Source organism: Cydia strobilella, chromosome Z (genome assembly GCF_947568885.1).
Source record: "Cydia strobilella chromosome Z, ilCydStro3.1, whole genome shotgun sequence".
NCBI classification, from domain to species: Eukaryota; Metazoa; Arthropoda; class Insecta; order Lepidoptera; family Tortricidae; genus Cydia; species Cydia strobilella.
The window spans coordinates 48,513,582-48,635,477 of NC_086068.1; the positions used below are offsets into that span (position 1 = coordinate 48,513,582).

Here is a 121,896-nt window from a genome sequence, read left to right on the forward strand (position 1 = left end):
CACGATAACAATAAAAAAGTTAGAGTAGACGATGTTAGGGAAGTTACACTAACTTAAATACAACAATATCTTCGAATTTAAACTGTTATGAGACATATTAACATTAAAACAAGTGAGTCTCAACCGTGAAATTATTTAATAACAATATCTTGACGGCCTCCTAGCTTATTCGGGAGTGAGCCTGCCTACGAAGCAGGACGTCACGGGTTCGAATCCTGGGCTATTAACAATATAAGGGCATTTACTTGTTCCTGACTTGCAGCAGTTTTCTATGTATATAAGTGCCAGTGCAGTGTAGCCAAGTGCCAAGTTATAATTTTGGGCAACCAGCGGCAAATCTCTAAGCTTAATTCAGTTTCTATCGCACCGATCCTGTTTGATGAGGCTATCATTCCTGTGAGCACAAAGGCTCAAAATTTTGGGTTAATTTTTGATTCTACCTTTTCCTGGAGCGGCCATATGGCGGATGTGAACAGAAAGGTTTGAGGAACAATAAGAAATATCTATAGGTAAGATTAAGAATTTCCTACCAGTTAGCACGAAAAAGATGTCGGTACAGGCGTTGATTTTGCCCATTATTGATTATATTGATGTGTGTAAAACGAATGCCACTCAAGAGTCCCTTAACAAACTAGAACGTTTCCTCAACAACGGCATACAATTTCTTTGGCCTGCGTAAACACGATCTTATTTCCTTCTACCGCCGCCAACTCAATTGGCTCTCAATCCGTCGCCGTAGATGCCTTAGAATACTTTGTACCCTATTTTTTTCTATTTTGTTTGAGCCTTTTGCTCCCCGCCCAGGCTGTGAGCTGCGAACCTCTCGTATTCTCAAACTTTCAGTTCCTGCTCACCACACTGGTTTCATGACTAATTCCTTCGCTGTCCAGACGAGTCGTCTCTGGATTCGCTCCCTCTCAACATAAGACAAGCTCCGAGCAAATTTGCTATCAAGAGGTTGTTTTTTTTTTATTACAAAAAGGCAAGCAAGATGATGGTAAGTGCCGATGCAGTCTAGGATGGATCATGCTTACCTTTTAAGATGTCTATTCACTCTCGATTTAAAAAGATCCAAGTTATAGTGGACTGGGAATATATTTGCAGGAAGTGAAATAAACATCTGCTAAACAATAGTATGAGTAGTATCCATCGTAATTTATTAATATGTAAGTGTGAAGTATGTAGTAGTATATTAATTATATATATTTTAATATTCTTTTTATTTGTGTATTGTATATGTAGTTTATTATGTTATTCAGATGTTTGCAGTCGTTCCAAATTAAATTTTCTTAGGTACTTTTCTTCTTGCACCATTTTTATTACATCTCTGTTTAGCCCTATGGTTGACTGGCATTAAGTCCGCCATTTGTATTTTTTCATTCGTATTTTGTGCAATTAAGTTTAAATAAATAAATAAGTATTTATCTAGAAAATGGGGTGTCCCAGAAGTAGAGACAAATTTATTTTCCTCTCACTAGCTCGGAAAGTTGTCTTTTATCCTTTAAAACAAGCGGGGAAAAACGCATTTTATCCACTAGTGGGGAAAGTAATTTGACCTTGGATTAGATTGGAGCGTGTTTAAGTAGCTTGACAGATAGCAAAACGTAAAACGCTCATAATAATGGTTAGTTCGATATTAATTATCATTAAACAAATGGTTTGAGAATCTAATAAAAAATACCAAATTCAGCTTTATTTAATGATTTTATGTCATAAACTTTAAAGTTCCATTAGAAACGTTTGTTTTTTAATAATGATGTTAAATATAATTCGGAACGCACAAGTTGAGTCGATGCAATTTCAAAACGCATCATTGACATTTCATACGTCAGAAATGTCAACATTGCCAACAAAATTTTTACTTAAAAACTTCTCACGTAAAAATACAGAATTTCCAGTTTTTTGTTATAATATCGTAAAAAAATGAGTGATTCCAGTGATGAAGATGATCTAACGCCTGTGGATGTCGCACTTTCCTCGCTATAGTGAGGTGAAAAGTTTTGTGTTACACACGGGTGCAAATGTATTTTACTTCTCGTGTGTTGAAACACTCGCTAAGCTCAGGATTCTATTTTAGAACCACTCGCTTCGCTCGTGGTTCAACTATAGATTCCTTTCGCTTGCTCGTGTTTCAATTCCACACTCGCGGGTAAAATACAACTTTGCACCCTTGTATAACAAATAACTATTTCAAAATATGTAGGTAAACATTAAAAGTAATGATTTTGGTTGAAAGTAGTCACAAAGTTAATTAAATTAATAAATTGATACCGAATTTGCTCCCACGACAACTTAAAAAAGAATTCTTAGATTGTTCGCGGCCAGTCACATTACGGCTGTTCAGGATTTTGCAGTCACTCCTTTGGCCATACAAAGTATTTCGTAAAAAAATTGGCTTTTGGTATAGTTTTTGGTCCTAAGTCACATTTATACGACTGAATGGAAATTAATGAATGGTTGTACGGAAATGTTTCCGTCATGAACATCATTGGGATTCGCCGGAACAGGTTCAATCGTCAATAAATCGTTGAGTAATTTTTTTCTGCTAACTTTTATAAACTTATTGGTTACCTCTTTTGGCATGTTCCTCTTGGTCCTTTACATATCTAGAAGCAGTTTGTTGCACATATGGTTTTAAACCTAGATCGTTCTTTTTTCATTCTGGCGACAGACGCCTTTGATACTTTTAATTTATCCGCTGCCACTCTGACGGACAGATAAGACAGAAGATAGATTTAACTCGGTTAATATTTCAAGTTACCGTGATTGTTCTTTTTCTAACCGGAATCTTCTTAAAACTAATCTATATATCCTTTTTAATATGAGACTCGTAAAATAAGGCAATTCTGAATATATAATCCTATTAGCAAGTGCTTCATATTCTGATCATTCATTTTGAAAAACTAGTTTTAATAATACTTTCAGCCAGTAAGACTTTGAAAGTTGTCTCCTTACTTCTGGGACAGCCTTTATAACTATTGATTATATACATATATAGCCGGTCAAACAAGTTTGTCAGTAGAAAAAGGCGCGAAATTCAAATTTTCTATGGGACGATAACCCTTCGCGACTACATTTTTTTAATTTGCCGCTCTTTTGTACTGACGGAAATTGCTTGACAGACTATATATCGTCGTACAAAACACGTAACAAGCCTTATTGAGCTTAGCTTACTGTGAGCCTAAGGTTGATCTGTGTAAAATTGTCCTATAATATTTATTTTTATTTATTTAGGATATAAGCATTTATTAACGACCATATTTAGCAAAAGATTATCAAGAGATTATGATGATGTCGGTTGCGTTATTTTATTACAGATTTAAAGGCACTTTCTGTCTTCATCTTCAGATCACCTCAATAGTGGTAACCCTAATTGTCTAACATAAAGTAGAGTTTAACATGTACAAAATTTCATTTTAATAGATCTCACAAAATAGGGTTTACAAACAGACATATAACGGACAGTTAAGTATATAGGTAAAAAATATGATTCGCATGGCGCCCCGTTTGTTAGCTTTCCATCGCTATCTAAAGCTCCATTTAGATGGTATGAGTTTCGCTTACGATTTGGGACGAAAAAACGTATGTTATATTACCTGGTGACTAGCAGGAAATGCGGCACCAACTTGACGAGGTTGAGGGCGTAGTACGCGTATCGGATGGTCTCTGTGATGGACCAGGCGAGCACGCAGAGCGGCAGGCCGGGGCTGAGCGCGGCGCCGGTGGTGGCGAGCAGCGCGCCGCACACGAGGAATACGCGCGAGTACACCTGCGCCAGCGTCGTCGCCACGCCCGACGGCACCAGCCCGGTGGCCGCGTGCACTACCTGCAACACCATAACATGCTGCTGCTTCAGCTGTTCACAGACCGAACACCGCATCGACACCCCGCCAATCACACTATCATGTTTTATTTACGATGTGGTTAAGCCAAAAGAGCCAAGGGATGAAAGGCACTTATATATCTGACGAGTTCAGTCGAGTTCGAGCGCCAATAGTTCGAGTCAGAAATTGGTGTTTTCACTTCGAAACACACTCTAGGTACTTTTCATTTTGAATAAAAGGAAAATAAAATACATTTGTAATTTACAAAACATGGCTAAGTATATATGCACTTGTAGTATTTTCTGAGGTAGCTTTCACTGAACAATTGAGATAAAATGATGTTGTTTATGGAATCGGATGTTAAATATCTGAATGGAGATTATACGACAGTCATTTTTAACCAAAAGTTAAATTCCCTGGGATCAAAACGTAACACTTCGTCTGCTTCATAAATAAACAATGAGCTACATTCAGAGCATGAGAAATGACAAAAAAAACATGGTTGGAAATAATCATGTCTATGTAAATATTTTAGACTACGAATAGGTACTTAAGTATGTACAACTACATTATTTAAGATGGTTAGGTGTAGTACAAATTTGGAAAGCACGCTGGTCCTTTACTCAATAAGTAAGAACGTTTATATGAGTAAACTTCGGACTTAATACAAGCCGTATTTAGATTTTTAGGGTTCCGTACCCAAAGGGTAAAAACGGGACCCTATTACTAAGACTCCGCTCTCCGTCTGTCACCAGGCTGTGATAGCTAGAGAGTTGAAATTTTCCCAGTTGATGTATTTCTGTTGCCACTATAACAACAAATACTAAAAAGTACGGAACCCTCGGTGCGCGAGTCCGACTCGCACTTGGCCGGTTTTTTTATTTATAACAGCTAGTTTTGTTTAATGCATTTTTAAAGGAACAAGGTAATACTGCCAAGTAATTAAATTAGCAATTATTTATATAAAAACGCTGAGCGTACTAAGATAAAATATACCTTAAGTACCTAAAACTGGTTGTTTATCTTTTAAAAACCTTTGATTGTGTTGTTAGGGTTCCGTACCCAAAGGGTAAAAACGGGACCCTATTACTAAGACTCCGCAGTCCGTCTATCTGTCTGTCACCGGGCTGTATCTCATGAACCGTGATAGCTAGACAGTTGAAATTTTCACAGATGATGTATTTCTGTTACCGCTATAACAACAAATACTAAAAAGTACGGAACCCTCGGTGCGCGAGTCCGACGCGCACTTGACCGTTTTTTTTTAATGCATAGGATGACATTGTATATTGTATAGGTGCAAACGACCATTGTCATTGGCAGGTTCGAAATAATGAAACAATAGAATCACAGAAGAGACATATTGCACTTACATCTAGATCTTACATTCCAGCAGAATCACAGAAGAGACATATTGTACGTACATCTAGATCTTACATTCCAGCAGAATCACAGAAGAGACATATTGTATTTACATCTAGATCTTACATTCCAGCAGAATCACAGAAGAGACATATTGTACTTACATCTAGATCTTACATTCCAGCAGAATCACAGAAGAGACATATTGTATTTACATCTAGATCTTACATTCCAGCAGAATCACAGAAGAGACATATTGTACTTACATCTAGATCTTACATTCCAGCGTTATCGTTTTGGTAATGTATTGAAGAAGAAAAGTTATGTATCGATTAGCCTAGTTAGGTTATTACATGATTGAAGCAAAAAGTAAAGTTTTTTTTTTGTTTAATTTTGTTTTCATAAAAATAATTTTATACACTACCAAAAATGTCGGCAAAAATTCGTATATATTTTTCATACCGTTTTGACATAATCCCAATCCTTTAATTTAAAATCTTAGGTACTTAATTTCTTTACTTCTCCGAGAACAGCCGTTAGGTTAAATAAATTATTTAGAACTGGATCAAAACAAAGTCGAATGTATGTAAACGAAAATTTGGATACCGGACGGTTAAGCTAAATGAGAATGTTCCACGAGATAATGTTCAAGTGTGGACGTAGAGGCAGCTTGCCTTGGTATAAAATCCAGTCATAGTCAATTCAGCGTAAATGACCTCAAACCGCTTAGCCTGACTTGCGTTATGGCGCGCGAGTCGCGCGACTCTATATGTCAAGCGCGACTTCAGTATGAAACGCAAGTCATGCCACAGAATAAATAATAGTACTAGGTATAGAAGGTTCACTCTCCAATAAAACGCGTCTATTACGACAGATATGACCGCAAGGCGCAGACGTCCGTTCCGTAGTGGTGCACGGCAACTACTATGGCTAGACACCAAAATTGGTGTGGGCCGCATGTACTTGTAGCGACGCGACGAAATCGCGGAGTGAGCCACGCCTGGTCTGCTGTGGACTAAAAATGTACACATGGAATTTTTTTGAAGGAAGAAGCCGGATATAGGAAACGTTATTTTTTTGTTTTTGGTGTAATAAAGAAATATATTCTGGTTAGCAATAAATAAAAAACAATGAAGCGTGATCTAATAATTAATAATTAAAACAAAATGTGTGACGGACGCGTCCGGCCGGACACGAGTCTGACTCACAACCCAAAGGGGAGGTCTTATTGGAATTCGGCCTGGTTTCTGCTTTTGATGCTTTCTTCCACCGAAAAGCAACTAGTAAAATATCAAATTATAATTTATACATAAGTTCCGAAAGTTCATTGCACTGTCACGAGCCGGGGTTCGAACCCTCGATCTACGAATTGTAAGTCGCACCTTACCGTTAAGCTACCAATGTAAACATAATCACCACACGACAATCACACACACCATTCCACTAACCCGGGTTAACCGGTTAAACTTAACCGCTTAACCCCGAGTCAGGGGGGTGGTGCAAGTGGCCCTTACTGTTTAAACGTAATAAGTTTTTGGCAAAAATTACGTTTTTGATACAAGCTTTTATCCACCTTTTAACGTTGACTGCATTTTTATTTCCACGAGCAAGTAATACGCATCGAGACAATTCTAACAACCCCAAACACAGTTAGGTTGCGTTGTTTTATCACAGAGTTCCTATGACCACCTCCTGTCTCCATGATGTTGCATTGTCACCCGACTTACATATTTACATGCATAACTTTTTTCAGCTTCATCTGAAATCGGAAACCGGGGAGTACCTAGGTCAAATTTAACTTGCAAGATCTGACCCGTACAAACATATTTAGTTACGTACATAACATACATTGCAAGTAAGTAAGTAAACACTTTATTGTACGAAAAAGAAAGGAATCAAGGTTACATCAGATAAAAGTAGTACAAAGGGGACCTTATCCCTAAGAGGGATTTCTTCCAGTTAACCTAAAGAAGCAATTAAAATCTAGACCTAAAGTAATTAGATATATAATATTAAATACTATAAACTACCTATATATAAATAAATATCTTTCTATAAATACATAAATAAATATCTGTATATATTATGACCGCACACATCTTCCTACCTGTCAGTAGGTTTTTCGTCTGAGAGCCATAGTTTTTAGGGTTCCGTACCCAAAGGGTAAAAACGGGACCCTATTACTAAGACTCCGCTGTCCGTCTGTCTGTCTGTCACCAGGCTGTATCTCATGAACCGTGATAGCTAGACAGTAGAAATTTTCATAGATAATGTATTTCTGTTGCCGCTATAACAACAAATACTAAAAAGTACGGAACCCTCGGTGGGCGAGTCCGACTCGCACTTGGCCGGTTTTTTTAGTTATATATTTTAGCGATGCCACTGTTTGACACTGTCTCAAAGGAGGTGGTAGCGCGTTCCAAAGCTTAGCAGTGTGAATGATTTGTTATACGATCGGTGTTTGTGAATCGGGACGGAGTGGGAAAGATCGGTGCTGGGGCGTAGTCGGTGGTTACTATCATCTGCAAGTTAAATAGTTACGTACATAACATACGTTGCAAGTTAAATAAAAGCTTGTAAAATAGGAAATGACAACTCAATTTCCGTCAATTCATCGTTGAAAGCGAGACTTTTGACCCTTGCCTCACCTTCGGGCCAGGGTTCAAGTCGATGACAAACTCATTAGTCATTATTGTTATATTCTAATTTGACATGTTAATTTATTCCGGATTCAGCATTTTCAATGAAATGGTGTAAAATGAAACAATGATGTTCCGAACATTTGCGTGCCCCGAGTTGAAGGCAACACGCCGAGGCCCTTTCGAAAATTGAATTAAGTGTGAGATGTACACCGAGATGATGCTGACCTGCCCGTGATAAGACGCACGCGGACGCAGCACTAAATGAAATATGAATGGAATCTAAAATGTACTGAGGGTTACTTTAACTATAAATTGGCACCTTGAGATATCTAGTCAACATAGTTACCTATTGTCGGAAAGTTTGCACGGTGAGGCTGACCGTGCTGAGGTTTAAGCGTGAAGAGGAGTTATTTGTTTAAAGTTTATATGTTTTTACTTAGGAATGCTGTCAATGTTCATACCAAAAATGAATTCAGCACCCCCGATTTATACGAAAACGAAACCAAACCCGGCCTAGCCTAGTGAAGCTTCACTGATGTAGATTGTAGATAATCAAGATAAAAATGAGAGCCCTAAATAAACCTTCAAGAGCGGATATCTAAAAACTATACAAGATATCTAAAAACTTGACTGAATAAAACTTGTAACAAATTAAATCTCTTTTCATTTTGTATATGTGGCCAAGTCGCTCAGACGCATAGCTTCAAAAAATGGAACCTTCAAACCCCCCTCTCCCCCCAGCACCAGGGTTACGGCCGGGGACTTTTGATATATTCACCTCCTAAATTGTAGTCTAAACAAAGCTACAAAGTCAAAAACTGTGTTCCAAGCATTTCCCTCTATACCTTTTTTTGGGCATTCATTTCCTGGCCTATATGGCCACACGAATGTGCGAACTACATAAAGTCAACCGGGGCAAATGCGTTACTGTTTTTTTAATATTTTTTTGCTCTCCTTTAACCCCATATTATGAAATATTTAATAAGTGTATTGAAATATTCTTTACAGTACATATGGTGCTACTTTCTCGCACTAGTGCGTAAAGTGCACTTTTCGTGCATATGTCGAAAGTTTAAAGGGCGATATGTACTGTAAAACGTTGTACGATACACGTGCGAATAGGTAATTCGCAACTCGTGTCGATTTAAGACACTCCCTGCGGTCGTGTTTTAATTTATCGCCACTCGTTTCGAATTTCCTCTTTTCCGCACTTGGTATCGTAAATGACTATTTGTTGTGTGTTTTCTACAACTCTTTGCCAAGATAATTCGTGAAGTCACTTTTCCGTTGCACTATAATTCAAATATATAGTGATGCTTTTAAAACAAAACGGAAATTGAGACGACTTTGCCCCGGTTGGGCAAATTGCACCTTTTTTAAATAATTTATACACAATTACGATAAGACTTTTCAAACCTCATGAAACGTGTTCATAATACAGTATTTTAGAAGGTATAATCAATACAAGGGTCCAAAAACAGCAATTAACAACATCAAGTAGAAAATAGTATATTAAACCGAAATAGTAGTAGATGTCGTAAACCCTTTGTCGATAAAAAAACGAATAAAAAACTTTAAAGAGGTTTTATTTAAGTCGCCCACATTTAAATAAAACCTGTGTTTCAAAGTGTTTCTAGTAAAAAAAAACTGGAAAATGTATTACTTATATTGCAAAACTTGGTAAACAAAAAGCAAGTCATTTTGTATGGTCGACAGGCTGAAACTTTAAATTTGGCGAGTTTTTCTACTGGCAAAACTTTCGTGAATAGCTGCTTATTACTTATTCTGTGCTAAAACTACGTATCAAGTATACTGGTAAAACTACGTATCTAGTAAAAAGGTTGTTGACCACTGACATTGGGGCAAATGCGTTACATAGACGAAATTACCTCAACACTATTGACGCATTTTAACAAGTAAAAAAAATCCTCCAAGAATATGACACGGTTTTTGTTTCCAAAACAGAAGTATTATTAATACAAATGGTCGGTGGTTCGCATGTCTCAATAATTAAATTTAATATTGAGCACATTTTATTACTAAATATTACCAAATATCTAAAGACTATTTGACTACGATTAGGTAAAACGCCCTCTATGTTACGTGTTCCAAGTAGTTCTGGCCTTTTTCTCTAGATGGAGGGAGCTGTAGTAACTAATGTCGTTTAAAAAATAACTCTAATAGACGCAGTAATCCCATAGTGGCATAGTTGACCTTACGTGAATGTTCCAGGTTGCGAAAATGTACATCAAAAACCGACACGACATGGAAAACCACAAATGCCACCAGTGCCACCACATATTTAAGGTCATTTCGAAACTAGTCCTCCGCATGCGGTTTCGCGTATTCGTATAGTTGGTTTTCCCCTTAAGGAAGCTCCACATTTAGTCAGCTGCCAGAGGAGCATCGCAGACGCCTTACAACCGGTTTGATAATTATCACATTGCTGTTTACGGAAACGAGGGAAAATTACTGACTACCCGGATACATATCCGTGGATCATATCATATACGTTAGGCACCTACGCTTAGTATTACGCTCCAAGCAACGTATTGTAGTTTATTTCCCGAAGAAAACATATTTTGTATGCATTATGCATGTGCTCAAAAGGCAACAATTTTTGATGGACACAAATTATCAAACATCAAAGGTACTGATAAAACTACATTTTTGCACATGCGCAGAATACTAGGTACGTTATAATCCCCTCGCATCGCTCTTAAGCGATAAGGCCGCCTGTTGTTTACCTCTGTCTTCATGATGTATTATTTGTGTTTCCATCTACATTTATTCTGAGGTTGTGCAATAAAGAGGATTTGTAGTAGTAGTATTAGTAAACTCTTTATTGTACAAATATACATATTACAAATTACATGGTACAAATAATAAGATGTACAAAGGCGAACTTATCCCTTTGAGGGATCTCTTCCAGTTAACCTTTGTATTATTAAAAATGTATTAGTTAAAAATATTTGTAACTGTTTGAAAGATCTATATAATATAATATAATATGATGCATGGTCATTATAAGCAATGTATTAGGGATAGCTTTAAGCCATAGTAATTAAGTTAGATTTAAGTTATATTGCATTCCTCTACAGGGTTTCATAGCTGAACCAATAAAATGTACCAACTTGTATACCTATGACAGCAATAAACACTGATTACTGATTACTGATTGTATTGCACTAGTATTACGCCCCGAACTGAGAACTCGCGGTTTGCCAAAAACTATATATAGGGACTGAATTTGTTGCTGCTACTTAGTCGTAATATTATTGATTCTAATTTTTAGCCATCCAGCTAAATTGACTCTTTGCTGACTGAGTATTCTACTTTCATGTCGTCCAGCTGAATTGACTCTTTGCTGACTGAGTATTCTACTTTCATGTCGTCCAGCTGAGTTGAATCTTTGCTGACTGAGAATTCTACTTTCAAGTCATCTCACTTTTATGTCATCTGTGTGTCATCTACTCGTAGCTGAAATGGTCGTTTAGCGATAAGATAAATTTGATAGTAACCCCTACCTCTACCTTCCATAGCTATTCCGTTCTATTCAGACAACTTATTAAGAACGGTTTTTCAATCTTCAATATTAAAAAATAAACGTGTTATAATGATGAAGAGGTAAGTAATAAAATATGAAATATTTTTCGTTTTCTTACATTAACAGTAGGTTTTTATGTTGGTTACGACGTTTAGAGGAAACTAATATTAACACTCAGCAATAAGTAGTCATGAATTGGAACAAGTATAAATTAAAAAAATTGGAAAAGTAAAAAGCGCGCGAATACCAACTTTCCGCACGCTAAACAGCTACGTAAATTAGCACTTTTTGAGCAACTGTATTAAAAATATCTATTACAGGTTGACACAAACCACCGTTTTTTAACCGACTTCAATATTTCAAAAGGAGGAGGTTCTCAATTCGGTTGTGTTTTTTTTTAAAATGTTTGTTACTCCGTAACTCCGTCATTTCTGGACCGATTTTGAAAATTCTTTTTTAGATTGTAAGTATATACATACAGATTGGTCCCGTTTTTGTCAAAACGCAGTTCTGATGATGGGATCCATGAGGAATCGAGGGAACTCCTCAAATGTTAAAGGCATACATATAGTGATTTTAGTATTTTCAACAACAAATCCAGCATTTCCATTTAAAAAAGTGACATTTGATGAAGTGGAGCTGCTGATGATGATCAGAACGGAACTGTTCAATGACGCATAGTTCACGTTTGGCGATTTGTCCTCTTCGTTATGTTTGTTAAGCAAGTTAGGTTTTCAAGACGCATTTTTGTCAAGCTCGAGTTCTGATGATGGGATCCATGAGGAATCGAGGGAACTCCTCAAATGTGAAGAAGAAGAAGAAGAAGAATAAGTTTATTGTTTAGGCATACATATAGTGATTTTGGTATTTTCATCAACAAATCCAGCATTTCCATTTAAAAAAGTGACATTTGATGAAGTGGAGCTGCTGATGATGATCAGAAATATCAGAATGGAACTCTTTAATGACGCATAGTTCACGTTTGGCGATTTGTCTTCTTTTTTATGTTTGTTTAGCAAGTTCAGTTTTAAAGACACATTTTCGTCAAGCTCGAGTTCTGATGATGGGATCCATAAGGAACCGTGGGAACTCCTCAAATGTGAAAGGCATACATATAGTGATTTTTGTATTTTCATCAACAAATACAGCATTTACATAAAAAAGTGACATTTGATGAAGTGGAACTTTTTTGAACTGCGATCCTCACAGAACCGAACTGCTATCAGAAAACTGGGTTAGGTTAGGTTAGAAGTGACCCTTACAGAAACGAAATGCTATCAGAATATTGGGTTAGGTTAGGTTAGAACTGTGACCCTTATAGAAACGAAATGCTAGAGTTTTGAATGATTCACGGTTAGTTTCACTAGACTTATATTGACGGTCTATATCCCGGTCAATATAAGTCTAACGAAATGCTACTAGAAAAGTGGGTGGTTTTACCTCTTTTTAGTTAGGCCAATGGTGCTGTCTTTTTCATTTCATTGTCTGGAGTGCACCATCAACAATAAGTAACCTCTCAACGGCATCCCCCATTGAAGTCGGTTTTTTTTTCTTAAAAATTATCATGGAAAACAGTACCGTACTGTCAAATAATCTATCTCTTTAATTTTGGGTGTGACGTTAATGATGCAATTGTTTAGTAATCGGAGTATGTAATTATTACTTTCTATATAATTTTGTTATCATTCGCCCGACCGTCTCGCTCGCACCAATAAATGATAAAAAACCGGTCAAGTGCGAGTCGGACTCGCGCACCGAGGGTTCCGTACTTTTTAGTATTTGTTGTTCATGAGAATTGAGATACAGCCTGGTGACAGACAGACAGACGGACAGATGGACAGACGTACAGACGGACAGCGAAGTCTTAGTAATAGGGTCCCGTTTTTACCCTTTGGGTACGGAACACTAAAAATGACATATTTTTCTAACAAAGTTCGAATTAGCCTAAAGGCTACCTTGAGATATATTAGGGTAATGACTTATGGCATTGCGTTAAGGTTTAATAGTTCAATGCATTAAGTGTCTGTCTTTAAAACTACAGTCTTTTTTATGCAACAAAAATTAATTATCTTCAAAATAGCCTCCTTTCGCTTTGATACACAAATACAAATATTAACGTTTGTTAAAATTTTCAACGATATGCCGCAGCTCCTCCAAGGGTATTTTTTCCCATTCTTTGGTAAGTGTTGCTTTTAGAGCGTTTACACATTTGTGTTTAATAGCACAGGCCCTTGTCTCTAACTAACATTGACCACAAACTATAATTCACTGGATTTAGATCAGGCGAGTAGGGTGGCCACTCTTTTGAACTTATGAATCCGGGTAAATTATCTTTGCACCACTGCTGCACACTACTGCAAATAGCAAATACCACCCCAAGCCATAACTGAATCCGGCTTTTGGCGGTGAGGAATGACTGCGGCGTCTCCAAGGCGACTAGAAGAGTCAATTCTGTCATTTTGGTGATTATGGGCCTGTTTAATACAAAAAAGTTTTTAATCGGTAAATTGTTATTTGTGCAACAAGAGAGGAAAGTTGTTTTTTCTTGCGAGTGTTTATTTTGAGTCCCGAGAAAGAGAAAGATTCTATAATTGAATCACGAGCGTTAACTAACTTAGAGCTAACTAAGTTAGAATCTTGAGCGAGGCACTCAAAAACACGAGATGTAAAATAACTTTGCTCTCGTGTTCCATACATAATTTTTCACCTCAGTAGTGAGAACATATTAAAGGTTAAAATGTATTTCGAATTACACAAAATAATACAGAGAAACAAAAAAATAAAATAAAAAATAAAAAAATTGTAATAAAAGTATGAAGTGGCAGTTAATGGCCTTCACTAAATTAAAAAGCTACTTTGTTTCACTCCAGGGAGAGACGAAAGTAGGCTTGTTCGAGCTGCTGAGGTGAAAAGGTACATTTTCCCACTTTTCAGTAGCGGCACGTTGTTTAATCGACCGACATCTCTCCAAGCGAATTTTTTTAACTTTATCCTCAAGGAGTTGTGCTTTACGTAGCTCGTTATGCTTTCAAAAAACTGTAGTTTTAATTTTTAACTAATTTTGTACTAGTTACGTAAGTACTTAATAAAATAACTAGAAAAAACTTTGTCAACGTATTTTTGGGCCATCCTGTAAGTAGTAGTAGTAGTAGTAAACACTTTATTGCACAAAACAAGTACATAACACAGAAAGAATACAGTAAATGTGTACAAAGGCGAACATAAGTAAGGGGTAAGTACTCAGTTATACTTCGAATAGCCGCCCGAACAAATATTAAAGCCAATTTCGAATTTTAAATGTTGACAATTCACGAGAAGAGTAGAGTAACGTAACGTCAAACGATATGTTCGTCCCTTTTCAAAATTTATGATTATTGGAGATTAGATCTTAATAAAAAATAATAAGGTTAAGTATCCTTTGAAAATGTTGGTACCCAAGTGGCCGTAGCGGGCAGCATACGATAATAGGCTAGATGACAAATTTTCATTAATGGTATCAATCGATTAGGTTTATTTTTAGGATCAAATGTCTATATGGGACCCATTGCATTAAAGCAATACAAAAGTCAGAAATGATAGTCAAAGTCCGACAGTTGTACTTCACTCGCGAAACGCTTCTAACAAAATGATGTGAACGTGACGTCAAGTTCACTGAGAGCCCATTTTGAATGTATGGGCAAAATAAGAAAATTGCGTTTTTGTCGGTGAAATATTGCGTTTATGTGTATAGTTGCTATACAACATTTTTTTTGGATATAATGTAAGGAATCGAATGGTGCCCTTACTTTTTTCCTTTTTGGAAGTTGAAACATTACTTAAATTTTGACTTTCAAGTCCTGTATTTTTGTATTATTTCCAAATATTATTTTAATATCTACATTATTGTGATAAATTACACATTTGCTATCTATGTTACTAGATTTTGTTATAAAATTCAACATGTGTCATCATCCCTATTTGTCGCAGTTTATGTCGCAGTACTATACCTATACATTGCGCGTTTTATAGGTGTGTTAAGTAAGTGCGCAATCAAAATTAAACACGCGGTCGCGTACACAATCGCAAGTATCGCAACGCATACCGATGAAACTGGATAAGTTAGTTTTGAGAGAATTAACGGTCGATCGCATCGCGAATTCTCGGCTGTTGAAGCGGATCGATATCGTCTGCCACGAACATTGAAGTGAGACGGAGATATGGAAGTCAATCAAACGTTCTCTACAGTGAATCAGTACCCGCCAGTTAGTGTCTGTGCGGGTAATTTAAATATGTAGCTCGGACGTCGTAATATGGTTTTCAACACACTTGCTCAAAACGACGTTTTTATTCCACCGATTTTTGGCTCATAATCCTAGATATTAAACACGGGTGCTCTTTCAGTGTATTATTCCACTCGTGCTTTTTCATTATATTATCCGACTGAGTTAAGAAGGTAACTGATTGCTAATAATATGCATGGAAAAGAAGCCTTCTTTAATTGGTCGGACTGGCGGGCACCGGCGCGCTCCTCGCGCCTGCGCGGTGCGCGGCCCGGCCGGCCCGCCCGCCGCGCCGCCCGCGGCCGGGGCGAGGGGCGGCCGGCGGTATGACAGATGCAACACACTCTATTAAAATTTGATTATTATGAGTATCTTTTTTTTCTCGCAAGTGTGTTGAAAAACGTCGTATGAAACGCGTGCGCATTGGTCATTACACACATCGGCTTTCTTATTGCGCGCTCGCTTACAGCTCGCGCGCACAATATCGCCTCGTGTGTAATGACCAACTTAGCACACTTGTATCATAATGTACTATTTATTCGATACAATATTACATATATGTACGTGGCAGGTTTTTTGTTGTTACACTAACATAAGCAAGAGATTTATGAAGGTGAAACAAAATCCAACTGTCCATTTTCTCGAAGCAATAAAATAAATTTCAAAACAAAAATGGTTAATAGTAATTAAATGGATTAATTTACGTGGGAGTTTTTTTTGTAGAATAACTCTGAAAATAGTAAATATACAGAGCATAATTAACATGGTCATTGTTAAGTACACATTAGTTTTTAATTTTATGTAAAAAATATTTTTAATAAAGAAAATTATTGGGGGCAGGGTTCGGTGTCAAGCTGGGAGAAAAATATAAATACATAATGAGTATATGTTTGAGAACAGCATATTAAAAAATCTTGAGTGTGGTAATTAATGTTTTGATTTATTTTTATATTTTAATAATAACTCGGATTTATTAATAAAATATGACATATTTTGTGGAGATTTTTTACAAAATATGTAACATAGGTAATCACATCTCAAAATGTGTAACAGGTAATCACATCTCAAAAATGTCCGATGTGCGAATTAATGTAGTTTCACATACATTTTGAACTGTGCTGACCCGTCTATATCCTGGCCGAGGTATGTTAGGACATTATGATACAAGTGTGCTACGTTGGTTGTTAGTGTCATTACACACGAGGCGATATTGTGCGCGCGAGCTATGAAAGCCGATGTGTGTAATGACCAATGCACATGCGTTTCATACGACGTTTTTCAACACACCTGCGAGGAAAAAGAAAACTTATAAATTAGATTTTTCTTTTTCAAAACAGTAATAGTACAAATTTCAAAATGGTGGCTTACAGTTTTAACAACATACCTACAAACTCCGCATGCTTGCAAATTCGCAATGCTTGAAAATGTCATTTTCGTCAATATATAAACTAAAAACATGCAAAACTATACAAATTTTATGACAAGTACGGAAAATGGCTGGCGCGTTATTTTTTTTTACGCACGATTACAATGCGCGCGCAAGGCAAAGGCGCGAACGAAATCGACAAACAGCCAATTAAAAAAATGTAAAAAGCTGATATTTTCGTATTTCTAACCGACGAATGGAGATCAAATCGATTAAATGTTATGTTTATTCATTAATGTAATTTACGAGATAATAATAAATATAAATTATGTTTTGCGAGATAAAACATCTGAGCTAACGTTTGAAACCTAATAGTTGGTTAAAAAAAATGTATTACTCATAGACCTAGCATTACATAGACCAGCTATACGCGTGCGCCCGTAAGGGATAGATATAGATGACGTCATAAACTTGGGGATACCATATTGGTAAAAATTACCCCAATATTTGATATCACGTTGGGGCGATTACCCTGGAGGCAAAGTTAGCTTGTTTGACGGTATTAAAAAATTGTTAAATAAAATGTCAATGGGCCGTTTTTTTAGGGCGTATAAACAATGAAATACCTCCTATAATTCGCGTAGGTGGTACAAAACTAAACATGTTTAGTAAATAAAATGTATTATGGGTTTTAATTTAAGAAAATAACAAATCGCAATCACACCAATTAATGTACACCACATTTAATCTTCACAACATTTGTTTATTTATTTTTTGGAATTAGAAGTACGAAAAAACTTCGAGGTCAAAATTAACCATAAAATTATGATATTTTCATCTGGTATCCCTAACATGATTGTTATGCAGCTAAATTAAGAAGAAGTTTAAAAATGGCTGACCTCAGACTCCTACCTACCTACGTAATTTGGGCGGATAATTTTACAAATAATGTTTTGTTAATTTGCGTAAATATTTGTGATATTTTTATTGAAATCGTTTGATTCTACATTGCTTTGAGTGTAACGTAATTTTACGATGTTATTCTCACATATTGCGTTAAGAGGAAGGTGTAAAATACCGTACTTACGTGTGAAAGGTTATGATCTCATATTTTTGCTCAGAGCGGCTATTACAGCCAATTACAGAACAATTCACCAGTATTTTATCAAAGTTCAAGCATTTAAAACGCTAACCATCACTATATTTCATAAGAGAAAGCACAATTTCATACAAAACAACGATAATTAAACAAGCAACGAACAAACATGACATGTCACGTACTTATTTGTTTGCCACAACCTCGGTTGTGGCAGCGGTGGAAAAGTGAAACTATGACAAGGACAAACAATAACAGCGCTTTCTCTGCTACTCCTACTGAAAGATACATAAGACTATCCCGTTCGGTCATTTCCCCCCACTCCTCATGACCGATCCAGTTATACTAGATTCATGGTATTACTCGACCAGGGGGGTGTCACTGCGCTGTTTAGGTATATTTGGCCGGCGCACCGTCCGGGCAGGTGTATGGCAGTGGGCTGCCGCTCGCGCAAAATTGAAAAAACGCAATGGCTTCGAAACCTAAATCGCGATCTAATCTGTATAAAAGATAATGTTCTGTTTACGGATGTCTGAACAAACAGAAGAACAAGGAAGCAGAAAAAACATTTTTTTTAAATTCCGTACTACACTGACCGACATATTTTCAAAGGAATAAGTACTTCTGTGGCATACCTACTTCCGTGAGAATCAGACATACTATCTCCGGCTAAAAATGTTATGTGTACGTTTGTAATTCCTACATATTTATCTTAAAAATAATAAATCAGTAGGTATAGGTAAAAAAACTTGTCAAGTGACAACCCCGTGCCGACACTCGCAGCTCGGTCATAAAACTGCGGCGCGCAAAGAAGATTCATGGTTCGTGCGCGGTTATAAGTTTCAATTTTGCTTGCAGGCGGCGAGTGTAGGTATAATTTTGTACCTAAATCTGGCTTTTGTGAAGGAGTTAATTTTCTGTACAAATTAAGAAGGCTCCGTTTCCATGCATATTATTAGCACTTAGTTACCTTCTTCACTCAGTCGGTTAATATAATGAAAAAGCACGAGTGTTATTAATGTTATAATATACTGAAAAAGCACGCGTGTTTAATATCTAGGATTATGAGCCAAAAATCGGTGGAATAAAAACGTCGTTTTGAGCAAGTGTGTTGATAAATAATACACATGTCAACAGTCAGGTTTTATCTGTATTATCCTTATAATAGAACTGTCTATATGCGCAGAAAATTATTATGCGCGATATTTAGTTTTCTTATTATAATTATAACCTCATTTTATTATGTGTGTATAGTATAGTATGTACATTTGTAAATAATAGGTTATGTATTATTTAATAACTATTAATGTAACAAAGTTTGAAAATAATACCTTGCCGCCACCATCCATAATCACCTAACAGCGTTTATGATTTATGATATAAGTGGGTAAGTATAATAGTTCGATTGCTTTTAAATTAGATACGTTTACCCAATTAACCTATCCATAATTTATTATTACGCAGCGGCGACGCAACGATATTAGCAACTCGGCCCATTACTTACATTGTGCGCACAATGTAAGTACCTATTTACATTACCTACCTACGCGCATTTTACATACGAGTGTTTACGCGCATTTTAAATGCTGAGAAAATACCATTCGCACATTGGAAATCCAAGTATTTTATCTATGAGTACATTACCAATATTTAAACCTAACGTTTTGTTTAGACCTACTTAGATGAGAGACTCATGGTTTTGTTTGGACTTGAATAAAGAAAGTAGCAGGAAAAAAACAAATTAGCCAGGGCGAGGAAGATGTGAGGACATGAAGAAAAATGGTGGCCTTCGTTTACTGAAAAGTCTTTAACGATCTATAACTGTTGTTACGTTGCATGAACACAATTTTGATGTAAAATTGTGCAATTTTTGGGGTTCCGTAATCAACTAGGAACCCTTATAGTTTCGCCATGTCCGTCTGTTTGAGTCCGTTTTGAGTTTGCCACTGAAAAGGGCAGTTTAATATTGCCCTGAGAAGGAGTTTGAATATCAGGAACCAGGAGCCTGCAGCCTCTTTATCGGACTCGTCGTGTCTTGATTCCAAGCAGCGAGCGCGAAGCGGCGAACAGCGCTACAACGGCCAAATAAATGCGCCGTAAACAGACGCCTAGCATTTAAAATTGGCAAAAATCAAAACGGTCAGACACAGATAATTTCTTTAACATTCCGTTCCCAAAATTTCGTTACGATTGGTTAAGTTCTAGAGAGGGAAAATGTCGAGACCGAAACCTCGATTTCTGAATTTTTTACGCAGGATTTCTCACCTAAGCTGCAGTTGTCCTTATCGCACTAATTTTAGGAGCCGTCCCCGTCAGCCCGACGGAGATATTTACCTAAAATTCTCAAATCGGAGAAGGGGCTCTGCAGCTGGTTTATCCTCTTAATTTTAACCAAATTATAAACAGAATGGGGATTTTTACGACAAAAATATTGTAAATGTTGGGCTAGTCTGTTGTCTGTTAATTGATTATTTGAAGCCATCCTTACCACCTTGGGTCAATGACATAACAAGACCGTTTTTATGCATCTTACATGCAGATGAATAATTTTTATTATTAAACATTGCAAACATAGTTAATATAGTTATATTAACTGCAAGAATTAATTTTCTCACAAATATAACTTAGAATTGGCACCATTTACATTTTGACTTAGAAGAATTCATATACATATGGAGTTTGTTTGCTGCCAAGAATATCTAGTCTGAAGAGTTGAAGACCTACTGAGAAATACCTGAACACACTTGTAATTGTTGCAGATATCTGCGTGCACGTTCATCAGTCTGACTAATTTGATTCTAGTGACCATAATCAATGTTTCTGCCACTGCACTGAATAAAACATTCAAGTATACCTATTTAACATTTTAAATTAATATTTCCATTCCACTGCATGATAATTAATCATTTTTCACTTCATACTAAGAGTGAAAATGAAATGTAAGCGGTACAGTCACAGAAAATTATTATCGACTCATTATTCATTACTTGTGGTTATATGGTTAAAGAAATAAAATCATAGGGAAGCAAATGCACAACTGAATATTACTAGAATATTAATATTTGTTGTTCTAGCATTAAAATATTGTTAACAATAGTTAAACATTTCATATTTCATACTGAATTTTTGTGCCACTGAATGTTGTTATTAAATGGAGAAGAAAGTATTGGTTAAACATGAATGACTGAAATAAGATTTAATGGCACAAAAAGCAAGTGATTACCTCAAGTACTGCAGCATTCTGGAAGGTTACTACAGTCCACTTGATTTCAGTCCAATAGTGGTCCAGAGTGCCTCCATTCAGGAAATACACTAACGATTGTAACAACAGGTATCCCCATCTGGAAACAATGTCACCATGAGAATCACTCAATCTGCTATATTATTATACAATTTAATAATAATATATAGCTGTCACCTAAATATGTTTTTAAATATAACTTAGTCTCTAAGAAGCTTTTGATCCTGGTTATAAAAAATAATTCATTATCTTCAAAAATATTTATTGGCAACATTGATGATTTAGTTGCTGACTGTACCCTTTTCCCTGTAAAATGTCAATATTTGTTAGTAAAATGTTAGTGTTTTAAGAGCATTTTGGCGCAGCAGCACGGGATGTGGTAGCATCTCTGTGCCCTGTTAAAGAACATGTCACCTATGTTTACTGCTTATTTATCACTTGCTATTTGCACTTGTTACAAATATCATAAAGCAGTACACACAAAACACGCCCGCAAATGTTAGATTACTCGTTATTATTCCTAGATATTCATTTAAAAAATAGGTTTCGCAAATATGTACCTACCCAAAAAACCCAAAAGTAAAGGTACAAGTAAATTTTTTCCTTTAGTGTTTTTTTTTATAAACAGGGTTGTTATAATGTTATCATTGATTGTTACTTACCCTAATGTTTGTACAGTATTATATGCTATGAGATATAATTTTCCGATCGACGAAACATCTGTTTTTTTTGTACTCGCACTTTTGGAACTCATTATATACTTTTTATAAAGCACAACGTACAAAATGATGCAGTATAAATATATAAAAAAATCTTCGGACACAAATTTGAAAATCAACTAGTAATACAATGTGAATTATTTTATTTACAGTTATCCACTGTTTGCACCCGCAATTTTTTGATAAAACTTTGGCTTTAATTAAGCTTCCGTCAGTAATTATTTAAATCACACAAAAATAAATGTAATATTGTTTTAATTTGGTAAGTAAATACTGACAAGTTAATAACATTAGTAGCTGTATAGTAATATAGTTTAATATTTCGTGTGTCTAATATATAACACGGTGCGTGCACGGCACACGTAACGCCCAGAGCCCTGTCAAGTCAAGTCTGCTTCTGTCACTGTCAGTCAGGTTTGTCAGTCAATTGTCTATGGATGGTATAGAAAGGATGCCAATCTCTTATGGCAGAATTGTTGCAAAAGTGACCGCTTTCAGCTTTAAATAATAGTTCCTAATCTCTCCGGTGGCGCTAGTTAGGCTCTGAGACATGAGTATAACATGAACCATATAACGCAACAAATAACCCGACCTAATTACGTAGGTTGATTTTGGTAGTATTTCGGTGTATGGTGGCGCCGCCTAATTACTGTTTTTTGATGGACACTTTTCATACATAGAGATTTGACTCCTTTATATAGTTTTCATGCAATTGTCAGTCAAGTGATTTTTTTTTTAATTTATTACGAGCATTGGCAACTTGGCCATCAGCTCAAACATATGAGTTTATATTATATTTATATAATATATTATACTACTATAGTTTGTCAAAGGACTGTCTCATTTCAAACATAGACAGAGAGAATCATACTATCTTTGTCTTACACTAGTACTAGCACCCAAAAGAAAGGGATGAGTATAATTTTCCCGGTTGTTACTGACTGACAAATTGGTTTGACCAACTATATATTATACTACTTTTTGCTCTAAATACAACATTAAGAAGGTTGCATATATGGATGGTATAGAAAGGATGCCAATCTCTTATGGCAGAATTGTTGCAAAAGTGACCGCTTTCAGCTTTAAATAATAGTTCCTAATCTCTCCGGTGGCGCTAGTTAGGCTCTGGGACATGAGTATAACATGAACCATACAAGGCAACAAATAACCCGACCAAATTACGTAGGTTGCTTTTGGTAGTATTTCGGTGTATGGTGGCGCCGCCTAATTACTGTTTTTTGATGGACACTTTTCATGCATAGAGATTTGGCTCCTTTATATAGTCTCCATGGTTGCATATACCTCGTACATCAAGACCTTTCTTTATTCATAATGTTGTTACCTAGAAACCGTTATTTATATATACTGTCAGAAAAAATAAATATCGTAAACAGAGATATTATTTATATGAACTTATTATTTTACTCTAAGTCAATAGCAGAGTAGAGTAAAATCGGAGCAAACAAGCAAGCAGCATAAAACACGAGCAAAATTCAAATAGGGTAATTAGAAACCCAATAGTTCTAATGTTACAAAACCTGGAGATTTACATTTTTAACGGTGCTCAAGGCAATGCCGGGAGGCCTAGATATCCTCGAAGGTAAGAAGAAAATACCATCCGGGGCGCTCATTGCAATCAGCGATGAAAAGGCTAGCTATGATAAAGACCTTTAAAATTACCTATTTTAATTTTGTTTACGACAAACTTGTCCGATGACACTGCAAAGATTTGTGCAATTTCATTCCGCTAAGTAAGACGAGATAGAGTGCATCTATGAATATACGTGCGTAGAGAAAACATACGACCTATGCGTGAAATTCATTAGCTACAAGAAGGACCCGAATCACGACATCAAACATTACATTACGCATGTGTTTATTTTAAATTGATTTTAAATAATATTTGGAGCAAACTGTGTACGGAGCTACAGAACGTGGCGTGGCGATATTATTACCCGAAATTCCCCTAATGTGACAATTATTATTCCAAGAAAATGGATCAATCGGAAGCTGCAAGCGGTGGATTCAACATATACACCTGCTCTTATTAGGTACTATCTTTGTATACCAAATTGAAAGCAATAAAAATACTTACTTTACTACCTATATTATGGTTTTGTTATATTCATTCCACTCTTAAAAATCTTTTTTACATAATATTAGGTCTACTTAGGCGGTTTACAAGTAATTTTTTTTGTTTGATATCTTGCAATCAATAAAAGTTCTTTGTTACAAACAAAAAATGGACTTGTAAACTGGCCAAGTAGACCTAATATTATGTGGGACGAAAGTACACGTAAGTGACTTGTTAACACTTAACAGCGGAGACGACTTGGATGAGGTTATCCGACGGCGTGTTGCAAAAGTCCTCTCCCGATATTAGTTTGGCCAGCACAGATATAGCTCTAGACCTTAATAGTTAATGAAACATTAGGTAGTGATCACTTTTTTATTAAACTTTCAACTAAACAACAATGCAATTTCAGCATCCCTGTTAAGAAAAGAAAATTCAAAGGCTAATTGGCAAAAATATAAAGAAGGTTTACAAGAACACTAAAAATTTTACGATCTGTAGTGACCATCAAGAAAATTATAATCAATTTATTCATCTCATTAATCAAGTAGCAGATATACATATCCCATATCATACATTTAATAATAATGTAAAGTCAGCATTTAAGCCAAAACCCTATTGGAACCAAAAGCTATCGGAAGCTATAGCCAAACGCAGGCTGGCGTTAACCAGGTTTCGTAGGAATCCTACTCCAGGTAATCTAGATATTCTACGGGACAAGACTTCTAAGGCCCATAATGATCTGTGTGGAGCTATTCGAAAGGGTTGGCAAGATCTATGCTCTTCAGTCGATGCAAGTACTACTTCGAGTGAGATGTGGAGGAAAATGGCCTGGATGAAGGGCTACAGAGCTCCTAGACAGTACATTGACCCAGTACTAGCTGAGGAACTACTATGTTCACTGTCTCCAGATTACGCCGTCCCACCTTCACCGTTGCTTTTGGATTATGAGTCTCCCATTGATATTGATATCTCTATACAGGAGTTAAATAAGTGCATTAAACTCAAGGATACCTCCCCTGGGTGTGATGACATTTCATACTCTGATTAGACATCTTCCAGAAAATGGCAAAAAGATATTGTTGTGTCTATATAATAACTTTTTCGTTAACGGATTTGTCCCTAATCAATGGAAAGATATTGGTATTATTCCTATTCCAAAACCGGGCAGAGATCCGAGCCAAATATCATCATTACGACCTATTTCATTAATGTCGTGTGTATGCAAAATCTTTCACGCAATTATCAACCATAGAATCGAGTGGCTTCTAGAGCGTAATAAGGAGTTCTCCGAAAATATTATGGGGTTTAGGAAATGTAAATCATGCTTAGATAATTTAAGCGTCCTAGCATAGAGTAACTTAGAACTAACTTAACTTTTTTTCCTTAGACTGTATCCATCTATTACGGAGTTATATCTATTTTTGGTCCTAGTTACTAGGATTCAAATTAGCTTTCGCAAAAGGATCATCAACTTTGGGTTGCTTTTTAGATATTGACAGTGCCTACAATAATATTGATAATACAGTGCTAATTTCTACTCTGGACTCACTAAAAGTAGGACGTAGACGTTTGGAATTTTTTGAAGCATAGATACCTCAAAATACAATTAGATGATTTAGTTACAGAAAGATCGACAGGTCGCGGTTTAGCCCAAGGGGACCCGCTATCGCCATTACTATTTAACATAGCCACTATGAAGATCTGTAAAATCCTTGAGAAGGAGATATTCATTTCACAATATGCTGACGATTACGTTCTTTATTGCCATTGTAAAACCCTGCTGAGGGAGAAGTTAGAATCCAGCAGGCTTTAGATAAGATACAGACTTTATTTTTAGACATATGTCTAGAGATTTCTCAGAGTAAAAGTAAAGTTTGTTTGTTTAAAAGGGGGTTTAAAAAAGAACATTTCTATTAATATTAACAACCAAGTACTAGAAGTTGTGGATACCGTTAAATACTTGGGCCTTTGGCTTGACCGAGGCTTGCGATGGGGGAAACACATAAATGAAATTAAAGTTAAAGTTATTAAATTTATAAATACATTTAAAGTGTTAGCGGGAGCGGGATGGGGAGTGCACCAAGTTCATTTAAGGCGTCTGTACATTGCAATGATAAGAAGTAGGCTTGATTATGTAAGTTATTTATATGGAAACAGCGCTGCAACTAATTTAGCTAGGTTAGACACACTACAAAACACTTGTTTACGAATAATAGGAGGGTTTATAAAAAGTACGCCTATCCATGTGATGGAATCAGAACTGAGTTTACCTCCGCTAGCAATTCGGAGACGGTATCTTGCAGGTAAAATGTTGTTAAAATCTAAATCTCTATGTACAAATTCCCTACCAGGACTTCTGACGGATTTGAAAAACTCTTTCGATTACCTTTACTGGCGTAACAAAACCAAACCGTTACTTGGACTTGTATTTAACAAGTTTAAGGACACCCCGGTATACTGTAGTAACCAGTTAGAAATGTTTTCACTCGATACCTGGGTTACTAATATAGATTTAAGTAACTGTCTAATATCAAATGTTGATAAAATCGATAAACGTAAGTACGACGGTTCTCAGTTACGAAGTATATGCAATTCAATGCTTACAGACACTTATCATGAGTATTATAAGATATTTACAGACGGATCTAAAACAGATATTGGTAGTGGAGCAGCGTTCTTAGATTGGCAAACCGGAGAAGTAATTAAACTACACATTAAGGACAATATTTCGATAATGGCTATTGAAATGATCGCAATTGCAGAGTCACTATCATATATTGACAGCATCAATAGTCATAATAAATTTGTAATTTTAACGGATTCAAAATGCACTCTTCAACATTTGAACCGCTGTACTTACGTTTTTAGGGGCATTCCAGTAGCTTACACAATAATTCGTCTAGCGCGCCACTCTCGCTCTCGCTCTCGCTCGTTACTCTGCGCTGCCAAAAAGAAAGTTATTTTACAGTGGATTCCCTCTCACTGCGGTGTTGTGGGGAACGAGGTGGTGGATCGGTTGGCTAGGGAAGCATCCGAAATGGGTGACAATTGCCATAATGTTCCTTGGTTTTCTGATGTTCTGTTTAAGGTCAAAAATATGTGCTTTGACATGTGGTCCGAATATTTTGACGAAAGATCTCGCACAAAGGGCATATGGTATAAAACGATCCAACCCACACTCCCTCGTGCTCCATGGTTCTCTTTCTGTAGGATGAACAGGCAGAATTTAATTGTTGCTCTTAGATTGCGATCTGGCCACATTCCTTTAAATAGCTATGCGTTTATGATGCGTAAAGTTGACTCGCCCAAATGTAATTTATGCGGAGTAGTTGAAGACGTGTTTCATGTTACAATGGAATGTCGCCAAGGTGCTGCGCAGCGTCGACTGCTTAATGTCAGGTGCTATGACCTCGGCAGGGTCAATAGTATCCTGGCTTGTCCAGCCTCTGAAGAGGCTGGGCTTCTTTATAATATGGTCAAAGACATCATTCAACTTAGAAATAGTGAAAGTTAGTCTGTTGTAGTTTTTTTAGAGAGCCACTATGAGGGTGGCATTTGTTTAAAACTTAAAACCATGGAGACTGTATAAAAGAGCCAAATATCTATGTATGAAAAGTGTCCATCAAAAAATAGTAATTAGGCGGCGCCACCATACACCGAAATACATAGACCTAGCATTACATAGATGCGGCCTACCGCGTGCGCCCGTAAGGGATAGACATAGATGACGTCATAAACGTGGGGATACCATATTGGTAAAAATTACCCCAATATTTGATATCACGTTGGGGCGATTACCCTGGAGGCAAAGTTGGACGGTATTAAAATTGTTGAATAAAATGTCAATGGGCCGTTCTTTTTAGGCGTTTGAACAATGAAATACCTCCTATAATTCGCGCAGGTGGTACAAAACTAAACATGTTCAAGTTTTAGTTTTATGAAATCACATATCACAATCACATTATTCACACCAATTAATGTACACCACATTTAATCTTCACAACATTTGTTTATTTTATTTTTTGGAATTAGAAATACGAAAAAACTTCGAGGTCAAAATTACCCATAAAATTATGATACTTTCATCTGGTATCCCTAACATGATTGTTATGCAGCTAAATTAAGAAGAAGATTAAAAACGGCTGACCTCAGACTCGTCTGAGTAGCTGACATATTACCACAAACAACCTACGTAATTTGGGCGGATAATTTTACAAATAATGTTTTGTTAATTTGCGTAAATAATTGTGATATTTTTATTGAAATCGTTTGATTCTACATTGCTTTGAGTGTAACGTAATTTTACCATGTTATTCTCACATATTGCGTTAAGAGGAAGGTGTAAAATACCGTACTTACGTGTGAAAGGTTATGTTCTCATATTTTTGCTCAGGGCGCCTATTACAGCCGATTACAGAACAATTCACCATTATTTTATCAATTCAAAACGCTAACCATGACTATGTTTTATAAGAGAAAGCACAATTTCATAGAAAACAACAATAATTAAATAAGCAACGAACAAGCATGACATGTCACGTACTTATTTGTTTGCCACAATTTCGGTTGTGGCAGCGGTGGAAAAGTGAAACTATAACAAAGACAAAAAGTAATATATTGCTCTCTGTCACTACTACAGAAACATACATAAGACTATCCCGTTCGGTCATTTCACCCCACCCATCATGACCGATCCAATGCCGAAATACTACCAAAAACAACCTACGTAATTTGGTCGGGTTATTTGTTGCCTTATATGGTTCATATTATACTCATGTCCCAGAGCCTAACTAGCGCCACCGGAGAGATTAGGAACTATTATTTAAAGCTGAAAGCGGTCACTTTTGTAACAATTCTGCCGTAAGAGATTGGCATCCTTTCTATACCATCCATACTTAAAACCCTCTGTAAATAAAGAAGATAAAAAAAAAGTACACGTAAGGATGGATATGTAGTTGTGCACGCACCCGTATATACTTATCAGAATAAAATCAGAGATGGCGGTTTCAAATCAGTTTCCATAAAAATTAAAATGCTTCAAGAGGGCTCTCTTTACCTATTATACTTACTTTACTCTTTGCTTATCAGGTTGAGACTTGGTTGAGACCAAAGAGTCTAAAAGACGTAACACCCCGTCGCACCGCACCACACCGCACCAAGGTCATTGTGCGACGCATCCATAAGTAAGAGCGAGAAAGCGATATCTCTTTCTCGCTCTTACTTATAAGTGCGTCGCACAATGACCTTGGTGCGGTGCGATGGTGTGTTACGCTTAAGGCCCTCCACACTCGTGCGCGATTCACGGCGCGAAGCCGCGAACGCGAGTGTGGAGTCTAGTTCGCTAATCAACGAAATCGGCTCCACATTCGCGTTCGCGGCTTCGCGCCGCGTAGTCTGGAGCGACCTTTAAGAGCTACACGCCGCGATTTGCGCACGAGTGTGGAGGGGCTTATGGGCGGCGCGGCTGCGGTTCATTCATCTTTACCGTTCTTTTTCAGTGTTGCCAACTTGGCAAAGAATATGCCAGATGTGGCATATTTTCACTCGCTTTAGAAAATTTTGAATTTTCCATTTAGCATCTGGATTTTTTTTTTCATATTTGGTTTAAGCCAAGCTTGCACCAACTTGGCAGCAACAATATGCGCCATCGCCTTTTAGTATTTTCATATGAATGTTGACTTATGGTGAATGGGCGGGTGGACGTCGGCGGCGGACTATAATAATTTTAAAATGGCAACTAAATCCAATTAAATTGACTGCTTATTTTTTCGTGGATTGACATACCTATTTGAGTTCCTTTTTGCATTCATGTGTAGCCAACTGCTGTGTAGTTTGTGCTGGATTATCTACCATTTTTATCCTGCCACTCTGGCAATTCATTTTGTACTGTGTTTGCGTAGTGTGCAATACATATTATACATGTAACATTTAATACTTTTGTATGTTTGAATGTATGTATATATATATATATATATATATATATATATATATATATATATATATATATATTATTTTTTTTGCAGATGTCGCAAATTTATTTTATTTGTTCTTTTTTTTATATTTCGACATAACTTAGGGCCCGTCCGGACGGAATGTTTAAAGCAAGATCCATCAGACAAAAAATTGGCTTCAATCCCATCTAGCGTCCTCAGTTCCACACAAGGGCCTGACACTCTTTGATAGAGAAATCTTATTGCGATTCCTATAAGAGGAAAGAGAAAATAGTGCCATGCTTTGTCCTTATCACCGGCCGGGTGGCATCGTAGGTAGGAGGCGATGGCGAAATACCGGAATGTATAAGAGTGAAAGAGAAAAAAATATTTGCTGCCCAAATTTTATATAAATATTCTTTCTCTTACACCCGGTCGCTCGGTGGCGCGTCTATAACTACTTGTATATACTATGTCTGTGGTGCCACACGTACCTACTTACATAATTTAATCACCAATTTTTTTTTAACTACCAAATATAAATAGAGTATGGGTACAATTTTATTCCTTACATTTTATACACCAAAAGATTGTATGACAACTTATACATAAACGCTATATTTCACCCACAATATAGAAAATTTCTTGCGGTTCTATCAAGACTGGCCCTCAGTGACCGTTACGTCACGTTTACTGAGCAAAGAAGCGTTTCTCGAGTGAAGTACGACTGTCGGACTTTGACTGTAATAATTTCTGACTTTTGCTTGCTGTAATGCAATGGGCCATAGACCCCATAGACATTTGAACCTAAAAAAAAACCGGCCAAGTGCGAGTCGGACTCGCGCACCTAGGGTTCCGTACTTTTTAGTATTTGTTGTTATAGCGGCAACAGAAATATCACCTGTGAAAATCACGGTTCATTAGATACAGTCTGGTGACAGACAGATTGACGGATAGACGGACAGCGGAGTCTTAGTAATAGGGTCCCGTTTTTACCCTTTGGGTACGGAACCCTAACAAACCTGATCGATTAATACGTGTAATAAAAATTTGTCACCTGACCTATAATAAACCTTCAAATAAAATTCCATCAACTATTTTGTGAACAACGGCAGACTCGTAACTAAATAACAAACAACGGTGTATTTTACTATATATATATATTAAGACACCATATTATTTTTAAGTTCCTTTTTTAAGTGAAATTTTAGCATTTTTTTTATAGCATATTTCTAAAAAGTAGCATTTTTTGGCATATTCTAGACATTAGACTAGCAGTTTTTTCAAAATCCGAGTTGGCAACACTGTTCTTTTTCTTTCTTTCATTCTTTCTTTGGCTGACTGAGCGCTCGTATAGGCGTACGTTCTATCATTTTTCTCATTTTGTGAAATATATTCTGTAAGGGTTACAACGAGTGTAATAACTATATTGGTCATTATTTCAGCGTTCGTTGTTATCCATCAACACAATGGTTGCCGCTAAGAAACAGGTAAGTTAAACACGTGTTCCCTTCTTTTATAGGACTTTGCTTGGTTATCTGGATTTCTATCTTGAATAATGTCTTTTAAAGTCCTAGATTAATAGCGTAACATGATAGGCTCGCTTATTTAATAATTCGCGACGCTGAGATGTTGCGTACACTGATTATCCACGTAGTATTTTTTGAGGTTAAGTCACACCATTTGCATGACCAGTAAGTAGCCAGCAAGTTGTAGCGTTCATTTTATAGTGAATCTCATTATAATTTTTGTTTATATCAGGCTCTGGTGAGGTACTGATATGTAATATTTATACATTTAAAACCTAAACTTTGTTTTACAGAAAAAGACCATCGAGTCTATCAACTCGCGCTTGGCGCTTGTTATGAAGTCTGGCAAATACTGCCTTGGCTACAAGCAGACCCTGAAGACTCTGCGACAGGGAAAGGCGAAGCTGGTGATCATTGCGAAGAATGCCCCTCCTCTAAGGTGAGACTACTGAGAAGTAGAGTTTCCCACATGGATAGTTATAGGGAACTGTGTTGTCTCAAGTTTTTACACAGGATTACATTGAAATTAATTATAACCAATTCTTTGTAATCTCAATTTGCACTAACTACAACCTGTGTTTGAGCTTACTTGACGACCATATGGAGTCTTTCAAAGACAAAGAAGTATGGATTCCCTATTAGTGAATAGGTAAAACATTCCTAATACATGATGTTACTTAAGGCAATAAATAGCCTATACTTCTTATGTTTTCTAGAACATAATTACTGTGTGTAAGTAATTGATAGTTGGAATATTTTGCTAATTCATGAGTTATAAGGGAAACCTATGGAGTAGTCTTTGAAAAGTTGCAGCTCCACATTAACAGGTGAGATAGTGTTGTTGTCAGTGTCAGTGTGTGGTATATAGTGGGATGGATAAGTATTCACTCTATACTTTAATCACAAATACTTATCTATTTCATTGTTAACATTCTGCTTTAACACCTTGACTCTCACCAATTTGATATTGGATCGCTCAATAAAATTCTAAATTTAAACTTCACTCTTTATGGATGGCAATGTCCTGGGAGTTGAGGGATTAATGTTTCATAAACCGTAAGCTGCAAACTCCACAAGAGGAGCAAGTATAGAGTGGAGATGACTACACAACTTTTTTACTGCCTATGTTTTTGCAGCTTTGTAATTAATGTAGTTATCACACTGATGCTAATATTGCTAATTCACATGTCACTCCAGTGTATGAGTGTAACAGTGCTATTTGTGTATACATATAGCAATATCCTGCACACTGGAGCGATGTGCGAATTTGAGTGGACGCTCTAGTTGGGCGTGCGGCGTGCATGTTAAACAAATGCAAACGTATAGGAGAGGCCTAAGTGCACGCTGCTCAAATCACTTGTGAGCCCGACGCCGCGCAGCACGCCCCGCCGAACGCTCCGCTTAGGCCTCCACTCAGGCTTACACTAAGTGTAGGCAAAGAGGATATAATAAGATAGAGCGGTACTGTCATAGTAAATTTTGTAACCACTGTAAATTCACTGCCATCTATCGAAACACTTTAAAACAAAAAATGAAGATTTATAAAAATATGTTAAAAGGTATTTAAATATGGATAAATGATTTTTTTATTTGCATTAATTATTTTTATATGATTTTGACCCATGTTCTTTAACGGATATTCGTTAAAATTATAAATAACAAACGAAACTGTCAACGCCCTCTATACGAGAGTAGGCCAAAGCTAGTGGCGCCATCTGATCGAGAATCAAATTTTCGTGATTTTCGAGGCATGTTTTTTCCTTAGACTGTATCCATCTATTACGGAGGTATATCTATCTTTGGTGTAGGTATATTAATATTGTCTTCGGTTACCGCGATAGTTACTCGTGGAATAAAACTATGAAATAGGGTCATGCATTAATTACGTCACACGAATTTCTAGATTTTTTTTACCCCTCCCCCACCCATTTCAACGAAATCTGCAAATCGAATTAAGTATTATTAATATTGTATCAAAATATTTTTGACAAAAAAATATTGAAAATTGTATCAAAATATTTTTGACAAAAGAAATATTGAAAATTATAACCCAAAACTGATTAGGAAAGAGAATTGAATGAATAAAAACGATTATCGTTTCAAAAAGCTGTTATTTCAATGTACAGCGAATTAAATAATTTAAATAAATTTTCGGTTTCTGATGGTTAAAGTGACGTCACAAAGTTTGTGACCCCCCCTCCCCTTTGTCACAACATGTCACATTTTTTTGACACCCTCGTTCCCCCTAAACTTGTGACGTAATTAATGGATGACCCCAAACGGATTATATCGCGTATTTTGAATTTATAATACATCCCGACGTTTCGACCCCTTTACAGCGTTCGTGATCAACAGGTGACTGAGGAAAAACTACAAAGTGCAAAAATACTTACATACAAAAATAATGAACTTTAGGCTGGTTGTACATGCAAAATCGGTTCATAAGGCTAGAAAATAGTTATACAATACAAACTATTTTCAAGTAAAGATATATACGCGATAAAGCTACGCCGGCTCCGACCCTACAACGTTGGGATGTATTATAAATTCAATATACGCGATATAATCCGTTTTCAGTTGTATTCATGTAGGTATATTCTTAGTAAATAAACAATACGTTCTAATATACAAAAAGGTATTTTACAGTACATATGGTGCTACTTTACCGCACTAGTGCGATAATAAGCACATTACGCAACTATGTCGAAAATTTAAACGGCCATATGTACTGTAAAACTTTGTACGATACATGTGCGAATAGGTAATTCGATACTCGTGTTGATTTAAAACACTCCCTTCGGTCGTATTTTAATTTATCGCCACTCGTTGCGAATTTCCTATTTTTCGCACTTGTATCGTAATGTACTATTAACGTTTAAATGGGTAATTTTTTTCAACCTGTTTAATTTTGCATATATTTTTTGGCACTTTTTTTAACGCATTCACTGCCAGGGGGCGTGGCCTAGGAACAAACTTGTATGACGGTGAACGCACATGTGCGTTGGGGGCAGTGAATGTGTTAAACGACGTAACATTTATTGAGCTATATCTATTGTTTACCATGATTAATCAAAGACGGACAAAGATTTACCACAATTATGAATAAGGAGTAAAAAAAACCGATAAATAAAGCTTGAAATCCCCCAAACTTCTATGCATTTGACATTTTGAAAGACCTCCATCTACACTATCGCCCCTAGCGGCGAAATTTAACGCGATAGCCCTCATTAGTTTAATAGTTCTCATTAAAATTCTTTTTCTTACCAAAATTGAGAAATAGGTACCTGGGTGTTTCTTGCAGTGAAAGTTGCATTGCGATAATTTTGTGAAATAGTTGTGCAACAAGAGAGGAAAGTTGGTTTTTCTTGCGAGTGTTTATTTTGAGTCCCGAGAAAGCGAAAGATTCTATGATTCTAAGTTAGATTCTTGAGCGTAGCGAGGGTCTCTAAAACACGAGATGTAAAATACCTCACATAGTTTTTCACCTCAGTAGTGAGAACATATTAAAGGTTAAAATGTATTTCGAATTACACAGAGAAACAAAAATTACAATAAAAGTATGAAGTGGCAGTTCATGGCCTTCACTAAATTAAAAAGCTACTTTGTTTCACTCCCTGGAGTGAGGAAAGTCGCACTTTCCTCACTCCAGGGAGTGACGAAAGTAGGCTTGTTCGAGCTGCTGAGGTGAAAACAATATTTACAGCTTATTTTTTTGAGTTGATAAAATATTGATATTTTCATAAATTGCCAACCAGGTGTATAATTTGTGCTAAGTGACAGGAACAGTCTTGCGCAGAGGCCTGACAGAAAAAATGTAGGTGTATAATTTGTGCTAAGTGACAGGAACAGTCTTGCGCAGAGGCCTGACAGAAAAAATGTTAAGCCATATACACTTTGCCAATTTGATTTTATGGCCAAAATCACCTTTGTTGTCTGCACCATTCCATTACTCATTAGCAGTCTGCTCATAGTAGGTATTTTACTTTCAGAAAATCGGAGATCGAGTACTATGCCTACTTAGCGAAAACCGGCGTCCACCACTACAGTGGCAACAATATTGAGTTGGGCACCGCCTGCGGCAAGTACTACCGTGTGTGCACGCTGGCCATCACCGATCCCGGTGACTCGGACATCATCACCACTCTGCCGGAAGCCACTGCGTAGTTTTAAAATAAATTTATAAGCAAAATATTGTTTTTTATTATGATTTACAATCCATAACTCCCGCGGGAACAATATGTGACGTCCTATGGCTAAAGGTGCCTTATGGCGGTTATAGTTATGCATATCCCAGTAATCTACAATAAATAAGCTGTGTAGTTACGGGTTACGGAGATATAATTATTGTGTTGGATTGTAACGAAGCTTTGCATATACAATGACATGAGGTATATCTACGTGTAATTAGTTTATATAGCTCCAGTTTATAAAACAAACGACATACGGAAAAAACAAGTTTTGTATGAAAAACTTAAATACATATTATGTTGTATTGTGGTATCTGAAGTTACATAAACTAAAGGCCTTAACACACCGCGACCTTGGAGCAGTTCTAAAGGGCCCTCCACACTCATGTGCGAATCACGGCGCGAAGCCGCGAACGCGCATGAGTGTGGAGGGCTTACAGCTTGGCAAAAAAGAACCGTGATAGCTATTATCTAGTTGAAATTTTCACAGATGATTTATTTCTGTTGCCGCTATACGCTATAAATCTTTAAGTGGGTCTTCCATACAACAAGCGTGATTTTTTTGCGTAATGGTACGCAGGGGTAACGAAGGGTTCCGCTTCGTGCGCGAGTCCGACTCTCACTTAGCCGGTTTTTTATGACCAAAATGATCTTTTGAGTGTGAAAAGTGGGGTGGTGAAACGATTTAAATTAATTTGGGATGGTCTACATTTAGTTGAAAATGATACCAAACATGTGTGAGCCAAAACTTAAACAGTATGAACCGCAGGAATTCAGTTTCGACGAAGAACCTTATTCCCCCCACACCCCATTTCACATTTTTAAAAGATGATTGTTAAGATAAAAACTGTCTTAAATGTCCTGTCTCGGGACTCAAAATATCTCTATACCACAACTAAATCGGTTCAGCAGTTTAAGCGTGAAGAGGAGTTAAAAAAAAGGCATTTGTTTTTACTTCGGAATGGTGTCAATGCAGGGACCGGCCCGCTATCCCTTATCGGGGTTTTATAAGGGTATTGCATAAGGCAACCTTTTGAACGCCAAGCATTGACGTAACTCGACGTGACACCGCAATGAAGCAAAATAAAACCTTAGAGAACAATAGTGATTACAAAACAGGATATCGATATTTTCACTGATTTCGTTTTTGACATACTTAGATTAGAAGAACCACTACACAGGTGTTTTACAATATAATATTAGATAATTCTGGCTTTTAGCTCTACTAAAAACCTTTAAATAACGTATTTAAATATCAAAATGTACTTGTAACTTCCACTCAAATCTCTCAATAATGCCACATCACTACTTGGTGGTGACGTCAGGCATCGGACGTGAAGTGCCGTCATGGGCGCACGGAACACTGATAAGCGCGCGTTACTCAGAGATGTGCAAACCCGCTGTCGATTATTATTACCTACTACCTAGTCGGCTCATAAGTTCTGTCATATACATAGTATCAAATAAAATCAAAAGTTTAAGTTTATTCCGTATAATTTGTACAGCGTTTGAAAGCTTATAAACTAGAGAATCTAAATGTATAACATTTATTCAAAATGACCGCCATAATTATCTACACAGGCTTGAAGTCTTCGTGGCCAGTCGTCAATGGATTCACGCACCACTTTCATGTCGATATTGGCCACTGCCGTAGCAAGAGATTTTTTCAGCGAGTCTAGATTTGCATGAGGTTTTGAGCACACCTTTTCCTCTAAATACTGCCATATTTTATAGTCTAAAGGATTAAGATCTGGGCTAGAGGAGGGCCAATCTTCATGCCGTATCAAGTCGATTTTATTGGAGGCGAGCCAGGCTTGTGTAGACTTTGCCTTATGGGCTGGAGCAGAGTCCTGCTGGAAAACCCAATGCTGGTTTAGAAACATCGTATGGGATAGTGGTTTCACAATATTAGTCAACACCGTGTCTTGGTACACTTTGGCACTAGTTTTTACTCCTTTCTCACAAAAATGCATACTAGTGACGCCCGCATAAGAAACTCCCAGCCAAACCATCACAGATGAAGGGTGATGACCTCTTTGAATACGGGGAATGCTATTAGACGCTTCTTTACTATTGCGAGCGTACACTCTATCATTTTGTTTATTACAGTTTTCTTCTATGTCAAAAATTTTCTCGTCCGAAAACAGTATACAACGGTGCTTATTTTTAGCGTACTTCTTCAATAAAGCTTTAGATCTTTTAAGCCTTAAAGCTTTAAGCCGACCATTGAGAAGATGGCCAGTTTTTCGTTTATAAGCACGAAGTCTCAGGTCTTGATTAAGCACTCTTTTCACCGTGTTTTTGCTCAAACCCATCTGGAGGGCCATAACTTTTTGTTTCCTAGCGGGATTTCTGGCAATGCGTGCCCTAATTGCTTGTACAACCGCTGGAGTCCTAGCTGTACGCGGACGACCGCTTCTTTTCTTGTCATTTAAACTAGAGACCTCACTGTATCTTTCTATGGTACGATACACAAATCTTAGAGAGAATTTTAAATTTTCAAGTAGCTTAAAAATTTTAGTCGGCGAGTGACCACAACGATATAGTGCAATTATTGCGGTACGGCTATCTTTAAGCGTCCACTCCATGTTGAAGAAAACAGAAAATTGCAAAATTATACTACTCAAATATTTAATAAAGATTCGAAATTCAAATGCAGAACGGTTTTTGTTTTAGGAGTTCCAAATTTAAATTTTAAAGGCCAGTGACAGAACTTATGAGCCGACTAGGTAATTAGCAAACTGCAGTATCGTTACAATAAAATAAATGCATAAGGGGTTACATTATCACAAAAGGTCAGTACCGTCTTTCAAACCAAGTTGTTTAAATTAAGCACGAAAACAAGTACCGTAACAGCACAAATAGGAGAGTTATTTTAGCAAAAACAACTCCTATTACAAAATGTATGGGATTAAGCCATATCTATTATTGATGGGCTGATGGCGCTAGGTGTTTGTCGGAACTGCGCGAAACGATTTCTATTAGGAGATTGTTACTTTCATATAATAATATTATTCCTCCATGACTCGGTCACATCACTAGGCGACGTCAAGTGCCGTTTTTGGCGTGGCTAGCTATGCTATTTACTGGGTAAGTCGTATTATAACATAATGTTGTTTTTTTTTAACCTTCTATTCATAGTTGAATTGTAATAAAGTTATACAATAAAGTAGAAGGGCAAAATAAAATAATGCAAATACAAACAAAGAAATATAGTTATTTATTAAAGAGTCATTAATAAATTAAGTTTGGACGGCAAATGACGTCGGCGGCGTGAGTGGCACAAAATGTCGACGACGTGATTTACCGTCTTTGGCGGTCAAAAGGTTAACTCACTACCCTTTGCCAGACTAAACCCTTTGTTTTGCTTTTAAAAACCCTTATATAAAGCCACATTTGAGTAATCGGTAGCCCAAATACCCTTACAAAACCGTTATCATCCGCTCACCAACACCTTGCATATTGCTTATAAGGGTTAGCCTTATAAAGGGCTTCCATTTTAGCATATAAGCGTGCTAATTTAAGTCGTCTACCTTGTTCATAAAGCACACATTACTTCGAATCCGAGCGATCGACGGCGGCGTTCTTTGACTAGGCACGTATTTTCTTTCCTTTTCATGCACTACCGTAGATATATACTAATCCTGTCTCTTTCACGCAAAGGGAAACCTTTATAAAAAGCGCTTAAAGATAAGGGTAACCCTTATTAAGAGCTAGCCTTATTTTTGGTCAGCTTTTCGGTAAGGGTATGAATGGGCTTGCAGTTCAAAAGGGAAAGTCTTTCAATGTGTTAGCCGTATTTAAGTGTCGCCCATTGAAAGGGTTTTATCGCGGAAAGGGTTGTCCGGTCCCTGTGTCAATGTGATACCTACCATAAATAAATTTGGCACTCCCGATTTATACGAAAACGATGCCAAACATGGCCTAGTACCTTCACTGACCTGCAATGCACTTCACTGAACTGATGTAGAAGTCGAGATAAAATTGAGAGCCCCAAACAAATTTTCAAGAGAGGATATCCCGAAAACTATTCAAGATATCAAAAACCTTAACTATATTAAACTTTTAGGAAATTTAATCAGCTTTCGGTTTGTCTAAGTAGTAATGTCGCTAAAAGGCAAAGTTTCCAAGATATAAGTGAAAAATGGGACCTTCTTACCGGCCTCTCCCCCCAGCTCAAAGGCTACGGCCGGGGTCTTTTGATATGTTCACCTCCTAACTAGTCCAAACATGGTTCCAAGCATTTCCCTCTATACTCTCTATACATTCTTATTGCTTGGCCTATAATGTCGTCTCTATAGTAATAATAACTCTAAACAGAAAATTTTATTAGAACTATTGCAACCCTCTGTGTTCGAAGTGTGGTCACTGAACTTTTAATGCAGACGGCTATAATATGTTACGTTTCAAAGATATCTTCAAAAGACGCATTTACCCCATCATCATCTGCCTGCGCCATTTTCCATCATCTGGGGTCGGCTCTCCTTGTCCGTTTTCTCCATTCCACATTTATCCCGGTTGACCTTAATCCTTTATCATCGTATTTTCACGGAAACGCACATACGTGTTATGCTATTTCTGTCAGTCTTAGTACATAAAGTACTGAGTTTGACTGAAGTACGAAGAAAGTTTCCGAGAAAATACGATGCCAAAGGCTACATCTGTAGGTATAATATGGAAACAGTTATTAACTTATTAGCCAATGGGGTTGGCAACTGTCAAAGGTTTGCAGAGATGGCGCCATCATAGCTTGCCCCTTTTTCTATGAGATTTGGCTTAAAGGGCTGGCATCCAGGGCATTAAAAAAAATCAAAAATTTTACACAATTCTAGGGATTGACAGGGCAAGCTATGCTGGCGCCATCTGCTAAACACTAAGACCGGCCAACCCCAACACTCCATTTTTCTCAGTAGCAAGTGGACTGAAGAGCTCAGGACTGCTTCGTCCGCAATCCCATTTCACCTTTTTAAATCGTCCACAGTGCCATGTTGTCAGCATACAATTCCTAATTCGTCACCTTCTTCCTAACTCGTTTACTATTTTGACTACCGTCCCAGATCGTCTACATTCCTATTTTGACCGCAGTGCCAGCTCGTCAACATTATTGTACCATTTATTATCCCAAATTATCCTGACCGCCTTCTATAAGTAAGACAAATAAGGCACTTTTAATCTACTTTTGCATTGCTTTTTTTCCAACTGAAAAAATGTGATGGCCTGTCATTTTGACCCCCACCAATCAAACAATGCCAGCACTGTGGATCATGTAGGAATGTGGACGAGTTAGCACTGTTGACCATATAGAAACGTGACAAGATAGTAAAGTGACGATATAGGAATACTAGCTTTTGCCCGCGACTGTCTGCTTGGAGTTAGTAATTTCGGTAGCTTTTTTTTACCCAATCTACTTTTTATCGATTCCCCATACAAACTTCCACCCCCTTAAAGGATGACTTCTGGGATAAAAACTACCCTATGTCCTTCCCCGGGACTCAAACTATCTCTATACCGAATTTCATCTGAATCGGTTCAGCGGTTTAAGCGTGAAGAGGTAACAGACAGACAGACACACTTTCGCATTTATAATATTAGTATGGATTGACGACAGAACAGATGTTCGGTTGATGTAATAAAGCGTTTATCGGGATTTTCAGGAAAAAGATTACCATTTACTTTTTCTGGAAAAACGAATAACTTCTTGGGTTATTTCGACTTAGAATAACGAGGACTATTAAAACAAAGTAAAAAAGTCCCTTACAAATTTTGGGTGTTAGTTTTGTGACTGCGAAAACGCGTCACAGAACTAACATTTTTTTTTCTTTTTTAAATCGATAGTCCTTGTGATTCTGAGTAGCAATAACCCAAAAAAATTGACGCTTTTTCGAATCCCCGAAGTTTCGGAACTTGTGTACGATGTATCATTTGATATTTATCAGTCACTTTTCGGTGAAGGCAAACATCGTGAGACAACCGGACAGGCCTAGTTTCCCCTCTGGGTTGGAAGGTCAGATGGCAGGCGCTTTCGTAAAAACTAGTGCCTACGCCAGTTCTTGGGATTAGTTGCCAAGCGGACCCCAGGCTCCCATGAGCCGTGGCAATAAACCGGGACAAACGCTAGGAAGAGGATTTTTCGAATCCCCTTAATGCCAAAAAAAAATTCTTATCTAGGTTATGTTACTTGATAAACCTTTTGGACGTCAATGACGGATATATCGGCACCGCAGGTCCAACGCCAGACTGACTAATCCGACACAGACTACAGAGCAACATAGACCTACGTGCATGCGCATAAAGTTCAAATTCAGTTTTGACACTTCGGTGACGTGGCGTCCGAATACACAACTTTTGTGTTTGACACGGCGTCGAACAGGTAAATAAAAGTCGGCAATCAATAGTATCGATACGTATATATATATTAACAATTTAACTTGACATGGATGTTTATCATTTGTATCAAGCAAACATGCGGCTATATTCGAAGCTCCCCGATTTGACGCACGCAGGTAGTATCTGCAAAAAAAAAATTTTTCTACGAAACATGGTTGATGACGATGGAAGGCCTTGGAGGGTTTTAGATAGAGATGCAACGGATAGTCATTTGGCCGGATACCGGATGTTCGGCCTCACCATCGGCCGAATATTCGGTATCCGGCCGGCGGAACTATACCTGGTTTTCAGTTTTTAGGTGCGTATTGTTTCGGTTTTGACCTGTTTCATAGTGAACGTTCGCGCGGACTCATTCGAAATGAGTGCGCGTGGAAGTGAGTGGAATGTTAAAATTGTTTTAAAATAATAAACGTTTACGACTATGATCATGACTGTTTCTTAAATCCAATTTGTTTACTGCGAAATCAATCAGTTACTATCCGGTATTCGGCCGGATAGTACTTCAACATCCGGTATTCGGCCGCATATCAGAATAAGGGCAGGATAGGCCGGATACCGGATAGTAACCGAATATCCGGTGCATCTCTAGTTTTAGAGGCCGCATTCAGGTGGACAAATACGCCTATTCAGCAGGTTACATTGTACAGTCAAAATCAAATAGTGACGGCCAAAGTAACACACCTTTGCTAGCATTAAGGCCAGGATTACACTTGTAAGTTTTACTTACGTAGGAACAAAGCTATTTGCTAGAATGAGAACGATATTTATATCTCATTCTGTAGTATAGCTGTGTCCCTACTTACGTAAGTAAAACTTACAAGTGTAATCCTGGCCTAAAATAAGGATGTGTACATACGATATATTGAGCCACTTTGGCCGTCGGGTATCTCTATTTGATGATAACTGTTCTCTGTTTGCAAACACTCGTATAAACGCCTAGTCTTCTTGCAATTAAGACGAAAATTAAGGACCCGCGCGAAATCGCCTTTTCATACAAACATAGTCCTTATTTTCTCCTCTCGATATTAACATTATTGAAAATATTTTGACGCAATTTTACGAATTTTTAATTATTATAAGAGTTGGGACCATTTATAAATTTGTATGCAATCTGTTTTTGGATCCTAATTTTTACAATAATCAAAAAAAGTCAAACGTAGGGGCTTATAGCTATGGTTAATATACACCTACCGCTCATAACTATTATCGTAATTTTTTCCATACAATTGTATACAAAATCGTCTTTCAGTATTATACCGCTAAGTCGCAGTCGGGTATCAGTTTTTTGTGCAGTTTACTTTTTTAAGTTAACAGACATATCGAGCTTCAAAATGATGTGCAGAATATTATATTGTATATTGCCTATTTACCAAATGGCAAGCGTAAAAAAATCCATAAATCGTTTTTTCTACTCGTCGAGTATAATCTGTGTATTACGACTTCATATGCAATACCTTACTCGTTTCAACGTTGGATAGTCTATTAGGCCAGGAAATGAATGCCCACAAAAAGGTATAGAGGGAAATGCTTGGAACACAATTTTTGACTTCGTAGCTTTGTTTGGAATATTTAGGAGGTGAACATATCAAAAGTCCCCGGCCGTAACCCTGGTGCTGGGGGGGAGGGGGGTTTTAAGGTACCATTTTTCGGTTTTTCTTTTATATCTCGTAGCGTAGAGGAGTTAAAAAAAAAACATTCCTAAGTAGAATGGTGTCAATGTTGATACCATAAATAAATTCAGCACCGCTTAAAACATAAGAATTTTATCGATACGGTTTAGTCAATTATAAAATTTTTGAAAATAGAACTTTATACATTTCGATAAAATATTTCTTGTTTAAGGAGACTCGATTCAATGCAGACTAGCCTACTTAAACACGCTGCTGCGTCGCATCTGCTTTGTGATTGGTTGGCCAACAATAGCTATTTAAGCAACAAGTGCGGAAATCATCTTTACTCACGTGTATCATACAATGTTTTACTATGCATTGTGCGAGTGAGAGGTTCGCGGGCCGCCTGTTGCCGACCCCTGCCCTGGATGACAGCCCTTTAAGCCAAATCTCATAGAAAAAGGGGCAAGCTATGATGGCGCCATCTCTGCAAACCTTTGACAGTTGCCAACCCCATTCTTATGTCTGAGTCGGAAGTGCCATAGACTATCCAACGTTGAAAAGAGTAAGGTTGTAGTGTTGCATATGAAATTGTAATACACAGATTATACTCGACGAGTAGAAAAAATACTATTCCAGTACAAAAGTACATTTCGATGCTAGTGCGGAAAGTATGTCAATACCTCACGAGCCGTAGGCGAGTGGCAAGACTCGGGACGAGTGAATAATGACATATCCGCACGTGTATCGAACGACGTTTTTTAATACAGTTGCGAAAAAATAAGAAAAGCAACAATAAGTATTAAGGAATGGAATTTGAAACTTTTTATATTATTAATTCTGTGACATCATTGACATTATGAAGAGGTGTTTTTCTAGCTTTTATTCGACTAGAATAGATTTTGTTATTATTATTGAACCCACTTCAATGAGTTTTTTTTTTTTCAAATGCATGTTCTAGACAGAAACAATTGTAAATATTAAAACATTGTACTATTATTACCTACATATCATTATTTACGATTATTTGTGTATCGTATATTTATAAAAACAATATCGAATGTTGCCTTTGGAAACTTAAAACATTCTTGCAGTAAGAAAATACGCCTCTTCTTTGACAGGCGTTCCGTTCCATTCAGACAACTTATTTAGAACGGTTTTTCAATAATCGTGTTATAATACTTATAATGATGAAGAGGTAAGTAATAAAATATGAAATATGCATAATTTTCGTATTCTTACATTAACAGTAGGTTTTTATGTTGATTACGACGTTTAAAGGAAACTAATATAAACACTCATTAATAAGTAGTCATGAATTGGAACAAGTATAAATTAAAAAAAAAATTGGAAAAGTAAAAAGCACTAGTTCGCGAAAACCAACTTTCCGCACGCTAAACAGCCACGAAAAGTAGCACTTTTTGAGCAACTGTATTAAAAATCGTTTTATTTTGTATGAACTACGTACTAGTAAGGGTTTTTTAAATCGTTGCATAAAGTAAACTCTAAAGTTTAAAGGATGTCTGGCAACAATTTGAGCCTCAATATATTTACCTTAATAAAAATTCAATCCAACTTGTAAGAGAGTCATTTGCCTGTGATCGAACAGTATGATTTTGAAAATAATTTTTGTATACAATTGTATGGTGAAAATTGCGGGTGCCTAAATACTTTTGAGCAGTAGTGTACATGAGATTATGTAAAAATATTTTCCATATTGTCAATGTCCAGAGAGGAAAATGTGGACTACGTTTGTATGGAGAAGCGGACGTCCCCTTTCCTCCTAACGTTGTATGTAGCATGTACTCGGCGCGCGTAACACAATAGCACAACGAATACCTTTTGGAACGGTTACCAGACTGCGGTAAAAAGTAACGCAAAGGTAAAGGTGTAATATAATAAGGGCAAGATTTAGAATATAGTGGTGATAGAGCTGGGGAGAGGCAGTAATAAAACCATTTCTGTCCCTGGGAAGATCTGGGATCTCTGTACGCGATTACAGATGGGAAGTGTTCTATTCTCCGGCGAGCACAAATGGGAAGGCCTCTAGGGAAAGTCCCGCATATCGCCATGTCAAGCCATTATTTTAAGTTGCCACGAGTGTCATAACCACGCTACGCTCATCGCTCCCTGTAGTTACATTACACAATTTCTAAATGTTCATCTAATATACCCTCTATTTATTTATTTAACTAGATATTACTAGATTATGGTATAAGATTCAATATGTGCCACCAGCGCTATTCTGAAATGAGTAAACAAACTACAGGACAAAATTAATGCATATTTACCTCCGGACACTCGTCTTCCTGCGTGACAAGGTAATCATCAAAGAACGGTATGTCAACAAATGCAGGACAAGTCCCCCTTTATTAAGTATTACCATACTTTGTCATCATCGTATACCTGCAAGAAATAATCACGTTATTTTTTTACAGGCAAGTAAATGAGTTAAGGTTTGATAAACAAAAGATTCATAGTCGGACCACGCTAAGTATTCATGCCAAGTGCTACGTCAAGAATGGGATATGTATGCATGGTAACTGCCTAGTCAGTGCTGACTTAGCGAGGTCGGAGTCTAAGGGTCAATTGCACCAAACAGTCTGTCAGCATTCGCAAAAAAAAATTGTATGTAGTTTCATAGTTCACTGCTGAGGTTGCTGAGTGACGTTGATCAGTCCGCGTTCGTTGGTTCAACTGCCCCTAGTATGTGCGTATAGGGGACCGGACTAGCTTGTTAAATTAGTTTCTTTCTCGAGATGCCAAAACCATTCGCCAGTATGAAGTTTGTTTGAATGAGTAACGTATGACATGTCGGTTATAGAGTTATAGTACTTATAGTAGTATCAATACTGCAAAGGCACCAATCATGAGATAGAGAATATTTGAAGTATTTTTGATATTTTATACCTGTAAAATTTCTACCGCTTTGCGCGTTAAAAGTTGAAAGTCCTATTCGTCTTTCATGTTTTCGATGTGCTTAATGAAAGATACTGGATACTGGCAGTTTCAACATAACAGAAATTAAAGAAACGTCAAACTTCAAGCAGCTCTATGACTTGTGTACGGAAAAATGTTACCAGTGTTTATTTGTTTAAAAACACAATTATTTTACAGGATTTGTGGATTACGTCTCGTTATTGGTGCCACGTCTACAAGGGCCTGACACTCTTTGATAGAGAAAGATAGTGTTATTGCGATTCCTATAAGAGGAAAGAGAAAATAGTGCCATGCTTTGTCCTTATCACCGACCGGGTTTTTTTCATGGTCGGGTTATGGCAGCATAGGTAGGAGGCGATGGCGAAATACCGAAATTTATAAGAGTGAAAGAGAAAAAGGATTATGCTGCCATACATTAACCTGTCAATACATGAATATGTCTTTCTCTTACCCCTGGTCGCTCGGTTTCATGTCTATAACTACTATACTATGTCTATGCACGTCTATTATAGGGGTGCTTAGAATGACTGCTATAGTTATTGGCCACTCCATACTAAGGCAGAAAGAAACAAGGTAATAGAAGTCTTATTGTTAAGAGTGGCCAATAACCATAGTCACCCTACTATACTTGAAAAATAAGTAAGTAGGTCCTAAGGCCTCATAAGCACGAGCGCTTTTTTAATGACGAAAAAAGCGTTTCAATGACACAAATGGATACATGTGTATTTATTCACACGATGGCGGTGGCGCTTTGTATCAAGCGTTGTTGTATTTTCGACTTTAAGCGTTGGCCGTTAAAAATAATTTTGCGTGCGGGCGGAATCAAGCGCTTTTTTAACGCGCGTGGAAAAGCGCTCGTGTTTGTGGCCTCTAATTGTATTACTCTGTGTACCTATTTCTAAAGGTTTCTTTTTAAGCTAGAAATATTTTTTTATAATAGTCCGATCCTCTATTTTTTACATACTAACCTACTTGTTACTCGACAATTGTTACCAAGCTGACTGTAGGCTTATATTTTTTCTACAGTAAGTAAGAACCAAATATTATTAATTAGCTTAAATAGCTGGGAGTAGTCTACTCAATAATAGCGGTACATTTAGGAATACCTATAGGTATGTCTCCCTAAAAATGTACCAGTTAATTGCTGCCTCCATTAGTTAACCGGAAAACTACCTGGTTTGACCAACTATAGTTTAAAAGGGACGTATTTTTATTTTATTTTTAAAATAAGTATGTAATTATTATTCACAACGACGGGACTTAATCGCGTAAAATAAGTTTTAAATTTACCCTCTGAAGCAAGAGTGAAGCGCTCTGATGTCTCCATGCAACCGGCATTTTTACCTTATGTGAAAGGAGTAACGGATAAGGTTGGCAATACAATACAATACACCCCTTTATCCAAAATTGCAGGAAACCTGAGGTCACCGAAGGACGTTATCCCGTTCCAGTCACCTGGCGTTTATAAGATCGATTGCAGTTGTGGTTAAAACTTATTTTAGTCGATTAAGTCCCGTCGTTGTGAATAATAATGAGTAAACGTAAAGTTTCCCAAAATTAGCTCTAAAATATGTTTTTAGGGAACTTCAATGACCTTGTGAAGGCAAAAAACTTATTGCGATTGCTATAGTGACCAATAAATCTTAAGAGTCCCCGGCAAGCTCGGGCGAATTTCACCTTCCTATACAAACGGAGTTTCGTTCTCATTTTAAAACTACGTGTTGGATTGTAACAAAACTTTGTATATACAATGACATGACATGAAGTATACAAACAAAATAGAGCAAAAACAAGTTTTGTATGAAAAACTTAAATTCGCTGTAATTTTTTTACTATGGTATCTGAAGCTACATAAACTAATTAGCTACATAAGCTATATAAACATAGCAGTGAATAGGAAAATGAAAAAAAAAATGAAAATTAGGGGAAAACTATAACTTTAGATCAATTATATTGGATCTTTTTTTATAATTCTTCTGCATTACTTGACATTGTTTCAAAATTAACTGTAACCTTTACTTAAGTAATATTCTTATTACTTATTAATTTTGACATTGTATGATTTGTTATTTGAATAATTTGACATGACTAAGATATTGTGATAGATCTATATACCATTGTATATTGACTACTCCTAACTCAATTTATACTTATAAATTGTAATTGAATTATTTTCTTTGTATCCGACGATCGCTATAGGACAAGTAATTGCTTAATTGTATTCTCTTACATTAACAACGAATATTGTATTGCGAAATAAATAAACTAACCTATTGGACGTATTAAAAAAAATATCATGAAAATCGTCTTTTTCTACCTCGCGGTATTCTTATAAAAACGTAACAACCTACGAAAAAAATACAATTGTGTACTATTATTGTAATTTACCTATAGTTTAATGAGTTTATATGTAAAGCTTTGATTGGAAATAATAGACAAGATACTAAATTACTATTATAGTACACAATTGTATTTTTTTCGTAGGTTATTACGTTTTTATAAGAATTTCCGTGAGGTAGTAAAAAAGCCGATTTTCATGATATTTTTCTGTATAAACTTCCAATATTGTTTAAGTAAAGGTTACAGTTAATTTTGAAACAATGTTAAGTAATGCAGAAGAATAATAAAAAAGGATACAATATAATTGATCTAAAGTTATAGTTTTTCCCTCATTTTCATTTTCCTATTGACTGCTATTTTATTGCACACAACCGTAAACCTTATCTTATTATATGTACAAAGTTTCAGAGTAATCTAGCGAGTCGTTTTAAAATTAGAGCTTAACTACGTTTGTATGGAGAACCGTCCTTGCCGGGGAGGGGACTCTTAATCGTAATCCACTAAGGCAAGTTTTTATTACTATTAGAATGTTGAAATCCAAAAAAACTAAAATTCGATCCACCCTTGAGTACACTTCACCTATATGAAAACGCACCGTGTTTACTGATTAATTACCCCTAACAGTAATTCTGGAGTTTATTTTATACTAATGTACAGTATACCAGTATACATATTATACGACTGCTATAAAGCTTGACGGCGTAAGGATATTACTACAGTTACCGTTTTCCACAATCGAATGGCCATGTTAGATCATGTCTCGATATTTAGTTCGAAATCTGGGAAATGGTAGAGATGACATCGCCTAATTTTATTAATTTTTACTGTTTTTTTTTCTTGCGGATCAGTCATTCTGGTTTTTCGTTATAGTATAGTTCAAGTACATATGTACATAGATATTGCCTAGGACCATAATTCTGGTTCAGTTAACTTATCTCAAGGCAATGTCACTTGCTCATAAATACTCCTAATTAGACTAACTTACAAACCAAGTGCTTAAAGGAGCATTGTCTCATAAAACTTAATGAGTACCTTTCGTTTCCAAAATATATTAATTCAGTGTAATGTTGAACGGTATGTAGGTATCACCAGTTCACTCTCAAGTTTTGGAGTAAAACCTATTAATAATTGACTGATTTAATCAGTACATTGTATGGTATTAATATGCATCAACGTTTGTGTGAGCGACTTATTTAAACAAATAAATACTCTTAGTTTCTTCCTAGTTCAAATGACATGCATTTGAAATTAACTTATGAACTAAATCCATTATCTTAACCTAAAAAACTCGAAATGGTTACCTGTTTGTCAATCGGTATTTCAATAGTGTGGTTATTTAATTCTTCAAAATGTTTGCAGAGGTTATGAATGTGCCTTGTCCTTTCATATATACATCATGAAAAACCTTGGTGCGCCTATATGAAAAAATCTTTTACCAATTAAGTACAAAGAAGAACCTATTAAATTTCTGTAAAAGAGAACTTGTGGTGGACATCGTGATTGTACATTGTATTGAAATTACTTAAACGCGCTAGTTAAGATAAGAACTGCTCGTAATGTTATGAACATAATGACAGTTAATCTTTACCAGTCAATATCCACCCCTTTTCCTCTGCAGTTTTGTAATGCTTTTTTCGTCACATTGTTCTTAAAGTACTTACCGTTCTTTTTGTTTTATTAATACTTAGGTACTCAAATATTATTAACACTGCTTAGTTATATATTCCTTGGGTTATTTTACCTGAGAAACATTCCGTGAACAGATTGTTAGTGGCCATTTCTTGTTCTTCTCTGCTCAAATGATAAGCCCCCTATCGACATCTTACCATCGCCAATACTCTTTAGGTTAATTATTCCACAATTGCATAATAATGCAGATAAATGTATAAGAATGAAATAAAACATTTATGAATGATGATAGAATATTTAGCATTAAAATATTACCTCACTTTTTTATAGTTCATTGGCTACTGAGGACGATGAAATACAATTCTTAAATTAGGATAGATTCGATAGAAGTCTAGTATTAGTCTGTCAAGAGGAAATGTTCAACATCTTTCTATGGTTTGTAGTTTATCCCTACTATGAATTGGGCTTGATCAGCTACATTGGTGTTATGTAGAAAGGTTCACAAGGCTAAATTGGGAAAAGTAGTTCAACAATCCCTCTTGTTTGCAATTACCGTCAAGATTATCTATAGATTGAAATATGTAAGCGTATTTACTGTCCACTCGCCGTGAAATAAACAGACGGAAATCAATTAATCTAAACCTGATCTTAGTGATCTTCAGGTAGCGAAAGTGTATCGTCTCGTCATAGGCTTATAAGCGTATTTCCAGCATGTTTCTCCTCTATTGTTATTGTTACCTATACCACCACTATTGCGGCGGTAATATGTGGCAATCACTGATTGGTTAAGTGCTAAGGACCGGTACATTTGGACTGCGACCGGACTGCAACTTGTATGGGAACTGCACGCGGACGGTGCAGTTGGCGTGCAGTTCCCATACAGATTGCAGTCCGTCTGTAACAGCCCTAAGATTGTTTTTTTGAGCTAGGCCACAGGGGTTCCCAAACTTTTCCAGTCCGCGGCGCACTTGCAAGTTTCAAATTTAATCACGGCGCCCTAACCTAGCCAGGATATTTGAAATATATGTATAGGTATAAAATAAATAGAAAGGCCCCAGGGCGCCGCGGCGCATAGTTTGGGAACCCCTGAGCTAGGGGCCATCTCCATTTTGTACTTTAACAACACTGTTACAAAACTAAAAATTAATAGGTACCTATATTTTTTTTGTAATTAAAGCTCAACAGTAATAGTAATATGAAAATGCCCTAGAATAATTTAGCCTTACATAAGTTAATTCAGTGTAACTGCATTGCCAAGTATATAATACTTTAAGGGTTATTATAAATTCCACAATACAAGAAATTGATTTGTCAATTTATTCCAACTAATTCAAAATAAGAACTCGACCTTTTAGTACCTATGCTTTGGCTAGTCTGATAATTTATTTGCACCACAGTGTTGCATAGTCTAACATAGTCTGTTTTGAGTCACCAGAACTATAATCTGGCCTTACTAAACAAAACAGTTCAACACATGTTCAACACGATATTTTTTTATGAATTGTAACATTAGTAGGATATGAATATTCATAGTAAAATTGTAAGTGCACGTAGATAATAGTTAGGAGACATTGTCGTAGTGATTATTTAGGTGACAGGTTTTAGCTCTCCCTGCTTTATTTAGTTCGCAGGCATGTTACGGTCATTTAATTAAATTAAGCCAGTCCTAAACATTCCAGGGTGTATCAACATGACATGTAAGAAGTAATAGGAAGTTGAAATCAGCAAGTTCAGTAAATATACGCAATACCTACATTTGTTCTTAGGAACAACGAAGCCGTTTTTAAAGATAAGAAAAATCTGGAACACATGGAACAGACGCCGATTGTAATGGAGCATAGCCATTTACAAATTCGTCATATTCTTAATCGACCTCGTGTTTCATAAGAACAAATGTATATCTCCTAACTTGACGCCGGACCAGGCCCCCACTCCCAATTAGGATGAAACAGCCTGTATACCATTATAGTCTTATAAAATAACTTTTATTCTGCCAATAGTACCCCTAGGTCGACAGACAAGTGCAATAAATTATTGTTTTCGAAAAAGCTCCAAAGGGTTCTTCAATAAATACTTTAATTATTAGTAATTACTTATGTACCTTAGTTTTCCCTCGCTAACATCTTAATCTGACTTATAAAATAACTTTTATTCTGCCAATAGTACCCTAGGTCGACAGACAAGTTCAATAGCGTATCATAAATTATTGTTTTCGAAGAAGCTCCAAGGGGTTATTTAATAGATACTTTAATAATTAGTAATTACTTATGTACCTTAGTTTTCCCTTGCTAACATCTTAATCTGACTTATAAAACATTAAAACAACTTTTATTCTGCCAATAGTACCCCTAGGTCGACAGACAAGTTCAATAGCGTATCATAAATTATTGTTTTCGGAAAAGCTCCAAGGGGTTATTCAATAGATACTTTAATAATTAGTAATTACTTATGTACCTTAGTTTTCCCTTGCTAACATCTTAATCTGACTTATAAAACATTAAAACAACTTTTATTCTGCCAATAGTACCTCTAGGTCGACAGACAAGTTCAATAGCGTATCATAAATTATTGTTTTCGAAAAAGCTCCAGGGGTTCTCCAATAGATACTATAATTATTAGTAATTACTTATGTACCTTAGTTTTAACTTGCCAACCACTATGTGCACGACCAATATGTGACAAATCTTTTCATATGTCGTTATTATTCTTAACACATTCACTGCCAGGAAACCGCCTAGTGGGCGCTCGTAACTTTTGCTCAGATGACAGACAACCCACTAGGCGGGTTGTTGGAATAGGTACATGAAGAACAGGCTACGCCAAAGAGCCCACCTAGCGGGCGCACATCACCACGGCTAGCAGAGTTGACACCCGCAAAGAAGTTTTTTAGGGTTCCGTACCCAAAGGGTAAAAACGGGACCCTATTACTAAGACTCCACTGTCCGTCTGTCTGTCACCAGGCTGTATCTCATGAACCGTGATAGCTACGTGCCAGCTAGACATTTGAAACTTTCACAGATGATGTATTTCTGTTGCCGCTATAACAACAAATACTAAAAACAGAATAAAATAAATATTTTAGTGGGGCTCCCATACAACAAACGTAATTTTTTTTGCCGTTTTTTCATAATGGTACGGAACACTTCGTGCGCGAGTCCGACTCTCACTTGGCTGTTTTAATCATATTATTTAGATATGCATCAATATGTTTGATATGTCGTAAATGACATGGTATTTTCAAAACCATTCATAGCCACTTGCAATCGCCCGATTTCAAAAATAACCCCTTCGTGTTATATTCTTATATTAAAATATTGCAAAAAATGAAGGCTCTACAAAGCCCCTCCACACTCGTGCGCGAAGCAGCTAATCAACGAAGTCGACTCCACGCTAGAGTTCGCGGCTTCGCGCCGCGTAGTCTGGAACGGGCTCAAGAAATAAATGTTGATAGAAATACATTCATGGTATTCTTTTTAGTTATTAGTGTTATTACCTCAATTACCTGACTATAATAGTTCTTTTATAGTAACGTGCATTTAATTTCAGAAATCAAATCACCAACGTCCATTACCATCGATGACTGGAAATCGTAAAATCTGAGAAGTATTTCAAAAATGATCTAATGTTTAAGTTATAGTTTGGCCCAGGATTGTCTGATTTCGAACATAGACAGAGAGAATCATACTGTCTTTGACTTACGCTAGTACCAGCACCCAAAACACAGATGGTAGGATACTATAGTTGAGCTATACGCGTGCGCCCGTGAGGGACAGGAGATACGCAATGCGACCAAATTAAAAACACGTTTTAACATTCCTGACAACATACTATACAACTGAAAACAACCTACGTAATTTGGTCGGGTGATTTGTTACCCACCAATCCCACCATCAAGGGCCTGACACTCTTTGATAGAGGAAGATAGTCTTATTGCGATTCATATAAGAGGAAAGAGAAAATAGTGCCATGCTTTGTCGTTATCATCGATCGGGCATGTTTTCATGGTCGGGTTCTTAGAGGCCGGAGTCGATTTTAGTCGCAAAAATGTAAAATTGATAGATTTAGTCGGTGAAATTGTACACCTTTTGTTGAATTGAAATAACAAGTACTGGTTTCTATTAGCACGTTTTCTTATCTTGCCTTTTATCAGATCAATTTTTTGAAAACAGACTCACTAAATTAGTAATGTTTTTTTTTTCTGATGGATGTTTAGGTAAACGCGCGAATAGCACTGATTTTGTCGCTCTTATTTGTAAATTTCGTAAAGTTTGGACTGCTAAAAATGGTAAATTTGTATTACACATATTCTGTACTTGACCTGTATCAGATCACATTTTTGTTATATGACTTAGAGTTCGAGGAAATGAGTTAAACGAATTCAATTTTCTCCAGAAATTACTTCAAAACAAGTGACAATTTCTGTGAAAATCGACTTCATTTCAACGTAATTTTGAAACTTAAACAATCTATATATTACACAACAATAATATATTTTTTGATGAATTTTTAAAAACTGCCCTTTCTCTTCATATATTACCGGTGACGCACGCTCGCGACCTCATTATTCAAAGGCAAGGTGAGAAGACGTGCTAATAGAAACCAATACTTGTTATTTAGATATTACGTAACAAAACGTGTATAATTTCAACGACTAAATCTATCAATTTTACATTTTTGCTCCAAAATCGACACCGGCCTCTTATGGCATCATAGGAAGGAGGCGATGGCGAAATACCGAAATTTATAAGTGAAAGAGAAAAAGGATTATGCTGCCATACATGAAACTGTCAATACATGGATATGTCTTTCTCTTACCCCTGGTCGCTCGGTTTCATGTCTATAACTACTTGTATATACTATGTCTATGCCCACCATAAACCATATTACCATACTAAATTTACGGTGGGGAATAAAAAAAATTGAGACTGATAAGGACAAACAATATTTAAGAGCGCTTTCTCTGCTACTCCTACTGAAAGTTCCATAAGTGCATCTCGTTCGGTCATTTGGCCCCTCCCCCATTTCATTTCTATATTATTGTACCTCTATGACCCAAAATAACATTATAATGCTTACCTATAGTTTGTCAAAGGACTGTCTCATTACAAACAGACAGAGAGAATCATACTATCCTTGTCTTACATTAGTACTAGCACCCAAAAGAAAAGGATGAGTATAGTTTTTTTTTGTTCTTATTCACTGACAATTTGGTTTGACCAACTATACATTAAAACTGCTTTGTAAATGCGTCAAGTAATGGAGAGACCAAGGGCCTGACACTCTTTGATAGAGAAAGATACTCTTATTGCGATTCCTATAAGAGGAAAGAGAAAATAGTGCCATGCTTTGTCCTTATCACCGACCGGGCTTTTTTTCATGGTCGGGTTATGGCAGCATAGGTAGGAGGCGATGGCGAAATACCGAAATTTATAAGTGAAAGAGAAAAAGGATTATGCTGCCATACATTAACCTGTCAATACATGAATATGTCTTTCTCTTACCCCTGGTCACTCGGTTTCATGTCTATAACTACTATACTATGTCTATGGGAGAGACTAAGAACGTTCTATCAAAATAAAAGTGTTTGATCATGAAAATTGGCGGTCCTGGCGCCCGCGCCCGCCTAGTAGGCGCTCGGCGCGGCGTCTAGTATGTGATCGTCATACTTATGTGGCCTAGCCAACCCGCTTAGCAGGCATGGCATGTTTTTTGGACTCGCAATTTCATTTCTGAGTATGTAATGTTTAATTTTGTTGTCTGGCAGTGAACTTGACCTCGTAAGGCCCACTATACAAATTTTTCCTATGTGAACCTTGTTAATTAGTAAATTGGAATGAATATCATGTTTGAGAAAGCAATGAAGCAAAAGAAATGCTACTTTATTTGATTTATGAAAGGTTCATAAGATTAGATAACTGAGTGGCCTTAAGAGGTTAATGGTAAATAAATATGGTAATCCAATTGTATTATTATAGTTATATATATTATATCATATTTTTTTAACTAACATGACCAATATTATTTTGGCGTTAGCCTTCTCTTGCGATTTCTTGTTATCATTACGCTTGACACTTTCTTCACTACATTGTTTGTACTGAGTCTCCATACATTGGACATGACATGCAGAGGTTCCTAACACTGCTGAGTGCTGCTGGAACCTGTCAAACCATAATTATCGTGTTTAAAACGAGACTATTTCTGTCTAGTTATAAATTATTAAATAAAGTATACACAATATATGGTTCAAAATTTCAATTTATTTCGACTCAGTTTCTTAATTTCTAAAACAATGACACCTACTTACCATGTTCACAAAAAGAAAATAAACATCACACATCACAATATTGTTTCTCTTTGCATCTCCACAAGATTCAATAATTTAGTTTCAAGGGTGCTTATTTCAAGACCGGTATCAATTGTTTGCATTAAATTATACTATCCTTAAATTAGTTTTTTACCTTAAAATATGTATAAAATGTATCTCCGCTAAGTTAAAAATGATACAGCTACTTTTTAAAAGTATTATGCTTATTGACCTCAAAGAGTTCACCAACTTCCTGTAATGCAAACAATTAAATAGAAGCTTTAGACACGAATAAAACATTTCTTCTGTCAGATATATTATATATAACGTTATATGGAAACAATACTTTTAACTAACAGTCCTTCTGCAAGATTTAGGCAATTTTTTGAAATAACATTTAATTTTGAACCTATAGGTAATTATAATACAGATAAACAAGGTTCATGTATATGTCAATAATTGATTCGAAAAAATGTGCTACTGCACAGTTAGTGACAGGTTCGCCTAATTAAAATTGTCATACTAGAATACACATTAATTATGGTCAATCAATTGTAAGTCTCTCTCGCTATTTGTGTACAACTATCTAACAATAAATGTATTTTTAGTTAGATCAATAATTTGTCTTTTTCACGACCCTATGTTTCATATAACACAAGAGCTTATTATTGTTACTGCATTAGATTGCCTACTAGTGCGTATTATTACTTGTTCAGAATGGCTGATTCTTATCTTTAATAGAAGCATACATAAGACCACTACCTGTTTATACAAATGTAAATAAATAATAATTTAAATCTCCTATGTTTTATTTCTATTATCAACACAGTAAAAATAGCTTTTCTACTGGCCAACTAAGTTTTCTTTAATATAGTTAATTTGAGAACAGAAAACTTATAAATTAATGTTCTTTCACCATTTGGTTTGAAAGCCAATAGTAAAGTCGAAAAGTATAAACTATATATCATAATACTGCTTATCTGATCGTATATTTGTATTTCCGCTTACAGTAACAATTTCGGAAGCGAGCAATTTAGTACTTACCATAGTTGCTGTCATAATGCGGCTGTGGCTGGTAAGAATTGTAAGAGGGTTGGGAGTACGAGTCGTACGAGGGCGCGGGGCCTCCGCCATAAGCGGGCTCGGCAGCGCCATAGCCCGCGTCGCCTGCGCCTCCAGCATTACCGCCCCTGGACAACAATATTCATTATAAACTGCGCCTGTACTACTACAATACTTTCTATCTAAAGAATAAAATGGATGTGTCGATAAGGACTTTCTTTGTCGCAACATGCAATGCATCATTGACAAACAGCAGATGAATGTAGTGTGCAAGCAAATAATTAGAAGTGAAACCAGACATTATAATTTATAACCGGTTTAACCGTTAACACAGTGTCAAATTGTACTGGTGACCATAGTAACTGTGCCTGGACAGAATAAATAATAGTACTAGGTACAGAAGGGTTACGAGAGATATAAGCGCAAGCGCGAGCAGGCGTCCGTTCCGTAGCGGTGCGCGGCAACTACTACTGCTAGACACCAAAATTGGTGTGGGGCGCCTACTTGTAGCGACGCGACGAAATCGCGAAGTGAACCATGCCTGCTCCAGGTTTAACCAGTTAACCCGGATTAGTGGGATGGTGCAAGTGGCCCTAAATGTACTTAGCCATACCCCGAAATTAACGAGTTAAAAAAAACGTGTAGAGACTTACCCATAGCCTTCATCATAGCCTCCTTGTCCTGTGGTATACCCATAGTTTGTTCCATAACTGCCTGAACTATAGCCCGAATTGGGCTGCGCTGCTGCTGGTGAAGAGTAGCTGTTGGTCTGATATGAACTAGGAAACAATAAAAACATTTAAGAGAATAGAAGTCATATAACACAATTATAAAAATATAACACAAAACAATTTCAGTACAGTGGTTATCTGCATTTATGTATAAGACGGCACATTCCTATCAAGAATTCTGGATCATCATTTTAACAGTTAATGACAGAAAAAAAAAACGGTTATGTAGTACATTGTGCAATGAGGGATTGAATGGGAGGGAATGAAATATTGCAATGTTCTTACCCCCGAGGTTACACACAATGTTTTTCATCACACTCACGATGAAAAAACTAAATTTTAAGCAAAATAATTATAAAAAATACGGTGGCATTTCAAACATTCGTCCGCCATATTGTCATTTTTTGACAGGTTACGCATCGAAGGTACAGACTCTTTTCACAATCCATAACTCCAGCGGTAACAATATAGGCCTTTGTCTTTCAGTACACCTGTATGAAATAAGATCTATTTAGACCAAGTGTGATGACTGATGAAAAATATTTTAAAGATTTATAAAGGTGGAGATCCTCCCTGTAAGTAAATATACCTGCATCAGCAGTAACTAATGAAAGTTCTTTGTTTTCTACCATTAACTAATAACGTATTTACCTGGGTGCACTGTAAGACTGTTGAGCGTAAGGATCTGCAGGAGGCTGTTCGTAAGGTTGGTACCCTGTATGCCTGTAAACATGGCAACCTGGTTACTAAATGTTGTGAAATATTAATTATATCAACAGTGACAATCATGCGTCAGTTATAAAAGAAGCGTCATGTATGTATCAGACGGCACATTCCTATCAAGAATTTCTGGATCATCATATCAATAATTACAACTGAGAATAATTTCCTTGATATACTTTAGGTAAATAGATACGTACGATGGTGGTCCATATCCATTGGAAGGTGGAGCATTATGAGATGAGGGTGCTTGTTGATAACCACCTTGAGGAGCGGGGCGGCCACCGCCTCCACGTGGCCCATCGAATCTAGAAATACACAACATCACTATTAGTAGAATATGATATCATAATCATTTTTCTCAAACATGCAATGAAATATCGTCCTTATGTGCGTCAAAACAGGCTTCAAAGTATCACGTTTCGGGCGGAGCAACTCGAGAGAACTGTAAAGGAATTTCATACGAAATTGAAGGCCTAGGCCGGGAAGTAATTTTTAGGGTTCCGTACTCAAAGGGTAAAAACGGGACCCTATTACTGAGACTCCGCTGTCCGTCTTTCACCAGGCTGTATCTCATGAACCGTAATAGCCAAATAGTCTTGCCATTTGGCTCTCATGCCTAAAATTTCATAGGGCTAATGTATAATTTTATATTTTCAACACACTTGCTCAAAACGACGTTATTATTCCACCGATTTTTGGCTCATAATCCTAGATATTATAACACTTGTGCTTAGGGTTCCGTACCCAAAGGGTAAAAACGGGACCCTATTATTAAGACTCCGCTGTCCGTCTGTCTGTCACCGGGCTGTATCTCATGAACCGTGATAGCTAGACAGTTGAAATTTTGCTGTTGCCGCTATAACAACAAATACTAAAAAGTACGGAACCCTCGGTGCGCGAGTCCAACTCGCACTTGGCCGGTTTTTGTTTTTTTTAATTTTAATGTAAACATGGCGTCTGTGTTCATGAACAGGCTAAACAGCTGAATTATATTTTTTAAATTTTTTCTAGTGGCTGAATGGTTATCGGACCAAAAATATCCGCGCATATTACACATGAACTGATATTAAGTATACTAATCTGTATAGCCCGCTCCATACTACGCGGCGCGAAGCCGCGAACGCGAGTGTGGAGTCGATTTCGCTGATTAGCGAATGCTCGTGCGAATGGGGCCTAAGTCACCAGAGACCATAGACAATATTTAAAACGCACACCTCTCGACACCCCTGAGCCGCTCACTTGCCACTTGCTCCTGGACGTCTTTACGACGGCAGTTTCAGGGGCTCATCTAGTCAGCGGCGAGTCACCGCCTGCCTCGATAACGTGTACAGACATTGTTATGGCAGGTGTCCGGACCTCTCAGCAATAGCCCAATCTTTTGACCAGCCAAACTTCAATCCATAAACCGGTATACTGTTCACTTTTTCTACAATAGTCCCAATGCCTGCTGCGACCGGTTCATGGGTGTCTATTGTTGCACCTGTAAACGGGTTCCAGCAGGCATTCTACATGACATTAAAGCTCTCCAAGGGGCCTCTACGTGTTGGATCTATATCCCCACGCAAGCCTATCAAAAGACCGGGATTTATAGGCCCGTGAAATCCAGAAGGAGATACAAATAATAATAATATTCTTTATTGTGCACAATGAAACATGATTAAATACAGCAAATTAACATAAAAAACTAAGCAGCAACAGGCAGTCTTATCGCTTAAAAGCGATCTCTTCCAGACAACCTTCAGGTAGTAGAAATTAGCGCAAGGAAGAAATATGTATAAGAGTAGCACTTCGCTGTGGCTAGTAATTACCCATAGGTACTTTGCGTGCCCCTACCTTGCAATGTTAAATTAATTAATTTTTCTGGTTCTAACCTTCCACGTTTTGGGGGTCCTCCCGGGCCTCCATGTGGTGGGCCTGCGCCCCTTTTGAAAGGTGCACCTCCCTGCGGTTGGCCTTGTGGTGGGCCTCCAGGAGCCTGATGTGGTGCTGGGGCAGATCGCTGCTGCATGGGTGGGCCTCCAGGAGCTGCGCCGGGTCCGTGAGGTCCTGCACCTCCTGGGCCATGTCCTCTACCGCCACGTCCTCCTTTATTCATTAACACCATAATATTTAACATTGACCATAAAACTAAATGCTAATCTTATAGTCTGTATCTTTAGGTATTTAAAAAAATGTAAACAAACCACAATTAGGTATTTTATTGGGCAAAAAAATTCTTCAAGTCAATTAATTTAACTCAATGTGCCAAAACTTACAGAATTTTTACTACGATATATTACTTACTCAACGTAACAACGAAGCTGCTATACTCGTGTTATTTTGTTAATAAGAATAAAACGAAATGTTTTGATTAATCAATAGTAATTTAGTTTTGTAATATTTGCTATTACTTCGCCCTAGTAAAGAACCTAAAACGAAATCGAATATTTAGCCATTTGAGGGTAGATGAAAACATTACATGATTAAATGAAATAGGTTAAAGCCTGAACGACGAAGGAATAGATCCGGGCAGTTTTCTATTTGGTTGGTTAACTAATAAATATTTCAAGTACCCGAAAAGCTAAAAACAGATTGTTTACATTTATTTAAAGCCTGACCAGAAATATATGATCATGCGCCATGTTGCGGAATTTCATTGGAACTAATTTCTTACACTGGCAATAATTTTAATGATAGGTTGTCACTGTTGTCAGTGTCATTGTGGCGGTTTACTTGAATAATGCTTAAGTGTTGAATAATAAGTGATAAAAATGCCCAAAACTATACATAGTTAGGACCGGAACATTGTTAATAATATAAATAATTGCTGGAAAAGAACACTTCGGTAAATTAAACTATTTCGCTACGAAACATTTCCAAATTAACATCATAGCTGACAGGTAAACAAATCAAAATGTCATTATAGTCTGGTTATTACGACTTAGTTATTGTAGTGTTATGTTATACAAGCGAGGAAACACAGTAACAAAAATGAGTTTGAGTTTGAAAAATATTTACTATGGGCTTTGGAGACGATCAATCTTGTTAATTGACAATGTAGCAGAACCTATGTAAGGTTACGGAATATACACTACCTAGTAACATGACCATCAGCGTCATCATTATCATGGTGGTCTTTTGGTAATCCAATCTTGGATGTAGGCCTCTTCCCTTGAATGGAGTAACATGATAGACGAAATAATTTTTCAGCAGACGACAAATGATTATCATGGAGCATGACACCTTTTTTTCTACTCGTCAAGTATAATCTGTGTATTACGACTTCATATGCAACACTACAACCTTACTCTTTTCAACGTTGAATAGTCTATGGCACTTCCGACTTAAGCATAAGAATTTTATCGATACGGTTTAGTCAATTATAAAAATTTTGAAAATAGAACTTCATACATTTCAGTAACATATTTCTTGTTTAAGGAGACTCGATTCAATGCAAATTAGCCTACTTAAACACCCTGCTGCGTCGCATCTGCTTTGTGATTGGTTGGCCAACAATTGCTTCATAAGTCATAAACGCGCATGTGACACCCTTCATATAGCAACTTCCATATCCTACGAAAACCGCTTAGCGTTGCTTGTTAGTCTCCATAGGCTACGGTGGCCAAATCGAGAAAAAAACTGTCTTAAAATTGAATTCAGCGGAGAGCAGGTACCAGGGCCTCATGAGTTACGAGGAGGTGTCGTTGACCAACCCGCCGGGGGCGCCGGGCCCGCGGCGGCCGGGGCGCGTACGAGTAAGAAGGTATCGCGGGCTGCGGCAGCTCGCGTATCTTAGCTGTATACTTTTGGTTTGTTTACCTAAGTATATGATTCTACTAGTTGAAAGTATTATTTTTTTTGTCTCGTAGAAAAAGTATTGTATACAATAGTGACATAATCAAGCTTTTCAATCTCGTACCTTAACTTAAGCAACTCAGCAAGCTTCGTTGCTTAAACACGGTACTCGACTGAACTCTCTATTATACCACGATTGTATAAAATACTATTAATATGTAATAGATTTCAATTTCAATTCAATTTATTTATTTAAAACAAAATGCAACGTTACAGGACTAGCCTAAGTCATTACATTTCTTATATCTAGGTTTGATTATAAATAATAATAATAAAAAAATAAAAAACAATAATAATAAAATAAAAAACAATAATAATAAATGTATGGACTAAGTACATAAAAATCATGTCAAAGATACATTAAATCATTTCAATAATTAGGTCAGTGACTCGCATATTTTTAAACAATCCCTCTCAATAACCATCCAGCCGTCCCTGCCAGCCAAGCATCAGCAGACATAAACCGCTCAAAGAGACTTTCCGGAACTAAATTAATAAATGACGCATAGTTTTCATGGCGTAGCTTTAGTTTATCAGCTTTGAAATTGGCAACATGGCATATCTCCTTCATATGATTTATAATCTGCTCAGATGTAGTTTCCGGTTTGAAGATTAGATGTTATTAATTTAATCAAAACCTTTGCTTATACTGAATTGACTATGTGAGTTGCAAATAATGTTTTTCTGGCTGCTTAAAATTAACACATAGACCACCTTGGGCCCGTTTCTCAAAAACTTGTAACATGTAATACAAGTGGAAGTCCCTTTCTAACAAAAGCTGTCAAAAAGTGACTTGGAGACCCTTTACACCTCTAAAAATAATTTGATGATCGTTTTTTTTTTAAATTTATTATACATATTTTATCTCTGACACATAGAGACTTTTACATCTCTAAACAATTTTAGTAATTGTCTGTTGTTTGTATATTTTTTATTAGTTTTATTTTTTTTGTGTAATTCAACATTTAGACTGGATACATCTCTGACAAAGTATCTAATATTTTATTGATTCCATATTTGTAATTGTTTTTTGTAAATTTTGGTTTTGTATTGCTTGTAAAAATTGACATTTAAAAGTGCCCCTGTGGCCTATTTGCTGAATAAATGTTTGATTACAAGTTACAAGCTTTTGAGAAACGGGCCCCTTGGCTTCCTTATTAATTTGGTTATTTTAAATACCATAAAACCAGTTTTATGAGTGACCCATGAGACCGTAACCATGGCAACAAGGGACAGGAGAGGGTGGATTCACCCATAACATTTACCTCTCATGCCCATTCCACCTCTGCCACCGCCACGATCATTGCGCGGGCCAAAATCACCACGGCCTCTGCCACCTCTTCCTCTCATGCCACCGGGCCCACCTCTGTTAAATCCTCCTCCTACATAGAGAACATATAAATATCAGTAACTTCAAAAAGTGCAAGTCAACCCATTAAAATGTTTAATTGCTTGGTGCAATGCTGTCACTCTCAGGTACACAAATATATGAATAATTGAATGAAAACAGTATCATATTCATCACATAAAGAACTAGTTACTGCTAACCTAACAACAACACATAGAACTAGTCACTATCCCTACGATTAACGACAGGATAAAAATACATACTTTGTGGAGGAGCCCCTCTGGTCTCAATAGTAGGCACAGGATGAGGGCCTGGCCCCTGGGGTCCAGAAGAGAAATTGCGGCCTCCTCTATCACCGCCGCCGCCGCGCATCGGGCCGCCGCGGAAACCACGCGGTCCTCCGCGCATAGCCGGACCGCCCCGAGGCGGACCGCCCATAGGCCCGCCGCGACCTCTCATTCCGCCACCACTACAGAAAATTATACTCTTTATTAATATAAGTATGTACTAATTGGTAAAAATAAGACTTACAAATTCCACTAACAATTAATGTAAATCAGTAAATAGCCGAATAAAGTTGAATGACCTAACCTGGTAAAATTATAAGTATTCAATTGTGTCACAAAAATTGTATGTATAATCTACGTTTACAATTAAACGTATTTTAGTACAGATATATATTTACCGTCCACGCATGTCGAAGCCACCCCGGCCGCGTTGATTAGGGCCTCCTGGCGGACCACCACGTCCGCCGCCACGAAATCCACGCCCAGGTCCATCCATGGTTAGATTTCACGAGAAATGTTATAAAATATGTATTGGTATAATATTCTAACTATTATTTGGTATTAACTAGTGTAAAAAAGGTGCAGAACTCCACAAATAATTTTTTTTGACAAAATTAATCGGCTTGCCGAACGCGCCGCTGTAGAGAAGGAGTGAATGGATGGACGCGACGCTTGGTCTGGTCGTTCGCCATTTTTTTTATTAATCATTCACTCTTCTATCCGTTTCCGTTCTCTAGACACGTCATCGTTTTACCGCGTCAGGTTGGTAATAAAAGAATCTCTATGGCAACTATGGCAAGGCCTATTGACTTCCTTGTATATACCTCAGAACTCAGAATAATGACTAAAGCATAGAAGTCGGGCAAAAATGCTTCGCAAATATGTATACCCGTACTTTACTTCCTTACGAATTAGATAATGTGCCGAAAAGAGATGCATATATGCTTGTTATTTCTCATTTACGTACGGTGTCATAAGTTTCATAATTTGCTAGGGATGTGACTGTGTCGACTTTTTATATCGATAAATTATGCATAAGTTTATGTGCCGTGTAAAAAAATAATCATATAATGAAAGTTGAACCTGAAAAAACGCGGCAATTTCAAGAAATCTGTAGCAGGCGGCTCGTTGAAATGAAATGAAATGCGTGGAATACAAGGATTGCATAACTTTTATACTTTTTATAATTTTCATATTCTAAAAATCATTAAAAAGTATAAAAATTATGCAATCCTTGGAATCAAAGAGCCGCCTGATATGAGGATTAATGCATGTACCTAATATAGAAAGAAAGAAAGAAAGAAAAAGCATTTATTAGCACAACATAACAAGACTAAAACTAGAAATAATTAAACAGAATGAGGTTGCGCTAAATGGTCCTTACTCAGCTTGGTGTCACGGTGTGAGCCAACATGGCACACTCTGCGACGCTGATTTTCAGTAAGGCCCAGTAGATGGACTAGTAAACACAATGTAAAAAATAAATAAGGGAAAGCTTAAATACAAATAACAATCAAATTACTTAATTAAAATTAGCCTATACCTAAGTCTTATGAATGTTTGTGTGTATGTATGTATGTAAGTGTCTATGCGATTTGTGTGTGAGTGACTGAGTGTGCACGGTTGCCTAAGTGTTGCATTTTTGCTTAGCCAGTATGAATTTACGGAGGTGAATTTTAAAGGTGGACACGGTTTTCGAATTACGTACTGGTGGTGGCAAATCATTCCAACACTTGGTGGCAGCGAAACGAAAGCTGCCACGGAAGGCAACCGTGCGGTGTGGAGGAAAAGTGAGTCGTGATGCGTGTCTTATGGCGCGCTGCGAGAAGTTAAGCTTGTCATGTAGGTACGAGGGTTCTTTATTTTTTATGACTCCAAACAACAATGTGGAAAAGTGTAGATGTCTACGTGAATTCATATTTAGGAGATCGTGCTGGTTTAAAAACGGCGAAACATGTGCTCGTCGTGGGACAGGGAAACAAAACCGTGCACATGCGTTTTGTACTCGCTGCAGTACCTTTTTTGTCTTAGCTAGTAAACACTCGCCAAACATAATTTAATTTCGACAGAATAAGGGTATCACATAATTTGATGCGCATATCAACAGACAAACACTCGCGAATCCCGTACAGCACTTTAAGCCGATAGAAGCAGTTACGCATAGTTTCAGAAATATGTTTTTCGAACCTTAGACATTCATCCATCACAAGACCCAGGTTTCGAGTCTCAACGACTCTTTCTAGAGGAGCGCCTTTTATAGAAACTACAGGATCAAGTGCTGCAACTTTATCAATTTGCTTCCGTGTGCCTAGCAACATGAATTTTGATTTTGATGGGTTCAAGTGTAGAATATTTTGGCCACACCACCTGTTTATGTTATTTAAATCGTCATTTAGGTTTTGTACAGCCGCACTGGTATCATTTACTTTAAACGACGCATACAACTGTATATCATCCGCATAAATATGATGGTTGCAGTGTTTTATGTTATTGATGACATCTGCACTATATAAGCTAAACAGGATGGGTCCCAAAATCGAGCCTTGAGGAACACCTCTGGTGACCGGCAGAGTTCTAGAAACCATCTCTGTGCCATCATCATTACAAATTTTAACATACTGTTTACGACCGCTGAGATAACTGTGAAACCACTTCAATGATAAATTGTCAAACCCGTAGAAAGCCATTTTAGATAGGAGGAGAGAGGTATCAATTGTGTCAAATGCGCGTGAGAAATCAAGCAGGACCAGTAATGTAGTCTCGCCAGCATCTTGTGCAGCCAAAATATCATCTACAACATCTAGGAGAGCGGTTGCAGTGCTTCGAGACTTCCTAAAGCCTGATTGTTTTTTCGGCAAGATGTTGTTTGCCTCAAGGTAGTCCGTCATTTGCATGCAAACTACCTTTTCCATTATTTTTGATATGACAGGAAGTATGCTAATGGGACGAAGATCTTTGTAGTCATTGGGATTCTGGTTTTTAGGAATTGGTTTTACGACTGCCACTTTCCACTGCTCAGGGAATGTACCAGTCTCTAATGAGTTATTGACAATGGTTGTGATTGCTGCTAAGGATTCAGGTAAAGTAAGCGAAATCATACTAATATTGAGACCATCGTGACCTTGTGCGTTTGTTGTAATTGATTTAATTAAATTTAATACTAATGTTTCACTTACGGGCTTCAGTCTGAAAATATGCGAGTCAAATCTGTGAAACTCATAGAATGTCAAAAGGGATATACTAACATCATTATTACACGGAAGGTTCAAAAAGTTTTCGTTAATTTTTTCAGGGTTACTGAGATGGGATGGCAACTGGGAGTCATTTTTTTTAAAGTTTGCAACATTATTTTTTATGTTTTTCCATAATTTACGGGGGTTTTTCATAAAATTTATATTTCGATTAAAATAGGCCGTTTTTTCGCGATGCATTGCAACGCTAACTATTCGTTTTAATTCTTTATAATATTTTATATGCGCATCTAATTTCGTCAGTTTGCTTCTAGAGTGCGCGTCATCACGTAGTTTCATCATCTCCTTAATAGTAAAGGTGATCCACGGATAGGATTGATCTTTAACATAGGTTCGTCTGATAGGAGCATGGACATCAAAAAGCAAAAGTAGGTGCGTATTGAGGGCCTCCACCATTTCGGACACATTACCCTTCATGCAACTTTCCAATGCATTGGTAATAGTGATGATATCTTCATTAAAATTTTCCTCTTTTATATCCTTTATAGGTCTATATGTCAGTAATCTCCGTGGCATTTTTTGTTTTTTTATGTTTATTTCACTGGTAAGAAAAGCATGACTACTAAGAGTGGGAATAAAATTTACAGTAACGTTGCTAATTCGCATGTTAGAACAAATGAGATCAATTAATGTTTCGCTATGCTCCGTAAAGTGGGTTGGTTGGTTGACATATTGCGTAAGATTCATGCAGGTTAAGAATTCCAGCAATTTTTTTGAATTACTTACATGAATATCTAAAAGATTAATATTAAAATCTCCCAACAAGATAACATTATCGAATTCGCCAAGGGACGAGACAGTTTCATAAAGAGATATAGCTTTTATCTCATTTGCAGTCTACCACCCAGAACCGTCTAACTATACCTCTCGTTTTTTTATCATTAGAAAGAAGGCGAGCGAACTTAACGTGTCGTTTTATCGAAAAACACTGAAAATAAGTCACAACAAATATAATATACGATCATTTACATACTTTTGCTTTCATAAGTAAAATATTGCTATATTTATAAAAAAACTTGTCAATAAAAAGACACGTGGAAATGGTTTACCGTTTTTTCTAATGCTAAAAGACTCAGTATAATTTCTAGTCATGTACAGTCAGCTGCAGAGAAAAGGCACCCCCCCTGCATACAAAGTTCTGTAAATTAGTATGGACGTGGGGTACCTTTTCTCTGCAGCTGACTGTACCAAATAGGAAATGAAAAAAAAAAACGTTCGTGTATTATATATTTTTTATTTAATAATAGGGAATATTAGGGCGTAGGTGGCGCCACTATCACAATCTGAGGGTCTATCGCGAAACAAGAAAATCGAACTTTCGTTATCTAACATCTCTGTTACTCTTGCGTATTCGAGCGATAAAGAGGCAGCTAGATAACGAAATTTCGGATTCGAGTTTTCCGGTAGGTCCCCTGAAAACTTGTCAAAAACCTGTTAAAGGTACAGTATGAATAAGTTACGATACGGTGCACTAAAAAAGCTAGTGCTGCACTCTGGTGGCAGAACATTGCAGTAATATCCCCTATTCCTCGTCCTTTGGAAATCTGAAATAAAAATTTGAGTTTTGTGACCAACAATATTAATAAAAGGAACATTCATCAATGATCATTAATGTCTTTTTTATTAGGGTTCCGTACCCAAAGGCTAAAGACGGGACCCTATTACTAATACTTCGCTGTCCGTCTGTCTGTCACCAGGCTGTATCTCATGAACCGTGATAGCTAGACAGTTGAAATTTTCACAGATGATGTATTTGTGTTGCCGCTATAACAACAAATACTAAAAAGTACGGTCCCCTTGGTGCGCGCGTCCGACCCGCACTTGACCGGTTTTTAGTATTAAACTATAGTCTGGCAAACACAATCTGTCAGTAAGTAAGAACAAAGAAAACTATAGGTACAGTCGAAGGCAAAAATATCGATCCAGACAAATGGCTTAAAAATATGTGAACACGATTTTATTGTCTGAGCGTACACATATTTTTGAGACTTTGGGAATGTATATATATTTATGCCCTTGACTGTACTCATCAATTAAAATGAGACAGTCCTGGGCCAAACTATAAGAAAGCTGTAAATGTCGATAGGTTATTGATCTGAGGTCGATACATCACTATGCCAAAAATATAACCTTTCATACTTAGCAGAAAAGTTTGAAAATTTATGCAAAAATCTATATAGACTTGAATGCAAGTAATAATTACATAAACAATATATCGATTTCTATGTTTAGGGTCAGGTCCTATAAATTAATTTCTTCAAAATTGAACAAAACTCACCGATTAAAGGTTATCGGTTCGTGCGTATTTTCTTTTCTTCCTGTATGCGATTTACAGCCCTCGATCACACAAGACATTATCACAAAGGGAACTTCAAACCATTACAAATAAAAACTCAACACGTTTTCCAACAATCTTTCAGGAATAACAAGAATATAATTAAAATAAACCAAGATGACCGCTGAAACATCCCGAAATATTTCAACTAAAATAATACGACTATTTCAAGTTGTTACAGTTGACACCTACCTGTGAAATAACGAACTTATATTTTATTTGGCTAGGCTTGGTAGAATAATAATCACGAAATTGGCAAATTGATAATAGTCTGGCTAATGAAAGTTGAGCCTGAAAAAACGCAGCAATTTCAAGAAATCTTTAGCAGGCGGCTCGTAGAAATGAAATGAAATGAAATGCGTTGAATACAAGGATTACATAACTTTTATACTTTTTATAATTTTCATATTCTAAAAATGATTAAAAAGTATAAAAATTATGCAATCCTTGTAATCAAAGAGCCGCCAGATATGAGGATTAATGCATGTACCTAATATAGCTTTTATCTCATTTGCAGTCTACCACTCAGAACCGTCTAACTATACCTCTCGTTTTTTTTTATCATTAGAAAGAAGGCGAGCGATCTTAACGTGTCGTTTTATCCAAAAACACTTTGAAAATAAGTCACAACAAATATAATATTATACGATCATTTACATACTTTTGCTATCAATTACGCGGCGCGGAGCCGCGAACGCGAGTATGGAGCCGATTTCGCTGATTAGCGAACTAGATTTCACACTGGCGTTCGCGGCTTCGCGCCGCGATGCGCGCACGAGTGTGAAGGGCCCTATACAATCTACAGAGGATTGACGTGCCTCTACCCTCCTTAAAGTCCTAACACACCATCGCACCGCACCGCGACCTTGGAGCAGTTCTAGGAATAGGTAGTACTGGCGTTGGCTTCCACACTATCGCACCGAACCGTCAAAACGGTGCGATCCTACCACAGACTGCCGCACACGTGGGCCAGTGTTGCCAAGTGTCCCATATTTTCATGTTTTTCTTCTTTTTTTTTAATGGAAATATGGGACACTTGGCAACACTGGCGCTCGTATGCGGCAGTGTAAAGGGACCTCCACACTCATGCGCGAAGCCGCGAACGCGAGTCTAGTTCGCTAATAAGCGAAATCGACTCCACACTCGCGTTCGCGGCTTCGCGCCGCGTAGTCTGGAGCAGGCTTAAGGTAGGAGCGCACCGTTTTGACGGTTCGGTGCGACTGCGATAGTGTGGAAGCCCACGCCAGTACTACCTATACCTATTCCTAGAACTGCTCCAAGGTCGCGGTGCGGTGCGATGGTGTGTGACGGCCTTTAGTAGTAGTAGTAGTAGTAGTAGTAAATCACTTTATTGTACAAAACAAAAATTGATAACATGAAATTCACATAAATTTAGGTACAAAGGCGAGCTTATCCCTATAAGCCTTTAGGCCTGATGATCACGAGCGTTTTTTCAACGCGCGTTAAAAAAGCGTTTGAATGACACAAATGGAAACATGTATATTATTCACACGATGGCGGTAGCGCTTTTTATCTAGCGTTGTTGGATTTTCAACTTTAAGCCTTGGTCTTTAAATCGAATTTAGCGTGCGGGCAGATTTAAGCGCTTTTTTAACGCGCGTTGAAAAAGCGCTCGTGTTTAAGGTCACTTAGGCCCCCATTCACACTCCTACATGATAGTCCGCCTCATTATGTAGGATTGTGAATGTGGTCGGCCGTCGGTCGCGGACTACATGGCGTCCTACAAAACCCAGGTAGGATGCCTCTTGGGTCCTATGTACAAGTCCCGCCCACCGCTTGCAGTCCGCCGCGCAGGATGGTCTGTAGTATGACGTCCTGCGTAGCTACGGACGTGAATGTTAATGCAGAACTGCAGTCCGCCACTTTTTTTACAATGAAAAACACGGGCTTAGCAGATTTTATTTAAATATATAAAGGACTTCGCTGTGTATGTGATCAAAAATCACCAAAAATAACTATTTTTTTTTAGAAATAGCACATAACGGTATTGCAAGATCACCGACACAAGGGCCTATCACGAAAAACGAAAAGCGTAATTTTTTTTTCTGCCTCTATCACTAGATATTCTAGTTTATCGCAAGAGCGATAGGGAGGCAGATAGCGAAATTTCGATTTTCGTGGTAGGTCCTCTGGTAAGTAGGACTGCAATCTAGGAAGTGTGTGAGCTATATCCTACTCCGCAGTCCTGCGAGGCGGACTGCATTGTAGGAGTGTGAATGTTATTTCATTTTATACTTCATTATTTCATAGAAGTTTGACGTTTTAACCTTTTCGACGCCGTGTCAAACAAACGCTGTCACTCGGACGCCACGTCACCGAAGTGTCAAAATTATGCACATTACACGGATGTAGAATGGCACATTAACGTAGGTCTATGTTGCTTTGTGGTCTTTGACCGATTAATCCGTCTTTGGCGTTGGAACTGCGGTGCCGATATATCCGTCATTGGCGTCCAAAAGGTTAAAATAACGCACTGCGTGTGCTATTAAAATCATTGCATACTTTTCTTGGTCTAACAGGTCTAACTTCTAGCAGCAATTTTTGTTTTCCTGTTAGAATAAAATGCCTTCATAAATGTTATAAATACATAATAAGCTAAAATGTATTTAATGTAGAGGGGTTTGTAGTATTACATAATATAAATTCGATTGGTTTATGTCAATTTTATTGTGATGCAGATTGTGCTTAGTACTTAATACTGTGGAATTATATCTAAAACAACAAATTTTCTTTTGGTATTTTATTGGGCTAAGGTATACTCAAATAAAGTCATCAAATATATAATTTTCAATATGCACAGTTACCTTTATACATGTAAATTATATAGTATACAGCAAATAAATAATAAATAGTATCAAAATTTTAGGATTTCCATTAACAAAATTGTAAAGCTTGATGTGATAATAACATGATACAAAATGAGTTGACTAAATTGCAAGTTCTTGTTTTAACCATAAGGTTTAGAATAATTTATACATTTAACTAATTTTTATAACTTTAAATATAAAAAAAACCTATTATCATCATCGGTCAAATGGCATTTTTCTTTGTTAAAATTATATAACCAATTAATATTTGTATTATCATTATCACCCAACTGACTTAACATTACAAACAATATAATATGGCATAATAATCAATGGATATTTGATTTGAATTACATTTTCTTTTAGAAATTATACATTGCAACATAATAAAAATCTAAGCGATATTAGCTTACTATGAATAATTGTCAATATCAAAACATTTATCCTATAGGTTATTGCTTAATATTAAATATTTCTTAGTAGCTTGTATTGAAATTACAATATTCAGTACAAAATGCCACAATTAATAAAAGATAGGGGCCGTCATATGCTGGATCGTTTAAGTATTTTACGATTGTCTTTTGAGCACTTAGATATAGAGATATATCTTTTACCTGGTCAGTATGTATAATTGATCAAGTCTCTGATATCCATACGGCATACGGACAACAATGCGCGTTTTAATTGCTTACGTTGACTAAACTACTCCACTCCACTGGCATGTGTTCTGGGCCGCCTGCTATCATCACAGACTTTGCGGTCGTACTAATCAGACTACCAGTTAGCCATTCCGGGTTTGTTTAGTGTCATAAAATATATTTGACAAGAAGAGCCCCCTTTAGCGGAGGAAAAGAATACTTTGTCGTTGCGCTCACATAAAAATTTGAGCCGCTGAGCTTTCTTGTGCATAAAGACACCATCTAGGTGCCCACTTTCTACTGAACGTATTTCAATAGCTTTATTCCCCCATCCCATGATTTGTCCCGTGCCGATATACGCTACCGATGTTGGCATTTCGCCCCACTGTAACAATATTGTAAATTATATTAATAGTTTCTGAAAATAATAAGTGTGTGCAGACAGTTCTGTTGACGCTTACTCGTAAATGTATACTGACCTGAAGAACAATATTTTTGCTGACACGTCCGTACGTATTGACATACACTCCCTCATTATCGTAGCACAGTAACAGTTGCACTCCATTTGAGTTCGGCAGAGGGACAATGCAATGTGGAACTATAGCCCCCTGTATCTGAAAAGAGTACATTTTAAACTGATATTGCACAAAAACCATTTGATATTGCTAACTTGTTGAAGATATATAATATAATAATAGGTATTATAATAATAGAGACCAGTAGAGACAGTTCTGGTCTTAACACTCTTTATCAAATTGACTTTCCGTTTGAGACGTACGATGCCACAGACAGATTCACAAGTTAAACTGCCTGCGTCCGGGGTAAAATAATGCAATAGTACGAAAACTCACATGCTTTGGGATATAAATGTCGTAGACAGTGGCAGTGTCTAGATCAACGGCATGGAAGCCGTCAGCTGATCCATAAATTACTTTCAGTCTTGTGCCTTCTTCAATAGTGAGATCGACCAGTAGAGGCCTGGATAAAAGGAAATATATGATTAATACACTATGGTTATGCTCATACGAGGTTTATACGGATGGTAAGCTTTAAAGTTCTTTTTCATATTTTGGTCGAAATGGAGAAGGATTGTAAAACTAAACGAAGATAGCGCTTTCGATGATGGTAATTACATTCTTCATGGAATTTAACTGCCGGTCAAACCCGATGGGGTAGGCAACTGTTAAAGTTTTTTATAGATGGTGCTAGCATTAAAACCTATGATGCGATTAACGAAACATATGCTGAGATTTGAGTCATAAAATAAAAAATCATGAATTTAACACTATTCGTAGGATTGACAGGTAAAAACTATGGTGGCGCCATCTGTAAAGTACTTAGACCGGCCAATCCCATTGTATATTATGGTGCTCTCGAAGATGGTACTTTTTTTGTACAGAATGTGGACAATAAAGTTGACAGTTGTCTTAGATTATTCTCAGACATCCAAACACCACATGACAAGATAACCAAATTAACGCATTCACTGCCAGGGGGCGTGGCCTAGGAACAAACTTGTATGACGGTGAACGCACATGTGCATTGGGGGCAGTGAAACTTCAACAAAATTAAAAATAACAGAAAAATACATATAGATATATCCAGGAGGGGGGCGTTCAAATATTACGTAACGCAATTTGGGGGGGGGTCTTGTAAATCGTTACGATGCGTTACAGGGGGGGGGGGGGGTTTGGAGCAAGGCGTTACGTAACAATGTTGTTTTTTATTACATAATATACATACATACATAATCACGCCTATTTCCCGGAGTGGTAGGCGGAGACCACGGATTTCCACTTGCTACGATCCTGACATACCTCTTTCGCATAACATCCCTCATACACGCTCATTTCTTAAATTTTATGATTATACTTCGCTGAACATTATTGCGACTTTTAGGTCAAATAAAAACCGGCCAAGTGCGAGTCGGACTCGCGCACCAAGGGTTCCGTACTTTTTAGTATTTGTTGTTATAGCGGCAAAAGAAATACATCATCTGTAAAAATTTCAACTGTATAGCTATCACGGTTCATGAGATACAGCCTGGTGACAGACAGACGGACAGCGGAGTCTTAGTAATAGCATAGCGTAACTTATACTAGAGCGGTACTGTCATAGTAAATTTTGTAACCCCAGTAAATTCACTGCCATCTGTCGACACACTTTAAAACTAAAAATGAAGATTTATAAAAATACGATAAAATGTATTTAAATATGGATAAATGTTTTTTTTTTATTTGCATTAATTATTATTATGATTTTGACCCATGTTCTTTCACTGATATGCGCGTTAAAATTGTTAAATAACAAACAAAACCGTCAACGCCATCTATACGACAGTAGGGAAAAGCTAGTAGCGCCCTCTGAACGAGAATCAAATTTTCTTAATTTTCGAGGCACATTTTTTCCTTAGACTGTATCCATCTATTACGGAGTTATATCTATCTTTGGTAAAAGGGTCCCGTTTTTACCCTTTGGGTACGGAACCCTAAAAATGGTTTCTCGGGTGTTACGTAACTTTGGGGGGTGGGGGGTGTTTACATGAAAACGTGACGGCGCGTTACACGGGGGGGAGGGGGGTCAAAAATGTTCCTCACTTGTTATTGTGTGTCATTCTTATTCAGGGGCCTCCTAATACATATTTTGTGAACACCTTGACAATTTGCTGCAAAGAGTTTGCTATCATGGGAGTTTCTATTACGTTTATAAGTATATTATAGTCTGCAGAATGAGAAGTGTCGTGGAATGTATGGGGCCCAATACATTCCACGACTCTTAAATTCTCTTTCCGAACAGACTACCCTGTTTCCACACTGAAGGCCAGTCCAGACGGAATTCGGGATCGGTCGATTTGATCAGAAAACAAATTGGCGTCAATCGCCAATTTAATCATCAATTTTAGATTTCTGATGATATTTGAGAGCTCTTAATTCAAAAAAATGCTCCCAAACGTGAATACTAGCGTCAAAAAGTCGGATATGTTCCTGTAAACCAGAAAAAAACGCGGGATACGGTAATCCCATTGTCTGTCTGAGTAATGAACTGCCATATTCAATTTAGTGTAATTGTTAATTGTATTATTTACCAGGCAAAGGGTATATTTACTGATTCCCCATTCAAACTACAACCCCGTTTTCCCGCCTAACGACCTTTTCCACTCTTACAGTGTGATTTTGGGGTTAAAAACTATTCCATAACCTTCCTCATAACAAAAACTATCTACATACCAAATTTCAAATATCGCTTCAGCGGTTATTGATTCCCCATACAAAATTAGGGACAAAAAAATTCCAGTTTTAGATTTTTTTGATGTTTATGTACTAATACTATCTTACATATCAAATTTCAGCTTCCTAGGACTTCAGGTTCAACGTAATTGTTTTTTTTGTAGATATGAATAAAATCTAAAGTATAAGAGCTATACAATTGAAATTTTTTATGCTTTATAAGACATCATATCCCGAAAATTTTGTTTATCTGGTATAATCAAAACCCAAGTTATGAGGGTTCAAAAAAACGACGAAGCGTTTCGAGAAAAGGTAGGTAGTGCCCTTGCGCTTCGCTTTGCTCGTCTTGGCGGGGGCACGGGAGCAATAGCAAATGGAATGTCACGAGCTCATGAGTACTACCCATTGCTATCTTCAACGGATGTACCTGTGTTGAAGGTCTCCAAAATTCTTGAAAGCCATGAATTTGTGATACGGTTTTGGAGCCCAGGCGTAAATTTCAATAGAATCCTTCAAAGCAATGACGAGAAACTTTATACGTTCGTATTTAACGATGCGGAAGTGTACTGCACCCTGCAGCTCGCCAACATTTATCCAGCCATTTCTTCGTTCTACTTGCTGCAATATCGACATAAAAAAAAATTAAGAGTGCTCTTTAAAAACGCAACGAACAATTTAGATCTACATTAATCTCGCAGGAACTATAACTTACATCGCTGAGACCATCTGTGCGCAAAATTTTAGACTTCAACCAGCTCAAATAATACACGCGAACACGGTTTTTTTTCCCAGATACTGTCACAAGGATATTTTGCCCTTCTAACACTTCCATTTGCTGGAAGCGGCGTCGAGAGATCAATTGATAAACTTTTCCTTGACCAGAACGGTCTAACAACATCAGTCCATTTTCGGTGCCGATGAGTAAGTTGACACCTGAAACAAAAAAAATTGGTTCGAACATCACAACATGTCACAACGAACATCAAGCCGTCGCGAAATACAATTTGTTTTTTATATATAATGCTGAGTACATGAAGAGAAATAATCTGAAATAAATATGTATTAGATGTAGGTTTTGGGTTATATTATAGGTATTCCCAAAAAGTAGTACATCTAATGAGAGGAACAAAATCTTAGCAGTATAAAGGATACTCACCCCATAATGCAGCACATAGAATCTCGGAGTTAAACCTTTTCTTGTACTTTCGTATTTCGGGAGTGTCGGAAGAAAGATCGTGCCCGGTGGGAGTAACGTTGACATTGACATGGCTCTCGCGGCGCGACGCGTTCCCGCCGGAGCCGCCGGTGCCGCTGCCCGTGGAACCAGCGCCGAAGCCGAAAGTGAGGAACGATCGCTGCTTCTGTTGCAAGGGGTGGAATTGTTGCTGCGAGCCCACGGACGAGTTGGAGGGGGAGTGTTGCAAGGCATGCGGGTGCGCAGGCGCGGGCGACGCCGCGCCCGACACGAACGACTTGGACGGGGTGGACTGGACCGAGGACGGGAGCGGGTGGTGGTGGTGGTGTGCCGAGGTAGTGCCACCTGCGATCGCTTGCCTATACTGCAAAGAGAAAACAAAACTGTTACTAAGGAGGAAGTTTAATCAATTAGGCATAATGGTTTGACTATTACTTTCCGCTCGCACCCCTATCCCAATTTATACTTAATGCTTCTAAAACCTTACGACGCATCATAAGTAGTACTAATGTAGTAAATCATTATCATATTTTTAGATTGAATTGTATAAATAAAAGTACAAAAAAAAATCGGACTAAACCTCAAATTATACTTTTCTTATTTTTTATGGACAGGTTTTAAGATTGATATTTTTTGGTGTTTACCTACTTAATTACTAGTTATTAATACGTGATTTGTTAGTCATTTAATCCCATCTTCCAATTATTAGTTAAAGTTTCAACACTAGATATAGAATGTTATGTATTAGCTTGATACAAATCTTTAAAAAAAAGATCATGACTGTGTAAACTGAATTTGATGACAGCAAGCAATGAATGAATAACATTCCGATTAACATATAATTTGAAATGAGTACAATACAATCAGTACTAAAAGCATATTTTTTAATGATTTTTTAATTGAATTTAAACTGTTGTGAGACATACTAACATTAAATAATTTCACGGTTTAGACTCACTTGTTTTAGTCACTCGCGCGACATGTTTCGGAGAGCCTAGGTCTCCTTTCTCAAGCACTAATAGTGCGAGCAGCGTTCGCGACGACCGTGCGTGTATTGCGTACTGTCGCGCGCCGCGTCGCCCGCGCGTCGATAAAACAAGTGACTAATACAAGTGTCTAAACCGTGAAATTATTTAATGATTTTTTAATTGTTTTACGACTGGTCAACGTAAAGTATGTTTCTATATTTACATCTTATTACATTGTTATAAGGCGTAAAATGTATATTACTACTAGCTGATTTTCAGATATAAGTTTGTTAAATTCCCACTTGCCCCAAAATTAAAATGTATAAAAGGCTTATTGCGCCTAAAGGTAACATAATAGGTATATACAGGTTATGTCTGCCCACAGCCAGGAACGCGGCAAGGAATTGCAACTATACCTATTCATTTTAATTGCCCCTCATTTTTCTTCTATTTGTTACTGTTATTAAGCAGCCAAAAAGGCATTTTTCTACCTAAAAGCTCAAGTAAATATATCGTTGGCATTAGACGTGACAGTTGGATATAATGGAAGCAGTTCAGATAATGCATAAAGTATACAGAAAGAAGTAAGATGCAGCTCTAACGTTCAACAAAAACGGCCTATGAGAAATATAAAAGCAGTTCCTGTTGCATCAATGTGATTCATACTTACGCAGTGCTAGCGCTGCCTTCAGAGCGGTCGTAGGTGATGTCTCCGGGGTGTTTGCATGATCGACAACCATTATAACATTAATATGATGTACCAAACAAAACCTTTCACCCACAACTATTTCTCGATCACAAATATACTTAATATGTGACGGAGTATTCAATATGTATTACCAAGTAGCTTTGTAATGTTAAACGAAATAACGATGAAACCTTACGGGCCTTACAACTCTTTTATTACTCTGAACGAGACTGATACAACATAAAAGTAATAGGGCACATCAGTAATCAGTAGGCTTAGCACAGGAGCGCCGCGACAGTATCTCCCGCGCGAGATAGACTACCCGTCTTTTTTAAACTGTATTAAGTAATTAGAGGGACGGGTAGTCTATCTCGCGGGCGAGATACTGTCGCGGCGCTCCTGTGCCAAGCCTGGTAATAGATAAGGATTAATTCAGTTATACAAGTCGTAGGTACTAAGGTTTCATAATTTTTTGTTATAGTAGTGACATGTATACACAATTCTAAACGAACTTTAGTCATTGACACTGTTGGTATTTTATAAGTAGGAATAAATATCTACAAATAAATAAACATTTAAAAATGTTGTAAAAGCGTGTCAAAAATGGAGTATAAATAAAGCCCCACCGTGATAGGTGTTTCGCCGTTAACGCAAATATGACATGATTCAAGCTTTGAACTACATTAACTGCTGGTGTGATACACAAAGCACATTATTAATAAATATCAACTATACTATCACTAAGCTGATAAAACAGTTCCTAAGGACATCATTATGAAATTACGTTTTAATAAGTGGAATACTATGCTCGAAATTATCTTACGTACAGCACAATTGAGCTATTTTTAAAAACACAAGTGTTCAATTGAATATTTTAACCTCTTAGGGCCACTTGCACCATTCACTAACGCGAGGTTAAGCGGTTAAACCTGGAGTCACCAGCCACCGCCACTTTCCCTGTCGAACTGTCATGCTCATGTGAGAATAAGACTAAAGTTATATTTTAGTAAAATGTCATTTAAATTAGTCTGTTTCTTTAACATTTGTGTTTGTTAGAACGAGTCAGATCAATTTGAATTATCAGAGGCAATAAATAGGCATGCTTAGTATTATTTGTGAATAATATAACTAACACTATTAGCTTTCTATGGCTATGATGTTATAGGAACTGATTTTCAGCTTCAGTGCGACAAAAACTTCACTATCTGCAGAGCGAAATTTGATGTAGCCCAAAACTGAATGAATACATATGACTTAAGGGAGAGTTTAGTTTATAAATGAGCAGTTTATAGGTGGCAAATCTGCAGGAATGGAAGTGAGTGGTAGAATAGCTCACCTCCTCGCTGGTGGACTTGTCGTGGCGCGGCGGCGTGGTGGGTTGGCCGGCCTGGCTGAGGAGGTCGGGCAGCACGGAGCTGGTGCGCGACCCGCTGCCCTCCGCGCCCGGCACGCCTCCGCGGCCCTGCGGCACAACACACGCTATACTCTACGGTCGCCGCCGGGTGGCGTGACGCGCCGCGCCGCGCCGCCGAGCCTCTGCGCTGCGGCGACATTGCGAAGCCACATTAACTTCACTACATTGCAAACCTCATCGGTTACATTTCATTTCCAGCGTTATGGTAAGTCCGGCGGCAACTGAACGTGACAAACACAAACACGGCAGCCAAAACATGCAATAGTAGAAGACATTCACAGTAATTCACGAATCGTATTCTTTTCCGCTTCTCTTACATATTCGTTAGAAGGTCATTCTCAAACTGTTAGGTCCAAATGTGTTCATGACATGGGTTTCAATATCGCATATATTGGCAGGAAGACGGTATTCGCGCAGTGTATAATTTTCGTAGCGGTTAGTTAGTAAGTGAGAATTTCAGTCAATCCAACCGTAAATTAATACAAGCTGTTAATCGAAGATCCCATTAAAATTGTTACTACCACTACTACTATTTTTTAAGTTATTGTATAAAGAACTGATAAATTTACATTTATGAAGTACATACAATTTTTATTTAATAAAACAGTATCACGCCAAAACGTAAGACGTATGAGCAAGGATTCAGATGACTATATTTACGAGTATAGAGTGTTTTCCCCGAGACGAAAAGAAGAGTACCCAACCAAAACAAAAAAAAAAGTCTAATGCACATCACCAAACAGATGCAGACAAATATCCACAAAGCCAATGTCTTTATAGTATAATTAAATACAATTAAAATACTACTCTTTGAAATATGACACCATTTCCATGTTCTTTATTTTCGAGATAATATTAGCTACAAGTGTAAGTCATTTGAATAAAAGCATGTATACAACCGTCAATTCATGTTAGTTGTAGTTAAATGTTAGAAAATCAAACCCTCATACCATGATGTAAGTATAAATGAAACAAACTATCCTGAGCTGGGAGCAATTACCTTATCCTGAGCGAGTACCGCTTCCTGCCCACAACCAGGGATAAGGTCAGTGTGACGGCTATAGTGAGAATTCCTTCGAAACACTATATCGGATTCAGTCTTTTCTCTGCGAGGCCTAACTGCGTTAGTGGAGTCTGCCTGTTGTTGCGAGTTCTCCAGAGTACCGGCGGTCAAGTCCGGAGTGCCCGCTCTCTCAAACGAAGCGCTCGGTGTAAAACAAATACTCGTAGATGGAGAGTCACTGTTGATGCTGCTTTGGCGGCTTGGTCCATTGTTTTCGCTATCTTGCCTAATCAGTGCCGCTACACTTTTCAGGGCGTCTATCGGATTGCTGGAAGACGATTTTCCTTTGTCGTTTTTCTTCACCTCGCCCTGTGCTGACATTTTTAAGCTATCGTTCATTTTTATGAAATCCGTCAGAATGGGTTCTCCCGAACTCTGCGGTTTCATTATTTGTTGCTTTCTCGAGTTGTTGAAGATACCGCTCGATCTAATTTGTTTGCTGGGTCCCACTTGATTTTCATGTTTCGGAAAGTATATGGCAGAATGCCGAGTACTAGGTAATGGAAAAAGATCAGAGTTCTCTCTTCTGAATCCTCTAAAAAATCTATTTGGAGAACTCAACTCTGTATCGTGTTCCTTTTTGTACTTCAGGATGTCAGACAGCTTATCGTGAGTAGTTTTCTCCGCCGGTTTTTGGAACAGCTGCTTGTGTCGCGACGGCGGTGTTGCGATAGCTTTATACTTGGCCCATGCATCTTCCATTTCAATCCTGGACTGACGCTGAAGTTGCAAGCGCTTTTGGTCTCCTTCTTTTATCTGACTCTGTTTCTCGTTTGATACATCAGCGTTTTTGGACGGAAAAAATCTAGCAAAGTCCCAATCTTTCAGCAAAACGGCTTCATCCACTTCGGTAGGGACGGAATTGTTTTCGGTATTCTCTTTCTGTAGTTTGTCAAACCGCCACACAAAAAATACAAATAAATAAAGTATCAAAACCAGGCAAATAACCCTAGGAAACAAACAAGAATTCTGCTCACTTATCTTACTTTGGCGTGAAAATATATGGTATAAGTTATAAATGCTTAATAAAATGGTACCCAGAAAAAAACGTTTATAATTTAATGGAAAATGCATAAACTCTACAGGGCTAGCTCACCTGGTCTCAAACAGCGCGCGATTTTCTATAAACTCTACAACTTAGAAAGTTTTTTTTAAGGAGTAGGTAGGTACCTACGCATCTGAGATATTAGTTCAGCTAACTTTGTTATGGAAGGAAGTCACACTGAAAGTTTTGCACATATATTTACTAGTTTTTGCACTTTAAGTAGATTTTTGAGAAATAGTACATTTCGATGCTAGTGCGGAAAGTATGTCATTACTTCACGAGCACCGAGACATCTTGCCACGAGCCGTAGGCGAGTGGCAAGACTCGGGACGAGTGAAGAATGACATATCCGCACGTGTATCGAACGACGTTTTTTAATACAGTTGCGAAAAAAAAGAAAAGCAACAAGTAAGGAATGGAATTCGAAACTTTTATATTATTAATTCTGTGACACTGACATCATTGACATTGACATTATGAAGAGGTGTTTTTCTAGCTTTTATTCGACTAGAATAGATTTTATTATTATTATTGAACCCACTTCAATGAAAGTTTTTTTTCAAATGCATGTTCTAAAGGACCCTCCACACTCATGCGCGAATCACGGCGCGGAGCCGCGAACGTGAGTGTGGAGTCTAGTTCGCTAATCAGCGAAATCGACTCCACACTCGCGTTCGCGGCTTCGCGTCGCGTAGTCTGGAGCGAGCTTATAAGACAGAAACAATTGTAAATATTAAAACATTGTACTATTATTACCTAAATATCGTTATTTACGATTATTTGTGTATCGTATATTTATAAAAACAATATCGAATGTTGCCTTTGGAAACTTAAAACATTCTTGCAGTAAGAAAATACGCCTCTTCTTTGACAGGCATTCCGTTCCATTCAGACAACTTATTACGAACGGTTTTTAAACATTAAAAAATAATCGTGTAATGATGAAGAGGTAAGTAATAAAATATGAAATATGCATATTTTTCGTATTCTTACATTAACAGCAGGTTTTTATGTTGATTACGACGTTTAAAGAAAACTAATATTTACACTCATCAATAAGTAGTCATGAATAAATAGTCATGAATTGAAACAAGTAAAAATTTAAAAAAATTGGAAAAGTAAAAAGCACTAGTTCGCGAAAACCAACTTTCCGCACGCTAAACAGCCACGAAAAGTAGCACTTTTTGAGCAACTGTATTAAAAATACTTTGAAGCAATGATTGTGTACGACTTTAAATGTTCTTTTGTCTCCTACAGTAAATTTTAAGATTGGACACAGAGTTAGGAAGTTTTGTTGTAGCTTTATATATGTATACCTATACATTATCAAGTTTACATACTTTGCGTTCGGCATAATAAATGGCCCAGTTAAATTAAGGGTTTCACCTCGGAATGAGAGATAATAAGCTGGAAACTCGTATACACCTTCGTTATGATGTATTAAAGGTTCTCTAAAAATCTACGCATAGATCGTGTGCGCGTCAGAAGTTATTCGAGGTCAAATGTCATACAAATCGGTTTTTCGCGGATATCAAAATTTCTATAGCTCCGATGTTATTTACATGTAGGGAAGAGTCGTAGAGCATAAAATTTGCGACAAGTTAGGTATCAACCTTTTAGACATTTGACCTTGAATAACTTCTGACGCGCACACGATCTATGCGTAGATATTTAAGAGAACCTTTAATACGTCATAACGAAGGTGTATACGAGTTTCCAGCTTATTATCTCTCATTCCGAGGTTGACCCCCTTTTTAGGCTTAAAATGACTGGCCCAAAAAGGGAATACAGCGTGTGGATAGACTATAGACAATTCGTAACTAGCATCGCAGATTTATAATTTAGTCTCAAATATATCTAATAGATTATTAGGCAAAACTTCAAGTGTGATAGTTGCATAAGCACGCGGTGTGTGTTGTGTTGGATACTGACCCGTTTCATGACGAGCGTGCGGTCGCTGTGCGCGTCGTCGTCGGGCGTGGGCGGCAGCGGGCGCGTGGGCGCGCCGCCCGCCGCGCCGCCGCTCTCCTCCGACACCGCGCTCAGACCCCCTCTGTAGCAAAACTCGGGACTGCCAAGCGGAACCAAACACAACGGGGCGGGAGGGATGGACAAATCAAAGGGCAAAACGTAACAGAAAACGCAAATAATATATACGTCATCGAAACAATATTATGCATTCATTTATGTCAAAAATATATTAGACGCCAGTATTTGAGGGAGACCTCTTCAAAATGAGGAGTGTCTTTTCAAAATGATAGGGAGGCAAACTAGCAGACGAATAGCCGGATGGTATCAATACAGTGATCATCGTCAAATCTAAAAGCAATTTCGGTGGTTCAACATAAGTAATATTGTGTGTAATTGTGTATTGGGAAGAAATAGGTTTTGATCCGAACTTTGACATTTGAATATGCTTTTAGACAACAAGGATAAGTTTTTTAGAACTTGAATAGCAGAGAAATTATGTAATAATAAAGGTATTTCTGTTTTAATAAGAACTGCATTTAGTGTTAAGAAAAAAAAATTAAGCCCTTTTGAGAAGACACCCCTCAAATATTTTATAAATTGACGTGAATCACGTGGATCCAGTTCAGTTTTTACCACAAACTACGTATTTTTCTAAAAACGTAGCTTAGAGTAATTATTTCATGAAACCGATGCTGCCAAAAATACAGAGGTGCGGGTGACGAGGTGAGCGAGTTCCGTGCCGTGATTGGTCCGTTCAAAGACACGTGGGCGTCAGACAAAAATATCTGGCGGTCGCTAGTGATGTGACGCGTTCAATAATAGGGGATATTACTGCAATGTTCTGCCACCAGAGTGCAGCACTAGCCTTTTTAGTAAACCATAGAGTAACTAATACATACTGTACCTTTAACAGGTTTTTGACAAGTTTTCAGAGATTTCGCTATCTGCCGCTTTATCGCTCGAACATATGTGACAGAGTTGTTAGATAACGAAATTTAGATTTTCTTGTTTCGCGATAGACCCTCAGATTGTGGTAGAGGCGCCACCTACGCAGAGTTTCGCGTAATATTCCGTATTACACGGTCAATAATGTAATATTATGCAAGCATATTTTGAATGCTATGTTGATTCGTTTTTGCGAATTCGAATATTTTTTTTATACAGGGTGACTTACTTATTTATTTTACACTTTATGTTGTATAATTCTATTTAGAGTTATTACATGATTTATAACAAATATTTATTTGTCATTATGTAAATGAAACATTATTTAACACAATCTTTAACTAAATGAGGTTTAAATTATTGGGCTAAATAGAACTATCATTGCCATGTTGGCTGTCAAACTGAAAAAACCGGCCAAGTGCGAGTCGGACTCGCGCACGAAGGGTTCCGTACCATTACGCAAAAAACGGCAAAAAAATCACGTTTGTTGTATGGGAGCCCCCCTTAAATATTCATTTTATTCTGTTTTTAGTATTTCTTGTTATAGCGGCACCAAAAATACACCATCTGTGAAAATTTCAACTGTCTAGCTATCACGGTTCATGAGATACAGCCTGGTGACAGACGGACAGCGGAGTCTTAGTAATAGGGTCCCGTTTTTACCCTTTGGGTACGGAACGCTAAAAATTGAACATTAAAAAGGCGGCGCTCGCTATTCTCACTCAAAATTGAATCAAAATAATGCATCTTAAATTGCAACCGTGAGCTTTTGTATAAAATTGGTCTTGTGATTAATTTTAGCAATGTTTTTATCATCGCTAAAAGTAATATGTAGTCCTGAATAGGGAATATTACGCGAAACTCTGCGTACGTGGCGCCACTACCACAATCTGAGGGTCTATCGCAGAATAAGAAAATCGAAATTTCGTTATCTAACATCTCTATCACTTGCATATTCGAGTGATAAAGAGGCAGATAGAGAAATTTCAGATTCGCGTTTCCCGGTAGGTCCTCTGTAAACAAACCGCCTTGATGCATCAACGTCATATTTTATTATCTCTGAAAACTTGTCAAAAACCTGTTAAAAGGTAAAGTATGTATAAGTTACTCTATGGTTTACTAAAAAGGCTAGTGCTGCACTCTGGTGGCACAACATTGCAGTAATATCCCCTTATGCCAATTTATTGTTTAAGTTCAAGGGAAAATTGGTACCTAACCGTAAGTGTAATTCTCATATTATTTGTTTTATTGTAAATTTTTCGCAAATGCAATTTGAATTGAATTACCTTATCAATAGTACAGTCGCCATCAGATATATCGGAGCGGCCAAGGTGCTCACAAATATCTGAACACGCCTCTATTGTCAAGGCGCTAGGTGCGTGTTCAGATATTTTTGAGCACCTCGGCCGCTCCGATATATCTGATGGCGACTGTACACAATCACATTATATGGACATCACTAGTTTGCGCTTAGGAATATCACGTAATGAAAGACAAGAAAGGAGCTACACGGTTGCAGCGCGATAGAAATAGACTTTTCTCAAAAATGGACGGCAAAGTCGACGTTGCCGGTTAAAAAGTTGGTCGCGAAGTGCGTAGTTTATGGTCAGTCAAAAAAATTAAAAAGTTAAAAACATTGCAGTCTCGATTTTGGGACTGCAATGTTGCATACAAATTCCATTATTTGTCGAGTTCCAAACTTTTTAAAAGTTGAAGTGGCCATATCTAATGAAGGCATAGGCCCATTTAACAGCCAAACAGATGATCAGTACTTATTATTATAATGTTGGTACCGCGACTATTTAGGTGTCTCAAATGGGTTGGCGTATTTTCAGCAGAAAAATACACTTCTATTTTTAATTAAAAAAATAAAAAGGCGGCAAAGCAAATCTTTTTACTTTTTTCTGTGAAAATATATACCTAGTCGGCTCATAAGTTCTGTCATATACATAGTATCAAATAAAATCAAAAGTTTAAGTTTATTCCGTATAATTTGTACAGCGTTTGAAAGCTTATAAACTAGAGAATCTAAATGTATAACATTTATTCAAAATGACCGCCATAATTATCTACACAGGCTTGAAGTCTTCGTGGCCAGTCGTCAATGGATTCACGCACCACTTTCATGTCGATATTGGCCACTGCCGTAGCAAGAGATTTTTTCAGCGAGTCTAGATTTGCATGAGGTTTTGAGCACACCTTTTCCTCTAAATACTGCCATATTTTATAGTCTAAAGGATTAAGATCTGGGCTAGAGGAGGGCCAATCTTCATGCCGTATAAAGTCGATTTTATTGGAGGCGAGCCAGGCTTGTGTAGACTTTGCCTTATGGGCTGAAGCAGAGTCCTGCTGGAAAACCCAATGCTGGTTTAGAAACATCGTATGGGATAGTGGTTTCACAATATTAGTCAACACCGTGTCTTGGTACACTTTGGCACTAGTTTTTACTCCTTTCTCACAAAAATGCATACTAGTGACGCCCGCATAAGAAACTCCCAGCCAAACCATCACAGATGAAGGGTGATGACCTCTTTGAATACGGGGAATGCTATTAGACGCTTCTTTACTATTGCGAGCGTACACTATCATTTTGTTTATTACAGTTTTCTTCTATGTCAAAAATTTTCTCGTCCGAAAACAGTATACAACGGTGCTTATTTTTAGCGTACTTCTTCAATAAAGCTTTAGATCTTTTAAGCCTTAAAGCTTTAAGCCGACCATTGAGAAGATGGCCAGTTTTTCGTTTATAAGCACGAAGTCTCAGGTCTTGATTAAGCACTCTTTTCACCGTGTTTTTGCTCAAACCCATCTGGAGGGCCATAACTTTTTGTTTCCTAGCGGGATTTCTGGCAATGCGTGCCCTAATTGCTTGTACAACCGCTGGAGTCCTAGCTGTACGCGGACGACCGCTTCTTTTCTTGTCATTTAAACTAGAGACCTCACTGTATCTTTCTATGGTACGATACACAAATCTTAGAGAGAATTTTAAATTTTCAAGTAGCTTAAGAATTTTAGTCGGCGAGTGACCACAACGATATAGTGCAATTATTGCGGTACGGCTATCTTTAAGCGTCCACTCTATGTTGAAGAAAACAGAAAATTGCAAAATTATACTACTCAAATATTTAATAAAGATTCGAAATTCAAATGCAGAACGGTTTTTGTTTTAGGAGTTCCAAATTTAAATTTTAAAGGCCAGTGACAGAACTTATGAGCCGACTAGGTACATAAGAACGTTGCTTCTGTAAAATATTTCTATTATATTTGTATTTATTGCGCCATTTTTGAGAAAAGCACTATATATGACTCGGCTGGAAGGCTACTTGCTGGCTTCGGATTCAATTAAACGGACTCCCAAGGTCGTCCGTTTAAAACGAATCCTCAGCCAGCAAGTAGCTACTTCCGAACCTCGACAATAATGTACTATTTCTCAAACATGCAATAAAATATCGTCCTTATGTGCGTCAAAACAGGCTTAAAAGTATCACGTTTCGGGCGGAGCAACTCGAGAGAACTGTAAAGGAATTTCATACGAAATTGAAGGCCTAGGCCGGGAAGTATTTTTTTTTAATTTTAATGTAAACATGGCGTCTGTGTTCATGAACAGGCTAAACAGCTGAATTATATTTTTTAATTTTTTTCTAGTGGCTGAATGGTCATGGGACCAAAAATATCCGCGTTAACGCCTATTACACACGAACTGATATTAAGTATACTAATCTGTACAGTCCGCTCCATACTACGCGGCGCGAAGCCGCGAACGCGAGTGTGGAGTCGATTTCGCTGATTGGCGAATGCTCGTGCGTATGGGGCCTAAGTCACCAGAGACCATAGACAATATTTAAAATCCTCTGCATTTATAGTTGGTCACATTTCAAACATTTCAGACAGAGAGAATCATACTATCTAAGACTACACTAGTACTACCACCCAAAAGAAAAGGATGAGTATAGTATTTTTTTTTAAATTCTTATTTACTGACAATTTGGTTTGACCAACTATATTAGGTTGTGTATAATAACCCTAATAAGGTCTAGTCGAACACTACACACGCCAAATACGCACGACTTTCGTAATAAAAAAAACATTATGTAGGGATTGGAGGGAAAATTAAAAAACTTTTGTCGAGTAGCTGGATTTTATATTTGTGATTGATATTTATTAATAAAATTTCAATGTGAGTTCTGATAATAATAGCGACGAAGAAATTAATTGTACTCCGTGGCAATTGAGGGCAGAGGCAGAATTAGCAATTAATAACTTGTTGCCGTCAAAGTCGAAGGAGAAATTTGTTCTATACCTACTCAGCCGGCCAGCCCTTCTTTCCCGACGCCTGCAGTAATGTACTATTCCTTAAAGACGTCATCGAGTTCCAACTGTTCCAAGCGCTGCCTCATTTAATGAGACGCTTAAATTAAAATATTGTAAATCCAGATCTAAAAATCGGCTTACCTGTGAAATTAAATGCCATTTTTTTGTATACCAGAGTTCTTAGTGTTCTTCCCACATAATTTGACACAACAATAATGCATTTTTCATAGCAAAAACTTCTTCGAGCTACCGGAGTTTCTAGACAAAGGCCGGTCCGCCGACTAAAGTAATCAATGTAGGCGTAACTCGAAAATCGAGTAAAGCTAGGCGATAGCGTAGCGTGGCAGAGTGGGTAGCGCGACAATGCTACGTCTTTAGAAAAATACGTGGTTTGTGGCTTTTACAATAGCAATAGCAAGCGTGCACCGAGACAGCGCGAGTCGCGCGCGATCTAAATTATCCGTACATTTCTTAATAATACAGTAAGAAAACGAAGGGTAGTTAATTTCGCGCAAGAGATATTGTCGCAGCGGACTCGTGCTAAGGCCGCTGTATACGTGTGAATGTCGGGGTCCGGGTGTTTTTCTAAAAAACATAAAACGCATACTCACAGCGGTTTCGGTGGATCACTGGCAAGAAGAGTGCCGTCATTGCGTACTCGACCACCACTTTCTTCAGGGTCAGAATCGCTGTCTGAGTCATCAAACGTTGGTTCTGGGACATTCCTTTCGACCGGTGGACCTGTCAATCAAATATTTTGAAATATGTATTTAAATAAAAAACCGCAGTTAGCATTTTAACGGAATTACACAAAATAATCGTACGATTAACTTTTTTCCTGAGCCCTATTTGCGTTTACCGATTTATTTTTATTACTTGTCGCTATGCAGTTTATTTTTAGCCGACATCAATAAAAGGAGGAGGTTCTCAATTCGTCGTACTCATTTATAATTTATGACCACATCTTTTCACTTGATATTTTCATTTTTCGTGTTCAATTCATAAATTACGTGCCTTCTATGGTATTCTCGTAATTTTCTTCTACACTCGGGAATGAATACTAAAAATTGTGGTAGTAAATCTGAATAGTGATATATGCCAATACAGAGTCAAGTAAATATGTAAAAAGATTGACAAGCAAAAATTCTAAGTGTTGTAGATGATAACTAAAGTAAGTAATGTTTGCATTGTTCTTACTTCAGCCGGGCTAGCACATGATTGGCGCGAGAGTATCTCGCCGCGACGTAGACTACCCGTCCCCCTTTCATTCATACAGTTAGCAAAAGACGGGTAGTTTATCTCGCGGCCAGATACTGTCGCGTCAATCATGTGCTCGGCCTAACGTTACTATTTCACTGCTAGATTTAACTTTAACATTTATGGTACTATAACCGGTGTGCGAGACAGCGCTATGCACGTATATAGCAATGTCCCGCTTGCACACCGGGGCGGCGTGCAGATTCTCATCTAATGAGCATACCCCGGATTTTTGGAGGCAGGAATGTTTTACACTAGCTAAAAATTAGGTAAAGACTCGCGCACCGAGGGTTCCGTACTTTTTAGTATTTGTTGTTATAGCGGCAACAGTAATACATCATCTGTGAAAATTTCCACTGTCTAGCTATCACGGTTCATGAGATACAGCCTGGTGACAGACAGACAGACGGACAGCGGAGTCTTAGTAACAGGGTTCCGTTTTTACCCTTTGGGTACGGAACCCTAAAAAGAAACTATTTGAACATTTCTAAGCCTGTTTGGAGCTTGCTACCTATTTTAACCTGACACCTGAGAGCTCACGATCGTCGCTCTCACTAACCAGAAAAACCCAGTCGCCGAGGCCGAAACCGGCCTGGACAGGATGATTCATAGTTTGGTAACTATTTTACAACAAACAAAGTTACATAAACACACGAAATCATTCCTGCCCCCAAAAATTCGGGGTATGCTAATGAGAAGACCGCCTTACCTGACTACTCTACTGTTACAAGCACAAAACTACACTTAAACCACAATACAATAATAAAAAGACAAACCCTGTCCGTTAGTGGGTGCTCGCGGCGGCCGGTTCGGCGGCTCGCTGCCCGACACAACGCCCAACTCGTTCAGCTGAGCAGCAAGTTTATCCAAGTCCTTCAAATATACATACATTTACAATATTATTTCTTTATTACGTATTTATACAGAAACAGATAAATATACTGTTACCCTCGATAACAATTTGTTAATAGAGTAATGCGAGCCAACATTTTATTATATGCTCTATTCATAATGCAAAAAGTGCATCAATACTAAAATAACACGCAATAAAATGCGACAGTACAAATTTTCCAAGTTCAAAAAGATAAGTTCAAACATTTTTATCAAGGGCAGCCAATCACTACTGGTCTGTAACCTTAGCACGAGTGCACCGAGACAGTATCCGCGCGCGATGACTATCCGTCTTTGTCTAGCTGTACAAATTAGTAAGAAGCCAGGTACTGTCACGGCGCTATCGTGCTAAAGCCATGTTAAAGTAAATAAAATGCAAATAAAAATTGGGACCCACCTCCGGCTTTCGTGGTGGAAGCTGCAGTTGAAGTATAAATCGGGTGCAAACAAAGTATACAGCGTGACATGAAATAAAAAACAAAAAGCAAATAAAAAGTTGCTCTTTGAAGTCCTTGCATATTATACAACAACTATCTGTGTAAATATTGTACAGTCAAGTGTATAAATATGGGTGCACTCATCATACTCAAAATATGTTCCATAGCTCTTATGCCAGCGAATAACTATAGGAGTATGGGACATATTTTTGAGTAAGCTGTATGCACCCATATTTTTACACTTGACTGTACTACACGAAATTATCCTGTATTTGGCTACAGGGTTACTCAAAAATTGGCTACTTAGGAAGAGAATCATCTAGTACTTAGTAGCAGAATCTTATGAGCTTATGACATTTGTAGTGTACAGTTATTTATGGCAGATTAAATGTAATTCGGTTTACAACAATACAACAACGAACTAGACAGCTGGATAGGGTATTTGACTGTATTTAAAATATAGTAGATTGTTAACCAAGGGTGGAAAGTGAACCATATCACCCAAGATATTTTGGCGCTCGAACGAAGAGAGAGCGCCAATAATTCGAGGGTGAGATGGTGACTTATACCGATACTGAATAAATGAAGGAATGTAATGATAATATTTTAAACATTCATAGTCATTTATATTTATGTTTATTTCATACATTTAAATATTAAATACAAGTATGTAGTATAATTTTTTCATATAATCCAATGCAATTGACATTTAATTTCGATAATACTTAGTCTTAAAATGCAGAAGCTAATATGAGTGCTTTTAACTGAATAATATGGCATGGCTGTTAGCCGTTGCTCGAATGTACATTAAAAAAAAATACTTTCCACCCTAGGGTGGGAACTGCAATTTTCCACTCGGCTATCAGCCTATGAATGGCGAACTTTCCGAATAGGAGATATGAAATAGCGGATAAAATAGACTTGTACGCAGATATCGCGCTGTAAACTGAGGTTTTCCGAGCGAGTGAGGTGAAATAGTTATTTTACACCATGCATGAAATAAAGCACCAGAAGATTAATAGAGAAACGTAGACAGCAGTTATTTTTAGACACAATTTCAATTTTATTTATGTTTATTTCATACATTTAAATATTAAATACAAGTATGTAGTATAATTTTTTCATATAATCCAATGCAATTGACATTTAATTTCGATAATACTTAGTCTTAAAATGCAGAAGCTAATATGAGTGCTTTTAACTGAATAATATGGCATGGCTGTTAGCCGTTGCTCGAATGTACATTAAAAAAAAATACTTTCCACCCTAGGGTGGGAACTGCAATTTTCCACTCGGCTATCAGCCTATGAATGGCGAACTTTCCGAATAGGAGATATGAAATAGTTATTTGTTATGCAAGGCTGCAAAGTGGTTATTTGGCGTGAGTTTTGAAATTGAAAGCTGAGCGAGCGAAGGAATCTAAGATAGAAGCATGAGCGAAGCGAATGGTCCAAAGATAGATTCCTGAGAGTAGCGAGGCTTTCAAGACACGACGCCAAATAATTTTGCAGCCGTGCGGAACACACAACTTTTCACCTCACCTCACTACAGCTAGGAAAATGCGAGATGCAAGATATATATATAATAATCATATTTAATTTTACCCTCTATTTAACATATCAAATTTAAGACATAACACACTCAAATCTAAACAAAATACACAAGAGAAAAGCACACATATTCATCGTGTTCGAAATTCAAACGACTTTTGCACGCTAGCGGATAAAATAGACTTGTACGCAGATATCGCGCTGTAAACTGAGGTTTTCCGAGCGAGTGAGGTGAAATAGTTATTTTACACCATGCATGAAATAAAGCACCAGAAGATTAATAGAGAAACGTAGACAGCAGTTATTTTTAGACACAATTTCAATTTTAACACCCGTATAAAACTAAGGTGTGTAGGTATGTAGGTAATTTGATTGTGACGTCACATGCTAGTGTTTCATATAAATTCCATAGTAGCAAAATCGTTTTGACAGGTCGAAAAAAGAAACTGATTTGACTAGTATACCCTATAATTATAGAAGACTGACTTGAGCTCATAAATGACCCCACGGCTACTGTGCTGAAATAAAATTATTAATTCAGAAAGCCACATAAAATGCCTTCTTGTGCGGTAAGATGGTGCTGCAACACCATATAATAAAAATAGCCAAATAAAAAAAAAAATTGTGATCGAATTATTAGTGACGTTTTCAACCAAAAGGTACCACATTGTCGCTAGTCGATAAGGTTGATTTCTAATTGAAGCTATATGGAAATAGCGCCTTACTGACAAGCGACAATAAGTACCCTTTTGGTTGAAAATGGCACATATAACATTAGTGCTCTAAAATGCGTTCTGAAACCGTAGGAAAATGACCAGCATTATTACAACCAATTTTACTATGAGAACTTTCTTATATGTGGTAGTAGGTAAAGTCTGTACTTTAATGTTATTACATTATAGATTTTTGTAAGGTTATTAGTTTAAAGTTGGAACAGCTGTCGGAACTCAAGTGGGTCTCTATTGTAGTATCCATAGATATTAAAACAGTTATCGATACGAAACGTTAATTGAGTATGTTTTTTGAATATAAACCGCACAACATTTGATCTCGAGTGACATGAGAATAGGGACTTAATTAGTTTGTCTATAATTAAAAAAAAAAAAAATCGTCTCGACGGAGGATCGATTTGCCGCCATTACTGTTGTCATTTCTTTGTTTTGTTGGTTTTTGGCTGTTACGAAAGTAGAATTGTTAAAAGTTGTTTGTAATTAAAATTTTAGTTGAAAATATGAGTAGTTTGTTCCTGTATTTGTGCAAATTTGTTCGAGTAGTCCACCTTTTGTACGATAAGTTTTTCTTTTGTGCAATAAAGATTACATCAAACATTTATTCAGCAAATAGGCCACAGGGGCACTTTTACATGTCAATTGTTACAAACAATAAAATTAACCCAAAATTACAAAAAACAATTACATAAATATAAATGTCAAATTACACAAAAAAAACTAATAAAAAATATACAAACAACAGAAGTACTAAAATTGTTCAGAGATGTAAAAGTCTCTAGGTGTGAGAGATAAAATGTAGGTATATAATAACAAAAAAGATCATCAAATTATCCAGAGATGTAAAGGGTCTCCAAGACTTGAATTGTTATATAATTAATAAAAAGACAAGATATTAAATCAGACAAACAGACAAGAACCGAATGAAGTGCCTCACGTTAATGCCACTCAAAAGTAAAGTTACATAGGTAAAATGATGCCCGTGTAAAGTTAAACAGACCGGTCTCCACAAACAGCACCCGTTCACGAGTATGACGCGTATCTTAGCCATCGTCTCCCTCAACCGTCATTCGGGAAAGTGGCGACCCGATCAACGACGCCACCGTAAGCAAAGATTTTTAAGCGAGCATGACATGTTCAAGTTGCCGGGCTGTATTAATATATATAAAGTAAATTAATTCAGTGAGATACAACATTTGTGCTCGTATGTTACATTAAAGACGGCATAGCGCCACATAATCACAACATAATTCGTAAGAAGATTAAATAAATAAATTTATTTTTTATTGCATTATTTTAATATCTATAGCCTATAGATATTTTACAGGTAGCAATAGTAGCAATACAGGTCATTTCCCTACGGCTTCTGAACCCATCTTAGAGTACTTATGATATGTGTGTAGATAAAGTAGTGTATGCAACTGATACATAATGAGAGGCCTTAAAACACAAGTGTGGTTTTATGAAACGAGCGTTAGCGAGAATCTGTTGCATAAACTACTATTAATTAATTTGTTACGCATATTTACACTTACAAAATATGATTTTCAGCATTCTAATATTCCCTGCTATGGTAAAAATATAACATGTTATATATTCGCGATTCATGTCAACATTAAACCTATTCAATAAAACACAAGAAAACGGATGGGATTAATTGGTTTGTGTAAGTGTAATTCCTGAACTTGATAAATAATTATTTAAATTAACAGACTGTTGTAGACTAATACGCTAAACCAAATCTTAGTCGTAACTCTATAGTCTATACTAGTTTCATAATGAATCATGCCTTTTTGATACGGGGTGGCAGAATAGGGATAGAGTTATGCAACATATCTATGAGTAAGTTGGCTATTGATTTTATTTTAAAGCTGCAAGCAACTTCGATTATTTGTTTTGAAGTAAAATATTAAGTATGGTGCAGATTTCATACCGGTAAACTTCCTGGTTTATTTATTATATTACGAAGTGCTGTTAGCTATAACCCTGTAAATAATGTAAATATATATTTACTAATATAGTGTCAATACTGTAATGAATCTTCTTATTTGTCACAAGTAATCTATACCTGGTGCCGCGGATTAAAGTGACGATTTTGTATACCATTCTAATAGAAAATTTAAAAACGTTGACTACTGGCATTTTATAAAAGTCTGTATGTACTGACACTGTTTCAAATACATACTACATATTAATATTATATTTCAACTTTTGAATGTATCGATATAACATATAAAGTTTAGACATGCGTAATCTTAACAATAAATACGCATCAAAATAATAATTATATGAATTGGTTCCCTCTGTTAGTACCATCCTTGTAAGGTTTGACAACGCCAAAACATTGCAACGCCGCGCAAGAGGTTTGGTTTGACACATAGAATTTTATTACAGCCAATCAAAACTATATTGACCAATTACAACTTTTTTAACAGGCTTTTATTAGGTCGACCTGATGTAACTATGTAATGGAATCTAAGGTAACTAATTGAACCATCTTCTTGGTTTCCGATGAAGCTGAAAATTTGCATACAAATGTAAGTCGGGTGACAATGCAATATTATGGTACCATCGAGCTGATCTGATGATGAAAACAGGAGGTGGTCATAGGAACTCATGTAACTATGTAATGGAATCTAAAGTAATTAATTTAACCATCTTCCCGGTTTCTGATGAAGCTGAAAATTTGCATACGCATGTAAGTTGGGTGACAAAGCAATAGTATGGTACCATCGAGCTGATCTGATGATGAAGACAGGAGGTGGTCATAGGAAATCTGTGATAAAACAACGCAACCTAATATTGTTTGGGGTTTTTAGAATTGTCTCGATGAGTATTAGTTGCCTGTGGAAAAAAAGTACAGTCAGCGATAAAAGCTTTTACCGAAAATGAAATTTTTGCCAAAAACTTAGCGGGAAATTGTTTATTGGATATAATAAATAGCTGGATATATTAACCTTTTTTGAACTAAACATATGAATAGAAAACTGATAGACATAGACATAATTTATTGGTATAGCTGTCAGTGTGTCTGGGGTTATTTTGGAAGGCATTTTTTTATGGAGAGTGATGTCTATATATAATCCATCGCTGCAATACAATGATTGCTAAAATTGATGACGAGTAATGATTAAAAAACAATAATATTAATCTAGAAGCAACTACGACAGTTTAACGAATTACAAAATTGATATATAGTTGATGTTTAATTTGTAGCCAGGTATATTGCAAGCAAATCATACAAATCAGTTGTCACCCTCTCTCAGGTTGGATTGGCTTGATACTTGGATGTGATGTGATGTGATGACAATGCAATAATAATATACTGTTAGCAAGAGCTCCTCGGACACTACTTCTAGAGCGCAGGTGCGTACGTTACTTTACGTTGTTTGACTTAGCTTTAAAAACTTGGGTTTTCAAAAAATCTGCTGGGATTCGTTCATTGCCCTGAGGATATATTAAAATGAAATACAGCCTGCGAGCTCTACGAATGATATTCGGGTTGGGGGTAGAATAGGACGTAATACAAAATTACGGGACTCGTTGATCTAGTTTTTTTGACAGAAACAGTAAATAAAGGTGTGACATTCTCTATTTTGATTATCAGTAATATTTTTTTTAATTTTTTAAGAATGCCGAATATCACATTGGCGTGTCGTCGGTGATACTCGCAGTACACGTCGATTCACAAGAGCTGGCACCAATGCAATGAATGAGTGAATGAAAATATTTCTGTGTGTTTAATAACACACATTAACTAATAACTGTAAAACCGGCCAAGAGCATGTCGGGCAATGCTCAATGTAGGGTTCTGTAGTTACCCTTCCGACACAATAGGCTAAATTGGAGCTTTTGGTATACAAGATTGTTAAAAAAGGGATGAAATGATGCTTAGTGCCTATCATCCATAATCATAATCAGTACTTAATTAAAGTAATAGACATATGACTATGATTTTTTTAATAGAACTTTTAAGACATTGCATGACTCGTCATAATAATCCATACATAGCGAAAAATATTAAATTGCAATATTTATGAAAAAACACATATATATTTTAGGAGACTGCAGCAATTTTAAAAGGATTTCTTAATTAAAGTATGAAAATCAGCGGGATTAGCTCTTACTTTTTAATTTGTTACTTTTTCGTTCTAAAACTGAGAATAGTCAAGTTACTCATTCAGCCAACGAAACTGTTTTAGAAAAATTAAATGTAAATAACAAATGAATGAGTAAAATAAACATATTTTATCATAAATTTTACTTTATTTACATAAATAATGCCATATAACTTAAAAAAACCCATTTAATGTCGTAATAACGTGTAACTGTGGCTGTACGTCTTTTTACTATGAAGGGGAGACTATGCGATAACTCAAAAACGGCTATACTGATCATGTTCGCTACAGTTTTCATTTAATGTCTTTCTTAAGACTTACTGTCCGTCAAACTACTATGTCACGTCTACGTGACGTCAGAAATGGATGGCTCTATACATTTGTGAATTACCTGTAATGTAATGCACGGACGTATCGATATCGATCCATGTCACTAGTGAAAAAGCGAGGGGCTAAGCTCAATTTTTTTTATATTTTTTGACCCATGGTTCAAAAGTTAGAGGGGAAGGAGGACACAATATTTTTCTTTCTTTGGAAAAGATTATTTCCGAAAATATTTAATTTATCAAAAGGTGTTTGTTGAAGACCCCTAATAGTTTTAAAAAACCTATCTAACAATACCACAGAATAACTAATAGTACTACCGTACAAAAAATTAACTCCTTCACAAAAGTCAGATTTAGGTATAAAATTATACTTATTACTCGCCGCCTGCAAGCAAAATTGAAACTTATAACTGCGCACAAATCGTGAATCTTCTTTGCGCGCCGCAGTTTTATGACCGAGCTGTGAGTGTCGGCACGGGGTTGTCACTTGACAAGTTTTTGTACCTATACCTACTGCTTTATTATTTTTAAGATAAAAACGTAGGAATTACAAACGTTGATTCTGTAAACATAAAATTTTTATCCGGAGATAGTATGATTTACGTTTCAATATCGTCCGGAATTAAAAAAAAAATGTTATTACTGCTTCTTTGTTCTTCCGTTTATTCAGACATCCGTAAACAGAACAATATCTTTTATACGGATTAGATCGAGATTTAGGTTTCGAAGCCATTGTGTATTTTCAATTTTGCGCGAGCGCCACGTGACACGACTATCGTGCGAGCCAAGCGGCAGCCGACTGCCATACGCCTGCCCGGGAGGCGCGCCGGCCAAATGTACCTAAACTGCGTAGTGACACCCCCCCTTACAATACCCCACACTGTAGGGTTAAAGCGAAAAAAAAAATAATCCACCCGCACTTTACGTGTAGGGGAGGTACCTAAAAAAAACCTTTTTTTAGATTGTATTGTACGACTTTGTTGGATTTATTGATTCCATCCATGCCAAATAGCAGCTTTCTAGCACTAACGATCACGGAGCAAAGCCTCGGACTGACATACAGACGGACGGACATGGCGAAACTATAAGGGTTCCTAGTTGACTACGGAACTCTAAAAATGGTGGCCATTCGTGCCAGCTTTCGTGAATCAACCAGTAGATATGTTTCTATAGTCTGGCAAGACAGGGTGCGTAGGCGAAATGCCAATCGTCGTATCACTCTTTCATATTAGTGCGACAGAGACAGTTGCGTTTCGTTCGCTACCGAGCGTTAACGATTGGCATCTTGTCTACGCACCCAGGTTTGTCAGTAGAAAAAGGCGGCAAATTTGAAAACCGTGGGCGCCATGGGTCCGAGTTCCCATACAAGTTTGTATTTGGCGCAGGGCCGGATTTAAGGGAGGGAAACCACACAAAAGAGGGGCCCCCACAATAGAGACTTAGGAAAGGATAGGAAAAATAATTTGGGGCCAGGGGGCCTCCACACCTCTAAATCCGGCCCTGATTTGGCGCCATTTTCTACTGACAAGCTGGCTTTCCAAGCTGTACAACCCGAATGTGATTGCAAGAGCTCACAGACTGTACATGTTTGTAATTACCATGGGTTTGAACATGTGATGAGAGCCGCGTTGCGGCGGCTGCGGGCCGCTGGCCGGCGGGGTGCCGTTGTTGGAGCCAGAGCTGTTGGATGAGCCGGATGACTTCGGGGTAGGCGGAAGGGGCCTGGTGAAAAAAAAACCAAACATAAACACGAGGAATGATGAACATGGCCGTTGTTGACAACTGCACTAGTTTATTTTTTATCTATATTATTTACAAACAATTGGCAATATTTTAAAAAGTTTATTACCGATTTATATATTTTTTTACGTATGTTGGTGTCACATATGTTAATCGAAAGTATGCTATAAAAAAAAATGCATTTGCAAAAAAGACAAGCCACCAAAAATACCTGTATCTGTTAGGCTGTTGTGCCTGCGGATCTGGCACTACGATCAGTCTTTGAGGAATGGAGGGCCTCGCCGGCGGGCCGGGCTCTGCGGCACAAAGGTCACAAATTAATAAACACTTCTTACAAATAACGCACATAAGGATAGGGAAGATGCAGAAACGATATTTGTATAATTTTTCAAGCTAATTCAGTTTAATAAAATACTTTGAAGTTTTCGAAAGACAATAGGCTAGATAACAAATTTTTATTAACGGTATCAATCGTTCAGGTTTATTTGTAGGATCAAATGTCTATATGGGACCCATTGCATTAAAGCAATACAAAAGTCAGAAATGATAGTCAAAGTCCGACTCACTTCACTTCACTTATCAAACGATAAGTGAACGTGACGTGAAAGCCCATTTTTAATGTATGGACAAAACAAGAAAATAACGTTTTTTATATAGTTGTTATACAATCTTTTGAATACAGTTGCTCAAAAAGTGCTACTTTACGAAGCTGTTTAGCGTGCGGAAAGTTGGTTTTCGCGAACTAGTGCTTTCACTTTTTCAATTTTTTTAAATTTATACTTGTTCTGATTCATGACTACTTATTGATGAGTGTTAATATTAGTTTCCTTTAAACGTCGTAATCAACATAAAAACCTACTGTTAATAAATGTAAGAATACGAAAGATATATATATTTCATATTTTATTACTTACCTCATCATCATTATAACACGTTTATTTTTTAATATCGAATATTGAAAAACCGTTCTTAATAAGTTGTCTGAATGGAACGGAATAGCTATGGAAGGTAGAGGTAGGAATAGCTGCCGAAACGACTGTCAAAGGAGAGGCGTTTTTTCTAACTGCAAGTGCAAGCATATTTTAAAAGTTTCCAAAGGCAACTTTCGATATTGTTTTTATTCCTTACTTGTTGTTTTTCTTATTTTTTCGCAACTGTCTTCGTTCGATACAAGTGCGGAAATGTCATTCTTCACTAGACCCGAGTCTCGGTACTCGTGACGTAATGACATACTTTCCGCACTAGCATCGAAACGTACTATTTTATGGATAAAATGCAAGAAATCGAATGGTACCCTTGCTCTTTTCCTTTTTCTGAAGTTAAAAAATTACTTAAATTTTGAAACCCTGTATTTTTGAATTATTTCCATATATTATTTTAATATCTACATTATTGTGGTAAATTGCTCATTTCCTATCTATGTTACTAGATTTTGTTATAAAATTCAACATGTGTCATCATCCCTATTGAAATAAAAATTGTAACTAATTAAAGAAAAAGTGACCAAGTCCACCGACAAATTAGAGGTATGACAGTCATGTAATTAATTGCCGTTTTCACGCAATTCGTAGCAAATGTACAAGTGTGACGCCATTACTGTTAGAATTTTAGAAGTCTGTTACTAGCTTTTAACTGACGCTCTGGACCTAAGAGGGGGCGTAAAGCCATGAAATTAGAAGAGAAAAAATAATTTATATGTCGCGCCGCGCGAATTTTGCGGCGACCATCGTGCGGGTTTTATCTCATTTACTCTTATAATATATTGTTGTTTTAAATTTGCTCGTTACTATCAATTTTTTTATCACTAGCTATTTTTTTACAAAAAATATACTGCTATGGTATGCAGGGCGGGTAACGACACTAACGACATACAACTGAAAATAAAAACATTACAGATGTTTTGCGTGTTTTTTTCTATCGAGCCAACTTTAAGAGCTCGTTCCCACTATGTCGGATGTCGGGACGACTTTTAATCGGGTGTTGGCGCCTCTGTTCACACTAGTGGGCTGTCGGGACGATTTTTAATCGGGTGTCGGTGCCTCTGTTCACACTAGTCGGCTGTCGGGACGATTTTTAATCGGGTGTCGGTGCCTCTGTTCACACTAGTGGGCTGTCGGGACGATTTTTAATCGGGTGTCGGCGCCTCTGTTCACACTAGTGGGCTGTCGGGACGATTTTTAATCGGGTTTCGGCGCCTCTGTTCACACTAGTGCGCTGTCGGGACGATTTTTAATCGGGTGTCGGTACCTCTGTTCACACTAGTGGGCTGTCGGGACGATTTTTAATCGGGTGTCGGTGCCTCTGTTCACACTAGTCGGCTGTCGGCCACGACCACAGCTGGTGTCATTTTAACGACAGTTCAAACGAGGCCCCAAACGCGATGCGACGCGCGGGAGGCACAGGGGGTGCGGCGCGGCCGGGGTCGGTCCGACATCCGACATCATGTGAACAGCGCCGCCGACACGATTTTTTTTCCGGATCTGACACAAAATCGTTGTCGTTTGTGTGTGAATAGCTTCATATAAAATGTTCTGCCGCTACGACACCCGATTAAAAGTCGTCCCGACATCCGACATAGTGAGAACGAGCTCTAAAGGTTTAAAGGTTTTGGTTCCAGTCTGCCCTTGCAAATATAGTCTAGTTTCCGTGTGTATTTTTTCATTGCATTTGTAGGCCAAACAATAAGAAGGTATAGAGGGAAATGCTAGGAACACAATTTTTGACTTCATAGCTTTGTTTTGACTAGTTAGGAGATGAACAATTTTACTACCTAAATCGAATTGTTAACAAACGCCCCTTGCGCATTGTTTACTATGCACTTGCTGACGCATTATTAAGCTATGGACTAAGCTGTTACGGACTTACCTTTAAAACTTATTTAGATAAAATAAAGTTACTTCAGATTAGATTAATGAAATATTTAGTCGGTTATAATAGTAGGAAAAAACACAAACGATGATACACTTTTCTCAACCTGCAAGATACTTCCTGTGCATTGTAAGGCTGTATATTTAAATGTATTACATAGTTACTACACTGATGATTGTAAAATACCGAGAATAAGTAAGCGTAGTACTAGGTCTGCTAAGAAAATAAGATTGATACAACCGTCAGCAAAAAACTATTATGGACGAAGAACAAAAGAATACTTGATCCCTAAAATATATAATGATTACCCTCTCCTACTCGAAACACCTAAATTAAACATAGGTAGTTTGAAATCAAAATTTAAACAGATTTTACTACACAAATATGAAAACATAACCTAGTTACTTACTTTCTTACCTATTTTCGGTTGCTAAATAAGTAAATAAAGTTTTATATAATTGTTACTGAACGTGGACCTTATCTCAACGAGATAGGATCTACGCATGGACAGCTGATACCGTCTCGCATGATAGATTTAAGATACCTACGTATAAGTATGTTCCTAATGCTATACCTAACTACTTAACTGATTACTTAATTTTAGTGTACCTATTTAGTTTAAGATTATTTTAGAGCGCACCGCCAACAAACTGTTTCACAGTTTGGCGAACATTAGATTAAGGTACTTATAATGTTATAATTTTTGCAAAATTTTCAATAAAAAAAAAAAAAACAAAAGTCCCCGACTGTAACCCTGGTGCTGGGGGGAGAGGGGGGTTTGAAGGTTCAGTTTTTCGGTTTTTCGATTATATATCGGAAACTATGCGTCTGAGCGACGTGGCCATTTATACAAAATGAAAAGAGATTTAATTTGTTACAAGTTTTATTGTCAAGTTTTTCGATATCTTGTATAGTTTTTGAGATATCCGCTCTTGAAGGTTTATTTAGGGCTCTCATTTTTATCTTGATTATCTACACCAATGAAGCTGCTAGGCCGGGTTTGGTAACGTATTCGTATAGATCGGGGGTGCTGAATTCATTTATGGTTTCAACATTGACACCTTTCCGAAGTAAAAACATATAAACTTTAAACAAATAACTTTTTTTTAACTCCTCTTCACGCTTAAACCGCTGAACCGATTTAGTGGAAATTTGGCAAATAGATGTTTTAAGTCCCGAGACAGGATATAATATAGTCTTTATCTCAAAAATCATAATTTGAAGGTGTGAAATTTGGTGTAAGGGGAATTAAGCTTCTTCGCCGAAATTGAATTACTGAGTTTAATACTGTTTAAATTTAGGTTTGTAGTCATGTTTGGTATCATTTTCAACTAATTCAAACATGTAGATAATATTTGGGTTATTTAAATAGGTTCAGCGGTTATTGATTCCCCATACAAATTTCCACCCCACTTTTCAAACCCTTAAAAAATGATTTTGGTTATAAAAATTATCTTATGTACTGTCCCGCGACTCAAACCATCTCTGTACCAAATTTCAATGAAATCGGTTCAGCGGTTTAAGCGTAAAGAGGAGTTTAAATCAAAAATGAATTCAGCACCCCCAGTTTATACGAAAACGATACCAAACCCGGCCTAGCAGCTTCACTGATGCAGATAATCAAGATAAAAATGAGAGCCCTAAATAAACCTTCAAGAGCGGATATCTCAAAAACTATACAAGATATCCAAAACTTGACTTTATAAAACTTGTAACAAATTAAATCTCTTTTCATTTTGTATTAGTGGCCAAGTCGCTCAGACGCATAGTTTCCGAGATATAATCGAAAAACTGTACCTTCAAACCCCCCTCCCCCCAGCACCAGGGTTACGGCCGGGGACTTTTGATATGTTCAGCTCCTAAATAATCCAAACAAAGCTACGAAGTCAAAAATTGTGTTCCAAGCATTTCCCTCTATACCTTTTTTTGGGCATTCATTTCTTGGCCTATTGCCCTAGATTAAAACGTGTTAAAGTTCAATATAAAAACTATGAATTGGACCATAAAATTATTAAATTTTCCCTATTTACATCAAAAGTTAGTGCAAGTACCTGGAATCTCTTCACGCTCCTCGCGCTTGCTGTTGCGTTTCGGCGGCGGTTGGGGTTGCGCTCCTTCGGCGGCTCTGAGTTAATGACAATATTATTATGTTACAGTAGGATCACACGCGCAGACATATATCTAAGCAGGGCCGAACGCACGCTCTTCATGTGCCATCAAGTTTGACACCCGAGTCGATTCCATAGGACCAACGTTGAGATTGAGACCAACATTAAGTTTAAAAGTAAAAAAAAAGATCATTAAAATAGCTCAATCATGTCAAAATTTAATCATCTTATATATGTATTCCAATGTTGTCAACAAGTCAGGCTTACATTTTCATACAAATCATGGAACTTGCAAGGCATATTAGATATATGTGTTCTTACACAGTATTAATAATCAAGGCACAGAGGATTGATAGAATAAAACTTCATAAAACCGTGCTGAAATATCAATACATGCGCGCGTCGTCTGAGTAACGTTCCCACCTGCGGTTTGTCACGTACGCGAGTTAGCCTACACTCACGCACTAACAGCAACACACTCAACTGTGGACGTTATATCATTGCAATAAGGTTTACAGTTATCTGTGACTATCCCTCAGCACGGTTGCACGAAGCTGTTGGCCTGACTGCAGAGTCCCGTGTAAATGGTACGCACCTGCCCTCTTGTATCTGCTGGAAGTTGCGGCGCAGCGTGTCGCCGCCGGGGTGCGCGGCCGCGTTGTGCACGATTGACGACGGCTCGCCCGCCACCGCGTTCTCTTCCTCTTCGCCTTCCGACCCTGAGTACTTGTACTCTTCGCGCACAGAATTATCTTGCTTTCTTTTCTTACACCTGTCTATATGATCTTTCAGCTGTATTCGCACCTGTCTCTCTGTAGGCTGATCCCTGAAATAAGTCATTCATCAATACTTGTATACCTCTAGGAAGTGCTCAATCCTGTTCGTCATGTTCAATTTGAACATTGTCATGTGCCCAAATTTATCAGTAAGTGTTAACATTGAAGGAAGGAAGTTTATTTCATGTACATACCTAATAAAAGGATGCTTCAGTAGCTGCTCTGTGTACGGCCTCTGATGATAATCTTTGACAAGAACGGTTTCAATAAAACTGTGAAATTTCTTCGCCCACTTCTTTAACTTTAAACGAGGCGGAGGGTTTCTGTAATGTGTAAAAAATGTGAAACATTAAATGCCATTCGAACATACAGCGATTTTTTTCTTAGAATTTGATAGTTTAGACATAATGTCGCGAAGAGTGTGAACTCACTGCAGTAACAGTTGCTTAGTAAACAGAGTATTAATATGATCTATACCGATTGAGCGATTATAATTTGACAAATTAGCCTTGACCTACTTAACCTTAACAATTGATTCAATCATGGACAGATATTTTTTCCCGACTGAGATTATTTCTGATGTCTATAAAACCTGTTTCTTATTCTCATATTTGTGCATGTATTTTCGTATACATTCAATTTGACTATTTGATGGAAAATCGAGGAAATCATTCGGATACCAATTTATTGATAATGGGGGGTATTATTTATTTATTTTAAACTTTATTGCACAAGAACAAGTACAAAAGGCGGACTTAATGCCTTGAGGCATTCTCTACCAGTCAACCACTGGGCCAAACCGAAATTAGTTAAGGTGGGTGCAGTGCGATGCGAAAAAAAATGTTCAAAATATAAATTATTATTATTATTGCAATGTTCTGCCACCAAAGTGCAGCACTAGCCCGTTTAGTAAACCATAGAGTAACTTATACATACTGTGCCTTTTACAGTTTTCAGAGATATTAAAATATGACATTTATGCACCAAGGCGGTTTGTTTACAGAGAACCTACCGGGAAAATCGCTCGAATATGCAAGAGTGACAGAAATGTTAGTTTCGAAATTTCGATTTTCTTGTTTTGCAATAGACTCTCAGATTGTGGCAGTGGCGCCCTCTGCGCAGTTTCGCGTAATATTCCCTATTAAATAAATTCAGAACAGTGTCTGTGTAAAATTATCACTTAAAGTGATTGGAATCCAAAGAAAACGTGAAATAATTATATACTAGCCTGCCTCCGCGACTTAATCCGAATAGTTAAACTGCCCCCATCCCACCCCTTAAGTGCTCTCGTACTAAATAACATCTACCATTGCACCCTCATTTCGTGATAAAAAGTATCTTGATTCCTTTTTCAGGTTATAATTGTTACAAGTTATATGTATACTAACTATCATTCAAGGTCTGTTCAGCCGTTTATACGTGAAGGAGGAAAACACATCCAAACTTGCAAATATAAAATGTACAAACTTTCACATTTGTAACATTATTAGTAGGATAGTAGTAGTATAAATAGCGTGGTGAGTAAGTTACCTTGGGATAAGAAAGAGAGCTCTCATAGGGTGCAGATCGCACAGAGGTGGTTGACTCTCGGCCATCTCAAGTGCAGTGATACCGAGGGACCAAAGGTCAGAACGATTGTCGTAAGTCGCGTCTGGATTCTCGTCGCAGGCTATCACCTCCGGCGCCATCCAGTATGGAGTGCCGATGAATGTATTTCTCCTGCCGATTGTCCTGTCCAACTGCGCGGATACTCCAAAATCAACTATTGACAACAGAATTAGTATATCAGTCATAAATGTATATAACCGAAATGTATCTAACACTTACACCCAGCGCCTATGAGGCTCATCTTTTTGTGTTGTGCGATGGATGGGCGGTCTTTGTAATAAGAATGATATGCAGCAAGGGACGAACATAAGCTGTAGGTAAAACTGAGCCCAATCAAAATAAATAAAACATTCGAGAGATCTACTTACCCAGCTTGACTTCAGCGTTATCCGTAAGCAGGACATTTTGGCCTTTGATGTCGCGGTGGATGACTTTGTTGGAGTGTAAATAACTGAGGCCTCTCAATATCTCCCGGCATATGTAAGATATCCACTCTTCCTTGAGAGACTGACCCTTTGTTGATTTTACTAAGTCTGTTACCGAGCCTGCAAGAAACAAAAAGGCAAATGGTTGGTGCTACGTATTTATTATTCAGCTTAATAAAAACGTATGTTTATATGCATACAATATAAAAGGATGAAGTCGAGAAAAAAGTAGGTATGTACAGTCAACATAATAATTGGCTGTTTGCGTTTTTCTTAGTGGATACATATTTTAAAAACGTTTAAAAAAAAATACAATAATGTTATTACTGTATTGTTTTTTACTTCCCGTCCGGTGAAACAAGACAGAATGATTTGATTTTTTTTAATCAGTTTGACAATAAAGAAGAACTTCCCGTACTATTTTTATAAGGTGAACATTTCCGAGCATATTGGAGAAAAGTTATTATTATTATTTTATTCATTTACATCATCCACCTTGTTGATTGCCCGTGCACTCTTCAAGTGTTAGTACCTACTCCAATTCTCCATCTTAAAGCATTATTCAGTACAATGAAAGATGAGACTTACCAGCTCCACAATACTCCATCACCAGCCAGAGCTGGTCATCCTTTCCCGGAGGACTCTTTTTGATGAACGCGCCGTAGTATGTCGCAATGTTGCGGTGGTTGGAATACTTCTTTAGCACGTTGATTTCAAGTTTGATCTCCTCCTCTTCGTCCTCTGTGACATCCATAACCTTGATGGCCGCGAGCTGGCCCGTTTTGGTATGACGCCCCTATGTAAAAAAAAAACAATTGTAGTTAAACGGTAAACAATCACAATTATTTAATAATTGAATCATGTTCGCCACAATTTCAGGACTGATGACGAGCGTTCTGAATAGGTAAAATTACAGCTCACAGACTGAAATCTAAAATCAAAATATTTTTAGACCAATTGTTAACTAAAGGTTGACGAGAAAGACACAAACAGATAACGATAACTTTAATATACAAAACAGTATCTGGCAAAGAAAATGTGACTAAGTACATACAAAATATTGCACTTCTATAGTTTTCACTCTGTCTCTATAAGGAGCCAAATTGATTAAATTAACCAAGTTCATTGACACAAATTGACCGGACTCTTTAATTGTGATGCTTACAAACGGCCTATTAGCCCAAATCATTACTTGTGTGTTATATAGCGGAAAAAAGATGCTATGTTCACAGGAGCATGGTACAGTCAGCATCAAATCATTACTTGTGTGTTATCTAGCGGGAATGAGATGCTATGTTCACAGGAGCATGGTACAGTCAGCATCAAATCATTACTTGTGTGTTATATAGCGGGAAAGAGATGCTATGTTCACAGGAACATGGTACAGTCAGCATAAAATCATTACTTGTGTGTTATATAGCGGGAATGAGATGCTATGTTCACAGGAGCATGGTACAATCAGCATCAAATCATTACTTGTGTGTTATATAGCGGAAAAGAGATGCTATGTTCACAGGAGCATGGTACAGTCAGCATCAAATCATTACTTGTGTGTTATATAGCGGGAATGAGATGCTATGTTCACAGGAGCATGGTACAGTCAGCATCAAATCATTACTTGTGTGTTATATAGCGGGAATGGGATGCTATGTTCACAGGAGCATGGTACAGTCAGCATCAAATCATTACTTGTGTGTTATATAGCGGGAAAGAGATGCTATGTTCACAGGAGCATGGTACAGTCAGCATAAAATCATTACTTGTGTGTTATATAGCGGGAATGAGATGCTATGTTCACAGGAGCATGGTACAATCAGCATCAAATCATTACTTGTGTGTTATATAGCGGAAAAGAGATGCTATGTTCACAGGAGCATGGTACAGTCAGCATCAAATCATTACTTGTGTGTTATATAGCGGGAATGAGATGCTATGTTCACAGGAGCATGGTACAGTCAGCATCAAATCATTACTTGTGTGTTATATAGCGGGAATGGGATGCTATGTTCACAGGAGCATGGTACAGTCAGCATCAAATCATTACTTGTGTGTTATATAGCGGGAAAGAGATGCTATGTTCACAGGAGCATGGTACAGTCAGCATAAAATCATTACTTGTGTGTTATATAGCGGGAATGAGATGCTATGTTCACAGGAGCATGGTACAATCAGCATCAAATCATTACTTGTGTGTTATATAGCGGAAAAGAGATGCTATGTTCACAGGAGCATGGTACAGTCAGCATCAAATCATTACTTGTGTGTTATATAGCGGGAATGAGATGCTATGTTCACAGGAGCATGGTACAGTCAGCATCAAATCATTACTTGTGTGTTATATAGCGGGAAAGAGATGCTATGTTCACAGGAGCATGGTACAATCAGCATCAAATCATTACTTGTGTGTTATATAGCGGGAATGAGATGCTATGTTCACAGGAGCATGGTACAGTCAGCATCAAATCATTACTTGTGTGTTATATAGCGGGAATGAGATGCTATGTTCACAGGAGCATGGTACAGTCAGCATCAAATCATTATTTGTGTGTTATATAGCGGGAATGAGATGCTATGTTCACAGGAGCATGGTACAGGCAGCATCAAATCATTACTTGTGTGTTATATAGCGGGAATGAGATGCTATGTCCACAGGAGCATGGTACAGTCAGCATCAAATCATTACTTGTGTGTTATATAGCGGGAATGAGATGCTATGTTCACAGGAGCATGGTACAGTCAGCATCAAATCATTACTTGTGTGTTATATAGCGGGAATGAGATGCTATGTTCACAGGAGCATGGTACAGTCAGCATCAAATCATTACTTGTGTGTTATATAGCGGGAAAGAGATGCTATGTTCACAGGAGCATGGTACAGTCAGCATCAGAAGTAGTTAAGCACGAGATTTGTTTATTTGAAAAATCTGCATGATAGTTAAAGGAACAAAGGCGTGCAGGTAATAACGAGCACTCGATTTGCTTAACAAGGTTTGCTGTACAGCTGACTACAGTAATAAAATAACAGAAATTACAACTCGAATTATATTTATTACACGACGTCTTTTTGCTGGTCCATTTGAATCCACTTTTAGTAAGTTGGACTACACAGTGCAGGCATTCATTATCAAATAAATGGAATAGAAGATTTTAACTAGGGAACCTAATATTTCCCAAGTTGAAATTGCCTTTCCACCTATTTCTACTAATTAACCTGTGATGCAGGAAGTGCTGATAAAGTAGATGGAGGTAAAATAAGTCCGTTTGTGGCCACATCATACTTGCCATAGTACTTACATTACTTGTTACAGTACATTAGCATGCAGACTTTATTAGCGTTGATAGACCTCCTCCTTTGTCCATAGTACAAAAATAGCAAAACCAGAAATCACTTGCAAAGGTTGCTTACTCGTACTACTTGTAGCTTACGTTAAAATCTGTCTTTTGACATATTTGCCCAAATAGTGTTATTTTTTTTAACAGAAATCAAAAGAGAGGCAGAATTATACTGTTCAAATACAGCCAAATGGATTGCTAGCTTAAGAAAAAACACATAAAACAATTCGCCAGGAAATATGGGCAAAGAACATTGAAGAAAAGAGTTTATTCAATTATTACCAGATATAATTACCAGTTTAATGACTTTTCCACAAACAAAGTTGCGAGCAGAAGCTTTAAGTAATGGAAGTTGGAAGAGAATGGAAGGAATTCCATGTATTTTAAATTCTAGGTAGTATCTACCTAGCCTGATTCCACTTCAGTATTCTTGGCTGCCCAGGGAAAATATACAAATAATTGAACCTATGAAATTTGGATAATCAATAAATTGCTGCTTTTAAAGTACCAGCTACTCAATATGTAGCAGTTTTGTACCTCGATAACTTTACTCTTTCAAGATAATGATAATCATAATTGTAAAACCTATGTATATTTTTTAAAATTTCATATATGAAAGATATAATTTAAAAATTCGCGTGCTCATCTTAACAAAAAAAAAGATAAACATAACAACAAAAAAAAAGAGTGCAATAATTATGTGCAGTGCTATGATGACCTGAAAGTGAGAAGTTATTAGGCAAAAAGTTCAACTTTGTTGGATACCAACTAAGCAATACTTGCAAAAAGATGAAACTAAAAAAGAGCTCATTGATAAAGTGGTACCTTTTGCCTCTAAATGAAATAAATTGGACAGGTCTTAAATAAAATATCAAACAATATAAATAATTATCTCCTTTAGCGGCCCAGAGACCTAAACATAGGCCTTCCATTCCATTGTGTTATGAGTCTACTTTTTATTTAAACAAATCAGACTTGCATTTGTTTTGGCAAGTTTTGATTTGTGGGCAGCTGGAGGGAATTTGTAACACAATGAAATAAAATAGGTACCCAAATATGTAGGTGCATTGATCACATTTAAAGCAATTAAGATATAACATGAGTAGAGTAGCTAATAAATATCAACTTGGGGCAGAAAAGCTTCTGCCTTTTTTTGTGGCCGAGAACCATGTTCTAACTGTTAAGTTAAGTCGATAAATTAATAAGTTTACTTTGCAGGCCTCCATTATTGTCTGAAAATTCATTACAGGTGTATCAACAAACTTAGCTGGAAATGTGTTCTTTTGCAGCATTTTATCAGGCAACCAAGGTCCATATTTATTAACATGTTTGAGAATAATTAATTTTGTTAAGATTTTGTATTCTATTTCTTTCAGTTTAAATATCAACTTAAAGCCTAAATGAAATGGAAGAACACTTTTTGTAAACTATGTTAAGTTTAAATACATACTACCTTATAAAAGTGGCATAATAGACCACATTTATAATAAGCTAGTTTCGGAGTATTTTTAGCATGGTAAGACTAAAGTGAGCTATGGAGTCGTTGTTAACATTAAAATTAAAGTCATTTTCATACTCATCCTCATTGATTAAGTTCTTCCGATTCGTTTTAAAATATTCTGATTACTTATATATGTAATACTGTTTACATATACGTAATTAAATTTTACATTATAAAAATAAAATCAACTACCTATATTACAGTCTCATTGCTCCAATATTTTATGTAACTAGAGTACATACTATATTGTTGCGATATAGAACTATACCTACGTAGTTACTGGCCGCTTTAGAGAATGGAGTTAATGACAACACATGTCATGCAACTCACGCATCAACAGACGTATTATTTGTTAATGTTCATTCAGGGCAAATTTCAGAATATATTGCTGATTTCATTATGTCGGGTCCAAAATTATCTGAAATTGTGCACTGGATTGAAACGTACAAAGATCTTATATACGACCATGAGAAACGTGTAGTAAAACTTGTGTGTCTTGTGAAGTACACCACACGCAATTAAGACACACTTTATATTAAAGCATGTCAACAGCATTCTACACAATACAAAATCTCACCCTTTGTTTATACAGAGCTGGATAGAACCATATTTTTTTTAATTTTTAATTTATTTACACAAAGGTACATGCTTACAAACAAAATTTATGCATCGCCAAACTGTAACCAGTTTGTTGGCGATTGAAGAGTTAGACTATAATACCGATCAGGCAGATAAATACTGCATGTGAAAGTTCTATCACTTGATTAAAAAATGACAACATCCTGAAACATGTTAATTCTGACAAGCATCAAAAGAAATCTGGAGTTAGAAGCGACTTCTAGATTGATCTGTGTTTGTTCCTGGTTACCTGCAACATTCATTGGGACAGACTTAATCATCCTGAATTCTGAAAATTCATGGAAACATATTGATGCCATGTTCGAATAAAAGAAACTCATTTAAAGATTGTTACTTGTGGCTTTCTGTGTATTGTTTTAGTTATTATTTATTTTATGAATTAAATTAATGAGGACGAGTATGAGTAAGACCTTAATTTTAAAGTTAACAACGACTCCATAGCTCACTTTAGTCTTACCATGCTCAAAATACTCCCAAGCCTGGCAATAAGATATCAAGGTTTAACAGACTAGTCAATAATGTTACTTTGTTAGTTATTTTGTTTAAGGCTTGTTCACAAAAAAGTTTTCAAGATTGGTAGGTTCTTACCTATCATATAAATTCCAGACATAAGTTATTAAGCAATAATTTCACCTTCAACCATTAATTGCTTTAAATGATAATAATAATTATTCTTTTAGCTCAGTATAAAGGTTTGTGGAAGAATGGACACCAATAACATCAATCAAGGTGTATACTGAAGCGATCCAGGTAGTCAGAATTCACATTAAGAAGAGCATGTTTGATTTTGTGTCAGAATGGATGGTTGAATGGGACACAATTCTAGGGACTGACAGGGCAAGCTATGCTGGCGCCATCTGCTAATTATTTCGACCGGCCAACCCCATTATTTTATCATAATTTATTATTCATACTGTAGCGATCCCGGTAGTCAGCCTTCACTTTAAGGAGAGCACATTTGATTTTGATTGCCACTGGAAACGTCATTATTGAGAATTCCAAGAAGTTTCTGGCTCTGTCACTTTCACGGTGCTAGTGAATATTCACATTTTATCACTGTTGAATTATGCCCAGTTATTTCTCATAATAGAATTTAACACTTTGTTTAACCTAGTTATCACCGTGACACATAATTTTATTTATTTTAAGTAAGCTACTCCAGTTGCGAACTATCTGTTATCATGCATTAATGATATGTGTAGTATATAATGATATATAATGTTATTGTAGGTTAGCATGTTTAGATAGATTAGACTATTGATTAATTTATGTTATGTTATAATATTATACGCAGAAAACTCAGTTTAATCTCAACTAGCAAACATTAGCACTTATAGATTGAATCTAATTGGTCAAAATAATATGGTATAAGATTATTCACCAAAACTGTTTGAATATACATTTCGCCTAGCAAACAAAAATGTTACGTGTATATATTTACCTAATAAAAGGCACTGTTATGTATCTACTCACGACCGGATTTAAGGGTAGATGTAAAATACCTACCTGTGTTGAACCAAGTAAAATAACACATACCTTGTACACCTGTCCATAAGTGCCATTTCCAACCACTTCTATAAGTTCGAATATACCAGCTGGATCCTGAAATGACGCATTATACTTTTAATTGCACGATAAAGCCTCATTATTAAACCTTCACTATGAATCACGCCCAGTGAGATCATTGCCCTTTCAATAATTGATTGAGAATTTTATTTGGACCTAACGAATTGGGGTCTCCCAATTAATTAGATTAGATGGAGAATAATAGTAGTCTTATTCAAAATATTACCTTTAGAGCGCTTAGGTCAATGTCGTCCAATGAACAATTTACAGACGGTGCGAGTTGATGCGCCATTTTGGAGTATATTGTCACACGCGAAGACAAAGCACGAGAACTCACATCAATGCAATAAGTGTAAGTAACTACTGTTAAACGACATTGACAACAACAAAATTATATTGAAACATTGTACATTTGTTTAATATATTAAACACATTGTTTACAACTAAAATTGAGTAAATTACAAATACACAAGTCGAACGTCGCACACACACCCGGTGGGGATGCCAGATTTATGAGTGGGTTGCGGATGACAGAGAGAGGAAAGAGTAAAGAGCCTGGTTGCAGTCCAAACTGTGCTATTATAAACGATGTTCGTGCAAAAGATGCACTATATTATTGTCACTTTCGTATTAAAAATACAAATACTTAAAAACGAAAATAAGAAACGTTATACAAAAGACAATTTTGTATAAAATCATGAATAAAATAGTAAATTAATGAATACAACTTTGCAACCATTTTGTAAATTGCAATTCGGACCAAAGATACGTGACGTGCCTCGCCTATTATCATTTTTTTTTATTTACAGGGTAAAATGATTAATGAAAATTAGAAATTATATTTTATCATCTATAAAAGTTATTAAAGATTATAGGGGCGATTGGCATTTTATTTTGAAGTGCTACATTTATCTATCTTTATCAATCTAATATTTGCAAAGGTAGGTACTCATATTTTTGTTAGTACATATTTTAAAATAGTTCTACTTAGGTACCTATTATATTTGAGGATTAATCAAAGCAGTTAGATGAGTTAGGTAGGCTACCCAGTACAATCTGTGATAAAATCTTGTACTTACCGGTTTACTTAATTCTCAAAAATATAGTTAGATATCTTCATAATTACTTACTTATAGAAGTATAAATATTTTTATTCGTAAAGACAAACGAAACTCAAACAAATCACACAATAAGAAAAACGTTCACAGAAGAAAGTGCTACGATATGGTCTCATCTCAATTTATATCGCTTAGATTTACATATTTAAATATTTTGCGTTTTTTTAGTTATAAGGCCAGGATTACACTTGTAAGTTTTACTTACGTAAGTAGGGACACAGCTATACTACAGAATGAGATATGAATATCGTTATCTCATTCTAGCAAATAGCTTTGTCCCTACTTACGTAAGTAAAACTTACAAGTGTAATCCTGGCCTAAGTGGATTTATCGCAAACATTTCATTATACAGGGTGATCAATCCAAATGGGTCAGTATGGAGAAGTCAGAAACTATGAGAGTTAGCGAAATCTGTTCTTAGGAACCATGTCGTCGATTTTAGATTTAATAATAATGACATTCAAACTTTTTTTTTTACTCATACATAACCGGAAATCGAACCTGGTCAATATTCTTTATGTAATCGCGTGTAGTATTTGTTTGTCTATTGTGGTATATTGATCCTGAAATTTAAATAAAAAATTAGAAAAAATTGAATGCCATCATCATTTTCCTCGCGTTGTCCCGGCATTTTGCCTCGGCTCATGGGAGCCTGGGGTCAGCTTGGCAACCAATCCCACAAGAATTGACGTGGGCACTAGTTTTTACAAAACCGACTGCCATCTGACCTTCCAACCCAGAGGGGAAACTAGGCCTTTAATCTATTCAAATTTCAGGATCAATAATACAAACAAATACGCGATTACAGTAAAGAATATTGACCAGGTTCGATTTCCGGTTATGTCTGAATGAGTTTAAAAAAAAGTTTGAATGTCATTATTATTAAATCTAAAGTCGACGTCATGGTTCCTAAGAACAGATTTCGCTATCTCTCATAGTTTCTGACTTCTCCCTACTGACCCATTTGGATTGATCACCCTGTATAGGTAGGTAGCCAAGTTGTAGTTTCATCAATAAAATTCCAAGTTGTCTTTTAAATTAAAACATACCTAACTTGACTAGGGTGGTACCTATTCCACCTGTCGAATATCATTGTCCAATATGCATTGCGTCTCACTCTCTCATTAAGCAAAATGTGAGCCGCAAATACACATTGGACCAAGATATTAGATAGATGGAATACCATCCTTAGCTCGGCTGTAAACTACAAGAAAAACGAAAGTCAAATTGTTCACTAGCGGACCACCAGATGTCGCTACACGTTGTTAATATGTTCATGATCTAGAATGGAAAGCCACGAGTATTCAAGTTCTGAATACCTAATATTGGTAGGTACCAACTTACTATGCCGAGTAGGTGATTGTCGATTCACTTGATTTAGTCTAGTTTAGGTAGAATACTATCTAATCTGTAATCTATGTCCACGTCACTCATCAATCTCATCATTGTGCAGTCCCCTAAGCTGTCATAGGTGCTCCAAACTCACCATTCTCCTAAAAAATCGGGTGTTAGTAGGATTGTAACACCACAAAACTTTTACTTACAAAAAAGTACCTACCTACTATTAGTCTTTTAGCAATATGCTGATTATTTTTATAAGTGGCGCACGTACTTACGCCCACGATTCCGACATAAACATAAAAAGTTACAGTGATTAGACAGACTTGCCTAAAAGACGGTCTTATCCTCACTGACCTTAAAACAATTTTCACTTTAGGTGTCATTTAATCGATCTGCAAAATATATATTTTGATGAACAAAAATATATTTTTGGTCAGCAACTTAAGGTTAGCAAGTATTTCTAAACCCGTTCGTAATTAATGTCATAATGAGCTGCTCTGCTCTAAATTGATTTGGTTGGCAAATTAATTATTTGATCGGCAGTAAGCGATCCGCCGTTAATCAAATTTTGTTAAGCAATCAGTGGGTATGCGGATTATTTCGTTTTGAATTACAATTTAACTGATCCGCAAAAATTCGGTTAATTCTAACCAACCTAACCTACCCCTTTTGCTGATCCTGATTAATAAAAAAAAAAAAAAAAATTGGCCATCATTTGATTACTTCCCTTTCATTTCGTCCTTCAAAAAACTTACTGCTCACTTAACTTAACTTTGTTGTTCTAACCTAACCCACTTTTCTAGTAGTAATTGGTTTCTGTGAAGGTCGCAGGTCTAACCTAACCTAACCCACTTTTCTAGTGGCAGTTGGTTTCTGTAAAGGTCACAGTTCTAACCTCACCTTTCTAGTAACAGTTGGTTTCTGTGAAGGTGCGCTGACGGAGTGGTAAAATGCGTTACGCATTCCCCCGGCCTGGGGAGCCATTGGGGGATATGTGGGACTCGCTCCTGCAGCCATCCTCTCCTATAGAGAGGAGGAGAGGAGGTATACCCACTAAAAGCCACTCCGGCGTCACCCGTCTTACCGTTTTGAAGGAGCCATGGGATGCCTGAGATTTTACCGTGACTCCTTCCGGCGGCCCTGGCTTATCTTGCGCCAGAGTACCCACACCGATTGAAAGGAGAGTCAGGGACGCTGGACCCTCCGCCAATCGTGTAGCGCCGTGTTATGCGGGCCCCCACAGCCCGCTGGCGCTGCTAGGGATTTAGACAGGCGGCAAATTGTGCCCGCCTTCTTCCCCATCGTCTGCGTCGGTTTGGGTGCGCGTCAGCGCTACTTTCACGCTCCCTTTCCGCGGCCTTCTGTGAAATGACGGTCTCACAGAAGGAGGCAACTGCCGTCCATTTCCTTTCGCTGGCCAACATAGCCGCTACTACGTTGCGCAGCGAAAGGTTTCACACTCCGAGAGCCATAGCCATGGTGCGGCGCTCTACGGCCCAACCACTGCATTCTTCAAGCGTGTGTTGTGCTGTATCATCCGGCGCGCCACACTCATGGCAAGCCGGGTTGGCCTCCCTCTTTATTCTGCACAGGTAATGACCGAAGCATCCGTGTCCGGTCATCACCTGTGCCAGCCTAAATGTTACGGTCCCATAGGATCTCCCCAGCCACTCCATGAAGGACTGAAGGATGGGAGGAGTGCCGCTATGGTATGAGCTCCATAGCGACAGTTCTCCAGGTCCTCCTTCCACCTTTGCTGCATCCGCTCGTGCGCTTGTTGACGCGCCCTCCGCAGTTCTTCGGGTGCAGGAAATTCATTTAGGGCCCTGCACCTGGCCCTCTCCCTATGCGCGTCGGCGTTCACCTGAGCCTCCAACTCCCATGGCAACGTACCCGCCAAGGCGCATGCCGCTGTCCATGACACCGTCACATAGCCCCGGATCATCCGGATAGCCACCACCCTTTGTGGTCTCCGGAGAAGGGCCTTATTTTTTGAATTTATCCGGTGTGCCCATACCGGAGCTCCATACAGCGCCATACTGCGGGCTACGCCGGCGTATAGGCGGCGACACGGGGCGCCTGGGCCGCCTACGTTAGGCAGCAGTCGACCCAGAACCGAGGCGGCGCGCGGCGCCCACTATTCGGGGAGCTAATTGTAGGAAATGCTTCTCGAAATTCCAGTTCTTGTCCAGGATGATACCCAGTTTTAATTACTTCCCTTTCACATTTAGTTAGGTACAGTCACCATACATATTAGCGTATAAAACAACGCACCAAAAGTATCTGCCACCCTGAAATACTTTTCCAAGTAGAGATATCTTTGCAGTTCGCGCTTATAAATATGTCTACCTACTGTATTATTACTTATTAGATTGAATTAATTGTAATGCTTTTCAATAGCGTCGGGTGAGGCGTTTAAATGAGGTTGTGATAGTGATAGGTGTAGTTTTCATATATAAAAACCGTTGGAGCACAATTACCCAGTGGGGAGCAAAGTAGACACATTTTACGGTATGAAACATTTATCCGAACTGATAAAACTTAAACCCCTGAACTGTACTAACTTACTTTCTATGCATCTCTCTCGTACTGGCATATTAGTGAGAGCGAGATGTATAGAAAGTAAATTACGTAGACCATGGAGACTAATATAACCGTCCATAACCTAGACGTTAGCGTATGTCAGTGTTGACACTGGACACTGTCAGTGACT

The 121,896-nt window shown here is 37.3% G+C and overlaps 5 protein-coding genes across 18 annotated transcripts in view; 1 reads left to right on the forward strand and 4 right to left on the reverse strand.

Moving 5' to 3' along the window:
* Window positions 1–22,402, reverse strand: part of LOC134754647 (very-long-chain (3R)-3-hydroxyacyl-CoA dehydratase hpo-8) — a 24,277-nt gene extending 1,875 nt beyond the window's left edge. The window contains exons 1-3 of the mRNA XM_063690988.1: window positions 22,000–22,402; window positions 21,320–21,437; window positions 3,597–3,826 (exon numbers count right to left, since the gene is read on the reverse strand). Of these exons, the coding sequence (XP_063547058.1) occupies window positions 3,597–3,826; window positions 21,320–21,437; window positions 22,000–22,091 (440 nt within the window). The 5' untranslated portion in view covers window positions 22,092–22,402. The remainder of the gene's footprint in view (window positions 1–3,596; window positions 3,827–21,319; window positions 21,438–21,999) is intronic.
* Window positions 22,403–31,329: 8,927 nt separating this feature from the next.
* On the forward strand, window positions 31,330–35,781 carry LOC134754651 (large ribosomal subunit protein eL30). Its single transcript, XM_063690993.1, has 4 exons — window positions 31,330–31,422; window positions 31,509–31,553; window positions 31,886–32,031; window positions 35,582–35,781. Exons 2-4 carry the CDS (start codon window positions 31,533–31,535, stop codon window positions 35,754–35,756), a joined length of 342 nt encoding a protein of 113 aa, XP_063547063.1. The 5' UTR covers window positions 31,330–31,422; window positions 31,509–31,532; the 3' UTR covers window positions 35,757–35,781.
* A 6,388-nt stretch (window positions 35,782–42,169) lies between these two features.
* On the reverse strand, window positions 42,170–65,626 carry LOC134754640 (collagen alpha-1(III) chain-like). Of its 3 annotated transcripts, XR_010128953.1 has the most exons (10): window positions 65,373–65,626; window positions 64,951–65,156; window positions 64,605–64,721; window positions 61,377–61,590; window positions 59,703–59,810; window positions 59,434–59,505; window positions 58,705–58,830; window positions 58,034–58,179; window positions 46,068–46,182; window positions 42,170–42,289 (listed from the first exon to the last, which is right to left on the reverse strand). XR_010128953.1 is itself a non-coding variant. In XM_063690980.1 (9 exons), exons 1-9 carry the CDS (start codon window positions 65,468–65,470, stop codon window positions 57,232–57,234), a joined length of 1,098 nt encoding a protein of 365 aa, XP_063547050.1. In that variant the 5' UTR covers window positions 65,471–65,626; the 3' UTR covers window positions 56,923–57,231. The 3 variants fall into 3 exon arrangements, 2 of the variants coding, with proteins under 2 accessions (XP_063547050.1, XP_063547051.1); XM_063690980.1 differs by lacking the exons at window positions 42,170–42,289; window positions 46,068–46,182 and adding an exon at window positions 56,923–57,242; XM_063690981.1 differs by lacking the exons at window positions 42,170–42,289; window positions 46,068–46,182 and having other exon boundaries at window positions 57,281–58,179.
* A 7,603-nt stretch (window positions 65,627–73,229) lies between these two features.
* Window positions 73,230–117,232, reverse strand: LOC134753862 (serine/threonine-protein kinase mig-15). Of its 12 annotated transcripts, none has more exons than XM_063689818.1 (22): window positions 116,951–117,232; window positions 116,695–116,760; window positions 110,274–110,481; window positions 109,629–109,805; window positions 109,183–109,414; window positions 107,847–107,975; window positions 107,472–107,702; window positions 106,820–106,893; window positions 102,112–102,196; window positions 101,759–101,882; window positions 93,399–93,419; window positions 92,887–92,983; window positions 91,465–91,594; window positions 85,559–85,679; window positions 82,519–83,463; window positions 81,441–81,566; window positions 78,410–78,812; window positions 77,966–78,186; window positions 77,681–77,871; window positions 74,878–75,004; window positions 74,506–74,634; window positions 73,230–74,411 (listed from the first exon to the last, which is right to left on the reverse strand). In XM_063689818.1, the coding sequence occupies exons 1-22, from the start codon at window positions 117,014–117,016 to the stop codon at window positions 74,163–74,165; spliced, it is 4,152 nt and encodes a 1,383-aa protein (XP_063545888.1). In that variant the 5' UTR covers window positions 117,017–117,232; the 3' UTR covers window positions 73,230–74,162. The 12 variants fall into 12 exon arrangements, with proteins under 12 accessions (XP_063545888.1, XP_063545878.1, XP_063545883.1 ...); XM_063689808.1 differs by having other exon boundaries at window positions 74,506–74,640; XM_063689813.1 differs by having other exon boundaries at window positions 78,410–78,614; window positions 85,559–85,697.
* Window positions 117,233–120,825: 3,593 nt separating this feature from the next.
* LOC134753778 (uncharacterized) lies at window positions 120,826–121,221 on the reverse strand. The gene has a single exon (XM_063689717.1). The coding sequence runs from the start codon at window positions 121,219–121,221 to the stop codon at window positions 120,826–120,828; it is 396 nt and encodes a 131-aa protein (XP_063545787.1).
* Window positions 121,222–121,896: the final 675 nt, after the last annotated feature.

Coding starts and splice junctions, on each gene's coding strand:
- LOC134754651 (XM_063690993.1), top strand. CDS start 31,533: ATGGTTGCCGCTAAGAAACAG. Junction 31,554..31,885: donor TGGTTGCCGCTAAGAAACAG/GTAAGTTAAACA, acceptor TTTGTTTTACAG/AAAAAGACCATCGAGTCTAT. Junction 32,032..35,581: donor AAGAATGCCCCTCCTCTAAG/GTGAGACTACTG, acceptor TTTTACTTTCAG/AAAATCGGAGATCGAGTACT.
- LOC134754640 (XM_063690980.1), bottom strand. CDS start 65,470: ATGGATGGACCTGGGCGTGGATTTCGTGGCGGCGGACGTGGTGGTCCG. Junction 59,506..59,702: donor AATGGATATGGACCACCATC/GTACGTATCTAT, acceptor CCATGTTTACAG/GCATACAGGGTACCAACCTT. Junction 58,831..59,433: donor CAGTCTTACAGTGCACCCAG/GTAAATACGTTA, acceptor ATTGTTTCCTAG/TTCATATCAGACCAACAGCT.
- LOC134753862 (XM_063689806.1), bottom strand. CDS start 117,016: ATGGCGCATCAACTCGCACCGTCTGTAAATTGTTCATTGGACGACATT. Junction 109,806..110,273: donor GATGGAGTATTGTGGAGCTG/GTAAGTCTCATC, acceptor TGTTTCTTGCAG/GCTCGGTAACAGACTTAGTA. Junction 106,894..107,471: donor CAGCAGATACAAGAGGGCAG/GTGCGTACCATT, acceptor TCATTAACTCAG/AGCCGCCGAAGGAGCGCAAC.
- LOC134753778 (XM_063689717.1), bottom strand. CDS start 121,221: ATGGCGCTGTATGGAGCTCCGGTATGGGCACACCGGATAAATTCAAAA.